Source organism: Eretmochelys imbricata, chromosome 1 (assembly GCF_965152235.1).
Source record: "Eretmochelys imbricata isolate rEreImb1 chromosome 1, rEreImb1.hap1, whole genome shotgun sequence".
Classification (NCBI taxonomy): domain Eukaryota; kingdom Metazoa; phylum Chordata; order Testudines; family Cheloniidae; genus Eretmochelys; species Eretmochelys imbricata.
This window is the reverse complement of record NC_135572.1, coordinates 60370259-60504978: the sequence shown is the minus strand read 5'-3', so window position 1 is coordinate 60504978 and position 134720 is coordinate 60370259. Positions and strand designations below refer to the sequence as shown.

Genomic DNA, 134720 nt, shown 5'->3' with positions numbered 1-134720 from the left:
AGAGTGAATTGAGTCTGGTAGCAGGGACTGGAAGGAACAAGAGGTGCTCCTGGCTGGCTGTAAGGGCTAAAGCAGGTAGTTACTGGCAGGAACCAGGGGAGCAAGAAGGAACTTCTGGCTGGCTGCTGGGACTCAACTAAGGTGGGCTGTGGGGAAGTGGCCCAGGAAAACATAAAGCAGTAATTAATAAAGGGGTGCAGCATGAGGCTGCTATACTTAAAGGGTCCCTGTGTTAAAGGGTGATCAGGTCCCCTCCCCAGCCACTGGGGGGAAAGTGGCTATGCCCTAAGGAAGGGAAATAGAACTGTGGCACCCCAGGGAAGGGAGCTGCAATGGAACTGACTCAGGGAGTTGTGAGCAGTGAACTGAGCCCAAGAGGGGTGACTCAGCGGGAAGGCTGGGGTCACTGAGGACTCAAGTAGAGGCAAAGGGTCCCCAGGAAAGAAGCCCTCAGAATGCTGCTCAATTCCAGAATAGGAGCCTTGCAACCTGGCTGGACCAAGCGAGGGTACTGTGATGGGCCCTGTTGGACTGTTTTAGAAGACTGACCCCAGGAAGGGCTGCTGGACATTGAGGACATTGTTCATTGTGTACCCCGGAACAGGTTTGTTTTATACACAAACTGAGTGTGACTTGGCTGAAGGGCTGTCACCAAAGACCTGCCTGACAAGCGCAATGGCCAATGGGGCACTGTGAGTGAAAGAAATTGAGAAAAAACTGCAGGTACACACACTCTTAACGAGTGCATCCCATTAGTCTCTAAAACAGCTTTTCCAATTCACCTCCAATTTGGCAAGAGAAACAATTCTCCTATGAGAAGAGACTGCAATGAGAAACTTTAAAAAAAATTTTTTTTAAGAAAATACAGAAAATAAAGTACACAATACAATAAGTGCACAATGCAGTGAGCTATTCTTTTTTTTATAAGAGCATAAGAATGGCCATACTGGGTCAGACCAGAGGTCCATCTAGCCTAGTATCCTGTCTTCTGACAGTGGCCGATGCTAGGTGCTTCAGAGATAATGAACAAAACAGGTAATCATCAAGTGATCTGTCCCCTGTTGCCCATTCCCACCTTCTAGCAAACATAGGCTAGGGCCACTATCTTTGCCCATCCTGGTTAATAGCCATTTATGGACCTATCCAGCATGAATTTATCTAGTTCTTTTTTGAACCCTGTTATAATCTTGGCCTTCACAACGTCCCCTGGCAAAGAGTTCCATAGGTTGACTGTGGATTGAGTGAATAAATACTTTCTTTTGTTTGTTTTAAACCTGCCGTCTATTCATTTCATTTGATGACCCCTAGTTCTTGTGTTATGAGGAGGAGTCAATAACACTTCCTTATTTACTTTCGCTACACCAGTTATGATTTTATAGACCTACATCATATCCCCCCTTAGTCACCTCTTTTCCAAATTTGGGGATACATCTTTCATTTACCCTACACTGTGTTTTAATCAGTGAAACAGAAAATATCTTGTAGTTTTGATCTTTGTTCTTACTTTGATTGCGCAATATGTCTTTGGGTTTCCACTGTCTTATCTTCTGGTTTCTATTTCTTATCACCTTGATCGATCAGTCCTTCAACCCTCATATAGATTGTGCCAATCACAACATGTCTTTCATTCTTCTCTTATCCTGGTCTTCATTCTCCATGTGCGGCCATGCCTTTTCACAATAAAATCTTCCCATCTCTTTGGAGGTCAGCCAAGTGGTCGTTTCAGATCCCATGGGTACCACTTGGCTACAGCTGCAGTCCATCAATTGTCAGTGAGCCTAGCTCTATGCCTGGCCCATCACATTTTACTGTACCTGCTTTCAGCAATGACATCCTGCACTCCACTCCGCTGTCTGATCACTTCTTTGGGGACTTGGTCGCAGATTGAAATCCCTAAAATTCTTCTTTCCATCACCCTCTCTGACAGACACTTGTTGCTCCTCTGTCTGCATCAGCGCCCATGTTTTGCTGCCATACAGCATTGCCAGTAGTACTGTTGAGATGGAGAGGTTGGCACATGTTGCCTTGTTGATTTTTTCCTTGGAAGCCATCCTTGATAGAATTGAATGCATGCCAACCAGCTTTCTTTTTTCACGAGAGTTCACCTTCCTGATCATGGTGCATGTTAATTTCTTGGCTCAAATAAACGCATTGCTCAACTTCTTCTGTTTGTTCTCCCTTGACTATTATTTGGGCTTTTGGCAAGACATCAGACCACATAAATTTCATTTTAGAGCGGTAAATTTTCAGTCCAACTTGGCTACTTTTTGTGTCGAGTTCTCGCAGCATTTTCTGTAGTTTGATAGTGTTTTCAGGAATCAACACGATATCGTCCACAAATCTGAGATGGTTTAACTGCTGTCCATTGATGAGAGTTTTGGTGGAATAGTGTCTCCTTGCTTCACACCTTTTTTGACTGGGATGCGAGGGGGAGTATCGAACTGAGTTATATCCGTAGTGCAATCAGACTTTGCTTCCTTTAGTAGTTTGATGTAGTTTGTGTCGATGCCCTGTTCTGCAAGAGCTTTCAGCACTGCATTGATCTCTGCGCTGTCAAATGTCTTTTCATTGTCAATGAAGGCAATGCGTAAAGGGAACGTGTATTCCCTTGAGTGCTCCAATAGCTGGTTTATAGTGAAGGTAGGGTCTATTGTGCTGAAATTCATTCGAAAACCTGCCTGTTCTCTCTCAGCTGCTGCTCGTCCAGCTTCTGTAAGGGTATGGCTACACCTACAGAGTTTTTGCACTGTAAGTTTCAATGGTGATAGGGAACCGGTGAAAGTAAAGCGCTGGTTTGCATACTCACTCAATTCCTCAGGCGTCAGTGTGTTTACACAACCAGCACTTCTATTGCCAATGAGATCAGTGCTGTAGGGCAGCTATTCCACAGTTCAGCTCTCTTGATAGGTCTTGTGGGAAAGGAGGGTGAGTGGAAGGCATTCTGGGTCCCTGCTCAGTGCCTCATGCTGCCCTGCTTCATGTCCCAGCAGCCCCATTCGTGGTATTTTTTTAAAAAACCCCTGCTGTCTGGCTGCTTTCCTTGCCATATCTGCAAACAAAAGAAAAGGGAGTTTCAAACTTCCCGGGGCTTACAGGGGGAGGGGTAGAAGTCCGTTTACTGGGCGTCAGAGCAGCAGAGATGCTGGACAGAGGAGTCACTTTTGGAACTGGGGGATATCCTTTGGAGGCCAAAAGGTGTTTACACTGGTAGAACGTGTCTTCACTTTCACAACAGCTCAAAAAGAACAGTGGTAAGAGCTATATGCCTCTCATGAAGGTGGTTTTCTTTTTGCGGTGAAACTTCTGAGTTTCATTGCAAAAAGTCATTAACAAGTGTAGATGCTCCCACGGTTTTAGCGCAAAAAAGGGACTTTTTGCGCTTTAAATTGTACTTGTAGACATAGCCTAAGACTGGGTTTGTTATTATTTTGGTGAACCGCTTGTAAACATGTGAAAGCAGGCATATTGGACAATAGCTGTTTGCCTGTGGCTGAACAGAAATGTTCCCCGCTGTTAGCCACGGGGAGGGGAGAGGGGTTAGCCACGCGGTTGGGGGGAGGCAAAATGCGACCTTGTAACGAAAGCACATGTGCTATGTATGTAGTGTTAACAGCAAGGTTTACCGTGAAAGAGTGTACTCATTGTTCTATAAAATGTGTCTTTTTAAATACCACTGTCCCTTTTTTTTTCTCCACCAGCTGCATGTGTTTCAATGATCACAGGATCTTCTCCTTCCCCGAGGCTAGTGAAGATTAGAAAGAGAAAAAAACGCACTTGTGATGAAATGTTCTCTGAGCTCATGCTGTCCGCCCACACTGACACAGCACAGATGACTGCGTGGAGGCAGACAATGTCAGCGTGCAGGAAAGCACAAAAAGACCGGGAGGAGAGGTGGCGGGCTGAAGAGAATAAGTGGCGGGCTGAAGACAGGGCTGAAGCTCAAATGTGGTGGCAGCGTGATGAGAGGAGGCAGGATTCAATGCTGAGGCTGCTGGAGAACCAAACCAGTATGCTCCAGTGTATGGTTGAGCTGCAGCAAAGGCAGCTGGAGCACAGACTGCCACTACAGCCCCTGTGTAACCAACCACCCTCCTCCCCAAGTCCCATAGCCTCCTCACCCAGACGCCCAAGAATGCGGTGTGGGGGCCTCCGGCCACCCAGCCACTCCACCACAGAGGATTGCCCAAAAAACAGAAGGCTGGCATTCAATAAGTTTTAAAGTTGTAAACTTTTAAAGTGCTGTGTGGCATTGTCCTTCCCTCCTCCACCACCCCTCCTGGGCTACCTTGGTAGTCATCCCCCTATTTGTGTGATGAATGAATAAAGAATGCATGAATGCGAAGCAGCAATGACTTTATTGCCTCTGCAAGCGGTGATCAAAGGGAGGAGGGGAGAGTAGTTAGCTTACAGGGAAGTACAGTGAACCAAGGGGCGGGGGGTTTCATCAAGGAGAAACAAACAGAACTTTCACACCGTAGCCTGTGCAGTCATGAAACTGGTTTTCAAAGATTCTCTGATGCGCACCGCACCCTCCTGTGCTCTTCTAACCACCCTGGTGTCTAGCTGCGCGTAACCAGCAGCCAGGCAATTTGCCTCAACCTCCCACCCCACCATAAACATCTCCCCCTTACACTCACAGATATTGTGGAGTGCACAGCAAGCAGTAATAACAGTGGGAATATTGGTTTTGCTGAGGTCTAACCGAGTCAGTAAATTGCGCCAGTGCGCTTTTAAACGTCCAAATGCACATTCCACCACCATTCTGCACTTGCTCAGCTTGTAGTTGAACAGCTCCTGACTACTGTCCAGGCTGCCTGTGTATGGCTTCATGAGTCATGGCTTTAAGGGGTAGGCTGGGTCCCCAAGGATAACTATAGGCATTTCAACATCCCCAATGGTTATTTTCTGGTCTGGGAATAAAGTCCCTTCCTGCAGCTTTTGAAACAGACCAGAATTCCTGAAGATGCGAGCGTCATGTACCTTTCCCGGCCATCCCACGTTGATGTTGGTGAAACATCCCTTGTGCTCCACCAGAGCTTGCAGCACTATTGAAAAGTACCCCTTGCAGTTTATGTACTCGCCGGCTTGGTGCTCCGGTGCCAAGATAGTGATATGGGTTCCATCTATGGCCCCACCACAGTTAGGGAATCCCATTGCAGCAAAGCCATCCACTATGACCTGCACATTTCCCAGGGTCACTACCCTTGATATCAGCAGATCTTTGATTGCGTGGGCTACTTGCATCACAGCAGCCCCCACAGTAGATTTGCCCACTCCAAATTGATTCCCAACTGACCGGTAGCTGTCTGGCGTTGCAAGCTTCCACAGGGCTATTGCCACTCGCTTCTCAACTGTGAGGGCTGCTCTCATCTTGGTATTCATGCACTTCAGGGCAGGGGAAAGCAAGTCACAAAGTTCTATGAAAGTGCCCTTACGCATGCAAAAGTTTCGCAGCCACTGGGAATTGTCCCAGACCTGCAACACTATGCGGTCCCACCAGTCTGTGCTTGTTTCCCAAGCCCAGAATTGGCATTCCACCGCATGAACCTGCCCCATTAGCACCATGATGCCTGCATTGGCAGGGCCCATGCTTTCAGAGAAGGCTGTGTCCACGTCCTCATCACTCATGTCACCGCGCTGACGTCGCCTACTCATCCGGTGTCGCTTTGCCAGGTTCTGGTGCTGCAAATACCGCTGGATAATGCGTGTGGTGTTTAATGTGCTCCTAATTGCCAAAGTGAGCTGAGCAGGCTCCATGCTTGCCGTGGTATGGCGTCTGCACAGAAAAAAGGCGCAGAACGATTGTCTGCCGTTGCTCTGATGGAGGGAGGGGCGACTGACGACATGGCTTACAGGGTTGGCTTACAGGGAATTAAAATCAACAAAGGGGGTGGCTTTACATTAAGGAGTATTTCAGGCAGGACTTCACAGGGGGTTCCAATAAGAAATGGTGCACCTAAGTAATTGTTCTTATTGGAACAAGCAGGTTTGTCTGGCCTCTGATTGATACATGGCTAGATTTACCTCGCTGCACCTTCTCTGTGAGTGACTGCAGTGTGACCTAGAGGAATGAGTCCCCTAGATGAGGGGGGAAGCAAATGAGTACAAAACAAATCTAGTCTATTTCTTGTCTATTTCTTGTTTTGATCCACTCCATCTATCTTTTACATCTTTGGCTGGCAGCAGACAGTGCAGGACTGCAAGCCATCCACATCTCATGGCTGCTCGGCAGAAGATGGTGCAATAGGACTGCTAGCCATCCTCATCTCTTGCCTGCCCAGCATAAGATGGTTCAATAGGATTGACTGCAGGACTAAAGAGAATGACCTGGTCGAGTCACTCCAAATTTAGTCCCTGCGCCCATGTCTGCCCAGGCGCTCCTGATCGACCTCACAGAGGCAACCAGGAGCACCTCGGACACAACAATGACGGCTACCAGTCCTGTTGCACCGTCTGCTGCCACAAGGCAATGGGTTGCTGCTGCTGTGTAGCAATGCAGTACTGCGTCTGCCAGCACCCAGGAGACATACGGTGACCGTGAGCTGAGCGGGCTCCCTGCTTGCCGTGGTATGGTGTCTGCACAGGTAACTCAGGAAAAAAGGTGCGAAACGATTGTCTGCCATTGCTTTCACAGCGGGATGGAGGGAGGAAGGGCCTGATTACATGTACCCAGAACCACCCGTGACAATGTTTTTTACCCCATCAGGCACTGGGATCTCAACCCAGAATTCCAATGGGCAGTGGAGACTGCGGGAACTGTGGGATAGCTACCCACAGTGCAACACTCTGGAAGTTGACGCTTGCCTCGTTACGGTGGAAGCACTCCGCCGAGTTAATGCACTTAGAGCATGTTCTGTGGGGACACACACAATCGAATATGTAAAAACGATTTCTAAAAAACCGACTTCTATAAATTTGACCTAATTTCGTAGTGTAGACATATGTGCTTCCTTCTCCTTTAGAATCTCCGATTTCATCTTTTAAAAAGTTAGTCTCTAGCCTTCAGGGTTGCAAAGAAACCCTTCAAAATGTGAAACAAGTGTGACTGATGCAGCAACACCTCCCTGAATCTGCAGAAAGTCTGAAACAATAGATCTGAGACCTGTGAATTGCTTCATTCAGCTAAATGGACACTAACCATGCCCAGTGGTGATAAATGTCAGCATTGTTAACTATTTTGTTCTTCCTCAAAGCTTGTTGGAAATAAGAGGGACATCCTATTATGAAGGATGAACACAATCTGCTTTGAGTGGCATCTCATTTTGGAGTTTGGGGGAGTATCAGAACTTATTTTTCCTCAACCTGACCTATGGCGTCAAAAGACCAGTCGGTAGGTGTGGAGTTCAGTGGAACTTCTAAGCCCTACTAATCCACAGAGCCCAGCAGGATTTAGATTGCAAGGTGGAATCTACATGCAGCAAAGTTCATAATGTAGAGGTTCAAGTACCAATCCCTGAATGCAAATCTTCTGAGTCGTGATTCATTTTCTATGGCATTAAGCAAACTGCTTGTAAATAACACTGAAGAGTTTACAAATAAGGCTTATATCAACAGTGTTTATTAGAAAAATTAAATTAAATGGGCTATTTGGCCTTCAGACCTCTAAAAATGAGTTATTTCTAAAATGTAGGGCTCGTTAGATTCTATCCCAACTTCATTCTTCTCTCCATCTGTAGGAGTTATTGTCCTTGAACTTTCTACTGTTTCTTCCCACTCCCTTTTAGCTTTGTTTCTCCTTCCTTTTTCCCTCCTTTAAAATCTTCCTTTAAACCCTCTCCTTCACTTTATTCCCCACCCATAATTTTTGGCAGATGGCTCTTGTCTTAAAGTGCTAACATGGCTACACCTTCATTCAGCTCTGAATGCCATTTATGTATGTCACAGAGGGCCAGATACCCGCACTGTCTGGTATCTTGTATAGTCCCTTATACATGGGCAAAATGGGTTTAAAATGGTGCTGAATCAGAATGGTAGCGTTTGACATCCAATTTGTACATGTGTAATGACTACACAATTGGAGAAGCAGGTCCGCAGATCACACCATTGTGATCCATCATTTTTAAAACAAACTCTGCACAGGAAATATGAAAATGAGGGTGTAACAAGGGATTTGGAGGGCTTGGCCGCCTAGTGGTTGGCATGCCTGACCTCAGGCCCCTTACTTCCCTGGTCGAGGTGCCTCAATCTTTTAGGTGGTGGGTTAGGGTACCAAAGTCCTCAGTCTCCTCCAGGTCCCAGCCCAGTGTGCTGCGATGAGTCCAGCGACGGATTAACTCTCCTGTGGGCTCAGGGCTATTGGATTTGTGGTGTCCCTGTACACAAGTCTTTTTCCCAATTTAAAACAAAATGATCACAATTATGGCATCGAGGCTATTAATGCTATACTAAACTTGCCTTTTAATTAACATAAAGCCATTCTGTGGTGACATTTCAGTCTTGAAACGTGTAGAATATAGTTAAGTTAATTCAAAATAGCCTACTTCTTACTTTAGAACAGCTGTTATATTAGTTTCTTTCTGGCAGGGAGTTTGGGTGCAGGAGCGGGCTCCAGGCTGGGGCAGAGTGTTGGGGTGCAGGAGAGAGGGAGGGCTGAGGGTCTGGGCGGGAGTTTGAGTGCAGGAGGGGATTCTGACCTGGGGCAGGGGGTTGGGACATAGGAGGGGGTGCGAGATGCCGGCTCTGCCCAGGAGGCACTTACCACAGGCAGCTCCCGGCCGGCAGTGCAGCAGGGGCAGCAGAGACGTGCCAGCAGCGGGCTGCTTCCAGGAGCAGCGTGAGTCCAGGGCATGCAGGCAGCCTGCTTGAGCCCTGCTGCACTGGGGGCCCCCTTGGCCCTGGGCTGCAGCCCCTAAAGCCCCTGTGTTAATCTGGCCCTGGGTGAGTTGACCTCTGAACAAAGGGCACTTACAGCCAGGAGTATAAGGCCTGATCTACACTACACTACACGAGAAACTGAGGATTTTCTGGACAAAACTCAGGATAGGCTTCTAGGGGCACAAAGCTCTAAAGATATAGAGCAGGTTGCACAGAGGAGCCAAGAGGCCAGTGAAGAAGCTTGGCAACATGTGACCTCCAGAAGAGGTAAGCGGAATGTCCGGGTTCCAGTAACACAGACACAGGTAACTAACCGCTTTCATGTTCTCTCCGCAGGTACCATTGCGGAGAGTGGACCAGATGATATGTCTGGGGCGAGAAAGCAGAAGGAGACTCCGCTGGTTGGAAGGCATGAGATGCGATGTCCTGAGGTTGGGGGTTCCACGACCACCACTCCCAAGAGGAGAAGGCGGGTGGTGGTGGTCGGGGACTCTCTCCTCCGGGGGACTGAGTCATCTATCTGCCGCCCTGACCGGGAAAACCGAGAAGTCTGCTGCTTGCCGGGGGCTAAGATTCGCGATGTGACGGAGAGACTGCCGAGACTCATCAAGCACTCGGATCGCTACCCCTTCCTGCTTCTCCATGTGGGCACCAATGATACTGCCAAGAATGACCTTGAGCGGATCACTGCGGACTACGTGGCTCTGGGAAGAAGGATAAAGGAGTTGGAGGAGCAAGTGGTGTTCTCGTCCATCCTCCCCATGGAAGGAAAAGGCCTGGGTAGGGACCGTCGAATCGTGGAAGTCAACGAATGGCTACGCAGGTGGTGTCGGAGAGAAGGCTTTGGATTCTTTGACCATGGGATGGTGTTCCATGAAGGAGGAGTGCTGGGCAGAGACGGGCTCCATCTTACGAAGAGAGGGAAGAGCATCTTTGCCAGCAGGCTGGCTAACGTAGTGTTAAACTAGGTTCACCGGGGGAAGGAGACCAAAGCCCTGAGGTAAGTGGGAAAGCGGGATACCGGGAGGAAGCACAGGCAGAAATGTCTGTGAGGGGAGGGCTCCTGCCTCATACTGGGAATAAGGGGCGATCAACAGGTTATCTCAAGTGCTTATATACGAATGCACAAAGCCTTGGAAACAAGCAGGGAGAACTGGAGGTCCTGGTGATGTCAAGGAACTATGACGTGATTGGAATCACAGAGACTTGGTGGGATAACTCACATGACTGGAGTACTGTCATGGATGGTTATAAACTGTTCAGGAAGGACAGGCAGGGCAGAAAAGGTGGGGGAGTAGCACTGTATGTAAGGGAGCAGTATGACTGCTCAGAGCTCCGGTACGAAACTGTAGAAAAACCTGAGTGTCTCTGGATTAAGTTTAGAAGTGTGTGCAACAAGAGTGATGTAGTGGTGGGAGTCTGCTATAGACCACCGGACCAGGGGGATGAGGTAGATGAGGCTTTCTTCCGGCAGCTCACGGAAGCTACTAGATCGCAGGCCCTGATTCTCATGGGTGACTTTAATTTTCCTGATATCTGCTGGGAGAGCAATACTGCGGTGCATAGACAATCCAAGAAGTTTTTGGAAAGCGTAGGGGACAATTTCCTGGCGCAAGTGCTAGAGGAGCCAAATAGGGGGGGCGCTTTTCTTGACCTGCTGCTCACGAACCGGGTAGAATTAGTGGGGGAAGCAAAAGTGGATGGGAATCTGGGAGGCAGTGACCATGAGTTGGTTGAGTTCAGGATCCTGACGCAGGGAAGAAAGGTAAGCAGCAGGATACGGACCCTGGACTTCAGGAAAGCAGACTTCGACTCCCTCAGGGAACGGATGGCCAGGATCCCCTGGGGGACTAACTTGAAGGGGAAAGGAGTCCAGGAGAGCTGGCTGTATTTCAAGGAATCCCTGTTGAGGTTACAGGGACAAACCATCCCAATGAGTCGAAAGAATAGTAAATATGGCAGGCGACCAGCTTGGCTTAATGGTGAAATCCTAGCGGATCTTAAACATAAAAAAGAAGCTTACAAGAAGTGGAAGGTTGGACATATGACCAGGGAAGAGTATAAAAATATTGCTCGGGCATGTAGGAATGAAATCAGGAGGGCCAAATCGCACCTGGAGCTGCAGCTAGCGAGAGATGTCAAGAGTAACAAGAAGGGTTTTTTCAGGTATGTTGGCAACAAGAAGAAAGCCAAGGAAAGTGTGGGCCCCTTACTGAATGAGGGAGGCAACCTAGTGACAGAGGATGTGGAAAAAGCTAATGTACTCAATGCTTTTTTTGCCTCTGTTTTCACTAACAAGGTCAGCTCCCAGACTGCTGCGCTGGGCATCACAAAATGGGGAAGAGATGGCCAGCCCTCTGTGGAGATAGAGGTGGTAAGGGACTATTTAGAAAAGCTGGACGTGCACAAGTCCATGGGGCCGGACGAGTTGCATCTGAGAGTGCTGAAGGAATTGGCAGCTGTGATTGCAGAGCCATTGGCCATTATCTTTGAAAACTCGTGGCGAACCGGAGAAGTCCCGGATGACTGGAAAAAGGCTAATGTAGTGCCAATCTTTAAAAAAGGGAAGAAGGAGGATCCTGGGAACTACAGGCCAGTCAGCCTCACCTCAGTCCCTGGAAAAATCATGGAGCAGGTCCTCAAAGAATCAATCTTGAAGTACTTGCATGAGAGGAAAGTGATCAGGAACAGCCAGCATGGATTCACCAAGGGAAGGTCATGCCTGACTAATCTAATCGCCTTTTATGATGAGATTACTGGTTCTGTGGATGAAGGGAAAGCAGTGGATGTATTGTTTCTTGACTTTAGCAAAGCTTTTGACACGGTCTCCCACAGTATTCTTGTCAGCAAGTTAAGGAAGTATGGGCTGGATGAATGCACTATAAGGTGGGTAGAAAGCTGGCTAGATTGTCGGGCTCAACGGGTAGTGATCAATGGCTCCATGTCTAGTTGGCAGTTGGTATCAAGTGGAGTGCCCCAAGGGTCGGTCCTGGGGCCGGTTTTGTTCAATATCTTCATAAATGATCTGGAGGATGGTGTGGATTGCACTCTCAGCAAATTTGCGGATGATACTAAACTGGGAGGAGTGGTAGATACGCTGGAGGGGAGGGATAGGATACAGAAGGATCTAGACAAATTGGAGGATTGGGCCAAAAGAAATCTGATGAGGTTCAATAAGGATAAGTGCAGGGTCCTGCACTTAGGATGGAAGAATCCAATGCACCGCTACAGACTAGGGACCGAATGGCTAGGCAGCAGTTCTGCGGAAAAGGACCTAGGGGTGACAGTGGACGAGAAGCTGGATATGAGTCAGCAGTGTGCCCTTGTTGCCAAGAAGGCCAATGGCATTTTGGGATGTATAAGTAGGGGCATAGCCAGCAGATCGAGGGATATGATCGTCCCCCTCTATTCGACATTGGTGAGGCCTCATCTGGAGTACTGTGTCCAGTTTTGGGCCCCACACTACAAGAAGGATGTGGATAAATTGGAGAGAGTCCAGCGAAGGGCAACAAAAATGATTAGGGGTCTAGAACACATGACTTATGAGGAGAGGCTGAGGGAGCTGGGATTGTTTAGCCTGCAGAAGAGAAGAATGAGGGGGGATTTGATAGCTGCTTTCAACTACCTGAAAGGGGGTTCCAAAGAGGATTGCTCTAGACTGTTCTCAATGGTAGCAGATGACAGAATGAGGAGTAATGGTCTCAAGTTGCAGTGGGGGAGGTTTAGATTGGATATTAGGAAAAACTTTTTCACTAAGAGGGTGGTGAAACACTGGAATGCGTTACCTAGGGAGGTGGTAGAATCTCCTTCCTTAGAGGTTTTTAAGGTCAGGCTTGACAAAGCCCTGGCTGGGATGATTTAACTGGGAATTGGTCCTGCTTCGAGCAGGGGGTTGGACTAGATGACCGTCAGGGGTCCCTTCCAACCCTGATATTCTATGATTCTATGATTCTATGATACACGGTTAGGTCAACTTAAGCTGCCTTGTGTTGACTGAGCCGTAGAAGTGTCTTCACTTAAATTTGGCTCCCCCCTACATAAGGGCCTCTCTACACCAATTTAGTAACACCACATCCCCGAGTGTCATAAAGTTATGGTCCATGTAATTAGGTTGGAGCAGCGTCAGTATAGACACGGTGTTGTTTACATCGATTGTTACTGGCCTTCATAAGCTATTCCGCAATACCCCACACCATCAATACAATAAATACAAGCACTCCAAGTGAAGATGTGCACCACTGACGCAAGGAGCCAAGTGTGCATGCTCCAAAGCTATTTAATAACTGCGATGGCTGTATGCCAATGTAAATTAGGTCGACATCGTTTTGTGGTGTAGACATGGCCTTTAAATCTGCTGCCCTAGACTACTTCTTACCACTGTCCCTTTGGTTTGGGACCCGATAGCCCAATTCACTGGAGTGGCTTGCTCCCAGTAAACCACCCTTGTGGAGCTTGGGCGCAGGGACGTCCCTACCCAGACGCAAAGTACGCAGCTGCGTAGGCAACCATTTCCTGATGCCCTGCGCAGCTGCGTGCTGCTCCAACTCCTGCCCCGCCTCTTCCCTGTGGCCCCCGCCCCTGCTCTGCCCCAGCCCCACCTCTTTCCACCCCTGCTCCACCCCAGCCCTGCCCCCACTTCCCTGAGGACTGCAGCAGGGCCGGGCCTGCACTCACCGGCAGTGGGAAGTGTAGTGACCTGGCCCCAGCCGTGTTGCTGTTGAGTGCTGGGGGGTGGTTCCCCGCTGCCTCCCAAGCCAGCCCCCCACCCCAGGAGGCTTGGGGCTGTGTAGGCTCCAGAATAGCTAGGGATGGCCCTGCTTGGAGGGCGCCCTGCCAGTCCCAGGTTCTTCAGGCAGGGCAGCCATACATTTGGTGAAGCCAAATCCCACAATGTCTCTGTGCTTCAGTCACCCAGTTACCAGAGGCTTCTAAGTCTCCTCCCCAGTCTCCCTTGGTGGGGAGACAGTACTTATTCCCTGGTGGCTACCTTGGCTGCCAGGCTAGTGACCTGTCCCCTCAAGTAGGGCTGTAGCTAGCTCCTGCCTTTCCACCAGTCAGCCCTGAATTGAGCCAGACTTTCTCCTTTTCTCCCTCCTCCAGGCCTGGCATCGGCTCCAGGTATAACCAGGTGGGGCTAGCTGGGTCCAAAAGCTCTCTTTAACCCCTGCTGCGCTGGTGGGCAGTTTCTCCACTTCATCACTTTTTGCTTTTTTTGCCTCTGTCTTCACTAACAAGGTCAGCTCCCAGACTGCTGCGCTGGGCATCACAACATGGGGAATAGATGGCCAGCCCTCTGTGGAGAAAGAGGTGGTTAGGGACTATTTAGAAAAGCTGGACGTGCACAAGTCCATGGGGCCGGACGAGTTGAATCCGAGAGTGCTAAAGGAATTGGCGGCTGTGATTGCAGAGCCATTGGCCATTATCTTTGAAAACTCGTGGCGAACGGGGGAAGTCCCGGATGACTGGAAAAAGGCTAATGTAGTGCCCATCTTTAAAAAAGGGAAGAAGGAGGATCCTGGGAACTACAGGCCAGTCAGCCTCACCTCAGTCCCCGGAAAAATCATGGAGCAGGTCCTCAAAGAATCTATCCTGAAGCACTTACATGAGAGGAAAGTGATCAGGAACAGTCAGCATGGATTCACCAAGGGAAGGTCATGCCTGACTAATCTAATTGCCTTCTATGATGAGATTACTGGTTCTGTGGATGAAGGGAAAGCAGTGGATGTATTGTTTCTTGACTTTAGCAAAGCTTTTGACACGGTCTCCCACAGTATTCTTGTCAGCAAATTAAAGAAGTATGGGCTGGTGAATGCACTATAAGGTGGGTAGAGAGTTGGCTAGATTGTCGGGCTCAACGGGTAGTGATCAATGGCTCCATGTCTAGTTGGCAGCCGGTGTCAAGTGGAGTGCCCCAGGGGTTGGTCCTGGGGCCGGTTTTGTTCAATATCTTCATAAATGATCTGGAGGATGGTGTGGATTGCACTCTCAGCAAATTTGCGGATGATACTAAACTGGGAGGAGTGGTAGATACGCTGGAGGGAAGGGATAGGATACAGAGGGACCTAGACAAATTGGAGGATTGGGCCAAAAGAAATCTGATGAGGTTCAATAAGGATAAGTGCAGAGTCCTGCACTTAGGACGGAAGAACCCAATGCACAGCTACAGACTAGGGATCGAATGGCTAGGCAGCAGTTCTGCAGAAAAGGACCTAGAGGTGACAGTGGACGAGAAGCTGGATATGAGTCAGCAGTGTGCCCTTGTTGCCAAGAAGGCCAATGGCATTTTGGGATGTATAAGTAGGGGCATAGCCAGCAGATCGAGGGATGTGATCGTCCCCCTCTATTCGACATTGGAGAGGCCTCATCTGGAGTACTGTGTCCAGTTTTGGGCCCCACACTACAAGAAGGATGTGGATAAATTGGAGAGAGTCCAGCGAAGGGCAACAAAAATGATTAGGGGTCTGGAACACATGACTTATGAGGAGAGGCTGAGGGAACTGGGATTGTTTAGTCTGCAGAAGAGAAGAATGAGGGGGGATTTGATAGCTGCTTTCAACTACCTGAGAGGTGGTTCCAGAGAGGATGGTTCTAGACTATTCTCAGTGGTAGAAGAGGACAGAACAAGGAGTAATGATCTCAAGTTGCAGTGGGAGAGGTTTAGGTTGGATATTAGGAAAAACTTTTCACTAGGAGGGTGGTGAAACACTGGAATGCGTTACCTAGGGAGGTGGTAGAATCTCCTTCCTTAGAAGTTTTCAAGGTCAGGCTTGATAAAGCCCTGGCTGGGATGATTTAATTGGGGATTGGCCCTGCTTTGAGCAGGGGGTTGGACTAGATGACCGTCAGGGGTCCCTTCCAACCCTGATATTCTATGATTCTATGATTGATCACAAAGGGGTTTCCTTGAAGCCAGGAATGGTGTGATGGAGGGTATGTCTACACTATGGAGCCTGTGCCAGTATAGCCATGTTGGCATAGCTATATCAGCATAGCCCCCTAGAGGAGAGGCAGCCTACTCCAGCAGCAGTTGTTCTGTTGGTGTAGGAGCACCATCTCATTGAACAACATTAGCTACGTTGACAGAATCCCTCTTCCTCTGACATAGCTGCATCTATGTTGGGGGTTTTGTTAGCATAGGTATGTCAGTCAGCGGTGTGGTTTTTTTTCACCCCCTGACCAAGGTAGCTATGTTGACATAACTGTTAAATGTAGACAAGCCAAAATAGTTAACTTTTTTGTCCCGTATGGATTTGTTTCTGTCTGTTGGATCCAGCAATTAACTTTTTATTCTTTCCTTCTTCTCTAGAACAAGTATACATGATTACAGACAGAATAATTAATACCAAATATGGAGTAAATAAAACCCTTCAGGTACTGGGCCAGAGCATGAGCAAGTTGAAGCAGAAATTTCCAGCTGAAATTTACCTCAGTAACTCTTGGAAGAGATCCTTAGATCATCCATCACAGTGGCTCTATACCAGTTGTAATTCCAATCAAATTCATCATCCCAGGTATGGTAAGTGATCTCGACTTTGTCTATCTAAAAATGTGCTACATTTTTTTAACCTACAGAACTGGTGTGATGATCTACACACTTGCTTCTAGGTCTACTCAGGGTCCATCTTGTGTAGTAGGGGGTTGGGATTGACAGTTCATTGAATGGGGCTAGCAACCCTTTAGATCACTAACTCCTGCAATTGTTACTGATGTTGAGCTCTCATTTGGGCTTCTTGTAGCTGCTCTAGGCTTTCTGCTGTTCATTTATGAAATGGGACTACTCACATGAATAAACACTGCAAGCCTGGGTCCTAAATACATACGTCACAACAGAAATGCTTCTGTCTTTGGGATAGAAGAAAGGATGGAACCAACAGCACGGAGAATAAAAATAAGTAGAGAAAATTCCAGAAATGGGCAAAGCCTTACTCTTATGGAAAATGCTATTGGATTTTTTTAATGTCCTTGTAAAGGAGAGAGAACCTGAATTTTAAAGGTCTTATATGAAGAATCTTCACACAGAGAATTGCATGGAACTCAAAGTATCCAATTTAGAAAGATTAAAGAAGGCATAAACCCCACTGGAATTTTAATAATGAGTCTGGGGCAGGTCCAGGTGTTAAGAGTGTGATACTGTGTCCTTGAAACGAATGGCAAAACTCCCATTGACTTCTAAAGTGCAGGGCTGGGCACTAAACCACGACTCCTTTTTAAGTGTGATTGCTGGGAAATAAATTGTGGAGTGGGGGAGGGAGGGGGGAATTTAGTGTTATCCGTTACCTGAGCTGGCAAGAAGGAAAACAATCCCTTGTAGGAATGAATGAATGGGTGGCTCCCTGTCATGGGAGGTTATACCAATTATTGCTGTTAGGGCTACAATATTGCAAACTGGAAGGAAGTTAATTAGGAGAACAGCAGGTTAAAGCCCTAATCTTTATTAGTTTACAAGCAAGCAAGATGAAGTCAGATATATTGAACTACAGTGAGAATGTTCTTCCTCGGTGATTAAAAACAGCATATCATCATTTGAATAGAAGGCTTGTTATATAAGTAGAATTGCAAATGATTGTAAACAAAAAAGGTCTAAGTGTCTGAACTTAGGTATTTAACTACAAAGTTATATAACATTTATGTCTGACTCTATAAATTGATTACACATTAGTTATATTTTTCTTCAGAATGTATTTTTGAAGCCTCATTTAACAATATTTAAGCATAATGGGTGAAATTCTTCCTCTGTATCGCTGTGCTGCTATAAAGCTGCCATAAAGGTGGTTTAGCCAGCCACAGAAGCATTGCTCCATAGTAGAAATGATGGCTAGCACAGTAAACTTGGCCAGGGAATGGCAGCATGGGTAGAGTGTCCCTGCACTCAGGTGATCCCTGGCTGCCATAATTGGGCTTTTGGGATCATTGGTAGCTGGCACTAGTTGAAGCAACCACATGTTAAGCAATCAATTTGTGATCACCTAGAGGATAATAGGATTTTAAGCATAGTTGCCAACTTTCACGCTGTAAATAAGCACCCCGACTTTCACAATAACCAAAAATCAAGCTAATCCAAACAAAGCCAAATTCAAAATTCAAAACAAGCCAGTCCCTAAGAACTCCAATATACTATGTGACTAGATTCCCCTTGGCGTGCAGTTTGGGAGTATGGTGGGCCCGCTGTGCACTCCTGACTCACTTGGCCCCCCCTGCCCCTGCTTGCCCGGAGCCAATCAAAAAAAAGAAGCTACAAGCCAAAAGCTAGCCAACAAGCAACTCACAAGCCATTAAGCCAAAAACAATCCCAATGTATGCATTTTTTCCCACGGGTTTGGCATGACTGGTTTTAAGCAATACCCAGCATGCATTCGTCAAGAACAAATCATGCCAGACCAACTTGGGGTTACTAGCCTAGTGGATGGGGGAAACAGTAGACATGATGTATATTGATTTTAATAAGGCTTTTGACATAGTCCCACATGACATTCTCATAATGAAACTAGGGTAATGTGGTCTAGATGAAATTACTGTAAGGTGGGGGCACAACTGGCTGCAAGATCGTACTCAATGATTCACTGTCAAATTAGGAGGCTGCATCTAGTACGGTCCCACAGAGGTCCATAGGTCAGTTCCGGGTCCAGTACTAGTCAAAATTAATGACTTGGAGAGTATGCTTATAAAATTTGCAGATGACATCAAGCTGGGAGGTGGTGTGCAAGTATTTTGGAAGGCAGGATTAGAATTCAAAATGACCAGGAGAAATTGGAGAATTAGTCTCAAATCAACAAGATTAAATTAAATAAAGACACATGCAAATTCCTTAGTAAGGAAGGAGAAATGAAATGCACAGCTACAAAATGGGGAATATATGGCTAGGTGGTGATCCTACTGAAAAGAATCTGGGGGTTATAGTAGATCACAAATTGAATATGAGTCAACAGTGTGGTGAGGTTGCAAAAGAGGCTAATATCATCCTGGGATGTATTAACAGGACTGTAACATATAAGACACAGGAGGTAATTGTACTGCTCTACTCGGCACTGGTGAGGCCTCAGCTGGAGTATTGTGTCCCATTCCGGCTACCAAATTTTAATAACAATGTGGACAAATTAAAGATAGTCCAGAGGAGAGCAACAAAAATTATAGAAAGTTTAGAAAATCTGATCTATGAGGAAAAAAACTGGGCATGTTTTGTCTTGAGAAAAGAAGACCTGATGAGGAGGAGGGGACCTAATATATCTGAAGACTTATCAAGGGCTGTTTGTGCTATACCAGGGTGAAATCCAGACCAAGGAGTAGCTGTCACCCCAGTCCTGTGACCTGGAGTGCCCTTTAAAATGCCTTGCTGCTGTGCAACCAACCTGGACTGCTCAAAAGCAGCATGTAAGTCACTCCTAACTATGTCTGTGTGTGCCGCACCTAGCCCGCCACAGCTTGGCTCTTACAGGCCTTAAAGTTTATCACAGCGTGACCCCAACACATTCCCAGTCCCAGATTTTATAAAGATAAAATGCTTACTGGTGCCTAACTTAACAATCTTCATTAGATTCAAAGCAAAGCTTTCTCACCACACTCCTTCAGCAGTCCTACCGACCAAACTCTTTAGATCAGGACCCCTCCCTCAGAATCCAACAGCTGCTTCCTTTGTCTCTTCAGGTGCAGTGAATGCGATGCGCAGGGAGAGAAAGGGTGTCTTGCTATCTGCCCCTTCTTTTCATAGTCCTATCCCACCTTTGAGAAGCATTTCCAGCTGGGAGCAAGACCTTTGTCTCTGAGAAACTGGTTTGGCCACTCCCCACATTTATCTTGAAAATATGTTTAGGCAAGACTAAGGATACAAAATTTGACATGGAGGTTGCGGAATCAGTGACTTCCAGAGACATCTGTGACTTCAGCCCTTGGCAGCTGGGAGCTGCAGGGTCCCGCATCTGTGGCTCAGAGCCCAGGGGTCCAAAGTGTCCGGGTGCCCTGGAGCTCCTGGCCGCAATGGGCAGTGGGGGTGCCCCGACAGCTCCCCATTTTGTCACCCATATTTTTAGCAACCATCATGAACAGGTCAAAGGCTTCTTTGAATTTTTCTGTACTGCCCATGAACTCTCCGTGACTTTCACTAAAAATGAGTGACAAAATCTTAGCCTTAGTCATGATTTCAGCTTATATTTACAGCTTCACATATAATGCTACTACATGCATTGTGCCTTATTATTGATCAGCAAATTATGAGTTTTTAAATGATATCTCACCAGGTATATCTTGTACAAACACTATTACAATAATAAACTATCTAAACTACTACATGCCACAAGAGGCCACAACAGTGGTTCCCTTAACCCACCCAGCAATATTGTTAATCTATCCAACTATACTCTTAGCCCAGCAGAAGAATCTGTCCTATCTCGGGGCCTCTCCTTCTGCCCCTCCACCCCCACGAACACGATACAGTTCTGTGGTGACCTAGAATCCTATTTTCGACGTCTCTGACTCAAGGAATATTTCCAACACACCTCTGAACAACATACTAACCCACAGAGACCTTCCTACCAAAACTACAAAAAGAAGGATTCTGGGTGGACTCCTCCTGAAGGTCAAAGCAACAGACTGGACTTCTACATAGAGTGCTTCCGGCAACGTGCACGGGCTGAAATTGTGGAAAAGCAGCATCACTTGCCTCATAACCTCAGCCGTGCTGAACACAATGCCATCACAGCCTCAGAAACAACTCTGACATTATAATCAAAAAGACTGACAAAGGAGTTGCTGTCGTCATCATGAATAGGTCGGAATATGAACAAGAGGCTGCTAGGCAGCTCTCCAACACCATTTTCTAAAAACCATTACCCTCTGATCCCACTGAGGGTTACCAAAAGAAACTACACCATTTACTCAAGAAACTCCCTGAAAAAGCACAAGAACAATTCCGCACAGAGACACCTCTGGAACCCCAACCAGGGATATTCTATCTGCTACCCAAGATCCATAAACCTGGAAATCCTGGGCGCCCTATCATCTCAGGCATTGGCACCCTGACAGCAGGATTGTCTGGCTATGTAGACTCCCTCCTCAGGCCCTATGCTACCAGCACTCCCAGCTATCTTCGAGATACCACTGACTTCCTGAGGAAACTACAATCCATTGGTGATCTTCCTGAAAACACCATCCCAGCCACTATGGATGTAGAAGCCCTCTACACCAACATTCCACAGAAAGGTGGATTACAAGCCGTCAGGAACAGTATCCCCGATAATGTCACGGCAAACCTGGTGGCTGAACTTTGTGACTTTGTCCTTACCCATAACTATTCACATTTGGGGACAATGTATACCTTCAAATCAGTGGCACTGCAATGGGTACCCGCATGGCCCCACAGTATGCCAACATTTTTATGGCTGACTTAGAACAACGCTTCCTCAGCTCTCGTCCCCTAATGCCCCTACTCTACTTGCGCTATATTGATGAAATCTTCATCATCTGGGCCCATGGAAAAGAAGCCCTTGAGGAATTCCAACATGATTTCAACAATTTCCATCCCACCATCAACCTCAGCCTGGACCAGTCCACACAAGAGATCCACTTCCTGGACACTATGGTGCTAATAAGCGATGGTCACATAAACACCACCCTATACCGGAAACCTACTGACTGCTATGCCTACCTACATGCCTCCAGCTTTCATCCAGACCACACCACACGATCCATTGTCTACAGCCAAGCTCTTCGGTACAACCACATTTGCTCCAACCCCTTGGACAGAGACAAACACCTACAAGATCTCTATCAAGCATTCTTACAACTACAGTACCCACCTGCTGAAGTGAAGAAACAGATTGACAGAGCCAGAAGAGTACCTAGAAGTTACCTACTACAGGACAGGCCCAACAAAGAAAATAACAGAATGCCACTAGCCATCACCTTCAGCCCTCAACTAAAACCTCTCCAACGCATCATCAAAGATCTACAACCTATCCTGAAGGACGACCCATCACTCTCACAGATCTTGGGAGACAGGTCAGTCCTTGCTTCCAGTCAGCCCCCCAACCTGAAGCAAATACTCACCAGCAACCACACACCACACAACAGAACCACTAATCCAGGAACCTATCCTTGCAACAAAGCCCGTTGCCAACTGTGTCCGCATATCTATTCAGGGGACACCATCATAGGGCCTAATAACATCAGCCACACTATTAGAGGCTCATACACCTGCACATCTATCAATGTGATATATGCCATCATGTGCCAGCAATGCCCCTCTGCCATGTACATTGGTCAAACTGGACAGTCGCTACGTAAAAGAATAAATGGACACAAATCAGACGTCAAGAATTATAACATTCAAAAACCAGTCGGAGAACACTTCAATCTCTTTGGTCACTCGATTACAGACCTAAAAGTTGCAATTCCTCAACAAAAAGACTTCAAAAACGGACTCCAACAAGAGACTGCTGAATTGGAATTAATTTGCAAACTGGATACAATGAACTTAGGCTTGAATAGAGACTGGGAGTGGATGGGTCATTACACAAGGTAAAACTATTTCCCCATGTTTATTCCCCTCCCTCCCCTCACTGTTCCTCAGATGTTCTTGTCAACTGCTGGAAATGGCCCACCTTGATTATCACTGCAAAAGGTCTCTTCCCCCCCTGCTCTCCTGCTGGTAATAGCTCACCTTACCTGATCACTGTCCTTACACTCTGTATTTTAACACCCATTGTTTCATGTTCTCTATGTATATAAATCTCCCCACTGCATTTTCCACTGAATGCATCCGATGAAGTGAGCTGTAGCTCACGAAAGCGTATGCTCAAATAAATTGGTTAGTCTCTAAGGTGCCACAAGTCCTCCTTTTCTTTTTGTGGATACAGACTAACACGGCTGCTACTCTGAAATCTATTACAATAATACGTACGGTGTGAACACAGGTATATTCTGTCACACTGTTATAAAGAGGACAATGATCAATTGATAGTACAAGAAGTAATTGTGCTTAATCTGCAGCAAGGGAGATTTAGGTTAGGTATTACGAAAAACTTTCTAACTTTAAGGGTAGGTAAGCTCTGGACTAGGCTTTCAAGGGAGGTTGTGAAATCCCTGTCATTGGAGGTTTTTAGGAACAGGTTAGACAAAACACCTGTCAAGGATGGTCTAGATTTGCTTGGTCCTGCCTCAGCACAGGGGCCTGGACTTGATGAGCTCTCGAGGTCTTTTCCAGCCCTTCATTTCTATGATTCTATGTGTGTTCCTTCTTAATTAGTATCATTACGGTCCATGGCCAGAGCTGGTGTGTAGATAAATGGGTTGAAACTACTTATTGTAGTTGAATTACACCACTGAAAAGCAGCTGTAGTAGAGGAGTAGTGAATATAAATTCATCTAACTAAAATTAAGCACTGCCCAAAGTTTGGATAGACTGCAGCACTGTCTCTTTCCCTGGCCTGTCTGGCACACTTCCTGGGTACAGGCTGTTTGTGTGTTACCCCTTTGTAATGCTGGCAGACCAGGTGCCAGGTCAGCCAAAGCCCTAGGCCAATTCTCTTGTGTATTAGTATAGATGAAAGTGATTGTTAAATGCATAAGAGTGTATTTGATGTTTGAACTTCATGAAAACTAATGGGATGTTGCATGCATTGTGTTCACTTATCTGTATCTGTAAGGGTCCTGTCTTGGGGAGCATGGCCACAGTGGTCATGGCTACAACTCCTGACTGCCAAGGGGGTTGTGGGGAGGGCAGCCTGGGCCCTCCCACTCTACCAGGCTCCGACCCAGGGCCCTTTGGGCTACCAGTAGTCTGGCAACCAATGCTGTTTAGGACTGTCCTCCGTGGGCCGCTGCCTCCTGTCCACCCTCTGTACACCCTCCAGGATTAGCTTAGGCCAAGGCTTTCCCCTGATGCAGAAACCCAAACCTCAATAAGTAAAGGGGGTTACCAACATCCAAGTTGTTGTCCCCTGTATGCAGGGGTGCTGGAACAATTTGTAAAGTGGCAGTGTTGAGAGTCTGTATGTAATGGAATCCACTTCAAGCGAGGGAATGCGGCTGCACCCTCAGTACCCCTAATTGTGGCACCTATGCCTGTAAGTATATTTTACCTGCTTTAACTTCGCAATAATTCTGAGCCCTTTTTCTTAGCTGATAAACCTTTAGTTAGTTTACTATAGAATTGGCTACCAGCGTTGTCTTTAGTGTAAGATCTAGGGTACCAATTGATTCTGGAGTAAGTGACTGGCCTCTTGGGACTGGGAGCAACCTGAATATGGTGTGTCTATTTCTTTTTGGTGTGTCTATTTATCACAAAGTCCAGTTTGTCTGGGAGGCAAGATAGACTGTAGAGTCTAAGGGGACTGTCTGTGATTCCATGGAATTGTGGAAGACTGGAATTGTGATCCAGGATTCACATTTGTTACTGGCTTGGTAAAATCTAATTATAGAGCACACCATCAGTTTGGGATGTCTGCCCTGTTTTCTGACAGTCTACCCTGAGGTAGGCACTCACAGTCTTGAGCCTCTTCAGACAATATGACACCCTTCACCAAAGTGGGTCTGCATGGCCCAGCTGCCTTAGGTCCCCAGGGCCAGCGCTGAGTCCCCAGACTCTCCAACAGTGTAAGCACACCATTTCTCAGAGCTTCAACCCTTTGGGGACTCTGGGTTTGCAGTTCACTTCTTCAGGGACATGGGACGGTGGAAGCAAACAGACACTGGAGTTTTGTAAGGGTTCAAAAACCAGTCATCTTTACTTTAGCTTAACTAGCACAAGAAATATACATATCTACACAAAACAATAGAACACTTATATACATTGCCTTGTATCAGTTTCCCAGCTATTCTTGAGCATTCTTCGGGCTTAGGTCAGAGTCCTCCAATGAGTCCAGGGCCCCCATCTCCTGCACATGACTTTTCCCCTAAATCATGGAATCTCCCTGAGGCATTCAATGATACAGCAATTTCATAAGATCAACCAGAATCCATAAGTTGTACATAGATTTCCCCAAAGCATTACAATATGTATATCAGGATCTGCCCCATGACAAAGTTGCCAATCACTTACATTCCATTAATGAGAACAGATTGTATGGCTTATATGACTAGGGGAGAAATTAGCAGACACTTGTAAATGTTTTTACTGTTTTGAAGAGTACCAAAGGTTTAAAAATAAACCCTTACACTTTTGTTGTTTGAAAAAGGTCTTATTTTTAAATCTTTCTTAAAAAAAATGAATGTACTGTATAGTCATATAAAAATAGCTGGAAAAGTACAAAAGCATTAAATAGTGTCAACATAACTGCAGAAAAGGAAAGTCATGCCCCACTGCTTAAATTCCTTGAAAACTGTACTCCTCTGGTAAAAATTTTATGTTGGTACCCTAGCTTACCCTGTCCCTTTTATGACTTAGATTGTGATCAAATAATATGATCTCCAAGTTTCAAATTGTGAAGAACAACAAATAAAAAGAAGAATCATATATAAGAATATAACTGTTAGATTGTCTAACTGCTTGTAATAATTGGGAGCAAATGAATTTCACTGCACTGAAAAAATCTAATAGAGACTTTTGTCTTGGAAAGATATTTTGGAGTTATAAAAATCCCAGGGTATAGTGGCAGTTAAGAAAGAAAACAGAATTGTATGTCCCCTGCTCTGTGTTACCCACATTCTTCCATATATTTCATGTTATAGCAGTCTTGGATGATGACCCAGCACATGTTCATTTTAAGAACGCTTTCCCTGCAGATTTGACAAAACGCAAAGGAATGAAACCAATGTAAGATTTCTAAAGATAGCTACAGCACTCGACCCCAGGTTTAAGAATCTGAAGTGCCTTCCAAAATCTGAGAGAGACAAGGTGTTTGTGGGGTCCCGTTCACCTGCCCAGCGTTCTCAGTGACTGAGCCATGCACTGTCCGCCCACCCAGTGGTCTGGGGGGCCGCCCGCCACACGGTGCTGGGGCCACCCACCTGATGCTCCAGAGGGCCACATGCCCACCTGGTGCTCTAGGATGGGAGGGGGGGCTGCCTGCCTGCCCAGTATTCTGAGGGGCCATGCGCCGCCCACCCAGTACTCTGGGGGGTTGCACGCTGCCCAGTGGGGGCTGTGCATAACTCAGTGCTCTGGGGGGGAGGCTGCCAGCCTGGTGCTCCAGGGGGCCATGCGCCGTCCACCAGATGCTCCAGGAGGGGAGGGGGATCTGGGTTTGGGGGGTAAGGGAGAGGGAGGGGAGGGGCCTCAGGTGGAAGGGGTGGCTGGGCTGGGGGCTAGCCTCCCCGAGCCGGTGGCTCACCCACCGACTCGTGTGCCAGAAATGCTTAACATTCGTATGCCCCTTCATGCTTTGGCCGCCATTCCACAGGACATGCTATCAAAAATATTTAATACATTTCAATTGGTATTCTATTATTGTTTAACAGTGCGATTAAAACTGTGATTAATCAAGATTAATTTTTTAATCGCAATTTTTTTTGTTATCCCCCTTTTTCTGAGATAACTGCGATTAATCGACAGCCCTATTAAATACTGATATTTATCTATTCTCCTTTTGCCCCACTTCCACCCAAGATCCAAAGCATGTATGCTGAACCATCCTGTAGAATGGTCCAGTTTACTCCTCTCTCCACTGCCACAAGTTCTATCACCTGGTGTGGAGAGGAGACAGGGCCATGTCTCACTTCCTCTTCATCCTTCCTTGTCTCCTTTGGGTGATTATTGCCCGAATGGGCACATGCAGTGTAGTTCCTGTACACCCCTGAGTGCCTATACTAGTATTACAAAATTGCTAGTTAAAACATTGTCGTTTGCAATATTGTTGGAGGGATGTTGGTTCCAGGATGTTAGAGAGACAAGGTGGCTGAGGTAATATCTTTTACTGGACCAATTTCTGTCGGTGAAAGAGACAAGTTTTTGAGCTTACACAGGTTTCGGAAGAAGAGCTCTGTGTAAGCTCAAAAGCTTGTCTCTTTCACCACCAGCAGTTGGTCAACTAAAAGATAATACCTCACCCACCTTTTCTAGTTAAAACATGTTAACTAAACAAGATGCAATTTCCTAGTCTAGAAATGGTTTTACACTGATGTAATCCCACTGATTTAAATGGAGTTAATCCTGGTTTTCACAAGTGAAAGGCTCCAATCCTGCAAATACTGAAACATGTGAATAACTTTACACGTGAGCAATCCCACTGAGTTCAAATGAAATAATCTGTCCTCTCAGCTTTTCATTATATTTGGTCCCTTCTGGCCTTAGAATCTATGAATTTAAGATTCCTGGTCATACTGAAGTATGTGAAGATTTTATTAAATTAATAAATTTTTGGACATAATTTATCATGCTATGTTAGAATCATTGTTATAACAGTTTACAGTTTCAGATAAAATAAAGGCCTCTCTGATACCTAAGTAGCAATATCAGTGTCAAATAGAATGAGGTTCAAGCACACCCTAAAGTAGGTGTTCCTGGAATCTTGTTCTGTTTGCAAGATACATGATGCCAATACTAAAGTCATCTATAATTATGTGCCATGTGGTAAGTATTGTAACAAATTGGTTATACACCCCAAAGAGCATCACTGCAGCACAGAAACCTGCCAAATATCATCTGCCATATTTTCAGCCGTTCAAGAATTCAGTTGTCCCCTGAAATCATGCAGTGATAAACTTGCAGACCAGACATCTCTTGTTTTACAGCTGGAACTGCCAGATGGATGAACCAGATGAATTGTCTTTCAACAATCAGGGCAAACTACATAATAAGTGTTAACTCAATGAAGGCGCTTTCAAAAAAACAGGAATTCTGGTACCATGACTACTTCTTACAGTAAAGCAGTCTTCCTCTCACTCCTCCCACAGAACTACATAACTATATATAAACATTCACTGATACTGGAGTTGCAGTATGCACTTTGCATAACATTGAAACAATCTGGGACTTTTATTTAATTCTAAATGGAATTTAATTACACCTGAGTTCATTATAATGAACCCATGCTGCTGGACTGTAAAAGCTGATTTTTATTAGTGACTGAAAAAGCCAAATACCTGTATTTTTGTCCATTTGTAGCATTGTGGAATATTGTGCATATGAATTTTTCAGTGATGAATTAGTGGCAAAATAATACCTGGTGATTGTATTTATTGAAGAGTAAACTCCTTATCCATGCAGAAAGCAACAATTAAAGACTGCAATCGTCATTCAGATTTTGGATTCTATTATTTTGAACTACTACTGCTTATTGAATTGTCTACTTTAGTTGCCTTCTGTTCAGAGGTAGTGCTACCCCACTGGGGGCCCTAAGCAGGAATATTTTGCCTCCCACAAATAATAAAAAGCGAATAGGGGGCTCCCTTGAGCTGCTCACAGGGCCCTAAGCAATTGCTTAGTCTGGTTATGCCTAGTGCTGGCTCTGTTTCTGTTAAGCCAGAACCCTTTTGTTTCACAAAACTGCAGACTGTTTATAGTGCGAACAACAGGATTTGTTTAAGACCTTGGTCCTAACTGACATTTCTAGGCACAATTGTAACATAAATAATGAAGATGATGATAAGGCTGGCTTGAAAGACTGAAAACTGAGCTGCAGCTGATGGAAATCAGAATGGGTATGTGAACATATAGGTACTGGGTCTCATTCTTGACTCTTTAGAGCAGTGTAAATCAGGAGTAATGCCACTGAGGTCAATGGAATTACATTGGTGTGAAACTGGAGTAAGTGAAAGTAGAATCTGCCCAACATAGAGATGCTATAATATCTTAGTACGAACAAGTAGGATTGTATGGGATGATTTTTTGGAACCAAGGTTTTCATCAGATACAGTTATCCCAGTGGTGCCACACTGGTCAATGAGTAAAGGAGCCTTTTTTCCTTAATTGGATAATTTGTGAACAATATGAGGCTATATATTTTTAGCTGCACGTTACAAAGCCTGGTGAAGCTCATGCACTTGTCACTGGGTTTTGAGAGGGCACTTTATTAACAACCATCCTACTTTAACACACATTACAGTTGTAAATAAAATCATATGTACTGTACAGAACAATTAACGGTCTAATGTTTTAGGAAGGTGTTTATTTTATGCACATGGCAGGAAACAAAGCATTAAATGGTACAACACATTTTGATTTCTTCTTATGATAATATTCACTTTAAAAAACTACCAAAAGATGGCGCTGTGGTCATGAAGTTGAGGTAAAATTTATGTATCTGTGAACTGCCCTTATATTGTAGCTTATTATGGCACTTACTAATCTTACCTTTATAATACTCCCCTGAGTCAAATGAATTTGATAGGCTGATGAATACTGTAAGTAGCTTGTTGCTGGAACTGAGATATTTACAGTAAGATATTTATCGCCCATCCAAACAAAATACATTTCTGTTGTAGAGAAATACATTCAGTCAAAAGGTAGAATGATCATAATTTCCATATTTTTATTAAGTCATAAAGTTCCTTAAGGTGCTGTTCTGCTTTGTCTGACTCTAACAAGACATTTTAATATTTTTTTAACCTTCAGCAAACATAGTTCTCTTAAAATTTACCCAAACAAACAAAAAAACCACCCCAATAACTTTAGACAAGCTTCCAGTTTATAAAGGAACTGACGGCATTTGAGTGCTTTAATCTGCTTGGCTAGCAGTGGGATTTAAGAAAACAATTAAACATTAGAGCACAATTTCACATTAAAATTTTTCAAAATACAACAAACATTCTTCTCTTGTGTTTATTTACATAAACATTTATGTTATATGTATTCAAAATAGAATGCATCTTACCGTTAGGCACAAATTACATATGTACAGTACATGATTGGATGAATGGGATAGAAATGGAGGATTTTTTGCCCTACTATATATAAAAATGGGCATAGTTCCACAAACTAAGGAAATATTCTCTAACAGAAGCTTAAAGTCACTGGACACTTTTCAGATGCTGTTGAAAAAATAAATTATTATTAAATAGCAGAGGCTGGTTGAAACATTTTAGATGAAAGGTTTTTTCCATCAAAAATGCTGTTAGATTGCAAATGTTTCTCAGATCCAGGGTGGCAGAGACAGAGAGAGAGAGAGAGAACCCCCACCCCAAAATAGCCAACAGCCTGCTGATTCAGAGCACAGAGACTTGAAATTGGGTCTCCCACATCCCAGGTGAGAGCCCTAACAGCTGAGTTAACCTGGGATGGTGGTGGTGTTGTGTGTGTCATTTTTTCATGAAAAATGTCACGAGGTCTCATTTTTCTCTGATGTGGAACCAAAACAAACAAATCTTAATTTTTTTCATGAAGTGGAATAATTTCCCCCCACCAGCCCTAGTAAGCAGTACTGTATTTCAGTTCAGACAGTGGCTAGATATCAGCAGGGCGCTATAAATTCTGGTCTTGAAATTGCTAAATCCTGATGTCTACCAACAATAAAATTTATCTCTTAGTTGATATCTATTTATTAACTGTCTTGCAAATCTATTACTGCAAACTAGGGGGCTGTTGTCCTTATTCAGGCAAAGCTCATTGAAGTCTATGGGAATGTTGCAAGAGCAAGGCTGCAGGATCAGGTACAGTAGCAATCAAATTGTCAAAGATATTTATGAAGAGCCAGAGACATTCATCTTTGTCTGTTATGCATTCCATTATCTTTGTTTAAAGAGGCTTCTTGGGCTAAAACTGTTGTTCTCTCCGCATAAGCAACTATCTGAGAGCTAATGAGATTAAAAATCAAGTATCATATATCCATGTCTTGTACATTGTGTTCTAATGGAAAGGTAAGTTCTCTATTACCAAGATGAATTAATTAAAAGGACACTGTCAGGTAGCATAGGTCTAAAATATAGGTTTTATTTTAATAAGTTTTAAAGAACCATATATAAATAGACATCCTTTAATGAAATGTAAAACAATTAATTAAAATCACTTGTTTAGACTGCAATATTTCCCTTCAGTTTGCAACCTGAGCAATGCAACATTGTAATAGTCTTGTTAGAGACAGAAAATGAAATTTTCGAGAAATGGGGAGTCTGCTTTTGTTGGCCAAGCTGAATAAAATGCAGAAAATAAACAAACAGTATAAATAGTGGAAATTAAATGCTCCATTATGTCTGTAAAGCACAGCCCAGTGGGGGAGATTGCATGAAGAAGCACTCACCCACTCAGAAGCTTCAGAAAATATTGTGCTTCAGGGAAACACCGTGGCTTCTCAGATCTCCTAGACATGCACTAGCAGTGAGTAATGATTGCACTGAAGTCAGTGCAGACTGAAATGCGACTTGTTCTTTGTACCAGGGAAGGCTCCTATGACTCATGCCACCATGCACTTGGTGCAAGGTCGCGATAGGCACTAAATTAGATTTTTAAGATTGTTTCATTTTTCATCATCTAAGGGAATTTGATTTGGGGCCAAATGCTAAAGTCCTCACTCAGTATTTACTCATTCCTTATGCTGGTGAAACTTAGTGTCTTAATGAAGACATAACTTTTGACCTAATAGTGACCCTTTATTTTCAGTTGATAGGCTCTAAAACTGGACAGTACCTTGCTTTTCTTATACCTGTTTGTAAAGTTCATGTAATTGTCTAGTATTTGGACGCAATCCTGCAGATAGTAGCAACAGCTGTAATTTTACTCCCACACGGAATCCTACTGGGTTCAGTGGAAACACATGCTATACCTGGTAGTAAATGTTTGCATAATTAGGCCTTTTTATCAAAGTAAAATATTGATGCTTTTTAAATAATCTAACTATCCTGCCATTTAAGTCTGTGCAGGTAGAATCCTACACCATTTGCAGAATCTCATTATTTTCAGTGGGCCTCCACAAAATGTAAGGATCTGCCCAGGAATCCCTCATTAAGATTGTAGCCAAATAATGCAAGGATCCCAGCATTCCTGAGGAACCCTCTAACAACAGCAAAACAGTTTGCATATGTGATGGAGGAAAACCAAATTCTAGTAAGAAAAAACACTTCTTTTTCAGTCTTCTAATTATTCTCAGTATAGAAACATTAAAACAAAACAAGGAACAGAAATGGGGAAAGATATTCTATTAAAGCCCACTCCTTACTCATGCAGAATGCCCATTGAAGTTAATTATATTTGAAACCTATGGGAGCTGTAAAGAGAAATGTCAACGGGATTAAGCCTGAAATTATTTAGCAGTGTTAGGCCTGATTTTCCACCCTGTTACCTCACTTACACTGTTGTAAAATCAGTATAATGTAGTAGAGAACCAAGCTCAATAGAGGCTTTTTGTAACAGTATACTTTAAAGTCTAAACCAGTGTAAGTGAAACATTCAGAATAAGGGATAAAATGAAATAGAAAGTAGAGCTCAATAATGTTTGTAGTGACAAATGAACATTCAAATTTAATTTACTTTTGAAGAGAACTAACTTGAAGTACAGAACAAATGGCAGAAAGGCCAACAACATTTCAGAATTGTAATTGGAAAGGAAAAATATCCATAAAAACACCAATTTTTTTACATAGTTGATCTATACAGGTTTTCAGAGCATTTTCTTTAATATTTATTTTATTTTAAATATATATCCATAAATTAACTGATGCTTTCTTTCCTGTAAAATCCTGTAAAGTGCTCATTCAGTTAATGATAATAAAATTACATTGTAGCAAGACAAATTAATTCAAACGTAACCAGCAAGTAAACCAAACAATAGCTTTGTTTTCATTTGCAGAAGGAAAAGAAACACTTTAATTTCGTCACAGCCCATGGTATAATAATACAATAAATTGCATTTTTTCTTTAAGAAATATATTATTTAGGATACTAAAAAAATAAGTTTAATAAAGCCTTTGCTTAAAACAGCTGAAATACTGTATGAAAAAAATGCACATTTGATAGCATTTTAACCCTGTTTGTCATCAACTGGACAACATGAGTATGTGATGCTACTGAAGTTCTCTTAGACAGGGCTAATTTTCCTACGCTATCAAAGCTTCTCAGAGTTAGGTGAAGTTTTCTGAGTACATACCATTGGTTGCCATGGCAGCTGTTGACAGGCTAGCAGAGTCACACACAGCTAACCTTTTCACTGTCTGGGCTAATACTGCCCTTTGATGTACTATCTAAAGGATGTATTCCGATTGTAACCATAGAATAATCCTTGGCCATCATTTTAGCCTCTTTTTTTAAACTCTTCATTTGTGCTAGCTGGAGTTGGCTGGAGTTATACGCTAAAGCAGGTATGGTGTTCACTAAAATCAGCTGTAAAGGCTTCTTCTCCTCCTTGTATCGACACTGAATATAACGTGAGAAAGCAGAACGGTAGGTTTTATTGAACAGTGTGTATACTAATGGGTTGACAGCCGAAGAAAGGTAGCCAATCCAGACAAATACATTAAGCAGTCCTCCAATGACTTTTTCATTGCAAGATTTCTTGCAAATGACTGCCATCACATTGGTGATGAAAAACGGGCACCACATCACAACAAACAGAAAGAAGACGATACCAAGTACCTTGGAAGCTTTTTGTTCATTACTGATTGACTGCATAGTCCTCCTTCCTGAATTCCCCAGCTCTCTGTTCAAAGAGCGTTGAAAGAGTTTCTCTGATGACAGAGAACTTTGAGGGAGAAAACTAAATGAAGCAAACTTGGTCTTTGTGCCAAGGTCATTAATGCATAAGGTAGCTTCTTTCTGAAGTGATTTTATAGTTAAAAAATAGGTGACCACCATGATGGTTAAAGGAATGAAGAACGCCACAAAAGAGCCTATTAAGACAAAGCTCTCATCAGCCAGCAGGCAGCTACCTTTCTTGAACACTTTGGAATCATCTTGTAGTCCAAACACAGGTACCGGCATTGAGATACCTGAAGATTGGTTAGAGAAAAGAAATAGAGAATTTCATGCACATTAATTATAAATAAATAAATACCAAAAAATACACATCATTTGACAAAACATGAAGAAGTGTGGCATACAGTTACTCGGCATAACCTATAACTGATACATAGAATCATAGAATCATAGAATATCAGGGTTGGAAGGGACCCCAGAAGGTCATCTAGTCCAACCCCCTGCTCGAAGCAGGACCAATTCCCAGTTAAATCATCCCAGCCAGGGCTGTGTCAAGCCTGACCTTAAAAACCTCTAAGGAAGGAGATTCTACCACCTCCTTAGGTAATGCATTCCAGTGTTTCACCACCCTCATAGTGAAAAAGTTTTTCCTAATATCCAATCTAAACCTCCCCCACTGCAACTTGAGACCATTACTCCTCGTTCTGTCATCTGCTACCATTGAGAACAGTCTAGAGCCATCCTCTTTGGAACCCCCTTTCAGGTAGTTGAAAGCAGCTATCAAATCCCCCCTCATTCTTCTCTTCTGCAGGCTAAACAATCCCAGCTCCCTCAGCCTCTCCTCATAAGTCATGTGTTCTAGACCCCTAATCATTTTTGTTGCCCTTCGCTGGACTCTCTCCAATTTATCCACATCCTTCTTGTAGTGTGGGGCCCAAAACTGGACACAGTACTCCAGATGAGTCCTCACCAATGTCGAATAGAGGGGAACGATCACGTCCCTCGATCTGCTCGCTATGCCCCTACTTATACATCCCAAAATGCCATTGGCCTTCTTGGCAACAAGGGCACACTGCTGACTCATATCCAGCTTCTCGTCCACTGTCACCCCTAGGTCCTTTTCCGCAGAACTGCTGCCTAGCCATTCGGCCCCTAGTCTGTAGCGGTGCATTGGATTCTTCCGTCCTAAGTGCAGGACCCTGCACTTATCCTTATTGAACCTCATCAGATTTCTTTTGGCCCAATCCTCCAATTTGTCTAGGTCCCTCTGTATCCTATCCCTCCCCTCCAGCGTATCTACAATTCCTCCCAGTTTAGTATCATCCGCAAATTTGCTGAGAGTGCAATCTACACCATCCTCCAGATCATTTATGAAGATATTGAACAAAACCGGCCCCACGACCGACCCCTGGGGCACTCCACTTGACACCGGCTGCCAACTAGACATGGAGCCATTGATCACTACCCGTTGAGCCCGACAATCTAGCCAGCTTTCTACCCACCTTATAGTGCATTCATCCAGCCCATACTTCCTTAACTTGCTGACAAGAATACTGTGGGAGACCGTGTCAAAAGCTTTGCTAAAGTCAAGAAACAATACATCCACTGCTTTCCCTTCATCCACAGAACCAGTAATCTCATCATAAAAGGCGATTAGATTAGTCAGGCATGACCTTCCCTTGGTGAATCCATGCTGGCTGTTCCTGATCACTTTCCTCTCATGCAAGTGCTTCAGGATTGATTCTTTGAGGACCTGCTCCATGATTTTTCCAGGGACTGAGGTGAGGCTGACTGGCCTGTAGTTCCCAGGATCCTCCTTCTTCCCTTTTTTAAAGATTGGCACTACATTAGCCTTTTTCCAGTCATCCAGGACTTCCCCCGATCGCCACGAGTTTTCAAAGATAATGGCCAATGGCTCTGCAATCACAGCCGCCAATTCCTTTAGCACTCTCGGATGCAACTCGTCCGGCCCCATGGACTTGTGCACGTCCAGCTTTTCTAAATAGTCCCTAACCACCTCTATCTCCACAGAAGGCTGGCCATCTCTTCCCCATTTTGTGATGCCCAGCGCAGCAGTCTGGGAGCTGACCTTGTTAGTGAAGACAGAGGCAAAAAAAGCATTGAGTACATTAGCTTTTTCCACATCCTCTGTCACTAGGTTGCCTCCCTCATTCAGTAAGGGGCCCACACTTTCCTTGGCTTTCTTCTTGTTGCCAACATACCTGAAGAAACCCTTCTTGTTACTCTTGACATCTCTTGCTAGCTGCAGCTCCAGGTGTGATTTGGCCCTCCTGATATCATTCCTACATGCCCGAGCAATATTTTTATACTCTTCCCTGGTCATATGTCCAACCTTCCACTTCTTGTAAGCTTCTTTTTTATGTTTAAGATCCGCTAGGATTTCACCATTAAGCCAAGCTGGTCGCCTGCCATATTTACTATTCTTTCGACTCATCGGGATGGTTTGTCCCTGTAACCTCAACAGGGATTCCTTGAAATACAGCCAGCTCTCCTGGACTCCTTTCCCCTTCATGTTAGTCCCCCAGGGGATCCTGGCCATCCGTTCCCTGAGGGAGTCGAAGTCTGCTTTCCTGAAGTCCAGGGTCCGTATCCTGCTGCTTACCTTCTTCCCTGCGTCAGGATCCTGAACTCAACCAACTCATGGTCACTGCCTCCCAGATTCCCATCCACTTTTGCTTCCCCCACTAATTCTACCCGGTTTGTGAGCAGCAGGTCAAGAAAAGCGCCCCCCCCAGTTGGCTCCTCTAGCACTTGCACCAGGAAATTGTCCCCTACGCTTTCCAAAAACTTCCTGGATTGTCTATGCACCGCAGTATTGCTTTCCCAGCAGATATCAGGAAAATTAAAGTCACCCATGAGAATCAGGGCCTGCGATCTAGTAGCTTCCGTGAGCTGCCGGAAGAAAGCCTCATCTACCTCATCCCCCTGGTCTGGTGGTCTATAGCAGACTCCCACCACTACATCACTCTTGTTGCACACACTTCTAAACTTAATCCAGAGACACTCAGGTTTTTCTACAGTTTCGTACCGGAGCTCTGAGCAGTCATACTGCTCCCTTACATACAGTGCTACTCCCCCACCTTTTCTGCCCTGCCTGTCCTTCCTGAACAGTTTATAACCATCCATGACAGTACTCCAGTCATGTGAGTTATCCCACCAAGTCTCTGTTATTCCAATCATGTCATAGTTCCTTGACATCACCAGGACCTCCAGTTCTCCCTGCTTGTTTCCAAGGCTTTGTGCATTCGTATATAAGCACTTGAGATAACCTGTTGATCGCCCCTTATTCCCAGTATGAGGCAGGAGCCCTCCCCTCACAGACATTTCTGCCTGTGCTTCCTCCCAGTATTCCGCTTTCCCACTTACAAAGAGGTTAGATTAAAAGACATTCCAAAACTAATTCAAAGCACTCCCCCAGTGCCTCCAACTCACGTGCAACAGTCTGCTGATTCCATTCCTGTCTCACCCTTTGAGCTAGGACGACAGGGGTACCACAGGGAAAGAATGCCGTTTGTACGTTTTGTCTTGGAGCATGTAATTTTTGGAAGAGAAGCTTCTGTTTGGAGTGTTACTATGGTCACAGCCCTAGTAGAGCTCCCCTGAGCGGGACACTCACCAGATTGCTGGGTTTGGATCCCACCGCACACTGTACTCTTAAGCGTCCCGTGGTCTAAGCAGGCTGCAGCTTGTGGGCACTCTGAGTTTACAGGTCACCTCTTCAGGGGCATGAAGCAAACTTGGTCTTTGTGCCAAGGTCATTAATGCATGAGGTAGCTTCTTTCTGAGGTGATTTTTATAGTTAAAAAATTTCTGTGAACACAAACAGCGTGGATGCAAACAGACCCACAGGCTTTGTAAGGGTTCCAGAAACCAATCGACTTTTTTACTTTAGCTAGCACAAGAAATATACAGATCTAGACAAAACAATAAAATGCTGTACACCATTCCCTGCCTAGTTTCCTCACCACTTTAGAGCATACTTTGGGCTAAGGCCAAGTCCTCTAAGGAGTCCAGGATACCCCTCCAGCATGTGGCCTCTCTGATACTTGCTCACTCATTCACTCTCTCCCCTTGCTGCAGTCAGGTTTCTTCTTCTGTGGCTGGTTTTGCAATTAAAAGAACCCCTCTGCTACAAAAGCATACCCCTCTGTTCCTCTCTTCTGCCCACGCTTCTTTTGTCTCTGAGTGTCCCTCTGGATTCCTTCCAAGTCTCTCAGGCTATGTCTACACAGGGCTAAAAGTCCTGTGGCTGGCCTGGGTCAGCTGACTTGGGCTGCAGGGCTAAAAATTGTATAGACATCCGGGCGTGGCCTGGAGCCTGAATTTTGGGACCCTCACTGGGTCCCAGAGCTCAGTCTGGAACCTGAGCCCCAGCGTCTTCACAGCACTTTTTCAGCCATGAGCCTGAGCCTCATGAACCCGAGTGTAGACGTACCCTCAGGCTGTGTGATAAAGACCCAGTGCTAACAACTGATTTCTTAGTTCTTTTGTTTGGGGATTTTCCACTCTCCAAATTCCAGTCCCCCGCAGAGAAATTGGATAAAACTGGCTTAATCTAGGCAGGAGTTAGTCTCTAGGTAAGATCTATTTAGGTCCTGATAGAGTATAACAATTGGCCTATTCGTGAATAGACTTGTCATCACCACTCCCGTGACTCCTCAGTACAAGGAGTGCTAGTAAAAGGGTCATAAAACATAAGGGCGCAGGCAGGTTATAAAATCAAACTGGAATTCATAAGTTGTACGTAGACAGATTCCCCAAATTGTCACAACTATTCTAGAAGGGGGCTGCAGTTACCCTTGCAGAGGCCCGGTTGAGAGGGGTCGGAGAGAGAACAGGACCCACAAATGCCGGGGTGGAGGTGATCTTTGGTCAGGTAGGGCCACATCCTCTCTTCCTGGCTGACAGTTTGGCTGTCTTTGTACCACACAATCCCGTTTACAAAACCTGTCCCTGGTGCAGGACTGAATATTGCTTCTCCTATAGAGCTGTCGTCTAATGGGCTTGATGAAGGTGAAGCGGTCCAAGGTGAATGGAGTTTACTACTTGGCCCTGCAACTTATTATATGACTGTAACTCAACATATGTTTCAAGGAAAGACAGCTAACGTTTGTGCTGCTGTCTTTTCTCCTCAGGGGTTCTGCTCGGAGAGAGCAATTTGAAGGTGCTCATAGTGCTCCAAAGGAGCCCCATTGACCTAGGAGTCTGGGGGATGCACGAATCCGAGGCTACCTTATTGCTGGTGAACCAGTGGCGCCCAGGGCTCAGTGTTACCCATATAGTTCACCCCTTCTCTGATTACTACTATCATCCCTGCCAAGGTTGACTTGACCTGAACTTGAACTGTACCAAAAACTGCAGGCATTTCAATAAAAAGACCATGAGAAGTTATCCTCAGGCCTCCTACAAAAGATTTATCCTCCCCACTGCTCTTAGTCAGAGTGCTTTAAATCTTCAACTGAAAAAGGCCCAGCTGCAGCCTTTACTCTCCACAGCAGCCCCAGAAAGAAGGGAGGAGGCAATGTGGATTACAACTGAGAAAAGCATTTAAGAGAGCAGCAGGAGGTGGAGGGCAATTTTGAAAATAATGACAAGAGGGCCCAGGTTTCGGAGGCGTAATCACTACTATCCTTGTTGATGTCAAGACTTTTATGACACAAGTTCACACATGCAAACTTACTCTACTGGGCAAGAAAACCTGGGTTTTCTGAAGGAGACTAAGGGGGTAAAGCACCCAACTGCTATTGGGTTTCAATGGGAGTTGTGCATCTAACTCCCCTGAAAGACAATCACAGTCTCTATGTTCAACTTCTTCAAGTAGAAAAACTGAGGTGAAGAAGACTTGTCCGGTATCTGGGGACAAATTCTTCCCTAGTGTTCACCCCTCCCCTCCTAGGAAAGTTCTTCTTGGCTAGCAGGTAGTGTGCTCTGTCTGCTGCTCATTGGTGCCTTGATTGTTACATTGTCCTCCCTTTTGTTTGTTTTTGTCCATCTATTGTCTGTCATCTTGAGGTCCTTAGGGCAAGGACCATCTCTTTAGTTCATGTGTGTACAGTGCCTAGCACAGTGGAGCTCTGATGTGTGGTTTGAGCCCCTAGGTGCTACCACAGTCTACATTGATCATAGTAATTAATAACATAACATTACATATTAACATTAATGCCATTGTTTGGAATTTTCAATGCCTGTAGTAATACAAGAAGGCTCTTTATTCTGTTAATACTACGGTTATTTATTTATCTTCACAGCTCAAAATTGAGAGTCATAGTGACGGCATCCACGATGTTACAAAAAAACTGCCACTCTTATCTGTGCAGAACAGAATTTGATGGCAGGCCTGCGGTTTTGCCCTAACTATTTCTGTTGGATTGTTACAGAAACCTAATCACTCAAACATAACCTACACTGAGTTATTGTAAGAAGTGTCAACCTCATGGAGAATTTTACAGCAAGGGACCAATATGACTAGAAGTTCATGCAACCCAGCTGAAGTTACAGGGTATGTAACTCAGAACATATTTCAGACCCACAGACCAAGTCAATTCTACATGAATAGGAATCTACTAGAAATATATTTGTATGTGATGTTTGAGTAAATAGGGGCCCAATTGTGTGAGGTGCTGAGTACCTGCTGTGAGATGCTGAGCTTTCTCAATTCCAATTGACTTCATTGGCAAATTGAATGAGAGTTGAGGGCACTCAACAGCTCACTATTAGGCTTTAGGCATGTACAAAAATACACCAATCAGAGCAATACCATAAGTTCCCCCATCCAGTTTTGCCTTGTACAGATAACCGCAGTTCTCTTTTTCTCACTTGATTCAAGGAACTACTGTGAGCTGTGTAGATAAAATACAAACCAGTGTCGACAGAATAGACTCCTTGCATTGCTACAGAGCATAATGTTTCAAAAGAGTAGAAATGCTATTGGTTAACAGTCCTAGAAAGTTGAAAATTCTCAGCATAACTGCAGGCTTTTTCAAGTACAAAGCCAGAGTCAAACTTGTGAACTGGTAACACATCACGAACAAATAATCCAGTCATTCTAGGCTACCTTAAATGGGCATCATAAAATGTCAAAGATTCATTCATGAGAACTGGGATAAAGGCATTGGCAGATTTCCAGTGTCACAGTTTACTGCTTGAGTGATTGGTAAGGAGCTTTATTATCCATCTGTTTTGTTTGCTGTTGGCGATTTCTGGAGAATTGACAGCTTCTTAAATTCTTAAATTTCTTGCTTTCAAATAACCTCATCACTGTGACTGAGTGGTCGCTATCTTCAGTTTTTAACTGCAGTTTTCCCATTCCATTGTAGTTCCCTTACCAAATGTAATAAATAAGATTCACAATATAGATTTGGCATTGCCAGATGTAGCTGTTATATCTGTATTGTGCAAAATTGATCTTCAATTTTAATGATGCTCCAGCCATGTGGCTAATGGCTGTGCTATGTTCTATTGTATGGAAGACCCCAAGTTTGATTCCCAGTCCTGTTCTTTCTTTTCCTGCATAGGCAGAGGCTGGAAATGCTGTCAGATATTAAGAGGCAGGAAGTCTTACATTGCTCAACAACAAGCTTTCTGGTTAATTAAAGTGTGGGAATGACAGAATCTAATTAGGCAAAGGGAGTAAATTCAAAAGCAACAAATTTAAAATGATTAATAAAAGGAAATGTTTTTTTAACACAATACATAATTAACCTGTGAAACTCACAGCTAAGGCTATTATTTTAGTAGGTGTTTTAAACAGGATCACATGTTTATATGATTAAGAATGCCATCCACATTTACACTAACTGGGATACAACTATAAAGGACATCCTAACTCATGCTTCAGGAGCGCATAAAGGAACAGCTCTGGTCTAAATTTTAATCATTCATTTATTGATTGATTTATAAAATACACATGTGTTTATAGAAGTTAACAATCATAAATTAAAAATAGAATTGACAAAAGTTAACTCAAAAATAATTCCCTCTTCCACCAATCTACTCTGTGCAGGATGCTTACTATGGAAAAGCCTGAGCAAATAGATAGGCAATGCAGCATTTCCTAAAGGACAACAAATTTAAGCCTTTTGGAAACAATAGGGAAGCAAATTCCAGACTTTCAGCTCCCCCTCTGAGAATGTCTTGCTCCTTGCCCTCTTGGGGACTTTTAGCAAGTGTATTCCAGTGCATGTTTGGACAGGTGGTCTCTAGGGATGCATCTTACTCACTGAAACTAATGGCAATACTCCCATTGACTTAAGTCGTGCAAGGTAAGGCCCTAAGGTAGCCAAAAGCCAAACTACACAGGACTTTATAAAACTGGACTTTACACAGAGCTTTATAGGATTCTGCCCTGAGAAACAAATGGGCAACCAGTGCAGTATACAGAGCACAGGTGTGTTATGCTCCATATGAAGAACACCATTAAGTAAGGGCCTGATCCAAAGCCGATTGAAGCCAGTAAAAGACTCCTACTGATGAATTTTGAATCAGGCCTTAACTGGGTGACCACATTCCATATAAGCCGTGGGTTCTCCAAGGATAGCTCCCTGGGGTATACATTACAGTAATCCAGACTTAGCACTGACCAAACACTTTACACGGGATCTGTATTTGATAACAAAGACTCAACTTTTATCATGCATTACAGGAACTCACTGAGTTTATCCTGTAGGATGCAGACCAATTCGTTTATTTCTGCTTGATGATCCAGACATGAAGTGTCTCACACCTTACAATGTCCTTGCTCCCATATCCTTGCTCTTGGTGACTTTGTGGATTTATATTAAGGGGCATAGGGAATGTCCTGAAACTTCACATCTCAAGATCAGATCAATCAGTTTCAAAGCTCAAGATGTAATCACTGATGCAGAAGCTCACCCAATACTACCAGCTGACAAAGAGCAGGGAGGGCAATATTTTGAAAACTGAATATGTATTATAAATATTATACTTCCTGTGGTTTAAGGGGATTTATTTATGATTTAAACACAACTAAAAAGCGACTGTCCAAAACTCTAGGTGCTTTTAACAAACCATAGAACATGATGCATACAAAAGCAGTAAGTGATAAATCCTCAACCACATGGCACAACTAGACAAACAAAAAGGCTATCTCAATATATCAAATCTCAACTACTCCAAATCAAAACAATACTAACTGTCATGCATTTCTCCCCAAAAGTCGGAGAAAATTGATAAAGGACATGGTTTACTGGTATTCTCTGGTTGCTTTGCAGACACACAGCAAACATAAACCGAGTTTAACTGGACGAGTAAACTTGCGTTTACAGCTGCTTTGCAAAACCAGCATAGCACAAAACAGCTGGAGTGTACCAGTGAATCTGAGCTGGAATTTGCAACATGTTCTAAAGATCAACAGATTTGAGCTATGCTGGATAAAGGGGTGGAGAATGGAGTGAATTGTAAAGTCTCAAGGTCCCCTCAACACCCTGCCATCAGTTCCCTCTCATTTAAATCTGGGAGCTCCAACTCAAGGTCCGTCACTGCAGCAGTGTTAATTTAAATTGGTCTTTGATACTGTCTGAGCACTGTTACATACATTTAAGAACTGTCTGAAGTACTATAAACACATTTTTAAATTTTATCTATAACAAAATTCTGCCTCTTTGATCACCTCTAAAGTAAAAAAAAAAAAAAAATCACCTGCCTAAATCTTGCCCATCACCATATTTCAGACATATTCAAGCTATGGGCCAAATTGTGGCCAGCGATGGGGACCCTGCAGAGTTGCACTGCCTGGAGGGAGCTCAGGGAGGGATTGTTACTCAGGGAAGTGCAATCTGTCCTTCAAGCAGCTCAGTGTGTCCAGGTTGCCCCACTTTTTGGAATGGAATAATTTGCTCCCTGCAAAACACTTGGCCTTCTCTGCCAGCTGGTGCCTCTTTTGGAGTGATGTTACCCACAGGATGCCCACAGGAAGTATCCTCTGTCCTCCTTTGAGTGCAGCGTCTACAACTGTGATTGGTCCTTGCACTGGGAGCACATGGGTGGGAAAGCTGCTTGTGCACTTTCCTTTACACGCCCACACAAGGGCCACTCACAGTCTGGCTCTGTCTCTCTACTGGACACATGCAAGTTATACAACACAAGTTATACCATTATATGAGCATTTTTTATATGTTTATCTGACTTTTGTATGAATCCAAATGTATTCTCTGAAACCCTGCCCAGCTCTGGTAATGACAAATCTCTCTCTTTTATGTTATAATTTCATCTCTGCCCAAATGCTGCCAGCCTTATATTAACTCTAGTTCCAGCAATGCATTTCTCTTTCTTAGAAGAAAAGCATCCAGCCTAGCCTGAGACAGCAGGGGCTGCACTTCCATTCTCCTCCTCTGTCACATTGCACCAAATCCCATGCTGCACCAGCTAATTACAGCTTAATGTTGGTAATCAGAAAGGGCGGTTTGGCATCCCTTTGCCCTTGGTTGGCAATATTTTGGGATCACAGCTTCTAATCCTATCCAGGCCAGTTCATCCCTCCCTCGTAAAGAGTCAGTTCCATGAAGTTCATGTTTGGTTTAGACCATGAAAACAGAGGTGAAGATTTTCAAAGCTGCCTAGGGGATTCCATTGGGAATCGGGTGTCCAAAATCTCTAGGTGGTTTGAAAATCTCCACCTGAGGTTCTGTCTGCTCTGTGTGAACCTTAAACATCTCATGGCTGTTTTAGTAAGTGTAGTGTAAATTTCCGCTCACTCACTGTTGGACAGTGCATAATATGCCAGCTAGCTGCTACCCTGTACCCTAGGAAGTGACTGCATTTCAATGTGTGTGTGTTTATTATTATTTCTTTCACAAATCCACAGAAAATATCATCTTTCAGATGGATTTCATATACAGCTAGTAGGACACAATGTCTGATACTATTTCCTTTTAATATTTCAATATTCCCTACAGAGACACAGGACAGTGTTCCCTGACATCTTCCCCTGAGGCGCCATCTACACAGGAGAGTGTACAATAAAGAAAAACGTTGCTCCTAAATTTTCCATATTATTCCCTGTAGTCATAACTTACTTTTATATACAAGTACACATGACTGGTTTTATCTAACTCTGACCTGGAACATTTTATGAATTCATATAAATCATTTAATGTTACCGGCAGAGCAAATTACTTAAGACTTTTCTCACCCCTCTAACTTTCACTTAGAGTAACCTGATTCCAGCTGGAATATTATATCATAACTACTGAAGTGACTTTGTTTTCTGCTGTCCATGAGAACTTTCAGAAAGCATATTTTTTTAGCCCAACAAAAGATATATACATGTACTTTTCTGTGGGGCTTGAAGAAATTATTGTAAATTATTGCAATATAATGCTAGATATTGTTGCATTATGGAACAAGTCAAGATTGAGGGTTTGTCTACACTGCAATCAGGAAGTGTGATTCATGCACATGGGAAAAATTAGCCCATTCCACAGCCAATGCTGCCAGCTGCTTCCCTACTATTATTACCCAATCTAGTTAGATCAAAGCTACCTCGAGTATGTCTACACGTGCCACAGTTACACCTTCTGATTGTACTGTAGACATAGCCTGAGCCTCTGCCCCAAAATGTTTACAGTCTGTGTCCTTAGATCTACAGCTTGTTTCATGCAGGTACAGAGGCACCTGCATAGAGTAGTTTGTAGGACTGGGACATGTGTTAAACAAGAACAAACCAGGAGAAGATGAACGCTATAGGGAGGGGTTAGATCAGAGTGAAGACAAGATGATTACCAAATCACTGGGATGACTAATGCATGCATCTTGAGGTTTACAATTTTTAAATATCCACAAATAGACTAAAGTTTATAAATCTCTTAAAGAAGGTTTGAGAAGGGATTTAAAGGAGGAGGGTTCTCTGTGAATTGGAAATAAGAGCATGGCATAAACAGGTTTGGGGTCTGAACCAAACCCCAGTGAAGTAATTGGAAAGACTCCTGTAGCCTTAGGAAGTTGAAATATAGAGCACAAATATCTTCTGATATGGACACATTAGGATTTGAGTTGATCACATTTCATAAACTTAGCAGGATTTGCCTTGTCAGTGTTCAGAAGGTAAGCCTTCAAGGGAATAAGAGAGTTGCAGGAAGTTGTGCTGTCTAGTCATTAAAGTGCAGGACAGGAAAGTAGGAGATCGGAAGTGTTGATTGGCTGCTGCTGTGCCACTATCCCAGAAGTACTATTTTTTGGAGCAGTATTGCTAATGTCATGTCTACACTGGAGCTGGAAGGCAAAATTTCCAGCTTGAGTACACACAGAACCATAGAAATGTAGGGCTGGAAAGGACCTTGAGAAGTCATCTTCTCCATCCCCCTGCACTGAGACAGGACCTAAACCATCCCTGACAGGTGTTTGTCTAACTTGTTCTTAAAAACCTCCAGTGACCGGGATTCCACAACCTCCCTTGGAAGTCAATTCCAGTACTTAACTATCCTTAAAGTTAGAAAGTTTTTTCCTAATATCTAACCTAAATCTCCCTTGCTGCAGATTAAGCCCATTACTTTTTGTCCTACCTTCAGTGGACATGGAGACCAATTGATCACTGTCCTCTTTATAACAGCCCTTCACATATTTGAAGACTGGCATTATGTCTCCCCTCAGTCTTTTTTTCTCAAGACTACACATACTTAGTTTTTTTAACCTTTCCTCATAGGTCAGGTTTTTTAACCCTTTTTATAATTCTTGTTGCTCTTCTCTGGACTCTGTCCAATTTTTCTACATCTTTCCTAAAGTGTGGCACCCAGAATTGGACACAATACTCTAGCTGAGGCTTTACCAGTGCTGAGGAAAGCGGAACAATTACTTCCTGTGTCATACATATGACACTCCTGTTAAGATACTCCATAATGATATTCACTTTTTTTTGCAACTGCATCACATTGTTGACTCATATTCAATTTGTGATCCACTATAACCCCCAGATCCTTTTCAGCACTACTCCCACCTAGCCAGTTATTCCCTATGTTATAGTTGTGCATTGACTTTTCCTTTCTAAGTAAAACACTTTGCACTTCTCTTTATTGAATTTAACATTGTTGATTTCAAACAAACTCTCCAATTTGTCAAGGTCAGTTTTAGTTCTAATCCTGTGTTCACAAGTGCTTGCAACTCCTCTCAGCTTGGTGTCATCAGCGAATTTTATAAGCATACTTTCCACTCCATTATCCAAGTCACTCATTTTGAATACTACTGGACTCAGGACTGACCTCACTAGATACAGCCTCCCAGTTTGACAGTGAACCATTGATAACTACTCTTTGAGCATGTAAGGAGAGTGGTCAGTTTGGATGAGCTATTGCCAGCAGGAGAGTGAGTTTGTGGCGGGGAGGTGAGAAAACCTGTATTTGTGCTGGAAATGGCCCACTTTGATTATCATGCACATTGTAGGGAGAGTGGTCGCTTTGGATGAGTTATTACCAGCAGCAGAGTGAGTTTGTGTGTGTGGTTTTTGGAGGGGGGTGGGGGTGTGAGAAAACCTGGATTTGTGCTGGAAATGGCCCACCTTGATTATCATACACATTTTAAAGAGAGTGGTCACTTTGGATGGGCTATTACCAGCAGGAGAGTGAGTTTGTGTGTGGGGGGGCGGAGGGTGAGAAAACCTGGATTTGTGCTGGAAATGGCCCAACTTGATGATCACTTTAGATAAGCTATTACCAGCAGGAGAGTGGGGTGGGAGGAGGTATTGTTTCATGGTCTCTGTGTATATATAATGTCTTCTGCAGTTTCCACAGTATGCATCCGATGAAGTGAACTGTAGCTCACGAAAGCTCATGCTCAAATAAATTGGTTAGTCTCTAAGGTGCCACTAGTACTCCTTTTCTTTTTGCGAATACAGACTAACACGGCTGTTACTCTGAAACCTTTCCTTTTCTTTGAGCATGGTTCTTCCCTCATGCCGCCTCCTTATAGTCATTTCATCTAGACCACATTTCTCTTGTTTCCTTGTGGGAATGGCATGTGGCAGTGTCTGATCGAGCTAGCACGCTGAGCCTGAAGTGGAGGCTAGCTGCCCTGTGGATGATACCACGTGAGACCCTAGGTACGTAGTCAGGTGGCTAGTCTCTCCCACTACTTGTGCTGCCACAGCTAAACTTCTATTTTAGCACACTAGCTTGATCAGAGCTAGTGAAGGTAAGTCTGCTCAAGCAGGAGATTACTCCTTTGACTTAAAAGTGCAGACAAACCCTAAGAAGGGAATAGCTACAACATCTTTTTTCAAAAAAAAAAAATACAGAAGGGGATAACTTAATACCTGGTGTAACGCCACTGAACTCAATGTAGTTACCTCAGGGTTGAATTTAGTCCAAATTGTGTACTCATAGGCCCTCACTAATGGTGTATTGTGATAAATTTTCCAGGTAATGCTTGGTGAACCCCTTATTAGTCTTTATTTTGATGTAATACTTCTAGTTATGCTCAGATATGTTTCAAGATTTTCACAGATCCTAGCAATTTGCTCTATAGCCTTTGCTTCCTGGCAGCATCCTTTTGAAAACTTAAGCCCTAAAGCACTTCAGTCTCTGGAGGGTAAACAAAATCATACTGCTTGGAATTAGCAGTATGGTGACTTGAACACCTGTGGATATGGTTCGCCAGTTGCATGTCCCAAGCCAGAGAAATAGGAAGAACAGTTTCACCTTGATAAGCTGCAACTGCTGAAAAAGTAGAAGATTCCATCAAGGGGAAGGACTGGTGTGGCAATTTGCATTCTAAGTAACAAGCATTCTTGATTTCCCGCTGCTTGTTTACTACAGCGCTTATATCTGCTGACACATAGTACTTTTTCTGCATAGATATGAAGTAATGACCTCTCTAGCAGATAAAATTCATCCGTGGTTCCTTTAAAGAATAAAATCATGTTTATTATATTTTAAGGATTCATGCCTCCCTTTTATAATAGGAGGTACATGGATAGTTTAAATTCTGTCTCCTCTAAATCCAACTCATTTGGGTCAGTGAGCATACGCGTCAAATTTCCTGTATGAAAAATTTCCTTTAATAAATATTTCCTATATATTCCAGTCTCTGAACGTGTCTATAAAAATGTGGAGCTATGTAACAGCTTTTACTAGCTGGTTCAAGTGGATTAATATTCTAGAGACTGTGAGAACTTCTTGATCTAAGGACATTAAAGTTAATGAAACTCCTACATCTTTCTTAAGATAAACTTGTCTAATCTGTATCAAGACAGTATTACATGGTCTCCCAGACAGAGTGACTAGTCTAATGGAAGCTTATAATGAAGTGCAATTAAATTCTTTATCATAAATATAATTTTTTTTGCAATGTTTCACAGAATCATAGCAGTGTAGGACTGGAAGGGACCTCAGTAGGCCATCTAGTCCAGTCCCCCGCACTCAGGCAGGACTAAGTAACAATTAATGAGTCAGCTTTTATGATTTAAGGTTTCAGAGTAGCAGCCATGTTAGTCTGTATTTGCAAAAAGAAGAGGAGTACTTGTGGCACCTTAGAGACTAACCAATTTATTGCTACAGCTCACTTCATCAGATGCATTCAGTGGAAAATACAGTGAGGAGATTTATATACACACAGAACTTGAAAAAATGGGTGTTTATCATGCACACTGTAAGGAGAGTGATCACTTAAGATGAGCTATTACCAGCAGGAGAGCGGGGGAGGGGGGACCCTTTGTAGTGATCATAGAATCATAGAATCATAGAATATCAGGGTTGGAAGGGACCTCAGGAGGTCATCTAGTCCAACCTCCTGCTCAAAGCAGGACCGATCCCTGACTAAATCATCCCAGCCAGGGCTTTGTCAAGCCTGACCTTAAAAACTTCTAGGGAAGGAGATTTCACCACCTCCTTAGGTAACGATTTCCAGTGTTTCACCACCCTCGTCATGAAAAAGTTTTTCCTAATATCCAACCTAAATCTCCCCCACTGCAACTTGAGACCATTACTCCTTGTTCTGTCATCTGCTACCACTGAGAACAGTCTAGAGCCATCCTCTTTGGAACCCCCTTTCAGGTAGTTGAAAGCAGCTGTCAAATCCCCCCTCATTCTTCTCTTCTGAAGACTAAACATCCCCAGTTCCCTCAGCCTCTCCTCATAAGTCATGTGTTCCAGTCCCCTAATCATTTTTGTTGCCCTCTGCTGGACTCTTTCCAATTTTTCCACATCCTTCTTGTACTGTGGGGCCCAAAACTGGACACAGTACTCCAGATGAGTCCTCACCAATGTCGAATAGAGGGGAACGATCACGTCCCTTGATCTGCTGGCAATGCCCCTACTTATACATCCCAAAATGCCATTGGCCTTCTTGGCAACAAGGGCACACTGTTGACTCATATCCAACTTCTCGTCCACTGTAACCCCTATGTCCTTTTCTGCAGAACTGCTGCCTAGCCATTCGGTCCCTGGTCTGTAGCGGTGCATTGGATTCTTCCGTCCTAAGTGCAGGACTCTGCACTTGTCCTTGTTGAACCTCATCAGATTTCTTTTGGCCCAATCCTCCAATTTGTCTAGGTCCTTCTGTATCCTATCCCTACCCTCCAGGGTATCTACCACTCCTCCCAGTTTAGTGTCATCTGCAAACTTGCTGAGCGTGCAATCCACACCATCCTCCAGATCATTCATGAAGATATTGAACAAAACCAGCCCCAGGACTGACCCCTGGGGCACTCCACTTGATACCAACTGCCAACTAGACATGGAGCCATTGATCACTACCCACTGAGCTCAACAATCTAGCCAGCTTTCTATCCACCTTATAATCCATTCATCCAGCCCATACTTCTTTAACTTGCTGGCAAGAATACTGTGGGAGACCATGTCAAAAGCTTTGCTAAAGTCAATGAACAACACGTCCACTGCTTTCCCTTCATCCACAGAGCCAGTTATCTCGTCATAGAAGGCAATTAGATTAGTCAGGCATGACTTGCCCTTGGTGAATCCATGCTGACTGTTCCTGGTCACTTTCCTCTCGTGTAAGTGCTTCAGGATTGATTCCTTGAGGACCTGCTCCATGATTTTTCCAGGGACTGAGGTGAGGCTGACTGGCCTGTAGTTCCCAGGATCCTCCTTCTTCCTTTTTTTAAAGATGGGCACTACATTAGCCTTTTTCCAGTCATCTGGGACCTCCCCCGATCGCCATGAGTTTTCAAAGATAATGGCCAATGGCTCTGCAATCACATCCGCCAACTCCTTTAGCACTCTCGGATGCAACTCATCCGCCCCCAGGGACTTGTGCTCATCCAGCTTTTCTAAATAGTAATGAACCACTTCTTTCTCCACAGAGGGCTGGTCACCTTCTCCCCGTGCTGTGCTGCCCAGTGCAGTAGTCAATAGAGTGGGGGTGGGGGGGAGAAAACCCTTTGTAGTGATAATCAAGGTGGGCCATTTCCAGCAGTAAACAAGAACGTCTGAGGAACCGGGGGGGGGGGGGGGGGAGGAAATAGTTTTACTTAGTGTAATGACTCAGCCACTCCCAGTCTCTATTCAAGCCTAAGTTAATTGTATCCAATTTGCAAATTAATTCCAATTCAGCAGTCTCTCGTTGGAGTCTGTTTCTGAAGTCTTTTTGTTGAAGAATTGCCACTTTTAGGTCAGAAATCGAGTGACCAGAGAGATTGAAGTGTTCTCCAACTGGTTTATGAATGTTATAATTCTTGACATCTGATTTGTGTCCATTTATTCTTTTACGTAGAGACTGTCCAGTTTGACCAATGTACATGGCAGAGGGGCATTGCTGGCACATGATGGCATATATCACACTGGTAAATGTGCAGGTGAGTGAGCCTCTGATAGTGTGGCTGATGTGATTAGGCTCACCTTGATTATCACTACAAAGGGTTTTCTCTCCCCCCCACTCTCCTGCTGGTAATAGCTCATCTTAAGTGATCACTGCCCTTACAGTGTGCATGATAAACACCCATTTTTTCATGTTCTGTGTGTATATAAATCTCCTCACTGTATTTTCCACTGAATGCATCCAATGAAGTGAGCTGTAGCTCACGAAAGCTTATGCTCAAATAAATTGGTTAGTCTCTAAGGTGCCACAAGTACTCCTTTTCTTTTTATGATTTAAGTAATTTACAATAATAACAGCAGGGCAAGAGGTCATGTGTGTGTGGCGAGGTACATTTGGGCCTAGAATAAGAGAGGGTTGAAAGTATAGAGTATAGATAAGAAAACCAGGCACCTGGCCACCCTAGTCTGAACATATTTTATCACAGAGGTCACTGCAGGAAACAAATGAGAGGAAAAGAGTGTTTCTTTACAGATTGCTGTTAAAGGAAGGCCCTGCAAGGTATATTCAAGATTGAATGGTATAAAATAAGTTTTGATTAATACGATATCACAAAGGCCTACAGGCCTCATGCCTGTAAGGTATTTAGCTTAACCAAACAATGTCTCAGGCCTAAAGATAGGCTGACATGAATAGTTAACCAATGAGTGACCCGGTGTCATAAGATGAAACAGTAACAATGATAGGTGTGTTAACTGCTGATATTCAGGGAATATATATTCCAATATACCAGTTAAAGCTGGTTAAAATATTTTGGGGATTTTTGCAGATATAGGGTGTCAGCAGTGTGCTGACTACAAATTCCTATGGTGAATGAGTGATGTAAATGTTAATGAGTATAAGGGGAACTAACAAGTTAGCATATTTAAAACAAGGCACTCCAAATTTAGTGGGGTGTGAAAGTATAGATAAGGAAAAGGAGTTGAAACCTTCATAAATATGTATGAACCTCAGTGGATGTCAGCATAACACATTGTAAAAGTTGTATCTTGGCCTATGTGCCTTAGGAGATGCCAGGATAGCACCCACTGGTGATAACAGACACAATAAAGTTGATGATGAGGAGGAAGATAATGATGGACACTCCAGGCTTCCCCAGCAGGAGATGTGAGTGATGCAAATAATAGGGTTAAACACTTTGCACTATCTCTCTATCCACTGTTGTATTTCAGTGTTTGTGGGATTGTGTATCTACTTAGTGGATTTGTGAATAAGGGATTTGTGATAAATTCTAATTGTTTCTCATGTGCTCTTTGGGTCTCACATTCTAATAATACTGGTAATTTTCCTGATGTTGTAGCACTCAGGAGACTGAACCCTTATTGATAACTGTGGTCTAAGAGATTAATCAATACACCGATCCACTGCTATGATGATCAATACCCCCACAACACACCTTTCAAGATCCAGGGGTCCTACACATGTAGTGTACCTTATCCAGCACAACAAATGCCTCAACAACAACTATGTGCGTGAAACCGGATAATCACTACTATCTCAAATGAAAACTCACACAGAAAAATGATAAAAGACAAAAACACCACATCACCCATAGGCAAACACTTTCCACAGAACAATCACTCCACATCTGACCTCTTAGTCCTCATCCTCAAAGGAAACCTGTGCAACATCTTTGAAAGACAAGCCTAGCAGCTTAATTTCAGAACTCTGCTAGACACCCAAAATCATGGACTCAATAGAGTCACTGGTATTATGTCTCATTTTTACATTCTTTAACCCACTAGCTCCCCTTTGTCCTATGACTGCTGAGATGTTAATTGCCCACTTCATTTTGAATGGTTTCTTGCACCACGTGCTAACGGCTTATGCTTCACAATCTGTTAGAACGTAAGAACGGCCATACTGAGTCAGACCAAAGGTCCATCTAGCTCAGTATCCTGTCTTCCAACAGTGGCCAATGCCAGGTGCTTCAGAGGGAATGAACAGAACAGGTAATCGTCAAATGATACATCCCCTGTTGCCCATTTCCAGCTTCTGGCAAACAGAAGCTAGGGACACCATTCCTGCCCATCCTGGCTAATAGCCATTGATGAACCTATTGTCCATGAATTTATGTAGTTCTTTTTTGAACCCTGCTATAGTCTTGGCCTTCCCAACATCCTCTGGCTAGGAGTTCCACAGGTTGACTGTGCGTTGTGTGAAGAAATACTTCCTTTTGTTTGTTTTAAACCTGCTGCCTATTAATTACATTTGGTGATCCCTAGTTTTTGTGTTATGAGAAGGAGTAAATAACACTTCCTTATTTACTTTCTCCACACCAGTCATGACTTGATAGACCTCTATCATATTCCCCCTTAGTTGTCTCTTTTTCAATCTGAAAAGTCCCAGTCTTATTAATCTTTCCTCATATGGAAGCTGTTCCATACCCCTAAGCATTTTTTTTTTTTGCCCTTTTCTGAACCTTTTCCAATTCAAATATATACCTTTTTGGAGATAGGGCAACCAGATCTGCATGCAGTATTCCAGATGTGGGCATACCATGGATTTATATAGAGACAATATGATACTTTCTGTCTTATTATCAATCCCATTCCTAATGATTCCCAACATTCTGTTCGCTTTTCTGACTGCCGCTGCACATTGAGTGGATATTTTCAGAGAACTATCCACAATGACTGCAAGATCTCTTTCTTGAGTGGGAACAGCTAATTTAGATTCCCATCATTTTATATGTATAGTTGGGATTATGTTTGCATTTATCAACATTGAATGTCATCTGCCATTTTGTTGCCCAGTCACCCTGTGTTTAGCTGTGACACTCTGATTACCTTTCCCAGACGTGAAGAAGAGCTCTGTGGAGCTTGAAGAATTGTCTCTTTCACCAACAGCAGATAGGACAATAAAAGCTATTACCTCACTCACCTTGTCTCGTACATTAACATAGACAGCCTTGCATGCAGTAAGACCTAGGCCATGTCTCTGTGTAGAGCAGAGCAGCGGCACGGCTCTCATGTTACAGCTGCACCACGGCAGCATGTCTGGTGAAGATGCCCTGTGCTGACAGGAGAGACCTCTCCCATCAGCATAAAAAACCCACACCTGCAAGCAGCATAATCTATGTTGGTGGGAGAAGCTAGTGCTTATGTTGGTGTAACTTATGTCACTCAGGCAAGTGGAATATTCACACCCCTGCACGACGTTAGTAGAGCCCTACCAAATTCACAGTCCATTATGGTCAATTTCATGGCCATAGGATTTAAAAATTGGTAAATTTCATGTTTTCAGATGTTTAAATCTGAAATTTCATGGTGCTGTAACCATGGGGGTCCCAACCCAAAAGGGGATGGGGTGGGGAGAGTCGCAAACCTGTTGTAGGGGGGTCATGGGACTGCCACCCTCACTTCCGTGCTGCCTTCAGAGCTGGACAGAGTGGGGATGAGGCAGAGTGGAGCTATCTGCAGCTGGGAGAGACACCCAAGAGCAGCCCTGCAGGGAAAGAGCAAGTCCTGTCCTGCCCCAGCCCTGCCCGGACTAGCAGCTAGGAGCCCCCTTTGCTGGGGCGCTCCTAGGAACAAGGGAAGATTGGACCCACATCCACAAGCCTCCTCCAGCTGCAGGAACCTCTGGGGCTGCTGCACAATCCCAGAGCATCCTGCAGCAGGAGGCGGCACTCAGAGGTGGGTCTGGTCTCCCCCCCGTCCCCCGAACAGCTATGCAGGGGATGGACAAGTCCTGTCTCTCCCCAGCCCAGCAGGAGCTAGGAGCCCCCTTTGCTGGGGTGCTCCTAGGATCAAGGGGAGATCGAATTTCATGGGGAAAGACTTATTTCACGGTCTGTGTCGCGTTTTTCATGGCCGTGAAATTGGTAGGTCTCTAGACATAAGTTTTGCTGACATATGTGGTAATGTAGACATAGCCTTAGTGGTCCAAATTCAGATGTAATGGGGTGTATGTGTTACACATTGGAATTTGGATGTGAGTCTAAGGAGTTTACATTGATGTAAGCAAATGTAAGGTAACCAACTTAGACCCCCTTTAGACTCACCTCTAAATATGGACCTCTTTCTGTGTAACAGATGCAACAGAGGCAGAAACAATGCACATTTCCCTACACTCTTCCACTGTGGTGCTGCAGCTGTTTCCTGGAAATACCACCATCACTGATGAGCTACAGTGGAGTCTCATGAACCTCTTAACAGGACCAGTCACTGGATCCCATGGAGGAGAGTCTCAGCTTTCATTTTAGAAAAAATTAAATCTCTAGCCCTTTGCCCCGTGAAGATAGCCTGGAAAACAGAAACCAAAGTAAACCTATTGGTAGGTGGAAAGCAATTGGCCATCTGGGCTCTACTGTGATAGCAGAAGTCTGGGTAGAGATGGCCTCCTGGCCTGTCTAGCCCAGTCTGGAGACTGAAAAGCTAGTATTGGGAGGGAGGCTGGAAGCCTGTTTCTCTCCCTTCCCTTTTAATCAATCAGGGGTGACTCACTCCCCCACCAAAAACCTGCCTGATAAAAGCTTCCCTACCTGGCCTCTCATACCAACTAGGGGACTCTGGCAGCAGTCAGAGGTGACCTGCTCATCTGAGAAACCAAAGGTGACCCATTTCCCAGCTGCCTGTTCAGCCCACGGCAAGAGAGGGTGTCCTGCTGACTAACATGGAATAGTTCTGAGGGAGCAGCTTGTTAGTATTTTGGCGGCATGTTACTGTACCACCCATGGGGCGAGAAAGTCTCCTTGGCTTCTCAACTGAATTTGCCATCTTGATTCCAATTAGTGGCAACTGTGAAGGTGTTTTTGTTACATGGACATATGTCTATTGGAAACTGGACTAATGACACTTCACATAGGCCACCACACAACTATCACATGGTAAAACTTTCAGCCAATACTGGCCAGGACTGGATTAGATTTGAAGTGGTGACAGGGTCTGGTTTCTATTACCAATCCCTTGAGCCAGCTAGGTGCACTATTATTACTTTTTAAATTGCTTGAAGAAACAAAATGGCGGTGGGGGAGGGAACCTGCCTAAGAAAAGCTGTCTTCATTTTGACATCAGATACATTTAAAAATCTGACAGGATAAAATACAACACAAAGAGGATCTGTACAGACATGCTACAGGCCAGTTCGCTCGGAAGAACATGGGTTCAAATAGCATTGTTGCTCCCTCTAGTGAAGTACTCTGAAAGATACATGGGGCTGAAAATAAACAGAAGTTTTAAACACATACACACAAAGTAAACAAAAGTTGCAGATACACGTGGATTCTTTTTAATAATTGAGCTACAGATACTATATTCTTGATTAGTAGTCATCTTTAGGCTCTTTCACTACTTAAATCAGATTTTTTCCGACAACAGTCCTTGAGATAATCAAAAATAATTGGCTTTCCCTTATGGTCCAACTAAGTCAGAGTCTGGCAAACTTTAGCCTTCAGTTTGACAATGGTCCAAGATACATCTGCCCAACCAATACTTTTAGCCAGCAGGAAATTTGCTGTTAGGCATGTGGGATTTGTTGCTGGTAGATGGAAATTAGAGGTGAAGGTCGGTGTAGTTTAGTAACCCGATGGTTTATCTATTGGTATTTAATTTTCATTTGAGTGCAACAATGGGCCTGCTACTAGCACTTTAAGCTTTGATGGTAGCACTGCATCTGCTAGCAGTTGCTCCTGCCCCTCTCCATGCTCCAGCCCTCTTACCTGCAACCTCCCATGCATGTGTGTTCCTGCACCCTGCTTCCTACCCTGTAAGGTCTGTGTGGCAGCCTGTAGTGAAGATCAAAATTATAGGTTCAAAATCTACATGTGAAAACATTTCAAACTTTAATTTTTATAATAATTAAAACAAACTTTAATCATTTTGTATAAAGAGTTTGTTATCAGATTGGCAGTAGCCACCTCCCTTGAACCTGGGAAAAATAAGGGGTAGTAGGATTTCGTTTGAAGCCTGAAATGAGGTCCAGAAGTTTGCTTTTATGCAATGGAGCGGGACAGAAGTTTCAGGGCAGTCAGAAAGCAACTACAGTTCTGGTCTCCTTGCAGAGATTTGACCAGACCAGATTTGACCTTGCTATCAAAAAATCTACCGCACAGATAGACACATGCTTTTAATTTTTGCTCTCAAGGCCAGATATTGTGTAATGATGGCCACATAATCAATCAATTAATAAATCAATGGTTCTTTACCTGGTTCCTTTAAACTTAAATGTTCACCTTAAAATTGAGAGATTGTTGATTAGTTTCAAAATTTTCAAGAAATGCAGATATTATAGCTGTTAATTAGTGGCACCATTAATTACTGGTTTCTCACATCCTGGAAATATATTACTAATTCTTGTTTAAAGCTAATGATGAAAAATCCAGGAACATTTATTGCTAAGCCAAAGGTTAGATAGAAGGCCTTATGCAGCTTCAACAACATCAACAAAAACTTATTGTGAAATGCTCTTCTTTTTGTGCATTCAGCTAATGCTGTTTAACTTGCTTAGGTGTTTGCATGTTCCTGGCAGCAATGGTTTAATTTCTGCTGAGAAGCAATTATAGTTTTGCAGTTGTCATTGGTTTAGGTAAAACAGCTGTTTGCAATAGTCCCACTACTCTAGCAATTTATTTTTATTGAGTTTTAAATTTGACTAGGATTTTTCTATCTTCCTTGCATGCCAGCTTTCCAGCAGTATTCATCATGCAAGTCCCTGAGAGAATAAAGTTGTGTATACTGCACTTCACGGAATAAATACCACACACACACACACACACACAGAGCACAATGGGATCTAAACAAATTAACAGTGACAGTGTCTTCCACTGGGTTTCCCCGTGCATCCTACTTTATGTGTCTGCCTTTTAGCTTTTAGACTCCTTAGGGCTGGTATGGTCTTTATGTGTGCATTGTACAATGCTGAATATACAGTCAGTGTTTTATAAATAATAACAACCTAATAAATTACTAAAAGCCCCTAGATATTCCGGTACCATTAGCAATTAATGATTTGACTCCCACAGGCAGTCTAAACCACAAGATCCCCTGCTATGTTATATTTCCCTCTTCTGGGCTTATAATTATTATAATTTATTAAATGATGGCAGTGTACTTAGATCAGGTTTAATGCTCCATTGAAGTAAATAGTGGTTTCCAAGGGGCTAGATTTTTCTGAATTTCTCCAGCAGTATATTTGGGTTCCTTGTGCGATACTGCAGTTTAATAGTTATTCTCAAGCTACTATTAGACTATATTAATACACGCTGAAATCAGTATTGCACTGCTGCAGAAATTTCCAGCGATGCATTTAATAGCCTTATTGGTATATTCATCCTCAGTAAATTGCATTGAGATACCGAGTAGAACTGTACTAGCCTTGGGCACTTGGCCCTCCTATGCCCCCAGCCACTGGTCAGTGGTAGAGAAGAGACAGAACTTGGTTGTAATGATTATAAAAGGGATTTTGTACTGAGACTGTGGGACGCAGACAGACCCTGTAATTCTTTCAGACTTCCAGACTAATGGCTAACACACACAGCTTGTGCTGCCCAGTGTCCCTCTAGGTCCTGAAGTGATCTAAGAAGTCACGGAATGGAATCTGATCGCACTATTTGGTCCATAGTTCATGTTCCATTCTGTTATAGTACCTTCCACACCATTTCTTCACATTGTTCTAATCCCCATTGTGGCTGTTTGAAGAACATCTGCTTAAGCTAGTAGCCAGTTTGTTATGACGAGAATGAAAATGGTCTAAGCCTGTGGATGGCTAGTTATTGCGGCAGAAGTCTCACCACAATATATTCTCTTGAAGAGAAAATATGATGAGAAGCAGGATGCTGAGTTTTGCTGCAGCACACCTGATGGCTCTTGTTCACCACCATTTACATAAGGGATAATGCTTTTAATACAGATTAAGCTGCCTTTGTATCCAGGCTACCTTTACCACAGTGTCATGTCAAAGATGACAGAGTTAAGAGCAGTGGGAAAAAAACAATAGACTATATCTAAAGTTCACATTAATGTGTGGTTATTTAGGTTCTACATCATAATCCCTCGGCTCATCTATTTTGCTAAACTGCACAAACCAGTCAGGAACTGAAAAACTTAAATTATCCTTGGAGAAAACAAATGGGTACAATGTTTGCTGAAAGGACCTCCCCCATGACACACTAGTTCTACAAATGCATGCATGGCAAGGCTGAGTGTTCAAGAAAGATGGCAGTTTTGGCACAAGTTTGGATACACTGAATGAAATGTAATCGCCTTTGGTGAGAGTTGTAATATTTATGCAACACACCTGCAGTATAAAGCTGCACAATGTGTAATTTTGGGAGGTGTTTTCCCCCCAACACAAAGTAAATCAGCCCTGGATCATGGGAGTGATTCCCAACTTGAAAAAACATTACAAGGCTCAGGTTAGATACAAATTCATAACAAGAGGCTTTTGCTGCTGCAAAAAAAAACAAAACAAAAAAAACCCCCAAAACCCTGCTAATAACCCTACTGGATGTGATTTAATTGCTCTTTAAAACTCTTGAGTACTGTGAAAGTTACAGCTCTAGAGGGCTGTTACAGAAAAGCTCCTTGTGTTAGTGTAGAATCCAATTCTGAGTCAAGAAGAACTGTTTTTATGGAGGCAGAAGAGTTTGATGGTCTTGTTTCCACTGATGGTGCCAAAGAACTTTGTAAGGAGCAGCTGACAAGTATTTCTTAATTTGCCATAGGTAACTGGGAAGCTGTTGCAATACCTTTGAAAAAATAATGACTTTTATTAGCTGGTTTGTCTTGGAAATGTCTCATCCATTAGACTAAAATCTTATCACAGATATCTCCCTTCTTCACAAGAGTGTGCAGTATAAAATGGAAATGGTACTAGCTACGCAAACCAGCAAACAAATGCGGGAGCGTTTAGATGAAGTATGAGTGTTTGGCTGCTAGTAAAATCACTGATTTAATTCTATAACATAAATATTAAGATTAATTCCCCAATTTTTAATGACTTAAAATTTAAAATGTGGGTGTAATAAAGTATAATTCTTTGAAGTGCATAAGAGAAGCTAAGAAATTGCTCTATGCAATTTTGAATTTACTTTAAAAATTCAGTGTTCTTGAAATTGTTACTTCATACAGAAGAGTACAGTTTTAATGACACTATTTTTAATTTCTAGGGCAATTAAAGTGCAATTACAAAGCACAGATGACAGAATTTATAAACCTCAACATGGTTTCTTGTGATTTTCTTTTTGTTCATTTATATTTCATGAGGCTTCTGCTATGTAAAAATCCCAACTTCTCCTATTGCAGATGTTCACATAATTGGTACATTTCTTTGTCCATAGAGGAATCCCACCTCACCATATACTATTGTATAGATCTACTGGTACAGTTTCAGGGTAGACTGTTTACCCGTTCTGCATTTCATACACTATATATAAAAAACTTTCTGCACTGGGGCTTCCACACACGATTCCAACTCTAGTGAAGTCCATTTGGAACTCCCTTATGTAACACACATCTTGCTATATCACACAGTATTGCCTTTCAGAGAGAGGAATAATTACTAGTACATGGCACCATACTATGACTGGATTTTGCCTTAAAACATATTTATCTTAATTGATTACTGTGAATTATTGCACAAAGAGAATCTGGATGATTCTGGGGCTTATTGCAAACCAAAAGCACTTATCAATTTTTGCCCAGACAATGGTGGTTCATGCATTTTGTTTGCTCTCCCTTTGTGCGTGGCTTTGAAGATTTGGCCTTAAGGATTTTTTATGATGTTCTGTAATGATTAGTGTAGATGGCACCTCTCCCAATAGGTGATATTGTATTTGTCTTAGTGCTAGGTTGTATATATATTTTTGATGTTACACTGTTGTATCTGATCAGGAGTTTTAGTCCCTCCTGTGGTGCTGGAGTTGTTACTTACAATGTCCCAATAAATCCTTTGATTTTTATACGTGAATATTACAGTTTCTTTACCTCCATGTTGTCAAATTTAAAGAATCTGGAAAGAGTTTCAATGAATATAAATTCTTTGTGCAGTTTTCAAAAAGGACAATATACAGGATGGGATTTATTTTAAGTCAGTAAAACTACCTCTTAGTATAACTGAAAACTACTTACAACATTAAAATGAAAAATGTTTTATACTGTACACCCTTGTGGAGGAGGGAGATACTTGTGATAGGATTTTAGTCTAGTGGATGAGACATGCATGTGTTCTTCTGGGATGAAAGAAATCAACCAAATCTAAGCAAAGAAATCTCTTAAGTGGAAAATGGGAAAGAATTTATTTTCAAAAGCAGATTTTGGTGTGATCTTGATGTGCCCGTTTTACAGCCCTCTCTCTCAAATTGGGCACCCCATATTAGTGGATACTTTTGACCTTAAACTCTCTGTCTCTTAATCAGTATATATGCTTACTATACACGGAAACAGACACTATGCAGTTAATAATTTTGACTTTTCCAAGGACCATTTATGAATTAAGTGGGCATTAATTCATCAGTAGCCAATTTTGGCGAGGTCTACTACTACAGTAAGGAATTCTATATTGGTATAATTATTATTGATTAATGGGCCCTACACATTATAACATTGTATATCAACACAAAAAATAAGGTTCTGATTCAACAAGATCTGACAGCCCTCATCTTCTATTAATTATTATTATTATTTATTTGTATTCCTGTAGCACCTTGGAGACTTAGTCATGGACCAATTGTAGCCAATAGGAATGGATGGCTCTTAGCACTTCAGGTGATGGAGTTTATGTAATCTGGAATTTCTGGAGTGGATTTTAGATGCAGTTATGGTGTTTTTAATTGTCTCAGCATTTTATGTTACAGTGTTAGATAGTGTCTTTTATTTTTATTGTGGTTTTATTGATAGACCCCAATCAGGAACAGGGTCCCATTGTGCTGGGCTCTACAACAAACACATAAGAAAATACAGTGCTGCCCTGGAGAATTTACAATCAAAGATGACACAAAACATACGCTGGAGAGGGGGATACAATCAAAATAGGTACAATTTATATAGCTATTACATCCGAAAATAAACATCAAAAGAACATTAAATTACCTTAATTCGGTCCCTTTGTGCATATACATTATGTTATAATATTTAATCACATGATCACATAGTATTTTTTTTCCTCAGGATCCCTGCCTAATTCAGTGCACAGGATGCTCTGGATATGAATCAGGGCTGTGTATTAAGGAGGCTGTTGTCTGTAGGACCCCTGTTTCATTTGTTGTAGAAGTTGGAAGGTGTGTGGTGAATGGGGCAGGTGATTGCAGGATGAGAAAGGATGGTTTCATAGAATGTAGAACAGGATGGGACCTCGAAAGGTCATCTAGTCCAGCCCGCTGCACTGAGGCAGGACTAATAGATCATCCCTCATAGATGTTTGTCTAACCTATTCTTAAAAACCTCCAGTGTGGGAGATACCACAACCTTCCTAGGTGATTTGTTCCAGTGCTTAACTACCCTGACAATTAAGAAGTTTTTGCTAATGTCCAACCTAAATCTCCCTTGCTGTTATTTCTTGTCCTGACCTCGGTGGATAAGGAGAACAATTTATCACCCTTCTCTTTATAACAAAGTTTATTGTACTTGAAGACTCTTATCATGTCCCCCTACAGTCTTCTCCTGATAATACATCTCAAAGTGATGTTCATTTTCTACAACGGTGTTACATTATTGACTCATATTTAGTTTGTGATCCATGATAACCCCCAGATCCTTTTCTGCAGCACTCCTTCCTAAGGCAGTCATTTCCCATTTTGAATTTGTGCAATTGATTATTCCTTCCTAAGTGTACTACTTTGTTCTTACTGAATTTCATTCTATTGATTTCAGACTATTTCTCCAGTTTGTCAAGATCATTCTGAATTCTAATCCTGTACTCCAAAGCACTTACCAAGTTTGGAGGATTTGTATCTTCCACATACTTTTAAAGTGTACTCTCTATGCCATTAGCCAAATCATTTATGAAGATATTGAATAGAACTGGACCCAGGACAGATTGCTGTGGGATGCCACTTGATGTGCCTTTCCAGGTTGACTGTGAACCATTGATAACTACTCTCTGAGTATGGTTTTCCTACTAGTTGTGTACCCATCTTAAGGTTGGTTTGTTTAGGCTATATTTCACTAGTTTGTTTATGAGAAGGTCCTGTAAGAAGTATGAAAAGGCTTCCTAAAGTTAAGATGTATCACATTTATGGCTTCCCGCTTATCCACAAGTCTTGTTAACCTGTCAAAGAAGGGCATTAGGTTGGTCTGAAATTATTTGTTCTTGACAAATCCATGTTCACTGTTACTTATCATCATATTATCTTCTAGTTGCTTACAAACTGATTGTTTCATTTGTTTAATTGATTATTTTCTCCATTATTTTTCTGGGTACCAACATTAAACTGACTGGTCTATAATTCCCTGGGTTGTCCTTATTTCCCTTTTTATAAATAGGTACTAAATTTTCCCTTTTCCAGTCCTCTGGGATCTCTCCTGTCCACCATGAGTTCTCAAAAAGAATTGCTTGTGGTTCAGAGATCTCTTCAGCCAGTTCTTTAAGTATTAACTTGTTCTTTTCCTATTTTAGCCTCAGATCCTATCCCATTTACACGGATGTTCACTATGTTAGTCTTCTGAACACTGTTAACCTTTTTTTTTGTGAAAACTGAAACAAAAAAGTCATTTAAAATTTCTGCCATTGCTATGTTTTCTGTTATCATCTTTCCCTCCTCATTGAGTAATGGACCTACCCTGTCTTTGGTCTTCCTGTTGCTTCTAATGTATTTGTAAAATGTTTTCTTATTACCCTTTATGTCCCTAGCTAGTTTAATCTTGTTTTATGTGTTGGCCTTTCTAATGCTATCCGTACATACTTGTGTTGGTTTTTTTATATTCATCCTTCATAATTTGACCTAGTTTCTGCTTTTTGTATGATTCTTGTGAGTTTCAGGTTGTTGAAGATCACCTGGTTAATTCAGGATGGTCTCTTGCCATACTTCCTATCTTTTCTATGCAGTGGGATAGTTTGATCTGGTTCCTTTAATGTCTCTGTCATAAAAATAAAGGGAAGGGTAAACCCCTTTAAAATCCCTCCTGGCCAGAGGAAAAATCCTCTCACCTGTAAAGGGTTAAGAAGCTAAAGGTAACCTCACTGGCACCTGACCAAAATAACCAATGAGGAGACAAGATACTTTCAAAAGCTGGGAGGAGGGAGAAAAACAGAGGGTCTGGGTCTGTCTGTATGATGCTTTTGCTGGGGACAGAACAGGAATGGAGTCTTAGAACTTTTAGTAAGTAATCTAGCTAGGTATGTGTTAGATTAGAACTTTTAGTAAGTAATCTAGCTAGGTATGTGTTAGATTATGATTTCTTTAAATGGTTGAGAAAAGAACTGTGCTGAATAGAATGACTATCCCTGTCTGTGTGTCTTTTTTGTAACTTAAGGTTTTGCCTAGAGGGATTCTCTATGTTTTGAATCTAATTACCCTGTAAGGTATCTACCATCCTGATTTTACAGGGGTGATTCCTTTACTTCTATTAAAAGTCTTCTTGTAAGAAAACTGAATGCTTTTTCATTGTTCTAAGATCCAAGGGTTTGGGTCTGTGGTCACCTATGCAAATTGGTGAGGATTTTTACCAAACCTTCCCCAGGAAGTGGGGGCAAGGGTTGGGAGGATTTTGGGGGGAAAGACGTGTCTAAACTACATTTCCCAGTAAACCCAGTTAAAGTTTGGTGGTGGCAGTGGAAATTCCAAGGGCAAAGGGTAAAATTAATTTATACCTTGGGGAAGTTTTAACCTAAGCTGGTAAAAGAAAGCTTAGGAGGTTTTCATGTACCCTAGAGTTCAGAGTGGGGAAGGAACCTTGACAGCCTCTTTAAGAAATTGTCAACTCTCCTGAACTCTTTTTTTCCCTTAGACTTGCTTCCCATGGGATCTTTTCTACCAGTTCTCTGAGTTTGCTAAAGACTGCCTTCTTGAAAGCCATGGTTTTCATTTTACTGTTTTCACGCCTACCATTCCTTAGAATCATGAACTCTGTCATTTCATGATCCCTTTCACCCAACCTCTCTTCCACCTTCAAATTTTCAACCCGTTCCTCCCTATTTGTCAGAATCAAATCTAGAACAGCCTCTTCTCTAATCATTTTCTCCACCTTCTGTAATGAAAAGCTGTCTACAATGCATTCCAAGAACTTGTTGGATTACCTGTGCCCTGCTATATTATTTTCCCAGCAGATGTCTGGGTAGTTGGAGTTCCCCATCACCAAGTCCTGTGCTTTGGGTGAGTTTGTTATTCTCATCCACCTCTTCTTCCTGGTTTGGTGGTCTATAGTAGACCCCTAGCATGATATCACCCCTCTTTTTACCCCTTTCATCCTTACCGAGAGAATTTCAACAGGTCTGCCTCTCACTTTTAGCTCAACCTCATTGCAAGCTTATACATCTTCAATATTCAAGGCAACACCACCTCCCTTTTTTTCCCTGCCTGAGCTCCCTGAACAAGCTGTACTCTTCTATACCAATATTCCAGTTGTGTGAATTATCCCAAATCTCTATGATGCCAATTATGTCATAATTGTGATTATTCACTAGTATTTCTAGTTCCTCCTTTATATTCCCCATACTTCTTGCATTAGTATACAGACATCTAAGATGTTCATTGGATGTCCCCTCTACGTTCCCTCTTGTCTCTCCTTTGTTCCTGCTATGATAGCCCATGTTCCCCTCTGATTCCAAACCTTCACCCAGATCTCCATGTTCTGGACTTACTTATGGGCTTTTGTCTCCTGCCCCCTTTTAAGGTAGTTGAACTCTGACCTGAAGAATTGGATTCTATCCCTGCCTTTGCTATAGAGTTCCTATGTGATGCTAGTCAAAAGGCTTATACCAAACTTTTCAGAAGTTGTCACTAACTGTGTGTTCCTCATTTTCTGGGTGCCTGACTTGAGACCAGGGGGTCTCATTTGCAGAAGTGCTGAGCACTCACAGCTGCAACTGAAGTCAATGGGAGCTGTGCTTTGAACATATAAAGTGCTATACAATGCTAAGTACTCTGAAAAAATCACATCCTAAATCTCTCACATTGGGCACCTAAAATTAGTAGACATTTTTGGCCTTAATCTCTTTGTCTCAGCTTCCCATCTGTAAAATCGGGATAATAATACCCACTAATCATTGTGAAAATACATTCATTCATATTTGTGAAGCACTCAAATACAATAGTGATGAGCACCATAGAAAAGCGCATGAGAAAATTATTATAATTCTGCCTACATAGCAGGATTTGAATAGTTTGAAGTAAATAGGGCCACACACTGAGCAGTGAGGAGAGAAAAAAAATATTGAATAGCTACTCATTAATTGAGTACTCTCCATTCTGGGCACTAAGTGAGGCAGAGATCCTATGGGACAAAATAGTATGTCATCATGTAATTAAAGACTGGATCATAATTAGGGCCCTACCAAATTCATGGCTGTGAAAAATGTGTCATGGGCCATGAAATCTGATCTCCTCCATGATATTTGGCTATTGTAGGGGAGGAGCAGGGCTAGGGGGGATGCCCCAGATAGGGGGGGAGGGGAGTCCTACCATGCACCGGGCTCCAGCTGCTAGTCCTGGCTGGGCTGGGGAGGGATGGGACTTCCTCTTCCCAAGCTCTGTGGCTGTGCTGCCTTCAGAGCCCAGCTGGGTGGAGCTTCCTGCAGCTGGGGGAGGTTCCCAGAGGTGGGTCTGACCCATCTCTGGAGTGGCCTGTGCAAAGGAAGAGGAAGTCCCAGCCCCACCAGGACTAGAAGCGGGAGCCTGGTGCATTGTAAAAGCCCCCAGTTGGGGTGCCCCCCCAAGTGATGACCCTCCCCATGCCCTCTTATCCTCACATCTGCACTGCTGCTGGCTTTAGAGCTGGGCGCAGAAGTAAGGGTGGTAGTCCTGCGACCCCACTTATAATAGTTTTATGACCGCCCACAACCATCTTTTGGGTCGGAACCCCCACAGTTGCAACACTGTGAAATTTCAGATGTAAACATTTTAAACTATGAAACTGACTATTTTAAAAATCCTATGGCTGTGAAATTGACCGAAATGGACCATGAATTTGGTAGGGCCTTAATCATAATGCATACATACACAGGGGGCTGAGTTTAGCTTGAATGGACAACCTTAATTCTGGCTAACCTAACTCTTGAGTGTTTACTTTGCAACCTTAATAATGATCTTTTAACATACCTTGTTTGTGTAATTATATACAAATTTAGGAACTTTTAACAATATACTAAATTAATCAGTGCTCTTATATTATGTCCGGCTGCCCCTTACTGTGCCTTTAATTAGTTGACTGAGTACTTGTAGGCATCATGGAAGAAGTATTGAGAAGGGATCTGAAAAATAAGAAGGTAGATAATGCTCTGCTTGTATCTGCCAGTTCTTCAGGTTGGTTCTCTACCATGGGGTGGAGGATCTTGGTGTACAGCTCCTGATCCAGATGCTTGTGCCAGCTCCTCAGGTGGAATAAGGTGACATTGCTTCCCTGTCTGCTTCCCTTCCCAGCTGATCCAGTGTGTATAATACATCACTGACATGTGTATGGCTGTTTAGCATTGCTCTGTTCCTCTGAAAGAGCTGCTATGGTACCTGGCACAAAAATTTCAAACATGGAGTGGATTATGTAGTGTGGTCCAAAAAAAAAAATTGTGAGCCTCTACATCAGCACTTCCCTAGCTTTTGAGAGCTGAGTCTCCCCCATACAGGAAAATAAAACCAATCACACTCCCCTTCAGCCCTGCCATATTGGCTAGACAGCATAGAGGAAAGTTACATTACCACCGTTCCATGCCCCCTAGGCTGTTCCTTCCTGTAGCCATCTCCCTTTTAGGGGCTGGGGCTGACCCCTCCTGGTGAGCCGAATGGCCATAGGTCTGGGCTTCGGCCCCTTGCTGGGGCAATCAATAGTCATTTGGGCTCTGGCCCCCTAGGTGGGGCAGAGCAGGGAAACAGTTTAAGGCTCGCAGCTCCTGGCTGGAGCAATCAATAACAGTTTGAGCTCTGACCTCGTGGGTTGGGGAGAGCCAGGAAACAGTCTTCCAGTCCCTGATGTAGGTCTTCTGGCCTAGGGTGAGTTGGAAGACACCTCGGATGTGGGGTGGCAGCAGGGGTAGGAGGACCTGGGCCCACCCTACTCCACCAGGTCACAGCTCCTGCCCGTAAAAGTGGCAGATGGTCCTGCCACTGGGTCTGCAGGGGGATAACAAAACTTCTGGAGCATGCTGCCTCACTTCCCAGCAGCACAACTGGAACAAGATCTGTTTTCCCTGAGCTACTTCCCACCACTCTTGGCGAGAGAATGCTCCATCACTGTGGGGGTCAGCTTTTCAATCTAGTGGCCAGGCAACACTTCCTCTGGTTGCTCCCTGGGCTTCTCCATCTCCAGTGGCTAAGGTGTGCCTTCACTTCCAGCTGCCAGGTGATGGTTCTGCAGAGGGCTTGGAGAGATATCTACTTCTTTCCCTGATCCAGCCACAGCTGAACTCCAGGACCCTGCTCTTATGCTTCTGCCCCTGCACTTCCTGTAAGGGGGGAGGGCAGGATGGGTTTGGCTGTGCCCACCAGGGAGCGTTAACCCTTTCAATACTGGAAGGAGGTCCTTTGGCCTTACTTGACTTCTGCTTTGGGAAATGCTAATCTACATTTTGCAGTAATCAAAATTTTGAAGTCTCCAAAACAGTGCTTCCCAGAGGATTCAGGGGGCCTGCGGCAAAGCAATTTCAGGGGTCCCTTCCATAAAAAAAAGTTAGTTTTGCCACCCCAAGCGGCGAAGAAAAATAAAAAAGAAAAACCCAAGTCATGCCACCGAAGAAAGAAGAGGACAGGAGGACCCGCAGCCGAACTGCTGCAAAAGACTGAAACGGAGGGATTGAGCTGCCGCTGAAGTGCCGCCGACGAGGAAGAGAGGGACTGAAAGACCCGCCACCGAATTGCCACCGAAATTGTCCCTGCCCTGTCTGCGGGGCCTGGGGCAAATTGCCCCACTTACTCACCCCCCACTCCCGGGGTGGCCCTGCTCCAAAACTATGGAAAAGGAATTGGCAAAAGTTTTGAGATAAATGTTGCAAACGTTTTTTTCATCAGCTTTGCCCAGCCTTATTTGGGATCCTAATGGAGGAAAATTACTGTATAAATCTATGTGGTTACTGACTAGGGAGAGCTGAGAGTGCCTGAAGGCAGTGAACAGATGTGTAGGCTGAGGAAGGAAGAATAAGAGAAGAGAGAAACTCAGCTAAGAGGATTTGGGCTTCATCAAACTTCACATGACTTAGATCACAATAGGAGGGTGAATCGTATAACAAAGAAGGGTAAGAACTGAGGAATGATATGAGTGAAACCTTAACATTTATTACTCTTTTATTTTATGTACTGTTTTCAAAGGTCTGCTAAAAGGAGAGAAGGCTGGATTTTAGCCCTTTTACAGAGGATTGTGTTTCTTAGACAGGTTTAGATTCCAAAATTTTGCACAAAAGAAGTGAACTAGATTAATTTTATTGAGCTTCTATGGAGTTTTTCAGTGTGGGCTTTATTTATAGCGCCACATATTCTAGCTGAATGTTATCAAACTGCGTTTCACATAGACCACTGTAATACATTTCAAGAAGTGATAATGTCTAGTTTTTGACATCTATTTTCAGATATCACCTCTATGCTCTAAAATAAATTGAATCATTTTCAGTGTTTAGACATTTAAGGTTTCTAGAATAACAGGCCTGCCCCTGCAATAGCCACACATAACCTAATTATCCAGCCACTTTGGGTACTGTTTGAATTAAGAATTAAAGACAGAATTAGAATCTGTTACAGTAATTAGATTTTATCTTAAACCAATTGCCCTTGGCTCTTCATGGTCCAGAGAAATAAAGGCTGCTGGCTTAATGTTGTTCTGCTGTTAAATATAAAAACTCATTTTAATACAAAATTTAGGCTGAGAACATCAAGATTTTCAGAAGTCAGGTAAGTCACATTTCCTGTCCCATATTGTTATGTAATACATTATTAGCTCAGTCCAAAGCTCACTGAAGCCAGTGGAAAGACTGTCATTAATGTCAGTGTTGTTTGGATCAGACCCTAATAAAACTAGAGTGCACTAAAGTTCATATTTAAACAGGAAATCAGGAACAAAAATATTATATAATGGTGATAAAAACTTTTGGAATTTTATGACTTTGAAATGCTTGATTTGTCAACCTCATTGTTGAATTAGTTTTAATATTTAATTTCCTTGGCCAAGATTTTCATAAGTATCTAGTGATTTTGACTGCATTCATTTCTTGGATGCCCAACTTGAGACACCTTAAAGGAATCTGGTTGTCATAGGGCAGGTGCTCATCACTTTCTGAAAATCTTCCCACAGCCCCTGCCCCTACACTCAGTCTTCTTTTTTAAAATAGAAAAGAAAAAGGGGAAAAAATCCAGAGTTATTCATCTTGCAGAGCTGATCAGAAAAAGGCCAGAAGCCCCTGGCATCTTGTCCTCCTTGGCTCGTACTATAGTGACCACTCTCTTGAACTCTCCAGGAAAAGAAGAGCATTTGTACCTCATTACACAACTTTGTTATAATTTCACATACTACAGTTCAATTCACAAATAGCTCAGATTTTGTTTTATTCATAAAGCATCATTACACCACACATCAATTAACACTGTAACTTCCTAGCTGTCCCTCTACAACAACCCCTCATCCTGCCCTCCAATCTAGCCTGCACCTTTCTCTCCCAAGGAAAAACAGTGTCCAAGCTATTAAAAGAGGCAGAACTACAGAACTGACATAAAGCAACTAACAATACTAGTCCTGGTTTCGGGTTACTGCAAGTGGAAGAAAGACACTTAGGGCCTGATTCTCTCCTGTTACTCCTACTACTCTGTACCATTCAGGTGATGCAAAGGAGGTTGGAATCTGGCCTTAGCTGACCTGCTGAGAATTTCCCTGGCATGACTGAGGTCTATGTTGGCATACAGCCAGCACAGCTAACTCCTACACCAGCTGCACCCCCAGCATAGAGGGCATGGTATCTGTGCTTCGTCATTTCTTACCTGATGTATGGTGAATGGAGGAGGACAGTCAGCTGGCATAAATAAGAACAGCCACTAATTTATGCCAGAGCTGTTGGTCTACTTTATACTGGAGCTGGGGCCAGAGTAACTTGACAATCAGGAAGCTGTAACTGGCTCTCTGATTGGTATGACCCCCACCTAACCTGTACTCAGCAAAGGTCAGTGAAGGAGAGTATCAAGGCCTTAATCTCTTTCCTTTACCCATATACCCTACAGCTCATCCATAACAGCGATAACAAAACTCCCAAAAGCAAGAGAGGTCACGGTCTAACTGAAAACCACAGGAATAGGGGTACAACCGAATGACAAACAAAATGGGACCCAGAAGGCAGAGTATCAAGGGACATGATAAAGCTATTCTCTCCTGACAGAATCGCTTAGTGACGTCACATTATACTGCATTGCACCTGTGTGGAACTACAAAGAGTTAAATAATGTATAGACTAAGTCCTATAAGTACCACGGGGAGCCTGGAGATTGGTAAATGATAGATAAAGCATCTCTTTGTTCATAAGCCATTTCCTAACTTTCGTGCGGCAGATTTTTGCAGGCAAGGGAGTGCTGGAGGAGGACAGGGTTACATTACATTGACAATTGATTGACAGTTAGTTGCACTGAAGGGCTGAGACCATTAGGATTCTTTATGGGGTTGGCATTTTTCTTTGTCCCTTTTATGTGGCAATCTGCCATGGTGCACACTCAATCTACTTTGGAGATGAGGGATAACCAGATGCCATGCTGCCGCTCCACTGGTTGTTGTGCAGCTGCCTCCTTCCCTGTTTCCCAGAGCACATCACATTCAAGACATATTCACGCCTCGGGGGCTGGAATCTTCTTCCTTCAGCTTGTCACTCCATGCATCATGATACCACAGTACTAACAAGGCAACCGAGCACCATTCCATTCCTCTTACTGCTCAGTCTGTTAACTGGATTTTTGTATACATATATTTAATTTAACAGCTGTTAGGTTGCACGATATCATCCCACCTGAATTCCAGGATTACATCACAGGTGTTATTATCAAAACATAACAAAGCCAGATTCTAGAGAGACAAGGTGGGTGAGGTAATATCTTTTATCGGACCAATTTGTGTTGGTGAGAGAGACAAGCTTTTGAGCTACACAGAGCTCTTTTTCAAGTCTGGGAAAGGTACTCAGCACATCACAGCTAAATACAACGTGGAACAGATTGCTTTGCATAGAAAGTTAGCACATATTCCAAGGGACCATTAAAGGTGGAGTGGCCTGTTAAAACCTCTGCAGTCATAGGACCAAAAGGGAGGGGTTACTGGGTTACCGATTGTTGTAATAAGCCATAAATCCTGTGTCTCTGTTCTGTCCATGATTTGTAGTGTCTAGCAGAGTTATGAATTTAAGCTCCCACACTCTTCTTTTGAAAGTGTTGTGGAGGTTTTCTTTGAGGATGAGGCCTCATAGGTTACATATATAGTGATCACTTTGTGAAAAGTGATCACCCACAAGCGATGTGGTGTTTTTGTCTTTTCATTTTTCTGTGTGAGTTCATCCGAGTGCGTAGTGATAGTCTGGTTTCACCCATATAGTTGTTATTGGGGTATTTAGTGCACTGGTTTCACCCATATAGTTGTTATTGGGGTATTTAGTGCACTGGATGAGGTACACCACAAGTTATGATAGGCATTTGTAGGATCCATAGATCTTGAAAGGTGTGTTGTGGGGGGTATTGATCATTGTAGCAGTTGAGATATGTCTGCCTGTTGTTCTGGCAGGGTCTGGTGCTACTTTGAGTAGGTGTGTCCTGGTCTGTGGGGAGCTTGCTTCTGATGATGAGTTTGGAGAGGTTGGTGGGTTGTTTGAAGGCCAGAAGAGGGGGTTCAAGAAAGATTTCTTTCAGGATGGTGTCCCCATTGAGTATGGATTGTAGTTTTTTGATGATACGCCATATGGGTTCCAGTGTGGGGTGGTAGGTGACAACTAGGGGTGTGGGATAGGAGAGGGTTTTATTTCTATATGAAGAAGTTAGCATATTGGTGAGCCATCCTAGTACCAATGGCTGTTCCAATGGTTTGGACAAAGTGTTTGTTGTTGAATGTACAATTGTTATGGGTGAGGATGAAATGGGATGACAAGGTATTTGGAGTGGCTATCTGAGGGTTGTCCAGTGTCTTGAAAATATCTGTAAATATTGGATCTTACACATGCCTATCACAACATGTGGCATACCTCATCCAGTGCACTAAATGCTTCAATAACAACTATGCGGGTGAAACCAGACAATCACTATGCTCTTGAATGAAGTCACATAGGAAAATGATTAAAGACAAAAATGCCCTATCACCCCTCACAAAGCAGTCACTCTATATTTGACTTATTAGGCTTCATCCTCAAAGGAAACCTGCGCAACATTTTCAAAAGATGAGCCTGGGAGCTTAAATTCATAACTCCGCTAGACACTAAAAATCATGGACTGAACAGAAACACTGGATTTATGGTTTATTACTGCACTCTGTAACCCACTAATCCCTTCTTTTTGGTCCTATGACTGCAGAGGTTTTAACAGGCCACTCCACCTTGAATGGTCCCTTAGAATATGTGCTAACTTTCTATTCAAAGCAATCTGTTCCACGTTGTATTTAGCTGTGAGGCGCCAAGTACCTTTCCCAGACTTGAAGAAGAGCTCTTTGTAGCTCAAAAGCTTGTCTCTCTCTCCAGTAGTATCTCCAATAAAGATATCACCCTATGCATCTTTTCTTTCTAATATCCTGGGACCAACACAGCTACAATACTGCATAAAGCAAGATTCTGTCATTTTCAGTCATGCCCGACTTCATTGCTTTCTAATAAACATAGGCATCATGTTATACAGAGAATACGGGCCATGTTATTATCAGTTATTAGTACACTATCATAACACAGAAAATGTGTGGATCAACTGATCATTGGTGGGAGAAAAAACTCTAGATGGTTAAATCCTACTGAATTTTTTATTTGTACAGTGCTTTCTATTACCACGACGGGTGTTTATAACTCTTGAAACAGCATGATAGAAAGGACACATGCACACACAACCCCCCCCCCCCAAGAGTTTTGAAAGGGAACATAATCCCTTGTGTTTCAAGGCATCAACCAACCTCTAACTAATGGGGATTGAGAAGAAGCTTTCCGTGTGAGCAGTTTATTCCATAATTGCATTCTTTGTGATGCAACTAGTGTTGGCCGTTGTCAGTCAGAATACTGGACTAGATATATCACTGGCCTGACCCAGTGTGGCAATTGCTATGTTCCTATGAATTTGTGATTAGCATAGTTTAAAATGTACACTTTTCTGTGCATTTTGTACACAGGTATAGGTGTATAGGTGACATCTGAGATCCATGGGGAAATCCCTCACATTGCTAGGCACAAAGGCCCAGATCCTACCCACTCAGCATACAGTGACACAGCACTGGATCCATGTGTCTTGGGCTCTCAGTGACCATGGAGGAGCAGATAGGCTTTGCCTCAAAAACGAACAAACCAAAAAAAGCAACCCAGCTGTAAACAAGTCATAGTGGTAAGGTGTCAGGAACAATTGAATTACAGCTAAATCAGAGAGCTCTTTTTTCAGGCCTGATCATTTGCTTTTTCCTGCTGTCCAGGTAGTAGGGGATATCAATACTGAAAACAAGCACATCTATACAAGAAACTTGAATACAACAGTTTTGACTTTGTTATGTATTCTTTCACTGCAGAGTGTGGCTCAATATTTCTCCACTTGCCATTGTCACTGGTGATTTTTATCATATAATTACTACATTGCACCACATCTAATACTGGGGCAAACAAAATCTTGCAGCCTGGGACACAATTTTACTCTGCAATATATGTGTCAAGTCTCTCAAAAAACAGGAATCTATAATTATGTGTTGAAATGTTGCCTCACTTACCAACAGATATTGTCCAAACAGCAATTATTTTTGTGAAAGCCTTAGTTCTGGAGTTAAAGCGGCTGTGATGGATGGGATTTCGTATGGCAATATAGCGATCCAGAGAGATGGCACAGAGGTGCATGATGGAAGCAGTGGAGAAAAGCACATCCAAATAGATCCAGACAGCGCAGAGTTTTGTAGGCAGAGGCCATGTATATCCTGCAAAGGAGAAACTTAGCATCAGCTAAGCAGAGTATAAATGGATGGATGAATTTTACTATTGCTTATAACTTTACCTAAGTTTCAGAGTAACAGCCGTGTTAGTCTGTCTTTGCAAAAAGAAAAGGAGTACTTGTGGCACCTTAGAGACTAACCAATTTATTTGAGCATGAGCTTTCGTGAGCTACAGCTCACTTCATCTGATGCATACCGTGGAACTTAACCATTGGGGCTGAGATGTTGTTGGCTTGCTTTCTGCCTCTGGCTGATTTTATATACACAGGCATTTCTGAGAAAGATGTTAGGGAAAAATAGGCAGTTTTATCAATGTAAACATATTTCTTCAGTTTTCTTAAAAGAGCTCTAGCACCTCCAGGGTTTGGAGCAAATTTAGCAGTGGGACAGTCCTGGGAGTAGAGAAGTGCATTTTGTTTTCCCTGTGAAAATACATACTGATTAGACCAAGTTACAAGAAAATTGCCATTTCCTCATGCTCAGGAGAGCTTGTGAGAGGCCTGCTGCTAAAATCTCTGAAAGTTCCATTTGCACTGAGCATGCTCCAGTCCCACAGTGCTAACCACGGGTTAGCCTGAAGGTCCCAGGCAGAGAACTAGAGCTCCAGATAGGGATGATATGGAAGCTATAGCAGCAGCTGCGGTTACCCCTTTGGCACAGGGCAGAGTTTCCTAAAGTATGTATGGCATTTGAAGCACTAGCTGGGGGTGTGTGGAACAGGAGCAGTGCAAGTTTCCTCATGTTGTCCTGCTAACATGACAGGACGGAAGGGGAATGTGAATGGCTTAATTTTTCAGAAGTGTGTCTCAGTTTTCCATCAGAAAAATAGTAGCCAAAGAGCGTAAAGTGAGTGGAAAGTGAAGGTAATACAGCTCCCCCTTCCACTAAAACCATAGGAAAAACTCCTCCGCTCTCCCTCTTTCTTGGCTGGAGCGGTGAGAGCTCCCCTTCCTGTTTCAATGTGCTCTACCCACCAGGGAAGGTGTGCTGAGTGCTAGGGGGATACAGTGAGTTCTAGTCTCAGTTCTTCCTCTCTACACTTCCTGGTCCTTATTATTAAACAAGGCCTGCTCCAACCTGAGAAGGCAGGCAAGTATCATTCCTCCATATTACAGATGGGATAACTGAGAAGTACCCAGGGTCTTTTGTGACAGAGTTGGAAATAAAACCAAAACACCAGAATCTGTGCTGTGCTTCTCAGAAAGTGTTGTATGGAGAAATGGGGAGAAAAGTTGGTTTTAAGTCACCTTTGTATCTCCTAGAGTCTTGGCTGCTCTAAGAGCTGGTTCTATCCCCAGCGTAAATTAGGGGTTCTAGAGACTGCCCTAATTTACAGCCTTACACAGATGCCCATGGGATTCCTCACAGCTCAGAACTGCTGCAGCACAGAGCTTTGCCTCCTTCCGCCGGCATGCCCCTATGCTGAGGGTTGCAAGAGTGTGAAGTGTAGGGCCGGACCAACCTGGAGGAATTCCCCAAGTGGCCACTCTGCATCCTTTACAGCCCCTATATACCATACTGGGGACCAGAATTTATCCATAGATCTAATATGGTAGACCCAAGTTTTAGCCACAATGCTTTTCTGAAGGGATGTGCCAAACTTATGTGTTTCGCTGTGCACAGTCCCTTCCAGAGCCAGGAATATAACCCCAGATTCTGGATTCCCAGTAGTCCCCTGCTGTCCACCAAACAGTTATATAACATTGGCAAAACATGTGTCACATTCTTCTTTAGTGGCTGGTCCCCATAAAGAGTAACATCCTACTACTATTACTACCAGTCACTCCTTCAGCTGAAGCAGTAGAGATCTGTGCTGTGGATTGAAAGATCCTGGGCGCCAACTCTACTGATGATGTGTGTAGAGGGACAAGTTTCCACATGAAGGAATATCCCCTTGTCTTGTGTTCATAGGAGAGCTCCATTCTGCTCCGGTCTCTGCTACAGACTTCCCAGAGATGTTGGACAAAATGTTATTGTAATGACTACACACAAGGAGGTTGAGTTAAAGCTGCCTGGGCAGAATTTATTTTTGTCATTTTTTATCTTTTTAATCCTTGACTTTGCAACCTTATCATTCTTTTAATGGATTTTTTTTTTTTTTTTTTGGTACGTATCTCTAGAAAAATCAGAGAAGGGCCATTTTTTTATGAAGGTAGTTGTATAGCACCAGTTCAAAAGGGACCCAATTCTTGTTTGAGTTCTGGCCAATATTGAAATACAAATAATATTGTATGTATGTTAATACACATTCACACACACTCTTCAAATTGAGGCCTAAGCCACATTCAAATCTGTATTTCAACTGTTTCTCCAACACTCTAAAGTTCAGTGCATTCGTATCCAGGGTTTTGATCTGGGGTGTTAGTAATTTATACATAGAGGAGGCATTCAGATCTAAGGGATAGTTTTTGCTCCCACTTAAGCCAATGGTCAAACTCTTACGGACTTAATCTGGAATTAGGTGAGACTCTAAAAGCCTGAAATACTGCTGAGCAACTCTCCAGGTGCTGAGTGCTCTGATGATGGGAGTTGAAGGAGCCAGATTATCAAAGGTATTTAGGTGCCCAGCTCCCCTTGATTTTGAGGATCTGGGCCATAATGACTTCTGGTTTGAGTTCAGTGCAAATAGCACCAGAAGTGCTTTGGTGTCTGGGATAATATGATCACAGGTTAATGGGAGTCTGGAAACTGACTGATTCCTGGCCTTTTGTTTCTGGTAGTTGGGGTGAAGTTCTTAGTTCTGGTGGGGAAAGAGGGTTCTCTACAATAAACTGTTTGCTGGTCACTGTGATGCTGATAATGTATCACGCTGATGCTGCATTTCTAGGAAAGCTCATGCCAGAATGACTGAGTGATTTTTCAAAGGCATGTATCCTGGAAAGGGATCTTTCCTCTGGCAAAAGACAGCACACTGCAAAGGAGAAAAAACAGAGAGGAAAAAATAGAGAAGAAGCAAAGTGAGAGTCCTTCCTCTGTCAAATGGAGGGGATGGAGTTTTTCTCCTTTGCAGTGATCATGCAGCTGCCCTCCTATTACCGTGCATGTAGTAAGGGTGCATTTGACCATGTAAATATTGCAGTTAAAATAAATGAATGGTCACAATTGAATATGGATTTCTGAGCAGAAGCAGGGATTAGCTTCCTCAGTGGCAGGGTCTGGCCAGCAGGAGTCCCTATTGCATGTGTCAGTGAACCATCCAGGGCTTGAGTCTTTCACTTATCTCACAAATCAAGCAATTACTGCTTCTATGGCACTATTTTTCATTAGCTTCCCCACTACCAAAGGTAATGATACTACGGATACAATCAGTCACAGACCCATGCCAATTCCAAACCTAATCTGATAATACTATTTAGGGTAGTTTGTCTAGAACACAGGGAAAGTGAAAGAGGGGGATTTGGAAATAAATTCTTATATTGCTGTTTCCTAATAAAATCTTCCTAAAGTTAAAGTTTAGTGGCTGATGATTTAGCTTATTGAAACAAGCCTAGAAGCTATTTCATCTCATGTCTCCTCTCTTCTTGTATTGGGTATTTTTCTAAGTTTTGAAGGTAAATTATACAAAAATAGGAACATATTTTTATTTAACACTTAGGCTGCTGCTTTTCAACCTTCTCTGCTTTTCAACTTTCTCCGTGTAACAGGCTTCTGAGGATATTGGTCAAAATGACAAACTTCCGATACCAATCTCAATGAACTGTGTCGCAAGTCAATTTACACTTGCAAAATTACTCATTAGAATAGATAGAAAAGATCCCAATATTTGATTATTAATTTGTAAATATTACTAACAATTGGGTACAATTAACTCTAGCCACTTTTCAGCCTCCTTCAAAACACTTATTCCAACATTCCATGGTAGCTAATGAAATTTAAAGGTAGACATGTAAATAAGGATCTCAGTGGAAAGATAATTATTTAGAATTGCAATGCTTGATTAAAAAATAAAAATAAAAAACAGAGGCAGGCTATTTTAACTCTGAAGGCACCAAGTAATTAATCCTTCTGTGCCTATTTGCAGGGCAAAGTAATTGACAGGACATTACTTCCTTATTAGAAACATATGTGTCAAAGATAAAACTGATACAACAGACAGGACAAAATATCTGATAGCAATTATAAGACAATTCCATCAGAATCAAAGTAGTAAATTGACATTTTGGACTGTGTTTAAAATGTCCATACTTAGAAGTTAAAAGTAAATAAACATGTAAATATTGCATCTGTTCTTTATAGTTATTTTTCACCTTGAACAGGGAGGTAGGAAGCATATACCTTAAAACTAGCCTTATTTACATTTTTCTTTTCAAGCTGAAATAATAATAGCGTGTGCATGCAATTTTTAGAAAGCTACTCAATGTATGCAATAAGTTAGAGAGCTGATACTCACCATACAGTATGGTTAACATTGACACAGGCATGACAAGGAAACCCAATAGCATATCAGCTATTGCAAGTGACATTAGAAAATAATTAGTGGCATTCTGTAGCTTTTTCTCCAGAGTCACAGCCATGATAACAAGAATATTTCCAGCAATGGTTAGAACAATCACTATAACTGTCAGCAGAGCTGGCCAGTTTTTCTCTGGAAGATGAAATAGTGATGAATAACACGGCGGAGTCAGGCTACCTTCACATGAAAGATTAGTTAGGTTTTCGGAGTCCACAGTCAAGTTAAACAGATGAGATGCGTTAACCTCTCCAGGCACAAAAACATTTTTGTAGAGTCTTCTCTCATGATTTAATTGGATTAAGGAGTTTGCAGTTGGGTTCTCCTCGTCACAAAGAATATCCATTGCTAAATCTGAAACTGGGGAGGATGTACAGTGAAAAAACAGAAAGTTATAACCCTTTGTCACCATCAGGCTTTATATTCCTCTGTTGTTCAGAGCTGATGCTGGTGGAAAGAAGGGACTCTTTTTTTGTTGATTGTTTTTTCATCATTAATATGACATTGAGAAAACTGAGGGAGTTATTCTGGATGCTCAAATACTTTTATTTTCAGTTTCATGTAGTCCAATATCAGCATATGTTAAAAATCCAGTTGAAAAGGAAAACTAATTTACAGGCTAGAAAATGTGGACTCGAGGCTTCAGAGAGCAAAAACATTGGCCAAAAAACTTTTGCAACCACCAGGACTCCCTTCTGTATCTACATCCTATTGCTATTGGTAACTGTAATCACACAGTTTTAAACACAGCAGTATGAAAATAGCTTGCCATACAAAACAGCAGAGCTCTTTGTGCTCTGCATTAAGAAAGTTGATTAAAGATTCCATTCAGCATCTTACTCTCACAATAATTAGATATGCTCTTATTTATAGTTCATCTTCAATATTATGGCTGATAGTCTCTGACTTCTGTCATATTACAATATCATTTTAAGTCTCATTCCAAGATTACAAGTAATGTTCCATATTGATTTTAATATGTAATTGTAATGATTACTTGTTGGCCCAGCATGGCTTCAAAATAGAAATAAAATGACTAAGTACTACAATTATTTAAAAAATACAAGATAAGGTAAGACTTACATTGTACTTCAGAGCCCACACTCAAAGTGCATTAGAGTCACTTTGTACCATGCTTTATTGTGTCCTTCACTGTGTTATCCACTTTTGTGTCCTTTCTCTTCAGTCTCTACAAAAATGATTGTATTTTGATTACAGTTTTGTTGATTTCTACACTGTACATTAGAGTGAAGCCAGTTCCTGTGCTGTGAGTCTTGTTCTCTTCTGAGAGATGGGCAGCTTGCTGTCTCCTTCCTTGTGCATTCCCCCAACTCCCCAAAGACAAACTACGTTTAAAATAATAATATTAGAGCCCTTCTCAAAGTGACACAAAAGAAATCACACAAACCAGAAGGAGCAGTCTCCACAAAGGGATTACTGATTTCAACAGGAATGTAATTTCTTGCTCACTGCCTTGCTCAGTTTGTCAGACCTCCCACTAGCTAGATGTCATAAACTGCAAGGTAGCAACAGCAAAGGAGGGCAGACCAAATAGGGTCTTTTTAAAATAAATACTAGCTTTCTCATTTTATCATTTTGAGGGCTTAGTTTAAAAAAAATTACATTTTTCATTTGTATAGGATGCTGGGCAAAGCAGCTGCAAATGCTGATAATATTTTACAGGGTGAAGTTTTTAGGAAGGCAATAAATACATCTCATAATGGTATATGCTGGTAAAATTGTAAACATATAGCTTTTTCCATCCTAAAGGTTGCCAATTTTAAGCTAACCCTAAACTGAATTGGTAACATTTAGATTTTTATAATTTTATTTCTGGCTCTTCACTGATGTCATAACCAACTTGCCAACCAATAGTTATTATATATATATATATCCTGATAATAAATATAATACATATAACATATATATCCTGATGACAACACTGCATATATACCCTGATGTCATTTTTATTTGTCAAGAGCTGGAAGCTACAATTAACCTCAATAACCTGTTTGAAAGAAAAGCATCCCAAGTGAAGTAATCCAATCAGGTAAACACTGTCTAGATTAAATGGTGAAAATAAATGCTCTTCCAGGATTATGGCCTATTCCTTTGTAACATTGGTACCAGGATGCCTGTGGGGAAACTAGTTAACTGATAATGAGACGTTTGAGGGTAACTGAGAATAATTTGTGTGTTATGTTGAAAATAAAACAAGCTACCCACTTGATGGGGCCAATTACCACCCTACTAACATATAGCATCCCTTCCCCCCTACTCTCTGTCTATAGATTGAGCTCCTCCAGCCAGGGTTTATACCTTCTTCAATCTAGGTTCTTATATGGCCCTCATCACCATAGTATCTGAGTACCTTAAAAATCAATGGTCAATTTTATCCTCACAGCACTCCGTTCTCCAGAAGGGAGACTGAGGCACAGAGTAGATTAAGTGTTTTGTTCAAGGTTGCACAAGAAGCCTGTAGCTGAGTCCAGCTTCGCACTCAGTTCTTCGAAGTCATAACCCAGGACCCTAGGCCCCAATACAATCCTTCATTCCCCCTTCCCTATTTGGAAGTGCCACTGCAAATATATTATTCATCATTATTTTGTATTTATCTAAAGATAACTTAGATTATTTATCTAAAGACCTCTAGATTCCTTTACTTTTGTTAAAATCATGGGAACTGATCCAAAAGGGAGCCTTCAAGCCAGGTGATGCAGCAGCACCCCTAGTTCTAGCACCTATGCCTCCACTCAGCTAAAAGTAGAGCACTTCCTGCTTTAAATCTGTGTAACAAACTTACAGGATTGACTACAGCTGCAAAGCCCATCTGTTTTCTCTGATATTTAGGTATGGTGTGGGTGGTATTTGGAGGATTTTTTTTACCTTGATCTGGGTTGTTACTGGTTGGCATTTATTATTATTTTATTAGTGATTGTTGGAGCAGTCTGTTCCAAATGTTGTGAAGGACTGATAGCTGTGATTGGTTGTCTTGTAATTATAAATCAAAACAAATAATTAAATACTATTGATCTGTTTTACCATAATATCCAGGGAGTTTCTGTATCCCTAAACTCCTTAATCCTTCTTTCTTTTATACTGAGGGGAGACCATCAAAGGTTTGATGTTTCAGTACAGATAGAAAAGGAGTACTTGTGGCACCTTACAGACTAACCAATTTATTTGAGCACAAGCTTTCGTGAGCTACAGCTCACTTCATCGGATGCATACTGAAGCTGTAGCTCACAAAAGCTTATGCTCAAATAAATTGGTTAGTCTCTAAGGTGCCACAAGTACTCCTTTTCTTTTTGCGAATACAGACTAACACGGCTGTTACTCTGAAACCTGTCAGTACAGATAAGCACTCTTAAAGTTTGGCTGCCTTTTCTTCATAGAACTGGACTCCAGTTCATATGAGAACATTTTAATGAGATTTTTGGCCTGTCACACTTCCAGCAGGGCCAAAAATACCCTTTCTAATAGGATATTGACTCCTTTTCCAGTTTTGTCTGAAACCAGGTAAAGTTAAATAAACTCTTTCAACCCCAAACGTTTTGTTCAGTTTCTATTTAATTATGGATGAAATTTCGGATCAGATCTTCCTTTATCCCCAATGATTCACTACTCCCTGCATTTTGGACTGATGCACACTATTTGTGATGTTTAATAGATTGTTCCACATTCTATTATTATTCATATACCTCCAAAAGTGTGCTGGGTATACTACTATTAAAAAAAACACACACAAACCAGGTCCTGCAGTGAACAGATTACAATTTAAGAGGAGACAAGACACAAGTAATGTAACCTAAAAACAAAGTTGAGAAAGAAGAGGGAGTACAAGGAAACAATACCATATCCTTACTTAAGTAGTTATACATACATCTTGAAGGGCTTGTATTGTTGAGCTTTCATTTTTATTACTGTTGTTGGAAATTCATTTCTAAAGGGCATTGCAAAGAAGTGAGTCTAGTTTTATATATGTACTTTCTATAATTATTTGCTTGACATGTTTATATGCTAGCTTCACATTCAGTTCTCAATTATGGTTTATGGCCTCTTGGGTTTTGTTTATGCAAGGAAATTGACCAGCACAGTTGTAGAACAATAAAAATAGAGTAATTAGTCCAGAATAAAGTCACTTTTATTCCAGAATAGAGTGTCAACACACGTGAGTAATATCAGAATTGCAATAGCATAATAGCTATGCTTTAGCTTTACTGGTCAATTTCCCCTTGCAGGCAAGCTCTTGTATCTGAAAATGCTCAACTTGCTACCCATAGTGCTACTCTGCCAGGAGCAGTGATGAAGGGAAGAGATCTCAACCAGGAGCAGTGAGGGCAGTGCTCCATGTGGTCGGAGGATGGGCAGGCCTGTGAAAGGAAGGGGACATGGACTTTCTATCCATCCTCAGTTTTGTAGAACCTGGGGACATTGGTGCCAGGTGAGGTCTGCATTGGAAAAACTCTGCCAGGTAGTTTGGGGTGGTTACCCCTGTTTGGTAATACTGTATGTGTCTCATTGTTACCTTGTCCTCATCAATGTCTCATTGTCATCAATGTGTTAATTCCTTTCCAGTTTGTCCTACACACTATTATTTCTTCATAACATTATGCGACGCTCTGTACCTCATGCTCTAATAAATTTGTTAGTCTCTAAGGTGCCACAAGTACTCATGTTCTTTTTGTGGATACAGACTAACTCGGCTGCTACTCTGAAATCTGTACCTCAGGGGAACACCCAGCACCCATTGTGTGGTATCCAAAGCAATGTTTGTCTGTTGGGTGTCTTCGGAAGGCTCATGATGCACTGAGCATTGTTGTTATAGTGATGTTATAGTAATTGTAGTTACAGTAATGTTATAGGTTATAATTTCATGTATATAGTTATGAGGCTGCAGATGTATCCTTATGGCTTAAAGGAAGCCCAGGCAAAAACTCTCTAAGAGCAGAGGGGCACTTCACACCTCATCAAGGCATGTATGGGACAAACCCAGCCCAGCCTCACAGGAACAAAGGACGCTGACCTAGGCAGCAACAAAAGGATCTGTTGGACTCTCGAGTGAGTCACCCCCTCTTCCTTTGGTCAGTTTGGGACTGCAATGAGGTAATGCTCACCTGACTCTGAAGGGGCGGCGATGCAAAGCCAAGAAGGAAGAAAGAACATGATAAAAGGAAGAGACATTTGCCATGCTCTTCCTTTCTCTTCCACCTCCACCTACAAACATCACTACCAAGCAACTAAAGCACTGATCAAAGGGGAGAGCCTGGCTGAAAGGCAACCAGCCAGCCTGTGGTGAGAGGCATCTAAGTTTGTAAGGGCATTGAAAGTGTTAAGATCAGCTAAGAATGCGTTTTGCTTTTATTTCATTTGACCAAATCTGACTTGTTATGCTTTGACTTATAATCACTTAAAATTTATCTTTGTAGTTAATAAATCTGTTTGTTTATTCTACCTGAAGCAGTGCATTTGGTTTGAAGCATGTCAGAGACTCCCCTTGGGATAACAAGCCTGGTACATATCAATTTCTTTGTTAAATTGACAAACTCATATAAGCTTGCAGCATCCAGTGGACATAACTGGACACTGCAAGATGGAGGTTCCTAGGGTTGCGTCTGGGACTAGAGATATTGGCTAGTGTCATTCGGTTGCACAATCCAAGGAGCAGCTTACATGCTAGAGGCTGTGTGTGAACAGCCCAGGAGTGTGGGTTCTCACAGCAGAGCAGGGTAAGGCTGGCTCCGAGATCAAGGATTGGAGTGACCTACCAGATCACTGGTCCAGATAATACCAGAGGGGAACATCACACATTACTTATGTATCTGGGTAAAAGACCCTAATATCTGACATCCCCGAAACCACCAATTATAAAGTGTTAAGATACAAAATGATAGAAAGTCATGTAAGTGTAATGGGCCTAATTCTGCATTTGGTTATACTGGATTCATGCCAGATTACCTCCATTGACTTCATCAGCCGCTGAAACAGTAGGCGAGAGAACATTCAGTGCATTAGCCACTGTGGCAGGACACTGCTGGGGAAGGCTCAATCAGCTCCTTCCACTCCAGCCCCAATCAGCGGAAATGGTTTGGGTAAATAGCCTAGGTTTGCCTAATCACTGACTGAACCAGCAAGCCTCATTAGGCAGGAGCTATAAGGCTGAGAGGAAGTGGAAGAAAGGTGGATAGGCAGAGACCAGGAAATTCAGGGAGCAGCAGGAGCCTGCTACTCTGTTGCTGATCAGGCCTGTGTTAGACCAAGCCATTGTAAATAGTCTGTACATCATAGGAAATGGACACAAATAAAGAGCATGGGAGTTGCACCAGTTAGGAGTGTTGCCAAGGGGCTGGATATGCAGGGGTGTTTTGGAGACCCCATTACAGCCACTAAGACTCAACTGGGTGTCTCAACTTTGCTGAGCATATAAAATCCTAACAAGGGATAAATGTGAGTGATATGATATAACATTGTAATGCCTATCTTGTTTAGAACTGTATGTATGTGCTGGGACAAGTTTTCCTCTGTTACATCAGTTTTAAGCTGAAGTAATTCTGACTTCAGTGGAGTTACAGTGGCATAAAAGTAGGATAAAAATCTTTGGGGCAGAGTACAGCTGAACAAAGAGTGGGATTTCTCTCCTACAGGAAATTCTAGTACCTCAACATTTGGTGTCATCCCAATTTGGGATGAAAAGTTAATATCAAATTTTTTCCACAGGATGAAAAATCCTAATTGGAAAATGTCTTAATGTTTTATTTTGCCTTTAAAAAATGTAAATGCAATATTCTAATATTCCTAAACTGAAATGTTTCATTTGTAGTCAATTCAACAGTCAGCTGCACCGGCCTACAATGCTGCAGTACCTCATGGGAATTGTAATTCCCATGCCTCTTGCCCCCATTCTTCCCAGTGCACTGGACTCCATGGCTGGATTACATCTCTTCTGATGTACCACAGCACCATGGCAAGATGTAGTTTAATGTTGAACTGACTCAAAAAAAAATTTCAGATCAGGTGAATAAATCAAATATTTTGATTCTGGTGAAACCAAGGAGAAAGGAAATACTTGGTTTAGATTTTCCCAATCAAGGAATTGAATAACTTCAGGAAATTTCCATAAAAATGTTTTGGCAGAAAATGTAGTTTCTGCAAAATCAAATTTGCTGACCAGCTCAGGGCTGAGGCATTAAATGCTCTCACTTACCGCTGTAGGGACTAATTCTGCAGCCTTTATTTAGGGGAAAACTCCCTTAAGAATCAATGTTAGTTTTGCCATAGTGAAGACTGAAGGATCAGTCTCTTTGTCATGTCTTTCTCTCAGGCTCTGAATATTAAATATCTATCTGAAGATAGTTTTCATATGACCAGGGGCCTCTGCACACATTTGATTTACTAAAACATGTTTTGCTGTAGCCAGTCTCATTTTAATTTAGGAAGAAATGCATTGGCATCTAGGCTGGTTTATAGAAAAAGCAGTGATAGATTCTTGTAATCTGAGTTACAAATCTGTTAGTTTGCCTGAAGGTAACATTTATTTCATCCAGACATACAACTTTGTCACATTATTGACAGAGTCCCATGCTTCAGTATTGCTATCAGAATGTGCTGTGCCAATGTCTCTCTCATTTCTTAATTTAAACAACCTTTAATAGCCACAAACAGAATTAATCACTTTGATTTGCTCCACTCTATTGTACAAAGATGTAGCAGCTCCTTTACCTGCCCCAAATTAACACTAGTCCTTCTCCAACCCCTGAATCATCTGGACAGTGCTCCAGTAAACAACGTTCTTTTAGTGTGGTGATCAGAATTACACCTATTGCAAATGTAGCACCATTAGCTTTCTACTGTCAAAATAATTTGTGGGGATTCATACTTTACATATGCACCTCAGAAATACTGTTTGTTTTTCCCCAGCTGCTATCCATTATGGAGAAAGGTTGGTGCACATCCACAATCACCCCTCATCTCTTACTGATCTGTGGAAGCTACCTAACTGGTTTTGAATTTTCCTTCAACTCCATTTAAATCGCTGATGCTCCTTTGCAATGTGTCTCACTAATACGTTTAGCCAGAATTAAAACGATGCTCCTTTCCATAGAATACTTACCATAGTCGAAGAAAAGTAGTTCTAATATTTTCTACTCGCTGTTACCAATCTGTAGGGTATGTTGCTCTGATTTTTCTGATAGTGCGTACGTAGCCTTGGTTAGTCAAAGCACGTCCCACAAGGCGTGCTGCACTTGGAACTCCCATGCCTGCGAAAGAACTGAACGTCAAAATCACTTCAGAGTTGGAGCAACCCTGCTGATTTAGGGAGGCTGCGAAATGGCAGGTAGAAACACAGGTGGGGGTTGTACTTTTCACCTGCGTCAGAAATTAGGCTGACTTTCCCCAGCAGAACAGCCTTAGCTATATTTCCCAAGTGGGTGCCAGACTCTTACTGCTGTGCAGGCCAGCTGTGGGACCACCAGCAGAGCAGGTGTTCAAGTTGCTTCAATCATTTGTAATTAAACTTCTCTTATAACTGTTTCATTTCTCTGAGAGGAAATGTGTAAATACCAAGGATGGAGAGGAATTATTTAGCAAGGTAAAAAGGGGGTATATGTAACAGTAATGTGGTAACATTAAGGGGGAATACTTTAAATTGAATATTGGGGGCGGGGCGGATTCCTACCTAGCTTTAAAATTTCCTAAGGAAACTGTTGAAACATATATTGCTTAGAAAAACTAGATTGGACAAAACACTAGCTGAAATACTGCAAGAAACAATCCTGTACTGACAAGCAGATGAATTAGATCAGAGGTTCTCAACCCTTTTCTTTCTAAGGACCACCCAACCTGCCTGGATATGCTATAAAATCTCCATGGCCCACCTGTGCCACAATAACTGGTTTTCTGCATGTAAAAGCCAGGGCTGGTTTGGGGGGTAGCAAGCAGAGCAATTGCCTGGGGCCCTGCAAAACTACATTGCTCAGGCTTTGGCTTCAACCCCAGGTGGTGAGGCTAAGGGCCTCGGGCTTCAGTCCTGGGTGGTGGGGGCTTCGGCTTTCTGCCTTTGGTCCAAGTGAGTCTAATGCTGGCCCTGCTTGCGGCCCCTTAGGGGGCCCCAGACCCCTGGATGAGAACCACTGGATTAGATAGCTTAAAAGCCCTTTTCTGTAGCAAATTTTTATGAAAGAACGATACTGAAATTGGGCTTTCTTCTTGCGATGCAAGTGTGGTATGCAACACACAGAAACAGCCCCTCCAGGATGCTTTTTTAGCTTCCAGGTTCCTATTGTAACTCTTTCCTCTGTGGGGTTACCCTTTTGTAGCATTTTTTTTTATCCCAGCTTGCTTTTCTGGACCTTTAAATATGGCAAAGGCAAACAGCTGCAGCCCTGATGTGGATATCTTAAAAATGTCTGTTACATATATCTCGCTCGCTCCAACCTGGTAGGGAAAATATAACTGCATTACCTTTCTTATTGCTGAGGCATTTCCCTCATATATTAAATGCACTGTTCTTTATATCTACTGAGATTGAAAATATTATACACTGTGTGTCAGTATAAATGTCTGTTACTGGATGTGTTTTATTTCCAGAGACTTGGTGTTATAGTCACTGCTAGTTGGTGAAGGTAGGATTTGTGCTAACAGTTTTCATTTAATTACATTTTTTCAGGATTACCGTAGCAGCCTATCCATGGGCCTAATCCTGTGTGGAACTAAATAAGATTGTGGATTTCTTTTTACAAGTCACTTCCAATGTAAAAGCAGACTAACATGGGAACTGTGTATTGGGAGGAGGGCACAGATCTGTAATAAAGGGAGACTTAACCAACATTATGCCTGAAAACTAATAAGTAAATTCAGCATAAATTAGGCCTCTGTGAATGAGATTTTGTACCATGCCACACAATCTGTAATGTCGTGCTTGACATAACATGATACTGTCTGGCACTATGTTAAACTGTACCTGTTTCTTAAAATAACCAAAATGAGGGTTGTTGGAACTGCAGAAGATATTAAAACATTATGTTACCAGTATGTAGGCTGAGATGGTGTGAACTGTCACCTGGGAGGAGGGAAAAAAATACCTGAGCAGCTGACTCCAAATAACCACACCTCTCAGAGGCTGCTGGGAGTGGGAGGAGCCTGGGCCCTATATAAGGGTGACCCAGCTCATTTGAAATAAGACTTGTATGTATACCCAAGAAGATTATGGGTTGGGGTAAGAATAGTCACAGCTGTCATCATCATTACCTTCTTGAGGGGGAAAAATGTACTGACTTTGGGCGAGAGCTGGACACTGATTGGAGCCTACCCTCTGTGGAAACTTTGGCCTTCTTTGAGGAATAAGAGAGACTTCGGGGAAATGGGATTAAGACTTTAGGTGTAGATGATTAGCTGAATTTGGTATATGCCTTTTATAAAAGCATCTATGTTCTCTCTGGTGTCTTTTCTCCCCTGGCCTTTATGTGGTGGTCCAGTAATCCTGTCCCACCATTGTCTTGGTGATTTTTGGAGCTGTGGGATTTGAAGCTTAGCCAGGGGAACAGATCATTTTAGCAGCTCATCTGCTGAGCTCCCTAGAGCTGGCGAGACTCCACCAGATGATACTAGGGTTGCCAGGCTTGCAGTCTTCAGATGGAACACCCAGTCGAAAAGGGACCCTGTGGGCTCCGCTGATACCAGTGACCGGGCTGTTAAAAGTCTGGTTGGTGGCACTAAGGCAGGCTCCCTGTCTGCCTTGGCTCTGTGCAGCTCCCCGGGAGTGGCTGACATATTAAACCCCTAGGTGCAGGGGCAATCAGGGAAGCTCTGTGTGCTGTCCCCACCCCTAGTGCCGGCTCCACAGCTCCCATTGGTGGTGTCTGTGGGCACTGCACAGAGCTGTCTGGCCGCGTGCCTCTGCCTAGGGGCTGGATATGCTGGCCACTTCCAGGAGCAGCGTGGAGCCAGGGCAGACAGGGAGCCTGCCTTAGCCCCGCTAGGCCACTGACCTCAGGTGGCTCCTGGTAAGTGCTTCCCAGCTGGAGCCCAAACCTCCTGCCCCAGGTCAGAACCCCCTCATGCAACCTAACTCCCTCACGGACCCCCTCACCTCCACCTGCACCCCAACCCCATGCCTCAGGTCAGAACCTCCTCTTGCACCCAAACTCCCATCCCAGAGCCCACACCCCAAGCCCCTACCCCAGCCCTGATCCCCCTTCCACACTCCAAACCCCTCATCTCCAACCCCACCTGAGAGGCCTCACCTCCTCCCACACCTCAATCCCGTGCCCTGAGCCCACTCCCACCCCCCCAAACACCTCATCTCTGGACCTAGCTGGAGCCCTCACCCCCTCCTACACTCCAGCCCAGAGCCTCCTCCCACACCCTGAACCCCTCATTTCTGGCCCCACCCTAGAGCCCACATCCCCAGCCCAGTGAAAGTGAGAGAGTGGGGGGAGAGTGAGAAGAGGCGGGGCCTCAGGAGGGGCAGGCAGGGGGTGGGGCAAGGGTGTTCGATTTTGTGCAATTTGAAAATTGGCAACCCTAGTTGATGCAGGCAAACACAAGTGTATGTGATGTAGCTGTAGTAATCTCTGAATTACTAGCACTTGTTGAACTCCTCATTACCAGTGTTCTAATAGAATATTAATGTTCTACTTCAAGAACAATAGTTGCACTTCAAAGTACCTAAGAATAAATGTATTATCCTTCTGTTTAACTGTGAAATCCCTTAATAGTCCCATCTTCTTTTAGTTTGGAAATAGGTTTTCTTTATAGTGCAAATGAAAGCCCTTAAAGACTCTATGATTTTTTCCTCCTGGGAAGGCTATAATAGCTAACAACTTCAATCATGAAATAATTATTTATTATCTAGTTTCCAATATAATGCTTTCTCTGTATTTCAGTTCTTGGATACAGTTGGAATCCAAATGTTTTCTTTGGAATACCTGAAGCAATCAATCTAGCTATTTAAAACCCTGAATGACTGTAGGAAATAAGTGGGAAACCACTAAAATATTATTCAGTGACTTTTATGATATCCATGAAAAAGTTTCAACTTTATTGTATCATTCATCCCTGCCTCTGTCAACCTCCTGTCTCTCCCGCTGGCATTATGATATTCCCCTATGCAGCCCCTTCTCCATCTTCCTCAACGGTTTTTGGCTACCCTCGGTGAGAAGAGGTGGTGACCTATCATCCTTGTGTGTTAGAGAAAGCAATTGAGAGGCTTTATTGGTATCTTCATGGGTTATGTCCCCCTTCCTCCTCTTGTGATGTTCTCCAGGGCTTCCTATTTCTGATGTACCAGCCACCCCAAAAAAATCAAAATTTTGTTGGCTTCCACTGTGCATGCCGGGACTGTGTATGGAGGTCAAAATGAAGAGGACAGTAGCTTTAACAACCTTCCAAAATTCTACTAATCTAGGGTGGGCTTCCCCCTGTGCAGAGGGCCCATACAAGGCCTAGCCGCCATTTAAATCCCACTCAAACCCTATTTTAGTGGTCTGAGTAGTGAATGGACCTTGTGTAGGTTCCTTGAACTGGACTGAATTTGACTCATAAACTGAGTATCCCTTTTCTATGGGCAAGCTAAATTATCATTAGATTTCCCATTTTCATCAAAAATCCTGGTAAAAGGCAAATGGTCTTTCCACTTGGGATGGTAAAGTAATGATGACATTTTCAATGCACTGTGGGGGAAACACTGCACAAGCCTAGTTTAATATCTCCATTAAAGTGATCTGAGCCTGCAGTCTCTTTCAGTTGTGGTGGCTCAAACGTTTACAGTTGTGAGATGTAAAGTGGGTTTAAAAGAATTGGCTTCCCTATTTAAAAGTATCAGAATTCTGAGAGTTAAGTCTTCTGATTTCTTTTATACATACCTTTTGATATCTCCTATCAATGCATTACCATGTACAGCAAATCTTATTTTCTATAGTCTTTCATTTGTACTGTATCAGTTATTGCTTCTTACAGAATTAAATAAGAAAATATTTTAACAGGGGGAGAGAGGACAAAGGAGAAGGGGTTTTGAAGTGGGATTTGAAAACAAATGAGCAGGGTTGATCAGGCAGAGAGAGAATCAAACTAAGGAGGCTGTTCCAAATGGCGGGAACTGCAGTATAGAAGGCTCTTGCAAGCAAAAATGTGTGATAGGATGGAGGAGTGGCAGAGGCTAGACGAGCAAAGGGAGAAAAAGAATGAAGCAAAGTCTGTCAAGTTAGGATTGGCTGGGCAAATACTTGGTGTAGTCAGTGTTTACACAGTCACTTAGTTTTACATGGAAATATAGGGAGGTCCTCATGTCCCCCAGGAGTTTTTCACACTTCCACTAGCTCTGTAACCTATTGGCTACAGAGAGAGCTTCTTCATAAACCTAACGATCCTCTAGCACTTATTGCTGTCTCTGTGCTCTCTCAGCATTCCCCTGGATTATTTAATCCTCTTGGAGATGTTGTGTGAAAGGGGAAAGACCACCTCTGTCCTCCAGGGGTTTAGGCCTATGTTCCAGTTTGGGGCAAAAGACCCAGAGTTTGGCAGGGGACTGCAATATCCCTCAAACTATATAAATTTAAAATCTACTTTTTTTTGGTTGGAGGATGTTGCTGGGTATGGGACTAAAATGCCAAGTTTGGAGTAGGTTCTGCTCTCCTTAACCCTGGTTCTGAGAGGAACGGCTGAGGCTTCCTGCCGTTTCACTCCATGGCAGAAGTAGAGTGCTCTGAGTGATTCTCAGTACCTCTGATACTCGAAAACTAACAGAGAGACCAGAGCTGAAACTGAAGAGTGAGGGAAGAGTTACTATATGTGTACAAGAAGGCTTGGAACAAACAGGAGACGTCTCTGGAGGAACTATGGGTGGGATAGAATCATAATGACTGGTAATTTTATAGATTAAAATGAGTGTGGTGATAGCAGAAATTTGCTATCCACTGCCTGCAGAGCCAGCCTTCTGGCATCTCAGGTAGAGCTGGATTAGAGCATTCTATGTGGGTAGGGGCTGGTGTTTTAAGGAGCTGTTTTACTAACAAATTTTCTGTTTCATTCCTTGCCTCCTTCCAGTGGGTAAGTGTGCATCCTCTCCTTGTTGCCTCGGTAGGCAGAGTTATTATTAGTATAACTACTCTCAAGCTTCCTGTAAGATACCTAAGGCCCAGAGCTGAGATTACAGTGGCAGCTTTAAATTTAAAGGGACAGCAGTAACTAAAGACTTTTTGAAAGAGATGGGTGCCTGCAGCAGATGGACCTGGGAGAGCTACTTCCAGTCTAATGCCTTCTACAACCACTTGTGTGCTTCCTGTCAAAAGGAACAATACACCATGAGTGGAACAGAAATCAAACATTTCTGTGAAAACTAAACCTCTAGTGCTGGAAGATTTCAACTAAGTGGAATCAATAAATCAAACAGGAAGTTTGTGAGCATTGCACTGGACTGCTTCTCTGATGCTACTTCAAGTTGTGGCATACGAAACACTGCCCCTACATTCATTTGATATTAGAAAGCAAAATCCAAGTAAAAAAAATCCTCTCTAAACTTTAATGAAACATCCAGGCAAAAGTCTGACAGAAGATGAGCCTTGCACCTTGCCCTGAATGGGAACAAAGTTGGACTCTGCCAGTCTTGTGGAAGCTAATTCTAGTGTCGAGCTAGTCACTGGGAATGCTCTGTCAGCCTCCAGGTATTAAAATAGCAGGAAGTGTAGGTGGAGTACTCAAGCTGATCTCCATTGCCATGGTGGTACATGAATAGAGAGGCTGTTCTCGAGGTTGCCGTAATCTGAGCCAAATAAAAGCATGTGGTTGTTGATTAGTAACACAGGTCACACCTTTCTTCCATTTCCATCAGTGCCGTGCAAGGAGTAAATCCATAGAAACTAATGGAGTTTTAGCACTTTAAACCCACATAAGTGAGTAGAAAATTACATCCCCAGAATGTGAGCAGTGTTGGTGGTATGCTTTTTATTTTTTAATAAACGTCTTAATTGTATTTGTGAAGTGAACACAGAAAATAGGTATGAGGGACTGTTTTGTTTGTACAGGACATACTGCAAGGGGACTCTGCTCCATGACTGGGGCTTCTTCTTTTCCCACAAAACAAATAAATGCTAATAATTCCAATATCCAGCTAGAAATGAATGAGTGAGACAGGAGTTAAGACTTGCATAAAGCCATAAAAGGAGTCACGGCCTGACTGGGACTAGAACTCAGTTGTTCCCGGATCTTAATTCTGTGCTCAGACCACTAGATCTCAAAGCTCACTTGTCAGCATCCCTGAAAAACACAAATTGCTTGCAGGCTTGGGAATGGACAAAGGGGCTAGCTGAGCCTCAGATATGTTGGAAAGAGAGGTAGGGATGTGAGCATACAAGCCAGAAGGTACCTAAAAGCAAGGAGGAGGGAGTTGTCAAAGAAGGAAAAACATCTGTTTAAGCAGTAGATGTTACACTTTGAAAACAAGCCTTAGATGGCTCTAAATTCCAAGGAAGAGATGTATATGCTACAATTTGGGGTGTTCTCCTATCCCACTCCAATATCCAGGCAGTGTCTTGAGTCTCTGATTTCCAAATCCTGCTGTTACTGAATGAGTGAGAGTGAAGACAAACAGCCTTGTGCCCCTTACTGAATTATGTGTGAGGGGAAGGTTTGTTACCAGCTCCCTCTGGAAATGCCCCACCAAAGACATGTCATGTTAATGGAGGTCCTGCTAGGTTGGGAAGGGAAAGGAAATGGTCTGCAAGTTTGAGGCAGGATTGTTTGAAAGCTTTACCTCCTCTTTTGACTGATGATCATAGTTAGCCCAGATGTTTAAATATGGCATGCCAAATTCCTGTAATGCCTTTGACTTCAGTGGAACTGTATGCCAGTAACAGAGAGTAGCTTGTCCTAGAACATCCAAACAAATGTACAAATTATGGCTTGATTGCCTCCTTCACAACAGGGATGTGTTTCACCCAGTGTCTTGTAGTATGAACTGCTGTTCTGGGTGCTTGTAAAACCAGCTGCTGCCCATACAGGTACAAGATAAGCAGCTTTGTGTTCTCACAGGCTCATGTTGTCTGTTTGAGAATGGCATTGAGCTATTAAATTTGAAAATCAGAAGCACTCTAGTCTATACATCATCAGCCAGAGACAATATCATTATTAAACTGATTCCACATCATACACCTTATTTGTGCTTCCAACTAGAGCATGCTCAACTTGTACACAGTGGTACAGCTCCAGGATAGATTTGCTGCACAGGGTTGGCAACAACTTCATAAAACAGTCTTTCATTAATAATTGAAATTGGTGCTTGTAAAGAAAATAAAGCAATGCCAGCTTGCAGAAAACAGTACCATGAAGGAGTCTGAACTGTTTTAATAAAAACATATAAATCCTACATTCTTGGTTAGCTAACCCAGAGTATGGAAGCTACAGGTACGAATCCCCCCAATATTTTATCTAACGCATCCCTCAAAAAGTGCAAGACTGCCATTTCATCTATAATATCTTGTAAGCAATCTAGTTTTAAATATTCCATGCTGTGGAATACCCACATCCTAACAGCCTTTTCTGAGAAAAGTTTTTTTTCCCCAACAGTCATCCTAAGTTTACCTCTTTATAATTTCATTCTCTTATTCCTAGTTGTATCCCCTTTATTCTACCTCTACAAGTAGGGGTACTGGAACAATTTTTATAGTGGGGACGTTGAGAGCCAGTGAACCAAACTGTAAACCTTGAATATAATGAAAACCACTTCAGGCCAGGGGGTATGCTAGCACTCTTAGTTCCAGCACCTATGTCCACAATTCCTTTCCCATGTGTTATTCACATCCTTCCAATACTGATAAAACAATTACAGCCCCCCCACTGTAGTCATAGGTTAAGCCCAGCTATGTATATTTTTAGCTTTTAAAATCTTTCTTCATAAATCAGTCCCTCCAGCCCACTCATTACTCTTCATAGATTCCAAGTCTAGGAGGGACCAGTCTTGATTTAAAAATTGTCAGTGATAGAGACTCCACCAAAGCCCTCTTGGTAAATTGTTCCATGGTCAAAAATGTATGCCTTATTTCCAGTCTGAATTTGTCTACCCGCAACTTCCAGCCATTGGCTCCTGTTATACCTTTCCCTGCTAGATTGAAGAGCACATGATTAAATATTTGTTCCCCATTTGTGGCGGTTCAGTGATGAGACAGCACACAGCTTTATGCAAGCAAGCAGGCTGGTCAGCGGAGATGGGCTGTTCTCCCCCCACCTTCCACCTTCTCCTTTTATTATATTTCTCCCCCTAAGCATTACACACTGCTACACAAAGGAATGTGTGACGTTAATTCATATGCTTAGTTACCATCCTCTATCTACTACAATCCTGGTTCTCAGACCTTGAGCCCAGGCTAAGAAAGCCTCCCACAGTTGCTGTCCAAACAATCAAGTTCTCATGGTTAATATCTAGCCCTTGTCCTTGGATAGAGCAATGTGTGCATTGCTTCTACGAACAGTCAGGGTGTGCCCCGCCTGCTTCCAAGTGGAATAGCTAGACATTAACCCTTCATCTCCCCTTTTTTATTTATTGATAGTTGGCCATCTCATGGTAGCCGCCAATTTGTTTTGTCATGCTAATTAACTCCCAGACAGACAAGGACATAACCTAGGGAGCTTTCCAGGGCAAAATTTTACAAAGTCTTAACAAGGAAGGAATACATTGAACACAGCAGCAGCAAAAAATAAGCCCATTGATTACAAACACAAAATAACCAAAAAGCTCAACATCTACAATATAATCATCTAAAAGGGGTACACTTCTTTTACTACAATTGTGACCAGCAAAAGGCAATATAAGTATCATTCTACTAAGACAGCAAAGGGTGCCATCACTTAAATTTACAGGAATATAATTAAAGGTGCATGAACCACAAGTAAAAACCCATCCTGATGGTAGGATGATATGGCCATAATTATATAAAACATTAACAGCATGGAAACAATTTAAAAGGAGTTGAGAAATTTTTCGACAGCCCAAGGGCACCTTTGTACTAGTGCAGTTAACTACACGCGCACAGGTGACATTGTGAGCCCCGGCCAGGTATGGTGTGTGGAGGGATATAGCCGTGCGAGGCAGAGTATAGTTGGCCAGGCCCCAATTAGCCATGCTAGAGTACTGGGAGGAAAGATTCGCATAAGCAGAGAACAGTGTCTTATTCTCCATCTCCTCAGGGTGATGACATACTGGGATAAGGCATGTACCTAACAAATCTCCGGCTGCTACAGAATTAGATAGACAAAAGTGGGTAACATTTGCTATTGAAGCCAATCTTTCCCATAGGTTATATGTCATTCGGGCTTGTAACGGGGGAGGCGCTTCCGAGCCAACCCCTACAGGAAATAGCAGGCACAAAAGGCACACAATCATCACAGAATTAGCAGTGATTAGGGCGAGAATCGCCACAAACAAAGTCTTAGGAGTTTCTGGCTGCTGATCTGCTGCCAGTTTTCATTGAGCCGTGGCGACCAATGCTTTTACTGCTCCCCATGTCACGGGCTGGCTTGGGACGCTACGCCTCCTCCGTTTCCGTCCCGCCGTTGTCGACTCGGGGGGCAACGCGGTCTCCTCCAAGGTCAGCTGAAACTCTGGTGTGGGATTCGACAGCCCCTGGTGCCATGCCATGTTGTTTAAGTGCCGGTCGCACGCACCGGGCTGGAACCCACAACGGTCCTGCAGGGGAGACACAGCAGCATATCCCCGACCTCAAGTGATTAGAGGTGCTGGGCCCAGCCACTGTGGATCGGGCAGCTGACGGTAAAAGACACGCGGTCTTTCCAGTACCTCAGATTTGTGAAAATGCCGATCCGCAGGGGTCTGCTGATCTGCATTCAGTGTTAAATTATTTAAAGTAAACAAGAGGATATACATTTGTTGTTGAATGTCTCCTAAGGTTTGGAGACGCAGCTCCCCTTGTTTTAATTGTTTATCTAGCAAGGTTTTTAGTGTGCGATTGGCACGTTCAACAATGGCTTGGCCTGTGGAATTATAAGGGATTCCGTGTGTAAGACGGACGTCCCAGCGGGCACAAAAGGTGGAGAGGGCTGCAGAGCAGTAGGCTGGGGCATTATCTGTTTTAATTTGGCAAGGGCGACCCATAACAGAAAAGCAGGCCAGCAAATGGTGAATAACTTTGTTAGTGGCTTCCCCACGTTGTGGGGTTGCCCAAAGGAAGCCTGAATAAGTATCAACGGAAACATGTAAAAATGAATAGGGGCGGAATTGTGGCACATGAGTAACATCCATTTGCCACAGCCGATTTGCTGCAGTACCTCGGGGGTTAACAGCATAAGAGAAAGTAGGAGCAGCAGCAGCACAGTGGGGGCAGGAACGAACAATGGAACGTGCATGATCAGCAGGAATGTGAAACTGCCGGGCCAAAACAGAGGCAGACTGATGAAAAAAGGCATGGCTTTCAATGGGGTCAGAAAAAAGGGAATTTACCTGACAACGCAATGCGCGATCGGCGCGTGCATTGCCCTCAGTGAGTGGCCCAGGCAGAGGGGTATGACTGCAAATATGAGCAACAAAGTAAGGGAAATGACGAGTGGCAAGAAAATGCTGTAAAGACAAAAACAGGTGAAGGAGGTCTGCATCAACCTGAGGGGTAATGAGGGCAAGGGGTAAATGATCAATTACCTGATAAACATAATGGGTATCCACAATTAAATTAAAGGGTCAAACAGCAAAACATTGACAGGCCAAAATAACAGCAGCTAATTCTGAGGGCAAAGGGGGATGGTGAAAAAACAATCTTTTAAATCTAACACACAAAGTTGATCGGTTTGAGGAATTAAATTTGGATTCGGCAAGTGAAATTGCAAGGGGCCCATAGGTTGAATGCGTTTATTTATTTCCCTTAAATCATGTAACAGCCGCCAAGCACCTGATTTTTTCTTAATAACAAACACCGGGGTGTTCCAGGGACTGGTGGAGCTCTCCAGTCGCTGTGCTTGCAAATGCTGCTGCACAAGTGAATGAAGTGCTTTTAGCTTTTCTAGAGGGAGGGGCCACTGGTCAATCCATACGGGCTCTAAGGATTGCCATACCAAGGGTAAGGCGGAGGGCACGGTGGGTGAGGGAGGGTTTTGGGCCATCAGATGTTAATATCGAGGGTGGTGTCTAACTTTGTAAGTAAATCACGGCCCCAAATATTGAGGTGGACAGGGAGCACAAAAGGGCGGATTGTAGCAAGGGCACGGCCTCCTGGTTTAGAGACCGTGACCCAAGACAAACTTTGGCGCCCGGGTTTACTACCCCCGATCCCCCACAATTCTTTAGAAGGAACCGTAGGCCAATTAACCGGCCACTCCGGATCACGAATCACCGTAACGTCAGCTCCAGTGTCCACCAGCCCTGTAAAAGGAACATCATTCAAGAGAAGTGTTAACTGAGGTTTTGAGGGGCGGACTGACATTGTCAGAGCAACAAGTGGAGAAGACGCGCTGTGAGACGGCGAGTGAGACAACGTAGATCCAAAGCCTCCTCCGCCCCGAGTTCGATCCTCGGCAGCTGGCACCTAATAGGCGACTAAAATCAATTGTGCAATTGACCGTCCACGCGGGAGCGACTGTGGAAGATGAGTCCACACCTGAACCTTAATAATGCCAGTGTAATCAGCATCAATGACCCCTGGAATGACAAAAAAGCCCTGTTTCCCAGCATGTGAGCGAGGGAGAACAAGACCCACAAAGCCGGCAGGGAGAGGTCCCGTCACCTGTGTAGGTATGGCACAGACCTCCCCTGGCAGCCGAAAGTCAGTGTCCTCCTGCATGATCAAATCAAGCCCTGCACTTCCAGCAGTCGCTGCCCTCATAGAGTCTACGGATTCCAAGGCAGAGGAGTGATTGCCTGAGTAGGAAACACCCCCGTTTGGCCCTGGGTTCGGGGGGGACCCGTCGCGCGGTTTCCCGACCCGCTACGACACTGATTAGCCCAGTGATATCACGAATTGCTTTCTTTACCTCTCTAACCACCAAGTATGGCAGAGTGGTCCAGGTGCCCACGGGGTTGCCCTGGTCATCATTCTGCCAGGTCACCGGGCAAACGGAGACCAGATCAGCCAGCTCCTCTGCTGTAAGATCTGATCGAGCTTTCGCTGCGTGAACCATTTGTTGCACCAGCGAAAGCTTCCGAGCAGATGCAGATGACTCTCCGGGGGGCCCCACGCGGGGAGGGTGATCACACACCGGCTCCGGTGGGGAAGGCCAGGGAGGCGGCGGTAATAGAGGCACTGGGGGCGAAGCAGGGGGAGGGGGGGCTGTGGGTACGGGAGAGGGTCTTTCCGAAGCAACACGCTGGGTTGCATCAGTAGAAGGGGGGAGAGCTGCAACGGGGATGGCTGCAGGAGCGGACGGGGGTGGCAGGATCGGCAGCTCCTCTGTTGGTGCTGAAGAGGGCCTTTCCGAGGCGACACGCTGTGTCGCATTGCCAGGAGGGGGGATGGCTGCAGGGGCGGACGGGGGCGGCGAGAGCACCAGCCTCGCGAGGGAGGGTCTGTCCGAGGCGACACGCTGTACCACGTCGCGGCAGAGGTGCCAGGCATGTAAAGCCTGCACGGGTGCCCGAGGCTCTTTGTGCAATGTCTGGCCCAATCGCTCCCAGTCCGCTAGCTTAAGGCTTCCAGCTTCAGGATACCACGGGCACTTGGCACGCACCTCCTGTAGCAGGAGAGTGAGTTCTCGAGCCGGGCAGTCATGCTGAGCCTTACACAGCAAATACTGCAGCTCATTGCGGTGTTGCACTTGCAAAGCAGAGAGGGAGCTTCCCATACTTACCACAATGAAAAATACTCACCGGCATCCACGAAGTGGATGAGTGACGCGTCTGAAACCCTTGCCGGGCGAGGTGAGTGCTGAGGGCCCCACGTTTGGGCGCCAGTTGTGGCGGTTCAGTGATGAGACAGCACACAGCTTTATGCAAGCAAGCAGGCTGGTCAGCGGAGATGGGCTGTTCTCCCCCCGCCTTCCACCTTCTCCTTTTATTATATTTCTCCCCCTAAGCATTACACACTGCTACACAAAGGAATGTGTGACGTTAATTCATATGCTTAGTTACCATCCTCTATCTACTACAATCCTGGTTCTCAGGCCTTGAGCCCAGGCTAAGAAAGCCTCCCACAGTTGCTGTCCAAACAATCAAGTTCTCATGGTTAATATCTAGCCCTTGTCCTTGGATAGAGCAATGTGTGCATTGCTTCTACGAACAGTCAGGGTGTGCCCCGCCTGCTTCCAAGTGGAATAGCTAGACATTAACCCTTCACCCATTTGTTATGATGAACCCAATCATTCCTGAAATTATTTTGGAAAATTTAGCTATGGAGGGAACTAGAGATTGAAATGAGTGGGAGCTGTGACGTTTGGGCAGGTAGCGATTGGGGGAAAGTGTATCGTTGAGCAGGATGGGGATGGGAGGAGTAGTGGGAAGTTAGGGGATAGGAAGGGAAATGTAACAAGAAGCTTGAAGGGCCAAGTACAGACAGGGCAGTGGGGCAGAACAAAGGGGCTGGGGGATGGATACTGGAAGAGAGAGAAGTAGATGGCAACTGATGGGAAGAGAGGATGCTATTGGAACTGCAGATGCAGCCAGCAGGAAAGGAAGAAGCTGTGCAGGCTACTGTTGATAAGCATCAGTTGATAAGCTCCATGCTGGCTCAGTACTGTCGGAATCCTGGGTACAGTGGCCGATGATATTGAGGAGCTGCTGCCCCCCCAGCTGGGTTTGTAATCTCAGAAGGGAACAATGCTCAAGGAACACAGCAAACCCTTTGAAATTAGAACATGTCACTAACACGCCCCTTCTAACGTACCGCATGAAAGAATGAGTGATCGTGTACCTCTATACATTTGTACTAGTATATGTAGCAGAGTGACTGAACGTAAAAAGTTCAGTAGGGATAAAGCTCTAATTGCAAAATTTCCACCAGCGGAGTTGGCAGACCCACAAGAATCTCTGTTCAAAGATTCCTATACACAACTGACAGTATTGCAAAGGTAATGTTATAGCACTATCACCATTACGGCTGGGGGAATTCTGCTCCACTGTGCATCTGCAGAATTCATGTCCCCCACAGATTTCTTTGCTTCCCTCTGTGCATCCAGATCCTCCCACACCTAGACCCCACCCCACTGAGCTGCCTGCACCCAGATTGCCTGCACTCCACACCTGGATCCCGCCACACCGAGCCACTCCACGCTTGAATCCTGCCTGGTTGAGCCTGCCTGCCCCACACCTGGTGCAGAGGGGCAGGGCCCCAGGGTGTTTCTGGGGCAGGCCCAGGCCTTGTGCTGTGTCAGGGTCGGGTGCAGCCTCGCCACTGAGTCCATGTCCTGGGGGTGGGGGGGCTGCAGGGTGATCTCCCACCTTTGTGCAGCCAATGGCCTGTGCTCCTCACTGCCATGCTGGAGCCTCTGCATTTATTTATTGACAAATAAAACTTACAGAATTTTAAAATATTGTGCTCAGAATTTTTAATTTTTCGTCACAGAATGCCCTCGGGAACACACAATGCAAAGCCTCAGGGAAAGTTTTGGTGGTTTGCACTTAATGCGAAGCAGGCACCCAAGGAACCATGCTGCTCTAGACCTGGTTTGTTGTGTTAAGGTTGTTGTCACAAACATGAGCTGCATTTTAATGGATCCTGCTTGTTACTCCTGATGTTACAAGCATTCTGCAGATATTTAGAGTGTTGCATTAGCTCAAGTTTATGACCAGTGTTAACTGTTTTTTTTTTTTTATTTTACTGTAGGTAGCACAGAATTTTTTAAAACTGATATTGCCCATAAGACAGCAGCAGCCAGAAGCAACCCACTAGGTTTTCAAGGTCAGGTTAGCACAGAAAAATGTGTATTGGTTTTTCTGAACATTTTCGCATTTCACCAGCAGCTCTTATCATTCTTAGTATTTTGGCCAAGAGTCTGTGTGTTTTCTTTGTAATGCATAATTCAGATTTTCCTGATGGAAATGTTCCATAATAAATAAAATTTAGTGTGCAGGAAGCAAGACCATTCTTGGTTGAGTAATCTGGCTCTACCATGCATACTAACATTCAGAAGCCTCTTAAAAATTTTTCAGAACATTAAGCTCATTTGAAAGTGAGACAGAATATCACCCATGAAGTAACCAAGAGAAAAGGCTTTCTAGCATCAAATCTATACAAGTAACAAACCCTTGCCCCAATTGGACATGCTGGGCCAAATGTTCTGACTGCCTCCTTGTTAATTTGTTAGCAAAGAACCTGATTCTGCATGGTGATCTGTGTCAAAACCTGCTGATGAGTTTATTTGTATATACCCTTGTATTTGCATACTTGGTAGCTGCACATCTACTTGGTTTAATGCTTAAGAGATGCACGTGTGCACTTGCACACAGATCCTCAGCTTGTGTAAACCAGCATAACACCCATTGACTTCGATGGATATGTCTAAATTAGAAATGTAAGTCGACCTACAGTAATTACTGTGGTGGCGCATGTCCACACTCATAGGTGCCAACTTCCACTGTTCCCAGTGGGTGCTTGACCCCACTCCTGCCCCTGCCCCTTCCCCGCCCCCATTCCGCCCCTTTTCCATCCCTTCCCCCAAGTCCCCGCCCCTGCCCTGCCTCTTCTCCACCTCCTTCCTTGAGTGGGCCGTGTCCCTGTTCCTCTCCCCTTTGTCCTGGAAAGTCCTAAGCTCTGCCAAACAGCTGTTTGGCAGTGGGAAGTGCTGGGAGGTAGGCGGAGGAGTGGGGACGCGGTGTGGCCGGGTGGGGGAGGAGGTAGGGTAGGGGGAAAGGGAGGGGAGCTTGGCTGCCGGTGGGTGCAGAGCACCCACTGATTTTTCCCCATGGGTGCTCCAACCCCAGAGCACCCACAGAGTCGGCGCCTATGTCCACATTACCTCCTTGTGTCGGTGGTGCACATCCTCACCAGGAGCGCTTTCACTGACCTAAGAAAGGTGGTGTGGGGAGCTGAGAGCCCTGTCTCCTGGGCTCCTGGTGGGCTGCCATGTCCCCCCGCCCCGGCTCCCCATTCCCCACCAGGAGTGGGGAAAGCCAGCTGGGGCTTCTCCCCTCACTGTTCCCCAGGACTGGGGGGAAGCTGCCAGGGGCTTCTTGCCCCTGGGGAGTGGGGTCCAGCTGCCCTGGCTTCTCAGCCCCTCTGCCTGCTGTGCAGGGTGAGATGGTCTGTCTTGTCAATTTCATGACTCACCCAGCTGTGAAATTGACAAGGCTGCCCAGCTCCCCAGGGCTTCTTGTCCCAGTTGCGGAGAGGGAAGAGGGGGAAGGCAAGGTGCCAGGGCTTCTTGCCCTGGCTCCCAGCTGGGAGCAGGATTCCATTACCCCCCTGACTCCTAGCCAGGAGTACGGTCGCACTGCCCATCTCTCCAGGGGTGTGAGGGGCAGCTGGGCTCTAGGGGGCCGGCTTTCTTGTCAGTTTCACGGCTCCTGAGAGGAAATAGCACAGGGGAAAGGCCAGGAGAGGTGCTGATGCTGCTGTGGGTGAAGGGCATAAAAACATTATCCTTGAGCTTCCTGGTAGCACAGCTGCGGCTGTCTTGAGGGAAAGCTCAGAGGCCTAACCCGATCCCCTCTCTAAAGCAGGGCTGAACAAGGGCAGCAGCTGGCTTTCACATGCACTGGCTGGCCTGTTAACCCAACAGTTACTGAGGCTGTGGACCAACTTAAGCTTCTGGGAGAATTGGAGCAGAGAAGTAGAGAGAGTCTCTTCTCTGAACCAGTCTCCCTGCATGGCAAGTGAAATCATTTCACCCACAGCACGGCATGCCTAGTTCCATTTTTTGGCCTATGTCATGGCTAGGCTAGGCCACTCCCAGACCCTTCTCTCAATCTGGAAGTGAGAGCAAGGTGCCATTACTGCAGTTGGTAAGGGGTGGGTTGGTGTGTTTTTACTCCTGTTTGGGTGAAGTGGCCCTGAGTAATGGGGCTGGTTTCTCTTTACCCCTGCTCAAGGCATCTCATAAGGAGATTCATCTTTCCCCAGTCGTTCAGAGACTTAGTGCCAGAGTGGGAGGGGGAGACTCTTTCTGGCAGATGTAGACATGCTGGAAGAAATTCAGAGACGGGCAACAAAAACAATTAGGGCATGGAGGGATTGACAAAAGGAAATAATAAATAGCTTTTTTTAGCCAAAATAGCGGAGCGGGGACAAAACAGATTAGAAATATGTATAGAACGCTAATACCAAGGAGGAAGAGGAAGTACTGAGTGTGATGTGTGGGGAGGGAAATAACTAGGAGAACTGTGATGAAACTAAAAATAAATAAATATAGGGAAGTACGTCCTGATAGGAGTGGAGAAAGTAGGCTGTGGAATAGACATTCAGGGGGAAAGCTGGAAGCTTCATCATTTGGGACTTTCGAAACGAGATGGATGCTGGAAAACATAGTTCATAGAATTAGACCAGATGATCTGTGAGGTATTTTCCATCTCTAACTTCCGCATGGCACTATAGAATCACAGACGATAGTAATGAAAACATAGAGGGTTAAATCCTTCTTCCAGTTATATCTCTGCAACCACAGTGAAACCTGCATGGGCAGGCTTTGTCTCAGCAAGCATACGCATCAGACTGAGTTCTGGTATTTCTGGCCTTGTCATAGTTAGAATTTGAAATGCTGAATTCAAGATAAAATGTACCAATTATAATATTACACTGTGCATTGTAAATTTGCAACTCTCTCAGAATACGGTCATGTTGATTTGAGAAAGTACCAAAATGTACAATCTGTGTCTGTATTTCACACAACTCGTTGGCCTATTTTTACCACAAAAGTCCCCCCCACAAAAAAAATAGCATTCTGTAGTTTGAGGCATTTCCAACTAAATGTGTTGTCTTTTGTTTATCATATGAAGTTTAATCTTCATCTCATGGCAATAGCCTCACATTGTATCCTACTGCTGCTGTTGCCAAACGATTTCACAATGTTCCATTTTCAGTTTAAACTAAATTAGTGGAAGAAGCCAAGAAGCCACTCACTGAAGTTACAATAGGAATCATCTTGATGTTGTAGAAAAATGATAAATTGAAACAACTTCCTCTCTAGCCAGCGTGGCTACATCTACGCTATGAGCCAGGGGTGAGATTCCCCGGCTCGTGTACACACATTTGTGCTAGAACTCATCAAGCTAATGTGAGTATAAATAGCAGCAGAGCTATGGTAGCACAGGAAGCGGAGACATGGCTTTGTCATGCCAAGTACATAGCTGCTGGAAACCAGGGGGGGTGCATCTTTGGCATGGCTAAACTGTCCTCTGTTGCTGCTACGATAGCTACAATGCTCTTTACAGACATGCTAGCTTGTTGAGAGCCAGCATGAGCATGTGTACACAAGCAGGGGAATCACACCCCTAGCTCCTAGTGTAGACAGTCTATGGATAGTTCCTTAGCTGCCTACAGCTTTGCAGATGGGGACAGAACGGACACAGGAATAAAATCAGGGCCAGAGTCTCAGCTGGTGTATATCACTGTGGCTCCATTGAAGTCAATAGAACTAACCTGATCTTACACCACTTGAGGATCTGGCCTTCAGTGTTGCTCTCAAATACACAAGTATACGAGGCATGATTTTAAACTGCCTATGAGATGCTGGGTCAGGGAAGACGATGTCATTGACTTTGACTTTTTCTTGAAGGGGTTAAAAAATGGTTTTTGTAACCAAAACCTTTTTTTTTTTTTTTTTGCCAAACCCAATTTATTTGCTCTGATTTTCCAACCAAAAAACCCCGCACACAAATTTTTGAGGGAGGCTGATACTTCCCCCAGGACCTTTTGTTTAATCAAAAATCCAATTTTTAATGAATAAAAAGTGTAGATGGGAAAACTTGCGATGAGCCTGCAGAGTAGGGGGGTGGATGAACCCAACAAATACTGTTTCATGTGCATCACAAGAACCAGACCTAAAGGAGGTCATGGACAAACCCCAGCAGAGGCATTCAGATTCTGCAGAACGCGAGCATCCTAGAGGAACTCCCTCCAACCACTTAGGACATTCTTTGCACTCCAATTTACCATGAATGTGCCTTTCTTTATATGGCTTAAAATTGACTTGGCTCTTTTGTTATTTTTGCAGCCATACAGTAATACAAACACCATGGCTAATTTGCCTTTTCTTTTAGGGGTGAGGACATATTCTATTCCACAGGGGATAATCCTGGAGAGTGTAAAATGGGCAGCAATGTCTATGCTGTAGAAAGGGGTTATGTCTTCCTGTATTTATGTGCTTAAGACCACATAAAATAATACATATATAAATGTTACAAAACAAGACAGAATCCTCCTCCTTTTTCCCATATATAACTCCAGCTGATATTTTGTGTAATTTATACATATTTTTGTCAACAATACAATGCTCACTGTTTGCAGGCAGATTCACAAAAAAGAAAGGATACCAATTTGCCATTCCACTTGGTATATCTTCATTGCAAGTCTCAACTTTAAAAAAAAACATTTCACAATAGAAATTAAATATTTTAACCACTTTTTAATATTACTCACTTTGCTCAACAAATACTGGGAAGCAATTAAGTGCCACATTATACCTGTATGAATTGATTATATAATTCCTCCCAGGAATACAAAATATGAGGAAAATTAGATTTCATCAGCCACACTGCTCTTTACATGTGAAGTTTAATAATGTGAATGCTTCTTTCTGTTCTGAATTTCAACTGTGTGTTTCTTTTGCATTTAGCCTGGGAATCTTTTAAGGAGCCCAAACCTCATTCAAATGCAATTGGGTTCAGGTGCCCAGTTCCCTTTAGCCCCCATTGACTGTCCCAGTCTTACTTCAACACCGTTCAAAGCAGACAGAATAGAAACAGGGCTTGAGAGCGGTTTATATGTCTTTAAGAACAGCATGGCCCAGTGGATCGGATACTGGATTCTGACTTGGGAGATCTGGGTTTTATTCCCAGTTCTGCCACTGATTTGCTGTGTGATTGAGCAAGTCACTTCACCTCTCTCTCTGCAGTGTAGACATACCCCCAATTAGACATCTGTTGCTGTCCTGTGCCAGCTGCCTCTGGCTAAGGGGCTGTTTAATTGCAGTATAGATGTTTTGGCTTGGGCTGGAGCCCAGGCTCTAGGATCCTGTGAGGTGGCAGTGTTCCAGAGCTCCGGTTGCAGCCCGAGCATCTACACCACAGTTAAACAGCCCCTTAATCCAAGCCCCGTAAGCCTGAGTCAGCTGGCACAGGCCAGTGCTAATTGCAGTGAAGACATACCCTGACTGTCTCCCGTCCCATCCCTTTCTTTGTCATCTCTATGTAGACTGTAAGCTCTGCAGGTCAGGGACTGTATCCTACTCTGGTTTTGCACAGTGCCTAGCACCTGGGGCCTGATCTCATTCCTGGTCTCAGTTGGTGCAGCCTTAATATAAATTTACACCTCTCATTCCCATCTCCCTGTCTCTTCCCATGTTGCTCCCTGTGCACGGAGTAGTTCCAGTTTTTGCAGCCATCATCTCTCTCGTAAAGATTCCTTTTATGAGTTGTGAGTGCAGAAAACAGAACATGTGACTATCATTCCCCATGCTGGATTTGCATCCTAAGTTATGGATCTTGTTGGTGTAAAGTCTATTGAATCTCAGGCCAAGGTATTTCTCAGATTGAACAACATATCCTACATGGTCTTGGATTTGGCTTTTGCCTAGCTGTATGACATCATCTCAGCTAGGAGAGGATGAACCTTTCTCTGGTCACTCTATTTCATTATGTTCAGGCTCTTACACTGCACTCATCACTGTTGTAGCTAAGCGCCTTCCAGTAGTGCAGTGGTTTTCAAACTTTTTGTATTGGTGACCCCTTTTACACAGCAAGCCCCTGACTGTGATGCCTGGTATAAATTAAAACTGGGGGTGTAATTTAATTTAATTTAATGGGGGCTCAGGGCTGTCAGCCCCACAGAGCTGACTGCTCATGACCCCCATGTAACCACCCTTTGACCCCCTGAGGGGTCATGACCCCCAGTTTGATTGCCCTTGAAGTAGTGCATTAAGCCATGTGACTAACCTCTATCTTCTGGACCTTGGTTCTGATCCATCCTTCCAACCTGACCTTACATGAGAGAGCTCCAATTTGAAGCTGACAAAAATCATCCCCCACTTACTCTGGGATCATAGAAAGGAGCATATTTGGGTTCCCGGTGCCCTTCTCCTGGCTTCTCCTTTACCTGCTTAGTTGAGGAAAAAAACAACTTGAGAATCCTTTGGTGGCAACCCAATTAACATTTTCATTGCTTAAAAAATTGTTAAAGGAAAAGCAGGTTTTGTAACATGTAATTTTTCTGCATTCTTAAGTTAATAGAATAGGAGGATTGCATTGTGTGTGATTTGTCTAAAGCCTTAAATCCTGAATAATGAAAGAGAACCCTGCATTTAGCACTAGCCATGGGGCATACAAAGTAATAGCATCTAAGTAATAATCCAGAAATCATGACAAAGCCCTCTTCCCCTGAGCTTTGGTAAAGGTGTATTCAAACTAGTCCTGTATGTCTCATCAGTAGGTTCGTAACTATTTTCTCCAGTGGATTGATTGTCTTACTCATTACTCTCAGCAAACCCCACAGCACTAGCTGAAATTTGAGCAGCTGAGTCTTTACATCAACTTTATGCACTTATTTTGTTGTTGTGATTTCTGAGGAGGAAAAAGTCTCTTACCAGAGGGTTTTCTAATGGCCAGATTATCAGCTTGCACAAATCTGCATAGCTCCACTGAGTTCAACTAAGTGATGCTCAAGTATATCAGTTGACAATCTGGCTCTAAAAGGATAACAGTTAAGAGACTATTTATGAGAATAGGGAGATTATGTTAAAATAATCCTAGTTGTATAGTTGGATTGAACAGCCAGTAGGAAGCAAAATTATTTACTTGTAGGATAAGTATAAAATTAAAGAATTAGTTTAAGGTTGGTTAAGGAAATATGTGTTGTAAAGAGAGGTCCTGACAGCAAATAGAAGGAAGGCCTTGAAAATAAGTAATAAGGCTAGAAGGAATAAAGTAGGGAGGAAGTCTGGGTTTAAAGAATATCTAATGAGATAAGGAGAAATTTCTAAAAAGAAGGATTCTGGCCAATGAGGGTGACTGCATGTGGAGTTTTGAATAAAAAAAGAGAATCTGTCATAAAATGAACCAACATGGCCTTTTCCCTACCCACCCACCAGTGTTAAAGCCTATGTGAACCCAGGTGCAAAGGGAAAATTGTTGACCAGCATGAAGGAAGGGAAGAAATAACCTGGGAAGAAAGGAGGCTGTAAATCTTTTCTGGATTAAGACTGGAACAGTGTCAAATTGATTTTAGGTTTCAGAGTAGCAGCCGTGTTAGTCTGTATTCGCAAAAAGAAAAGGAGTACTTGTGGCACCTTAGAGACTAACCAATTTATTTGAGCATAAGCATCCGATGAAGTGAGCTGTAGCTCATGAAAGCTCATGCTCAAATAAATTGGTTAGTCTCTAAGGTGCCACTAGTACTCCTCTTAAATTGATTTTAGCTGAAGTCAGTAATTGGCAGTGACATCACTTGTGTGTTAAAGGGTATAAAAATGAACTCTTAAAGGGTTCATCGCTGATATCTGCCTGACCATCTTGGAGCTGACCAATCTGGGTCTAAGAACCCCTGGGTTTGGACTGTTTGTAAGTACAGTAAAAGCTGTTTTATCCAGCACTTCACCAACTGGAAAACTCTATAAACCGGCATTTCTGATCTTCATTGAAAGTTCAGTTTATAGTCTGGTTGGCACAGGACCAGCAGGGGGTTCGGGTGTGGGAGGGGGTGTAGAGTGCGGGCTCTGGGAGGGAGTTTGGGTGCGGAAGGGGGTGCAGGGCACAGGAGGGAGTGCTGGGTGCTGGATCCAGGGGGTGCTCACCTCGGGTGACGCCCTGCAAGCGGTGACTTGTCCTGGCTGCTCCTAGGCAGAGGCGCGGCAGGTGGCTCTGCGGGCTGCCTCTGCCCACAGGCGCCGTCCCTGAAGCTCCCATTGGCCGCGGTTCCTGGCCAATGGGAGCTGCAGAGCCATCGCTCAGTGTGGGGCTGGGGCAGCGCTCAGAACTGCCTGCCGCACCTCTGCCAAGGAGCAGCCACGCAAGCTGCCACTTTCAGAGAGCCGCCTGAGGTGAGTGCCCCGCGGATCTGGCACCCCGGGCCCCCTCCCATGCTCCAACCCCGCAACCCCTCCGGCACCCAAACTCCCTCCCTCGTAGTTAATTGGCATTTTTCACCCCCCCGTCCCCTCAACATGCCAGATAAAACAGCTTTTACTGTATCTTGATCAAATACTAATAAATATTTTGTTACTAGTTGGACGTAGTAAATTGCTTATGTGTTAAACTTTTTAGGCATGTTTAGAGCAATTGTATAAGTACCATTTGGCCTTTGGATTTAATAAAGGAATTTATGGTTAAATTACTATTTGTTGGTTTCCCATATTAATATTAATAATTTCAAATATTAATAATTCCAACACTTCTTGCAAAATTAGAGCTCTGATACTGCAAACATTCATGTGCTTAACTTTAAGCATGCTAGTAGTCCCAGCTTGCAGAATCAAGGCCTTGGTCTAGCCTCAGCAATGCTGTCCAGAGGTGGGCAATCACTTCCATAGTCTGCATCTGTCTCTGTGTATGTAACACAAAACTGTATTGTTTTTGCTACCGTATCACTTTGAAAACTCATGCCTAATTTGACACCCATAACACTCCACTGAACTGACTGCTTTCCAAGTGTCCCCTTCCCATGGGATATTTGTTGTAGATGGCTATTCACCCTATATTAGATTAATATTATAGATTTCCTAATGATACAGTTCTCTAGACACCAATCAAAACTGACTTGAAAAAGTCAACATGGCTTCCAAAGTTCCCCCCATCTAGTGTAAATCCCTTAATGCTATCAGCAATATACAGTAACCGAAACCATCAACAAAACATAAAACTGAAGAAAAGGAAAAAATTATCTTGACTCTTAGTTGGCAGTCTCATTGCTCTGTTGGCTAAATTAACCATCCCTAAAGAGAGGTAACATAAGAGTTCCAATCCTGCCGATCTCAACAGGACATAAAGCAGCAGATGGTCCCTCAGGTAGACTGGGTCCTGCATAATTTAAGGCTTTAGCTACTAACAGTAAGATGCTATCTGATGCCATTTCATTGTATCTTCAGAAGTAGCATTAAATGGGAATTTCCTATTGGGATAAAGGAGACACCCTCTTATAGCTTTAATATTCTTTTATTAGATGCTAATGAACATTATATAAACAGGCTTTTGAAGTCTCTGTCAAGAACTGATGATTTAATAGAAACAAGCCTGTGTGCCAATATGTCGTTCTCTGTTCAAAGAACTATACTGTAATGAACTGTATCCAACAGAATTTAGAGCTTCACTGTTGCTGAAAGCAAAAAAAATAGTTAGGCATTTTATGCTGGTTTACATTTTTGCATAATAGAGACTGCAACCGCAATGCCTCTTATGCTAAAAGCCCAACATTTCGTTTTTCTCTTTGATTACAAATTCATTTCTACTGGTTAATGTGCTAACGGGGCTGCTGCGGAGCAGCGTTGAAGTAGGTGCTGATTCAGGTAAAAGTTCATAAACGGAGGTATTAGTCATTCATAATAATAAACAAAATGATTATTTTTGAAGTACGAAGGCCGAATTATCTGTTGTAAATCAATATGCACATTTGTATGGAGTCTGACAAAGCACAGCACGTTGGTGCAGAGGACTTTGTTAAAACGTAGACACTTCAGAGACAGCAAAGTAAACATTTCCTCACATAATCACTAAGCAGCAAATCTGGTTTGGAGAATGAAGTGCAGAAAAGATGACTGAAACCCAGCAAAAGCCCAGCGTAGAATTCAATGTACAATGAAAGGGGGGAGTCAAATCTCTTTTTAAACTTTCTGTCAGACTGCAAATTTCCTCTATGCATAAAGCTTTGGGTTGTAAATTTCCTAGTTGCATGTCAAGGAAGGGCACTCATTTTTCTCAGTGCTCACCTTTGGAGTGTGTAGTGATGGAGTTAATCACTCTAAATCTTATCTCTGTTATCGTAGCACCTAGGAACCCTAGTCATGATCCAGTGCCCCACTGTGTTAGGTGCTGTAAAAACATGGAATCAGAAGATGATCCTTTCCCCCAAAGGCTTGCAATCTACATAATGTAAGGGGTCTCCTCCCACTCCTGTTTTAGGAATTAAAGGAGGTTAATAGGCTCACACCAGTAATACAGGATCTCTAAGCACATTATGAACATTAATGAAGTAACCTCATTTAGAAATGTAGGTAGGCAGAGTGTAATTACTGGAGACAGAGTTTGTCCAGAACTGAAGGGATAATGCCCACACTCCTACCAGAATGTCATAGGATCTCTAATGATCACAAGTGAGCAAGACCATTTATTTTAGAGCAGTAATCTAACCCGTAACAATTTGCTGGGGCATTGGCTCATCTCTTGACTATGAGGGAAAACTCACCTAGTGAATCACAATGCAGGTGAACAGTTCTTGGAACTGTCCACAGAGTGAATGAAAGCATCTTATAACTGCTGAATAAGAAAAAAGGGGAGCTCTTAAAAATATATTATGAAGCCATCTGGAGTTAAAAACAGAAGCATACCAAAGAGCATGTAGCAACTGTGGCTTGGTGGGGAGACTGCAGCAGATGTGTAGCTAAAGAGTAGATGCTCCAGGTATACAATACCTCTGGCTCTTGGGAGCCTCAGCCATTTAGATTGAAGAGGTGGGAGTCATGGGGCCAAATTGCTTCTCTTCACAGTGTTTGAGAAGTGCCACCAGCAGCTGATAATGGGAGATAAGGGAATTTGCTGCTGTTTTTTCCCATCAACAAAGAGACCTGGCAAAGATCTCTGTATTCAGGAGGTCAGAGTCTGGTAACAGAAGTGGAAACTATGGACAACTCAACTCTGCATTGTATAACATCAGGTGATATCGCTAGGAAAACAAAGGTTCTTGGAATCTTGGCATCTTATGAGATGAGTTACTGTCCTTAATAATATGTTTGGTAATAAATCACTCTTATATCATGCTGGGATGTCACAGAGAGCCTCATAGCTGAGGACATTAACTGTATTATGTGCATATATTGCTATTTAATAGGTTTGCTGTTACTTATGAGATACAAGGAAATCATGCATGAGCCTGACTCAAATGGCATTTTCTACTACATTAGATATACAGTAGCACCTCAGAGTTACAAGCACCTCAGGAATGGAGGTTGTTTGTAACTCTGAAATGTTCAGAACTCTGAACAAAATGTTATGGTCGTTCTTTCAAAAGGTTATAATGGAACATTGATTTAATACAGCTTTGAAACTTAATTATGCAGAAGAAAAATGCTGCTTTTAATCACCTTAATTTAAATGAAACAAGCACAGAAACAGTTTCCTTACCTTGTCAAATCTTTTTTAGCTTTCCCTTTATTTTTTAGTCGTTTACATTTAACACAGTAATGTATTTTACAATATTTGCTTTTTTTTTTTTTTTTGTCTCTGCTGCCTGATTGCGTACTTCTGGTTCCAAATGAGTGTGGTTGACCGGTCAGTTTGTAACTCCGGTGTTTGTAACTCTGCGGTTCTACTGTAGGTGGTTTGCACTATTTTCTTTCAAGGTAAATAACAATGATTTTACACAGCATGGATCTAAATCTTTATCTGCTTGTTTTGAACAACATTCATCAGAAGAGAATCAAGATGTGACCTTTGTTTTTAATCTTGCCTTTTTCATGGAAAAGTAATGGAAAGATGTGACTTCTTGTATAGTGAGTGCTGCCGCTTTAAAGGTGTGATACATGTTGGTTCCGTGAGATGGTACCTTGTGGAATTTGTGACATCTGATTGACTGATCTTCAGCTGCCATTTAGGATTCACTTCTGAGAAGAACCGGGTCCATAAAGTCAACTTAAACCTTTAAGAACAATGTCATATTAAAATATGAAAGATGAAGGCTTAAGTTAAATATGTAATTGAATCCAAAATGGCAGGTGCTATTTAGTGCTGTTCCACAAAAAGGCTAGGTAAAATTGGCTTTTAAAAAATCATTACAATTTGCTATTCACATTTTTGTTCTCCAGGGAATATCAAGGACCCAATAATTTCCTTTAAAAATATCACAGATTGGCTTATGAAATTCACTTTGAGTTCAAAATTAAACAAATTCTCAATTACGTGGATTGAGAATTTTGTGGACTGAGAATTTTGCACAGTAGTTCTATGGCAGCTGATGTTGGCAATTTTAGATAAAGCAGTGAGGACAGGAAAGGATAGTGTAATGACTAATATTGGAGATGCACACTAGGAGCTTGTCTACATTACCCGCAGGATCAATGGGCAGCGATTGATCCAGCGTAGGTCCATGTATTGCGTCTAGTCTAGTCTAGACACGATAAATCGACCTCCGAGCGCTCTCCCATCAACTCCGGTACTCCACCGGAGCGAGAGGCGCAGGCGGAGTCAACGGGGGAGCATCAGCTGTCGACTCACAGCAGTGAAGACACTGTGGTGAGTAGATCTAAGTACGTCGACTTTAGCTACGTTAATTACGTAGCTTAAGTTGCATAACTAAAATCAGTTTCCCCCACCACCACCCCATGTAGACCAGGCCTAGGTCAAGCTGGGTTGGAAGTGGCCAGTTCAGTTATGAAGACATTCTTATTTGACATACTGGAAGTGGCACAGAGATCTGAAATAACCCAGATCAAATGTGAAAGGAAGAGGAGGGGAAAAATAAAAAATATGAAACTTGACTCTCTTTCTTTTTTTTTTAACATCTTCAGTAACATTTTAAAATTCAGTTTTCATTGAAAATTTTTGAAGTTTGTTTCCCCTTCGCAAAAACAGTGACCACCTCCAAAAAGAGCACATTTTTATAACTATTTTGCTCAGCTCAGTTGTACTCCTGTGTTTTGTCTCAACTGAAGAAAAATCACTTCCTTTGTATTTTCTTTTCTTAAGGAAATTTTATAGAAGTTCAAACTTGGAGATAATTTTTCAAGCAGAATAGAACTGAATCTCAGATTTTACTTTAGCACCTCAGTAACTTACTCTGGCAAACTCCTGTACTCATGTAGGAAAAATCTAATAAGCATCATTCTGTCTGCTGACACTTGCTAAAAGGACCATATGCTTCTGTTTTGACTAAGTGTTGTCAGATGTCAGAGTGGGGGAGAAATGGAGTCAGGCTGACCTCAGACAGCAACACTTCTTTCTTCACTGAGCCTGAAAGTGCAAACTTGTTCACGTATTTTATTGTACCTAATCTCTGTATTAATCTTAGAGGGAATATATGGGGCAAATTAGTAACATAACCCAGTCACTGTCCAACATTAAACAGTATTAAACAAGATCCGGGGTTTGGCATACAGAGACCTTAGCCAGCTGAGTACCATAGCAAATACGCCATTAGAAAACCGTTAAACCTCTTCTTAAAGAGAAATAAAAAACAGTTAAAGCATTTGAAATGTAAAGTATTGGATAAGACTTTCATTTCAGTAACATCCCTGATTCCCTTTTCCCTCAGTTGGAGAGAGTTTTAGAACACAGGCCTTGAGTTATATCGGGAGGCCTTTTTGTTTGGACTGATGCAGTCTTTTAGGCCAGGTCTACACTACAGACCTATGTCGGTATAACTATGTCACTTGGACCGTGAAAAAGCCACATCCCTGAGAGACGTAATTATACTGACCTAACAGTGCTATGTTGATGGGAAGATGCTATTTTCTCCCACTGACATAGCTACTGCATCTTGGGAAGGTAAATTAACTATGTTGACGGGAGAATAGTCAGCATAGTAGCGTCTTCACTAAAGTGCTACTGCGGCACAGCTGCAGTGCTGTACGTGAAGACAAGCCCTCAGCCTGCCGTTGCATCTTTCCCCATCAACATTTGTTATAGGTTATTGTGATATCTTATGAATTCACACTCAAGCTTAACAGCTGAACTCACAATTAGGATAAATTTATAGGCCCAGTTATCATGCTATCTCTGCATGGGATTACATAGAATACAGTAGGGTTAACATGGAATGTGAAAATCCAGGGGCCGATTTTTCAGAGGTGCTGAGCACGCACAACTCCCTGTTGGCATTGTGGGTGCTCGGCACCTCTGAAATCAGGTGCTTGCATTTTAAATCACGTTCACTGTACTTTCAAAACTCAATGGCCTTAGAAGTTTTGGGTGTGCCACTAATGATTATAGAATCAGCCCCCTGAAGGCCAAAGTCAGTCCCCTTCCACAGGTGCAGAGGTCCACCCAGGCAGCAGAAGGGGTACAGTTTCCATGACAGAAATGGGGGCAGAATTTAAGGAAGCTTTATATACTTCTGCACTACAAAGATCTGTTCTGCGGGGTGCAGTCATGCTGTGAAGGACTGAGGGCAGGGTATTATCAGGAAGGGAGTCAGGGCAGAGATCAAGGACCCATGAATATGTGAATAGGAGGCATTTGAGCTGCAGAAGCTACGGCAGCCTCAGGGAAGTAGCAGTTGTGGAGCAGCTCCACAGCAGCCATTAGCTTTGTTGGGGTGAAAGATTCTTTCCCCACCACACAACGTAGAGGCTGACCCTGGGGCATGGGATCTGGAAACTCAAGCTGTGCACTGCTTTCCAGTATTTCACCCTGGGTGGGAGCAGTTTCCTGAAGTGGTCATCTCATGGACTCCTAATGTCAGAGCTGATACGTTTGGTCTTTTAAAACGGGTTTTGAGTTTTTAAAAAAATTATCTTTGAAACTGTGGAAAGACATGACTTCTTCTGTGTTTCCTTCTATACCTCTCTTCCCTTGGAAAAGGGAGGGGGGAAGGTAAAGTGCAAGTAGGATTTTTCATCCTCTTTTTTTCACACTCTTAACTTTCCACTTAAAGTATGTGGTGCTTTTTCAAAGTGAGAGTCTGAGGGAAGGAGTTGTGGTTTTCCCCACTTGCTCCTTTGTTTTCAATGTCTTCCCCATTCCTTTTCAGTGTGTGTGAGGGCTGGGAAGTAAATGAGAGAGGGGAAAGCAGGGACTTTAAAAATTCCTTTTGTTTTTAAAAAGGAAAACAAGCATTTGTTTGAATTTTTTTGTGCATTTTTTTTGGGGGGGGGTAGTGGGGGGGGAGAAGGAAGAGGCGACTGACTTTTTTTTACCAGCTCTATTTATTACCCAGAGACTACTCTTCACGTATATGGTGCTTTTCAGACCTGAGAGAAGACAAAGTAACTGTTCTGAGGTATTCATGACCCAAAATAGACAGATATGGCAAGATGTCTAGCTTTAGGATGCTGTGCGTATAGGCCCACAGCTATTCTGCTGACTCTCCCTGACTATTAGATGAGCCTGTCTCTGACATAAGGAGAGAGTTAGAGAGAGGTTATTCCCAAATAATCTGGGAGCAAGATGGGGCTAAAGTGAATATTTCTCAGGGTAGGTTTCCAAGACTGCAGAATAAAAACAATCTCAAGGATGTGTGTGCGTGTGTGTGAGCACGTGCTGTATAGAGAATAGGGCATGAGACCTTAGCTGTTTATGGTAGATAATTCAGCAACACATTGATTACAGAGCTGACGTTGGAGCACGAGCCCCCCATGACGAACCTGCCAGTTTGCTAAGAAGATTGTTGCGTGTCTTAACTTTAGGTGCTGTCTTCTTCAGGTGATCATGGTAACTCAGTGTGTGGTCTAAGGTCACACCTAGATAGACCGGTTCTACTTCATGCTTCATCTTCTGAACATTCAGATAAACATTCAGTTCTTGGGTTACGCTGGTGTGATGAAGATGGAACAAACTGGAGACTGTTTTTATGACGCTTGGCTGGAGTCTTGTGGAGTCGAGTCTTACATTAGTCAACTAACTTTGTCATGTCCTGGTTTAAGGTGGCATCAAGCTTGTGAAGTGTCCGGACCTCGGTACCTCAACAGATGTCATCTGCATAAATGAACTTTCATGATTCTGTTGTTGGCAAGTCACTGATGTAAAGGTTGAACAGGGTTGGAGAAAGCACAGAGCCCTGGGATAACCCATTGCTCTGTCGTCTGCAAGCACTCGTCTTCTCCCCCATATGGACTCTGAACTGCCTATCGCGGAGGAACAGTTCAGTGGTGCCTGTGACCCAAGGTAGCAGGGCCCGTGGATACCTTCGGGAGCAGGCCAGTGTGCCATGCCATATTGTACGCCGCTGTGAGATCGATGAAAACAGCGCCTGTTTTCAAGTTTCTCTAGAAGCCAACAATCTTCTTAGCAAACTGGCAGTTTCGTCATGGGGTGCTTGTGCTCCAACTTTGCAGACGTTAGCTCTTGTCACCTTGTATTTGGTGGTGGAGTACTGCACACCAGTTTGTAGTCGATCGTCACACACCAAACTGGTGGATACACAAATATGTGCTGCCATGCGTATCATCTCTGGCACCCTGCATCCAACTCCAGTTCTGAGCAATATTGCTCCTCCTCATATCAGACGAGAGGTTGCCACTGGCAAGTTACTGGAGAAAGTATGAACCAACTCAAGCCTGCTGCTGCACAATGACCTTTTTAAACCACCAGCTGCACGTTTGCTGTCACATTGCCCATTATGGTCTCATCCGCCATGCCAGGATGTTAGGGCGGAAACACTCTGGTAAGAGGAATGGATATTTGCTATAATCCCCAACCAGACCCTTGTCGCCGACCCCACAATTTGCACGCCTGGTTTTGACCTGCCCTGTCACCAATGGTCCCTCTTGAACAGATTCCGGACTGGGCAGGTCTCTCTGGCAGTCTACCAGTATCGCTGGGGCCTTCGTGAAAGCCCATTGTGAAGCTGCAGTGCAACATAGATGATGACGCACATTGTCGATGAATGCCTGCTGACTAGGTTCAGCAGTGGCCTAGAAGAACTGCTTTGTGCCACTGAAGATGCCATCATTTGGCTAGACGACTATGCACACACTAAATAAAATAATATTGATTACAGATAAGGATTAGGGATATGAAAAGGACAGGCCTAGAACAAAGGTAAAGAGAATACAGATTTTGGAGGACATTATCTTTCAAAGGCAGAAATTCAGATTGGGTAGGGAGGTTTGGGCTCTGAGTCTTTTTAATGCAAGCTCAGCTGCTGGAACACAAGAAGATAGCCTACAGAAAAGAGTGCTGGCTCACTGAGCTGCTATGAGCCCTCAGTGAAATAACAGGTTAAGGACTATTTAGAAAAGCTGGACGTGCACAAGTCCATGGGGGCGGATGCAATGCATCCAAGGGTGCTGAGGGAGCTGACGGATGTGATTGCAAAGCCATTGGCCATTATCTTTGAAAACTCATGGCAATCAGGGGAGGTCTCAGATGATTGGAAAAAGGCAAGTATTGTGCCCATCTTTTAAAAAGGGAAGAAGGAGAATCCAGGGACCTACAGACCGATCAGCCTCACCTCAGTCCCCGGAAAAATCATGGAGCAGGTCCTCAAGGAATCCATTTTGAAGTACTTGGAGGAGAGGAAGGTGATCAGGAACAGTCAACATGGATTCACCAAGGGCAATTCATGCCTGACCAACCTGATTGCCTTCTATGATGAGATAACTGGCTCTGTGGATATGGGGAAAGCAGTGGACGTGATATACCTTGACTTTAGCAAAGCTTTTGATACAGTCTCCCACAGTATTCTTGCCAGCAAGTTAAAGTATGGATTGGATTAATGGAATTTAAGGTGAATAGAAAGCTGGCTAGATCGTTGGGCTCAACGGGTAGTGATCAACGGCTTGATGTCTAGTTGGCAGCCGGTATCAAGCGGAGTGCCCCAGGGGTCGGTCCTGGGGCCAGTTTTGTTCAACATCTTTATTAATGATCTGGATGATGGGATGGATTGCACCCTCAGCAAGTTTTCAGATGACACTAAACTGGGGGGAGAGGTAGATATGCTGGAGGGTAGGGATAGGGTCCAGAGTGACCTAGACAAATTGGAGGATTTAGCAAGGTGATGGCTTGATGAAGTTCAACAAGGACAAGTGCGGAGTCCTGCACTTCGGACGGAAGAATCCCATGTCCTGCTGGAGGCTGGAGACCAACTGGCTAAGCAGCAGTTCTGCAGAAAAGGACCTGGGGATTACAATGGACGAGAAGCTGGATATGAGTGAGCAGTGTGCCCTCGTTGCCAGGAAGGCTAAAGGCATATTGGGCTGCATTTGTAGGCAAATTGCCAGCAGATCGAGGGAAGTGATTATTCCCCTCTATTCGGCACTGGTGAGGCCACACCTGGAGTATTGCGTCCAGTTTTGGACCCCCCATTACAGAAAGGATGTGGACAAATTGAAGAGAGTCCATCCAGCGGAGGGCAACAAAAATGATTAGGGGGCTGAGGCATATGACTTATGAGGAGCAGCTGCGGGAACTGGGCTTATTTAGTCTGCAGAAGGGAAGAGTGAGAGCGGATTTGATACCAGCCTTCAACTACCTGAAGGGGTGTTCCAAAGAGGGTGGAGCTAGGCTGTCCTCAGCGGTGGCAGCAGATGACAGAACAAGGAACAATGGTCTCAAGTTGCAGTGGGGGAGGTCTAGGTTGGATATTAGGAAAAACTGTTTCACTAAGAGGGTGGTGAAGCACTGGAATGGGTTACCTAGGGAAGTGGTGGAATCTTCACCCTTAGAGGTTTTTAAGGCCCGGCTTGACAAAGCCCTGGTTGGGATGATTTAGTTGGGGTTGGTCCTGGTCCTGCTTTGAGTAGGGGGTTGCACTAAATGACCTCCTGAGGTCTCTTCCAACCCTAATCTGCTTTGAGTAGGGGGTTGCACTAAATGACCTCCTGAGGTCTCTTCCAACCCTAATCTTCTATGATTCTATGAGCAATTTGATGCCTGGTTGTCAGTAATGTAGCTCCTCAACAGCCTTTCCATAACAAACCAATATAGTATAGATACTTTTAAAAATAAAGAAACAATTCAGATTCAAGCTTCCAAGGGATTATGCTATTACTGACAGTGGGATAAAATTCTAACGTTTATGGAACCCATGGATATTCTATAACTGAGGATAATGAGAATTACATTGCTAAATTCCCATGCTCCGCTTTGTAAATGTTTCCCTTTTATCTCTATTTCTAATTCGAAAACCGAAGAGGAACACTGGCAATTTTTGGATCTGTGTTTCTGATGAAAGGTGTCAGGTTAACAACCTTGTGTCAAACTACCCTTCAAATGCTACACTTTGCTTCTTCAGAGATCCTGCTGCATCAGATACTGTGATCCTCTTCACCAGAACCTCTCAGGCTTCAGAGTTAAAGCTCATTAGGATTTATGGGTTTGGGAGGGACTATAATTTATATCAGAATCCTAGCAGTGATAACGCTTTTTAGATGGTAGCTACAGATCCCAGCTGAGCTCTGGTTCCACAGTTTGACAGTATAAATAATTAGGAGTATATGCACACATCATTCTTCCATTTCATCTTATTTCCATGAAAAGGGCTCAGGACAGGGAACATATTATGTATGTGACAGAACTTTGTGACCATAATCTATTAAAATCAGGGTTTGGGTTTGAATTGGCTATTGGACAGCTTTTGTTTAATTCACACTTCCTAGGCAGAGTCATGGTTACTAAGCGTCACCTCACAGCTTTGATGTCAGTGCTGCTGTTCTCCTAACAGCTAGATCATCTGGCATCATGGTTTCACATGTGCTTTGCTGACTATTCACTGTGAAATTTTGTTAGATGAACTATAAAACTGCTTTAATAACTGCACTTGAGAGACCTGCCTATATTACACCCCTAGATCCAAAACAACAGTTCCATTGCAAAAGTCTGTTTAAAGTCGGGTTTATAAAGTTTGTGATATTATTTGCGAACCATTGTGAAAGGCATTTTGAAGACTATGAAATCACAAAGTGGTAATGGGCAGAAATAGGAGACAGAAGATTGATTACACTTGGGATATGAGCAGCAGGGGATATTATGGAGGGTGGATGAAGAGATGAAATAGCGCACTGTTCAGGATGCTACTAGATCCTGTGGGATGCTGCAAAATATTTGACAGCTGATGTTCTTGACTTCCTCTGGGAAGGATATTGATAGATGTTGCTGGTAATGATGGGGAGGAGGGGGAGTTGTATTTGGCATGTAGTTTCTGTGTAGAAGACAATTTGGTTGTAAAATGTGATGGTGTAGGATGTTGGAGGTGTATGTGTCTCTGTTTAAATGTAGTTCCCCACAGTAAATCAAGGTGAAGATGTACTGTTATAACAAAATGACATAATATATTACAACATGTAGTATTTTGTGGTAACCTAAAGTATCTTCAATATTTTGTTGAAACCATTTTATCATTTGCTTTAAAATTTGTCAGACTAATTGTAAACAAGTTGTGGTGATAAGGGTACTGAATTTCAGTATACTTTGTATTGTACATTTGGTGTCTCATAATATTGCATTTTTCAATATCCAAAGGATATCTTTAGTGTCCCCAGTTGGTTGTTGGAGATGGAGACCTCTAACGTAGACACAGCCCAGGAGCATCCAACAAACAGACCTAGTGCAGCCTGGGCAGAACTCACTCTGTAAGTACCAGACCTAGTCAGTTGCAACTTCCAGGTGTAGCCCCCTGCCAGGACTCCTAAGGCATAGTCCATTACAATATCTCTTGAGTGGGTATGTTGGTTTATAACAGAAAATTGTTTCTCTAAAAACTGCAAAGTAACAAACAGCGGGAGATAATTCTGGCATGAACTGTTTAAATCCAAGGAGTAACAGGTTGCCTGATCATTCCTTTTTTAAAAAATAGAAGAACAGCAGTTATATTTAAGATAATTTAGCAACAGGTCTGGTACATATGGTCAATGTGGTGGCAGTGATGTTTGGAGGCTGTGCAAGTTGTTTATAACACTTCAGTCAACCTCACTCCCACAGATGTGCAGAAATAGCTCAAAGGTGTTTGTAGACACAACTATTTCTGCACAGCTGTGGGAGTGGAGTTGGTGGGGACGATCATGCACGGAGACAATGGTTCAGTGCTGCCCCTTATTGGAAACTTTGTTTTTATTCCAGTTCTTACATGAACCTCAAGATGCCAGAATATTATGGCTGTGACTAATCAGTTTAACTTGGTTTCCTGCAATGTCAAGAAGCTTCATGGTCATATGAAAGGAAGCAAATTTTGAGGCATTTAAGACAAGAAAAAGCCAATGTGGCTTTTTAAAATGAGAAATACATCTTCCAGAAGAGGAAACAGACACTCCAGACAAAACTGGGCATCTTAATTGTTCTCCTTCTAAAGACTGTATCAGTCTATACTTCTATTTAATTAAGAGTGCTATCCACCCGTGCGAGAAACACATCGTCCTTTGAGCTTAATTTCCTCTCACAACCGCATGTACCCTCTCACTTATCCCTCATATACTACATTTTCCCTTCAGTTACACAATCTGCTTGCATAAACAAAGCACTAACCCTAGTCTAACCCCTAAATATTTCTTTCCTGGCCAGATCCCCTTCTGAAGCTACCTTTTTACTCTTGCTGCTTGAAGTGAATCACCATCTTGAATGTTTCCATTCCTTCCTAACCCCAGTCTTTCATCCTCCTGACTACTTTTGGCCATCTCTTCACCTTCCATCCCTTCCTATAGCTACACTTAACCCACTACCATGGCACAGCTGCAGCTGTGTGGCTGTAGCTCTTTGATGTAGACACGCACTACAGTGATGTGAGGGGTTCTCCTGTGACCGCAGGTATTCCCTCCTCCCCCTCCCCGAGCGGAGATAGCTAGATCTAGGGAAGAATTCTTCTGTTGAATTAGCACTGTCTACACTAGGGGTTAGGTCAGGTTAACTACTTCACTCGGGGGTATGAATTCTTTCACACTCTTGAGCGACATAGTTGGCTTGACCTAACTTTTCAGTAACTACCTGTAGCCACCGCCTTGCTAACAAACATTCTTCAGCCAAACGATATTTTCTAGGTCATTTGGCACAGCCAGCAGGTCAGTATGAATGTAGTTCAGAGGTTCTCACTGGGAAGCCATTACCCACCGGGGATGATGAACACTCTGCCTTCTTTGTTACTAAATGGAAAGGATGTCCCAGCTAAATCCTGGCTAGATAGGAGTGGAGGGGCCTTTCCTCTATGGCAATGATCCTGCTCTCAACCTACCGCATCCTCTATTGGGAGGTTAGCCTGGCTAGGGGTGATAGATTCAGCTTTCCTGGCTCTCCCTACTGTGATTATCTGGCACCCACATAAGGGGAGTGGTGGAAAGGCTCGCTGCTCTTTGTGCACTCACCCAGGGCCTGCCACAGAACGTTTTAAGCATCTGGCCCTACTCACAGCTGTCTCTGTAATTCAGTGCTGCTATTAATTGAAATGAATCTGTTAGCAATTTGTGAGACCCTAAGGTCTGGTGTTTAAAGTCAGGTCTCCCAGAGAATGAACATAGATCCTTGCTTTTGTTGGTGTCTTCTCTCTGAAAAACAGTATTCTTATGTTGTTTGTTGTCATATTTTTCATGGGTATACTTAATTTTCTTCCTTTTTTTGTACATTTGATTTTTTTTATGCATATCCATTGCAGGGTTAACACTGATCATTTGATAGTGCTTTTAGTAAATGGTAGGCTTAGTCACAAAAAGAATGATTAAATGTCATAGCACATATACAGGTGATTTTGTGTACAGCTAATTGAAGTGTGCTTACACTCTTTCAAGCCATGTGCTATCAAAATAAGCACAAGTTTGAGGGCAACTTTCAACGTTTGTTTGCTTTTATGCCTGCACATGTCACAGCTCGCTAGCAGTCAATACTTACTAGGGCTTTTTTAATATTAAAAAGGCTTTACAGCATGTGATGAAGAGCTGAGGTGGTTGCATTATGAAGCAAGTAGGAGAGATATAAACTCTTCTAAAAAATGCTCACAGTCTGAAAGTTTCATGTGTCTCCCTAGTGAAAGAAGTACTGATAACTGAACGGGAAAGAGAGACCTGGAGAACAGGCTGCGAAAGTGGATGCTGAGAATGAAAAGCAAAATATTTGTCAAGCAATTCTGAAATTTGTATCTAAGAAACAAAGAGAAAACCGCCCATCAGAAAAATGTAAACAAACCAAAAACCTGGAGAACTACCCCAACCGCACAATATGAGCCTCCTCCTCCATTATGGGAGCCCAGGAGATGTTGAGAGGTTCTTAGCATCAGGCCACATCAGAGTACAACAGACCAAAACTGCAGCTGAACTAACAGATTATTCTTCAAGTGGCTCTCCCATTGACTTCAACAGCAGTTCTCTGCATAGGTCATTTTTATCTATCTATCTATCTATCTATCTATCTATCTATCTATCTATCTATCTATCTATCGTACTTCCAAGGTACAGAGTTACCCATCTGTTGACCTGACATGGCATCCCAGGAAGTGTGTTCCCTGCCAGGGGTTCATACCTGAGATGTTACGGAGAGCTTGTCGAGGATCATCTGGCCCTCTGACTAATACCCCATGCTAGTCATCCATGTGGGCCCTAAATGATATTGCGAGGTATGACTCTGAGGAGATCAGAAGTGACTACTGAGCTCTGGGGGTAAGGGTGAAGGACTTGGGAGTGCAGGTGGTCCATCCGGTCAAGGGTAGGATCCCAGACAGATATAGCTGCATCCTGGAGGTGAATGGATGGCTTTGCAGATGGTGTTGACAGGAAGGCTTCGGCTTCTGTGATCATGGGATGGTGTTCTGGGAAGGAGGACTGCTGAGCAGAGATGGGGTCCACCTATTGAGGAAAGGGAAGAATATTTTGGATACAGACTGGATAACCTAGTGAGGAGGGCTTTAAACTAGGTTCAACTGGGGCAGGAGACAGAAGTCCTCAGGTATGTCCAGAATATGGAGTTCCGGATGAAGGGTTGGAACTGGTGGGAGCATGAGCAATTATAGCAGGGACAAAGGAGAGAGAAGAGAGAATATAGAGGGGAAATCCAATGAACATCTTAGATATCTGTACACTAATGCAAGAAGTATGAGGAATATACAGGAGGAACAAGAAATACTAGTGAATATACACAACTATGACATAGTTGGCATCATAGAGACTTGGTGGGATAATATGCATGAGTGAATATTGGTATAGAAGGGTACAGTTTGCTCAGGAAGGACCGGCAGGGAAAAAGGAGGAGGTGTTATCTTGTATATCAAAGATGTATACATTTGGATTGAGATGGAAATAGGAGATATACTTGTTGGAAGTCTCTGGGTAAGGATACAAGGGGTAAAAAACAATGTGATGTCATGGTAGGGGGTCTACTATAGACCACCTAACCAGGAAGAAGAGGTGGATGAGGCCTTTTTTAAATAACAAAATCATCCAAAACACAGGCCTTGGTGGTAATGGGGGACTTCAACTACCCAGACATCTGTTGGAAAAATAACAAAGCAGGAAACAGATTAACCAACAAGTTATTGGAATGCATTGGAGACAATTTTTTATTTCAGAAGGTGGAGAAAGCAACTAGGGGAGAGGCTGTTCTAGATTTGATTTTTGACACATAGGGAGGAACTGGTTGAGAATTTGAAGGTGGAAGGCAGCTTGGATGAAAGTGATCATGAAATTGATAGTTCATGATTCTAAGGAATGGTAGGATGGAAAACATCAGCATAAAGATAATGGATTTCAAGAAAGCAGACTTCTGCAAACTCAGGGAGTTGGTAGGTAGGATCCCATAGAAGCAAGTATAAAAGGAAAAACAGTTCAAGAGAGTTGGCAGTTTTTCAAAGACACATTATTAAGGGCACAAGAGCAAACTATCCCCCTGCATAAGAAAGATAGGAAGTATGGCAAGAGATCACCCTGGTTTAACCGGGAGATCTTCAATGATCTGAAACTCAGAATCCTACAAAAAGTGGAAACTAGGTCAATTTACAAAGGATGAATATAAAAAAACAATGATGTAGGGACAAAATTAGAAAGGACAAGGAAAAATGGGATTAAACTAGACAAAGACAAAAGGGTAATAAGAAAAAAAATTATAAACACATTAGAAGCAAGAGGAAGACCAAGGACAGGGTAGGCCCATTACTCAATAACGGGGGGAAGACAATAACAGAAAATGTGGAAATGGTAGAAGTGCTAAATGAGTTTTCTGTTTGTTTGTTTCAGTTTTCACCAAAAAGGTTAGTAGCGATTGGGCATCTAACATAGTTAATGCTAGTCAAAATGAGGTAGGATCAGAAGCTAAAATAGGGAAAGAACGAGTTAGGAATGACTTAGACAAGTTTGATGACTTCAAGTGTGCAAGGCCTGATGAAATACATCCTAGAATATTCAAGGAGCTGATTGAGGAGATGTCTGGCACTATATTTGCCCTTTTCCAGTCATCTAGAATCTGTCCCATCCTCCATGAGTTCTTAAAGATAATTGCTAATGACTCAACCTATAAAAAGGGGAATAAGAACATCCTGGGGACCAGTACATCGGTTCCCAGAAAGATAATGGAGCAAATAATCAAGCAATCAATTTGCAAACACCCTAAAAGATAATACAGTGATAAGTAACAGTGAGCATGGATTTGTCAAGAACAAATCATGTCAAACCAACCTAATAGCTTTTTTTGACAGGGTAACAAGCCTTGTGGATAGGAGGAAACAGTAGATGTGTTATATCTTGACTTTAGTAAGGCTTTTGTTACTGTCTCGCATGACCTTCTCATAAACAAACTAGGGAAATATAGTCTAGATGGAGTTTCTATAAGTTGGGTGCATAACTGGTTGGAAAACAATTCCCAGAGAGTAGCTATCAGTGGCTCACAGTCAAACTGGAAGGGGATATTAAGTGGGGTCCTGCAGGGATTGGTCCTGGGTCCAGTTCTGTTCAATATCTTCTTCAATTATTTAGATAATGGCATAGGGAGTACATTTAAAGTTTGTGGATGATACCAGACTGGGTAGGGTTGCAAGTGCTTTGGAGGATAGAATTAAAATTCAAAATGTTCTGGACACACTGGAGAAATGGTCTGAAGTAAATACGATGAAATTCAATAAGGACAAATGCAAGTACTCCACTTAGGAAGGAACAATCAGTTCCGCACATACAAAATGAAAAATGACTGCCTAGGAAGGAGTACTGCGGAAAGGGATCAGGGGATTATAGTGAATCACAACCTAAATATGAGTCTACAGTGTAACACAGTTGCAATAAAAGCAACATCATTCTGGGATGTATGAGCAGGAGTGTTGTAAGCAAGGCACACAATTGTTATTCTTCCATTCTACTCCGGGCTGATTAGGCCTCGGCTGGAGTATTGTATCCAGTTGTGGGTGCCACATTTCAGGAAAGATGTGGAGAAATTGGAGAAAGTCCAGAGGAGAGAAACAAAAATGATTAAAGGTCTAGAAACCATGACCTATGAGGGAAGATTGAAAAAGTGGGGTTTGTTTAGTCTGGAGAAGAGAAGACTGAGAGGGGGACATGATAGCAGTTTTCAAATACGTAAAAGGTTGTTACAAGGAGGAGGGAGAAAAATGGTTTTTCTTAACATCTGAGGATAGGACAAGAAGTAATGGGCTTAAATTGCAGCAAGGGCCATTTAAGTTGGACATTAGGAAAAACTTCCTAACTGTAAGGGTGGTTAAGCACTGGAATAAATTGCCCAGGGAGGTTGTGGAATCTCCATCATTGGGGATTTTTAAGAGCAGGTTAGACAAACACCTGTCAGAGATGGTCTAGATAATACCTAGTCCTGCCTTGAGTGCAGGGGACTGGACTAGATGTTCGACGTCCCTTCCAGTCCTATGATTCTGTGAATCTATGATAAGTTTGAAGGTGTGCTCTGGGCTTTTCGGGAAGTGCTCAGCACCTTGCAGGATAAGGCCACTTGTGAGTGGGGTTTATGAGATAGTATCAGTCACCTCCCTTCAGCAATCTTAATTTTGGAAACAGGTAAATTGCTAGATTTGACTGGTAGTCTCCATTTTCCTGTGTGCATTCTTTCTAATTCTTAGTTTAAAAGCTTTGCTGTTTATGTGGGTGGGGGAAAGGGGATGTTCTTCAATATGAACTGAGTTTTGTAAACATGTTGTTGGTGAAACATAAAGTCAGGCTACTAACTCAGGAATCTGGGTTTTTTTGAAAGCTTCTGAGAGTTCAGCACTTTTGGAAAATCAGGCACATCTTAAATATAGCTTTGGGGTATAGCGACAAGGCAGAAGAGCCTAAATGACTAAGTCACTTTTAAAAGTGGGAGTCACGTGAGTGACTTAAGAGCTTTTGAAAATTTTTACCCTGAGGCTCCTATTTTTGAAAACTTTGGCCCAAACATGTGAAATAAAACATTTGAACCTAGAGTAATTTTTGCCCCCCATTTAACTGCTTTATGAACATCAGCATTAAAAGAGATACAATCTCTGAAACCCATTTGCCCCTTCTTCCACTATTATTCCTCACCCTTACCCAGAAATTCTTTGGCTATGAACTCTCTGTGGCCTCTGGCTCCATCATTGTCTTTTAAAGACAAGTTATTGGACAAAACTGCATGTCTGCCAGGTTCCAGCACCATCAAATGAATCTTCATAGGCTCTGGTATGTGAGGCATTCTAGGACAGTGGTTTTCAAACTTTTTTTCCCTCTGAACATACTAGAAATAGGCTGCCATTTATACAGGGGTCCTGAGATCTTTCTGGAAGGAGGATCTAGGGCTGGGGCAGGTCTCCTTCCCAAATCACAGTTTCAGTTTCTCACTGCAACCTGAAAGTAGGACAAAAACTCACTTGATTTCTGACTTCGGTGCAAGAAGTTCACACACAGTCAGATAAACTCCAAAGTCAGAAGAAAGTAATGGGAAACTAAACTGGTAGGAAAATCTAGGTGGTGACACTCTGAGTGGTTCAGAAACAAACATCAGAGTTCCATTTTATATGATTGATGTAGACAGGATACATAAAAATAAAAAGAGAGAGAGCATTCCATGCTGTCAATAAACACAGAAAGGTAACCATTTCAATTACAAAGAACCTAGTGATTAAAATGCCTGATCAATTGCCACTGAAAGTTAAGGAACTAACAAACAGGAAAATAGATGAGCATCAAGTTTAGCAGTTTTATATCTTAACCGCACCTTTGACATAAAAGGCCCTTTCCATTCAATCTGGAATATAGTCAAGAAGCTTTTAAATGTCAGAGGTATCATCAGCTCTAGAGAGCTGAACCAAACTTCTAAATAGCCGAAAGAAATATTCTCCTGTTTTTGTTTTTCAAATAAGAAATGGCACTTTCCAATTTTTAACATTGAGGGCTTTTAAATGATGCCTGCTAACATGGTATTATTTTGCCTGATTCTTGAAAGAAAATATTGAGGGGGAAAATAGCCACTGAGCCCAAACTTAGATTAAATTTGATCCTGGTAAAATGAAGCTCATGGGACACTTAACTAATGTGCAAATCACCTGCTTACAATACTCTTATCAGCAAGCTAACAGGGCTGCTTGTGTTTAATGATGCCATAGACCAGGGGTCTCAAACACACGGGCCAGATTATTTTCTGCGAAATGCCAAACTGCCTGCCAAGCTCCCCATGCCCCCCCACCCCCCTCAGAGTTATTTCCTGTGGCCCACAAGTCTCCCCTCCACCCGCTCTCCCCCTCCCATGCGCCATGTCCCCGCTCCTCTGCCTACCTGCAGGCGCTTCCTGCTGCCAAACAGCTGTTTGGCAGCACTTAGCGCTTTCCAGGAGGGAGAGGGGAGGAGTGGGGAGCGCACGCTCAGGGGAGGAGGCGGAGAAAAGGTGGGACAGGGGGTGGGGATTTGGGGAAGGGGTTGGAATAAGTGGGGCAGGGGGGATTTTTATGTATCCTGTCTACATCAATCATATAGGATGGAACTCTGATGTTTGTTTTTGAACCACTCATAGTGCCACCACCTAGATTTTCCTGCCAGTTTAGTTTCCCATTACTTTCTTCTGACTTTGGAGTTTATCTGGCTGTGTGTGAACTTCTTGCACCGAAGTCAGAAATCAAATGAGTTTTTCTCCTACTTTCAGGTTGCAGCGAGAAACTGAAACTGTGATGTTCTGTGATTTGGGAAGGAGACCTGCCCCAGCCCTAGATCCTCCTTCCAGAAAGATCTCAGGACCGCCTGTATAAATGGCAGTCTCTCTCTTTCTTGTATGTTCATAGGGAATTTTTGTTGACAGTCAGTTGTTTCTGCATTTGCTCTCATAAAAGATGAAAAAACACAAAAGGTTTCAGCACAAACCTTCCTTCCTACAAAGCTTTCCCTTCCAAACCAGCAACAGGTTGAGGGATCCTCAGTTCCTCCTTCTATCCCAACAATATCCCTCCCCCAACCACAATTGCATCTCTCCCATTATGGAAAAAAAGTCCTATAGAGAATTTCCTATAGAATTTTTAAATGAGCTTTTTTTAAACCGATACAATTATAATGGTACAACCCCAAATATGCACACAGCTATATTGATATGAAGGTAATTTATATTATTATAGCTTTGTGATGGATTGGGGTGAACTGCACCTGTGAGCTCTCCCACAGTTTCTCTCCTGGCACTCTTTCCAAGTGACAGGCCTCTACCACCACTTCTTCCACAGGGGAACTCTCCAGTTAGACTAGCTCACCAGGCTCCAATACTCCTAGTCCCACCATACTGCCATGGTTACAGTGAGAGTCCCTCATGAGCGCACCCCTCAGACTACTACTTTCATCTCTGGTCGGGTGAAACTTGGTGGCTCTACAACATTGAATTACCCATGAGACCAGTTACTCAAGACCACCACTTCTCCACCTTTGAAGTTCCTACAGTCTAGCACTTTCTACTGGGACACAGGCACAAATGAATACAGATTTTTGTGCGCAGAGGGCTATGCTATGTGACTCAGAATTCATTGTTCATTCCATGGTGCCTAAATTTTAATGCAGCAGAGTCTATGACTGTGGCAATGAGACTACCAGAACTGTTGGTACTCATGAGAGAATTTTAGGAGATCTTCAGATAGCTTAGATAACTGATGACTAGGGCCGTACCAAATTCATGGTAATGAAAAATGTGTCATGGACCATGAAATCTGGTCTCCCCTGTGAAATATGGTCCCCCCCTCCATGCTTTTACCCTATACTATACAGATTTCATAGATTCATAGATACTAAAGTCAGAAGGGACCATTATGATAATCTAGTCTGACCTCCTGCACAACACAGGCCACAGAATTTCACCCACTCACTCCTGCGAAAAACCTCTCATCTATGTCTGAGCTATTGAAGTCCTCAAATTGTGGTTTAAAGACTTCAAGGAGCAGAGAATCCTCCAGCAAGTGACCCGTGCCCCATGCTACAGAGCAAGACGAAAAACCTTCAGGGCGTCTTCCAATCTGCCCTGGAGGAAGATTCCTTCCTGACCCCAAATATGGCGATCAGCTAAACCCTGAGCAGATGGGCAAGATTTACCAGCCAGATACTACAGAAAATTCTTTCCTGGGTAACTCAGATCCCACCCCATCTAATATCCCATCACAGGCCATTGGGCCTATTTACCATGAATATTTAATTACCAAAACCATGGGAGAGACCAGTGTTTCTCAAACTGAGGGTCCTGATTCTAAAGGGATTCATGGGGGGTTGCAAGGTTATTGTAGGGGGGGTGGGTTATGGTATTGCCACACTTACTTCTGCTCTGCCTTCAGAGCTGGGTGGCCAGAGAGCAGTGGCTGCTGGCCAAGGGCCCAGCTCTGAAGGTAGCACCCTACCAGCAGCAGCACAGAAAAAAGGGTTGCAATGCCATACCAGGCCACCCTTACTTCTGCACTGCTGCTGGCAGTGGCTCTGTCTTCAGAGTTGGGCTCCTGGCCAGCAGCCGTTGCTCTCCAGCCACCCAGCTCTGAAGGCAGCACTGTCGTCAGTGGCAGCAGTGCAGAAGTAAGGGTGGCAATACTGAGACCCGCCCTACAATAACCATGTGACCCCCCCACAACACCCTTTTGGGTCAGGACCTCTACAGTTACAGCACCATGAAATTTCAGATTTAAATATCTGAAATCATGAAATTTATGATTTT

General features: G+C 43.2%; 1 protein-coding gene across 1 annotated transcript; it reads right to left on the bottom strand.

The window, feature by feature from the left end:
- Positions 1 to 30714: 30714 nt before the first annotated feature.
- On the bottom strand, positions 30715 to 80424 carry HTR2A (5-hydroxytryptamine receptor 2A). Its single transcript, XM_077811470.1, has 3 exons — positions 79685 to 80424; positions 75079 to 75279; positions 30715 to 33597 (listed from the first exon to the last, which is right to left on the bottom strand). Exons 1-3 carry the CDS (start codon positions 80154 to 80156, stop codon positions 32798 to 32800), a joined length of 1473 nt encoding a protein of 490 aa, XP_077667596.1. The 5' UTR covers positions 80157 to 80424; the 3' UTR covers positions 30715 to 32797.
- Positions 80425 to 134720: the final 54296 nt, after the last annotated feature.

What these genes read in the sequence shown, in the direction of transcription:
- HTR2A (XM_077811470.1), bottom strand. Translation starts at nt 80,156, where the DNA reads ATGGTGACAAAGGGTTATAACTTTCTGTTTTTTCACTGTACATCCTCC. An exon ending in AATGTTAACCATACTGTATG is followed by an intron (nt 75,280 to 79,684) that starts GTGAGTATCAGC and finishes TCTCCTTTGCAG; the next exon opens with GATATACATGGCCTCTGCCT. An exon ending in TGTTTGGACAATATCTGTTG is followed by an intron (nt 33,598 to 75,078) that starts GTAAGTGAGGCA and finishes ACCAATCTTCAG; the next exon opens with GTATCTCAATGCCGGTACCT.